The following is a 144179-nucleotide window of genomic DNA, read 5'->3' on the forward strand; positions in this document are numbered from 1 at the left end:
ATGGAAAATATTAAAAAATGAGCTCAAAGTCGCTGTTTTGGTTCATAAGGCAGATTTAAGTTGGTTTTTGGCCAACTTAGAAAATTTGGCAAAATTCACTTGATTGAAACTAGACTTTTAAATTTGCAAATCTTTTAGTGTTGTAATCCAAGTTTATAACAAAACAAGCAGAATTAGAAACGGAGTTGTGAGTACCAATATATGGTAGCTCAAAATTACCCAAATTTCTTTATTAAACAAGGGTTTTCTAATATCAAGTCTTGAACTTTGGTAATTTAGTCGAGCAGCGAAATAGACTCGAATTGGTACCAAATTTGGTAGAATAATACTCCTATATAAAGGGTATCCCTCTATCAAATTTCATGGAAAAATACCTTCGGGAAGGTAGTCAACCAAACAACCAAAATTTCGAAAAAATCCTAGGGCAGAACTGCCATGAGCCTTTTGTTTTCCATTCCAAACATTTGGTCAAGGAAAATTCCTCAAACATGGTTCATTTGTGTAGGAAAAACCCGAGGAACATTCATGGTACATTTGGTAAGTGTTTAACTCCAAAAAATTTAATTGGCAAGTCCACACCAAGTCTAATATCTACTTTGCCCAAAATTTAGGGTTTTTAAGAACAGAGCAGGTTTTGTATTTTGATCACAAATCACTCAATTCAACTCGGAATTAAGTATGGTTGGTGGTGTTGGAAAATAGATTCATAAAACTAAAATTTCACAGAAGAATCGTTTTGAAATTCAGTACACAACTAGCTCAAATTCGAGCCTCAAGTTGTAGCTTCTGAACTTCGTTCTAGGAAAACTGAGAAACAGGACGGCCATCTTTAAACGGTTGGTACGGAATATTCGGGTGGAATTAGGGGTTGCATTTCATACCGTTGGAAAGCTAGGAATGTCTAGTTTCAAATTCCACCAACAGCACTTGATTTCGACATAGTTATGGATGAAACAAGAAGGCTGTCTGAGCATTACGGGAAAATTTTCCAGGTTTACTAGCTTTGCAAGATTAATCCATTTGACCAACCAAACCTCAATATTTTTCGATGAAACTTTATACACCATCTATACAACATATAAACATCATATACAAGCCATCAAAACCTCAGAATTTCGCAAAAAGGAGCTCGATCACAACAGGGGCAGAATTGGAAACTTTTTAGCCATGCAATCCTTGAAGTTTATACTAGCTATGCACCATTAATCTACCAATTTGAGCACTAAACCAACATTAAATCCATCATCAAGCATCACATCAGCCATCAATCCAAGAGTGGGAGTTCATAGAGCCCACCTTTAAAATTTTCCAACAATAACAAGCCACCCACATGAATAACTAAGCTCATAAGTGTAAATCAACTTCCATAAACCAAGATTTCAAGGGTTGATCGTCACTTACGTTTGTTGATGAGCTAAGCAGAAATTTCGGTCCTTCCCTTGGCCAAGAAAACCGTGGTTTGCAGCTCTCCTTTGTAGCTTAATGTGATCTCCAAGTATTGAGCTAAGTGTAGTTCAATTTTGGTTGAATTTGGTGAAGGTTTGTGCAAGATTTGGAGATGAAAATTTGAGAAACTTTGAGTTGTTTTTGCAGCTGATGGTTCGGCCAAAGTGAGAGGGAAAGAGAGAGAGTGTAGTGCTCAAATAAAGCTTCTAAAGTAAGCTTAAATGTGTGGCCACAATTCACCCGAAAGTCAACTCTTTCTCGCGCGTGTAAGCGCTCATTTTTGACTCGATTCCTTTCGAGTTTATTTCACTAGTGCACTAAACCTCTAATGCACTTATATTCATATGAATATTATTCACTCTTAATTGTCCCAAAATAATGGTTTAAAGTCTCTCAATTAACCGCGCGCCTGAAAACCCGTATTTTCAATTTAGGCGCGATAGAGTGAAACTTTCGAGAAATTCTTATAACGATCGTACCACTAACTATCACTTGAGTACTTAAACCTAAAAGTACCTATTTTAAGACCATTGTACATGTCTCCAATTTTTCGAGTTTATTGTACTCCCAATTGGCTAAAATTTTCAAACACGTTTTCACTATTTTCATTAATCGAACTTCCAAAAATTAATTTTTTGAAACGAGTCACTTTAAAAATATAATAAAGTCATAATTTCATATATTTAAGTCTAATAAGGTTAGAAAATAATAATCGGAGCAAATATTCAGATAAATAATTAAATAAGCAAAAATAGGAGTCGAAAAATAATTACTGTAGTGTATTATTTGGGTTTGTTTGGATAGTGTATTATTTGAAATATTATTTGGAATAATTACTGTAGCACTTTTTGTGATGTGATGTATGTGAGATAAAAAGGTGATTGAAAATATAAAAAGGCAGGTTGAGAAATGTGTTTATGATGCAAGCGAAATATTATTTGGGATAATTGGGGTATCCAAACACTCTCAATAATTTTTACGAGTCCTCACATCCTCTCCCTCTTAAGAAAAATTTTGTCTTCGAAATTTACCTTGATTGGTGAACAGGTCTGGATACTTTTCTCGAATTGCTTCTTCGACCTCCCAAGTTACTTCCTCTAACCCATGGTTCTTCCAGAGGACTTTTACTAATGGTATCTGTTTATTTCTCAGTTCCTTCACCTTCCTATCCAGAAGCTTAACCGGTTTCTCCTCATAAGTTAAAGTCTCATCAATCTCAATACTCTCTGGTCGTAAGACATGTGAAGGGTCTGGATGGTACTTCTTAAGCATAGACACATGGAATACATTATGAATTCAAGATAAACTCGGCGACAATTCCAATTTGTATGCTACATTCCCCATACGCTGAAATAAGGTTATTCAGCTCTACAAACCTTGGTTGTAACTTCTTTCCCTTTCTAGATAGCAAACTTGCTTTCAACGGTGTGATCTTGAGAAACACTAGATCTTCAACCGTGAATTCTAAATCCTTTATCCGATTATCGGCATAATTCTGTTGACGGCTCTGGACAGTCTGGATTCTCTGGCGTACCAACTTTACCTTCTCATTAGCTTCCTCAATCCATGACACTAGTCGGATCTAAGATCTTCCGTTCACCTATTTCCTCCCAACAAATTCGAGATCTACACTTTCGATTATAAAGCGCTTCATACGAAGCCATTTGAATAGAAGAGTGGAAACTGTTGTTATAGGTAAATTCCACTAAAGTCAAAAACTTACTCCAACTCTCCCCAAAATCCAGAACACAAGTTCTCAGCATATCTTCAAGGGTCTGAATTGTACTTTCAGACTGTCCATCGGTTTGGGGATAATAAGTAGTACTAAACTTCAAATTAGTTCCTAACACTTCTTGCATCTTTTGCCAGAATTTCGAAACAAATCTTGGATCTCTATCCGACAAGATACTGACAGGGATTCCATGTAATCTAATGATCTCATCCAAATACAACTTGGTCAACTTCTCCAGTAGGTACTTCATGTTAATCGGCAGAAAATGAGCCGATTTAGTCAATCTATCCACTATCACCCAAATCACATCATGGCCTCTCTGTGTTCTTGGTAATCCCAATACAAAATTCATGGTGATATTCTCCCATTTCCACTCAGGTATTTCTAGAGGTTGCAAAAGTCCCGATGGTTTCTGATGTTCGGCTTTAACCTGTTGACAAATTAAGCATGTTTGGACAAATAGAGAAATCTCCTTTTTCATGTTCTCCTACCAATACAGACTCTTTAAGTTTTGGTACATTTTATTCTCTCTAGGGTGTACCGTAAACTTTGATCGGTGTGTCTCTTCTAAAATTTCCTTTTTAAGCCTTTCATCCTTTGACACAACTACCCAATTTCGAAATCTCAATACACCATTTGATCCCAAGGTAAAGTCTGACTTGTCCCCCTTTTTAACTTTTTCCAACTACTTCTGCACTTCAGTGTCCTTTCCTTGAGATTCTTTGATACGTTCTATCAACGTGGAATTTAATACAATATTCCCCAAAATTACTTTTCTCGGTTCCAGTCGAGAATTCCAACAACTAACTTCTTCCAACAATTGGAATTCCTTAATCATCAATCCAGCCATCTGTACTTGACGACTCAAAGCATCAGCTACTACATTAGCTTTCCCTGGATGGTACTTAATCGTACAGTCATAGTCTTCCAGAAATTTCATCCATCTACGTTGCCTCAAATTCAGTTCCTTCTGTGAAAATAAGTAGTTAAGGCTTTTGTGATCAGTAAAAACTTCAAACGTTACTCCATACAAGTAATGTCTCTGTTTCTTCAAAGCAAAGACCACAGCCGCTAACTCCAAATCATGAGTCGGGTAATTCCCTTCATGCGGTTTCAATTTCCTAGAGGCATATGCTATCAATTTGTCATTTTGCATTAAAACACACCCCAAACCTTCCTTAGATGCATCTGTGTAAACCACAAAACTATCATTCCCATTGGGTAGAGCTAATACTGGGGTTTTGGTTAAGCGTCTTTTTAATTTCTGGAAACTCTCTTCGCACTTAGGACTCCAAATAAACCTCCCACTTTTCTTAGTCAGCTCGGTCATTGGTCCAGCAATTCTAGAAAAATTTTTGATAAATCTCCGGTAATACCCTGCTAATCCAATAAAACTCCGAATCTCGGTAGGGTTTTCCGGTCGTTTCCATTTCGAAACAACTTCAATTTTAGCTGAATCCACTTTAATCCCATCCTTAGAAATTATGTGTCTCAAGAAAGTCACTTTTTTTAACCAGAACTCACACTTGCTAAACTTAGCATATAATTGATGTTCCTTCAAAGTTTGCAAAATAATTCTCAAATGCTTCTCATGATCCTTCACATTCTTAGAATACACCAATATGTCATCAATAAAGACCACCACAAATTGACCTAGATAAGGTTAAAAGACCATATGCATTAAATCCATGAAAGCAGCAGGTGCATTCGTTAACCCAAACGGCATCACAGCAAATTCAAAATGCCCATATCTCGAGTTAAAAGCAGTTTTGGGTATGTCATTCTCCAAAATCCTCAACTGATAATAACCCTGTCTCAAATCCAAATTTGAGACTACTATAGTCCATTGCAATTGGTCAAATAATTCATCAATGTGGGGCAATGGGTACTTATTCTTAATAGTGACCTCATTCAAGCCTCTATAGTTTATACATATTCTCAAACTCCCGTCTTTTTTCTTAACGAACAAAACTGGGGATCCCCACGGAGAATCACTCTCTTTCATAAAATCCCTTTCCAACAAGTCTTGCAGTTGCAATTTCAACTCCTTCAATTTCGTTGGAGCCATCCGATATGGCGTCTTAGAGATAGGTGTCACTCCCGGAGTTACATCAATCTTAAAAGTTATTTCCCATTTTGGAGGTAGAGACTCTAACTCTTCGGGAAAAATATTTGGAAAGTCTTTCACTACAGACATGTTCTCCAAATTCACCTTATTACTAGGGGTGTTAATAAGAAAAGTCAAATACCCTTGAGCTCCTTTACTTAATAATTTTCTAACCCGAATTCCTAAAATAAGTGCAGATGAAACCAATTTACCCCTTACATCCAACTTCAGGGTTGCCTCTCCCGAAATACACAATTCTACAATCTTTGTCCTACAATTCAACTGAGCATTATAACGGGCTAGCCAATCCATTCCTAAAATCACATCATATCCCTTAATTGCTAAACCTACCAGGTCGGCCAATAGTTTTTGTTCCCCGACACAGACTTCACAATCTCTATATACCAGGTTAGCAATTAAACTTTGATCTCCAGTAGGTGTTTTAACTTCCAAATCATACGGTAAGTTAATTGGATTCAAGTCTATCCCACTCATAAAATTAGGGTTTACAAAAGAATATGTTGCACCCGGATCAATTAAAACCCTAACTAAATGATGAAAGATTGGAATTGTATATTCAACCACTTCAGTCGCCTCAAGAATCTGCTGATAGTCCAGTGCATAAACTCTAGTCGGCACTTTCGGTCGACTTCCTCCAACACTGGTCTGCTTAGAGATTGACTTTTCTGGCCTCTGAGTGTTACTTCCCATTTTTGGTGCTTTCGGACAATTCGCGACTTGATGTTCGGCACTATCACAAAACAAACACTTCCCCGACTTTCTCCAACAGTCATTCTCGAAGTGATTGGATTTCCCATAGTATCCACAAGTAACCTGAGGGGTCACTGCCGAACCAGTAGAAGGCGCTCCCCTAACTTGAGTTGGGCCACCACGACCTCCTCTAGACAGAGCTCCCCTAGAAGCTCCAGCAGTCCTTGTTCCTCCCGCTTTTCTTCCCATTTTGGAAGGTTGTGCACTCTTACCAACCTGCCCTGATGTAGAGCCTGAAAAATGTCTCTTTCTATTGTGAAAGTCTCTCACCTGCAATCTTGCACTCTCAACCCTTTGTGCCTTCTCTAAAGCTTCAGTAAATGTAGAGATTTGGGCTGTGGCCAAGCCCTCCTGAATTTTCACATTGAGCCCTTGTACAAATCGCCTTATCCTCTTCCGTTCATTAGTTACCAATTCAGGGGCATACTTAGAAAGTTTAGTGAATTTCTCTTCGTACTCCGCTATACTAAGAGTTCCTGTTTCAATTTGATAAATTCATCCTCCATCTTCTCCTGAATTAAGGGTGGAAGAAACTTTTCATTAAATTCCCTCGTAAAATTCTCCCAAGTCCAAGGGGTTTGAACTCTTTCTCATTTTCCTTTCACCATGTCCCACCAAGCACGGGCTATTCCCTCAAACTGGAAGGCTGCAAAATTCACTCGCCTATTTTCAGTGTAGTCTAAAGTAGCGAATATGTTGGTCATATTTTCTAACCAATTTTTTGCTACCTCAGGATCAGATTCGTCAAGGAACTTAGGCGGGTTAAATTTCAAGAACCTCTCTAAGGCTCTATCCTCACCCCTATCATGTCCCCCAGTTTGGTTAAGCGGTCCAGAACTTTGTCTATCAGCTAAACGTTCTAGGATATCAGTCATCCTGTTAATGGCAGTAGCCACTTGATTACCCTCAATATTTTTCTGACCCTGGGTCGGTCCAGTTGCCGATCCCTAGTCATTCCCCTGAGGTTGGGCCTGTCTAGTCCCTCGCCCATGGCCTCGACCACGGTCTCGACCCCTTCTTAGCCATTCCATAATCTAGACGTGCCTAGTACAAGAAATAAATCAATTATGCAGTGTAAGGTATAAAGCAGGAACAAATCAAGAAAACATTGAAAATAATAATAATTTACATTCATTAACATGTCAAGTTCATATAATTAGCATTCATGGGGAAAATCATAAAAATATAGCACACAGGTGCCACAAAGTACTTTTAGTCACAAAAAACTAAAGTAAAACAAGTGTCTCAAAAATAGACCACACAGTCATGCAAAATACAATGGCCTCAGCACTTAGCGTCACCCCAACTAATTCTAGCTATACTAGTCAAAAGGGTAAAAAAAAAGAGGTCAATTTGCCTAGACCTAGTCCGCAGTAGGACTATCAGGAGGAACCTCGTCCTCCGGATCCTCCTCCTCCTCAGAGCTCTGAGCTATACCCATCGCCTCATCCACTAGTCTAGTGGCATCAGTTAGGATCCCGGAAGCCCTATCACGAATCTCCTCCCTCAACCTAGTAAGCGGAGTCCTAGTGCTCCGGAACTCCTCATTAACAACAGCAGATGTAGCTACCTCGCCCTCTATCACCTCCTCAAGCTCGGCGATCCTCTCGCCCTGAGCGCTAACCATCTGTCTAAACTCGTCTACCTCTGCCTGAAGATCCCTGTTAAGATCTACTAGCTGACGACGCTCGTCGTCCAGAGCAAGCACGAGGTGGTTCGGGTAGGCAAATGTAACCCTACACGAATATCGAGAATATCTGTCAGATGGGGAATAGCGTACTCGAGCTTCCCTATCTAGCGCTCGGTAGAAGATAGGCCTAGGAGGCATTGCATGACCATTCGCATGGCCATTCCTGTTAGCTGCCGGAACTCTATTTCCGTTTTCCATCCCTGCAAAATAATAGCACTTTTTGGGTTAGAAATTAAATAACTATCTAGTTCGGATGTCGTTTCTGCATGCCTAATCCAATCACTAGTATGCTCCAAATACCCCTTAAGGTGCAACTTAATTATCCGGTCTCAGATATTAAGGGTAGAGTATCTAATATGTCTCCCACATAGATCTCTAATCTAGCGCTAACCTAGCGCTCTGATACCAACTGTGACGCCCCCACTTCTCCCTAAGGCGAATCAAAGGGTATCCGCGGGACGCCTGCCCAACTCTCGCCAGGACTCAAGCGATACATTCAAGCTTATAACGGTAATAGACATCACATTCAGATAATATAACTGCAATTAGTGCGGAAGCGTTCAAATTTAACGATATTTAACAATTACCAAATCCATATAACGGGTTTCCAAATACATCCCAAAATATACAATAGCCAAAATGTCTAGTCAATAGAATTGGAACCCTATTACAAACGTCCACAAAAGTACTCAAAAATAGAAATTTCGTCCGAATCTCATTCCAAGCCCAAACCTGTTAAGGAAAACAAATCTACAGGGTGAGCAAAACGCTCGTGAGGCCAAGAACACACATGCAAGTACATTGTTCAAGTAACAATCCCAAATTGACAAGTCGAACAATAATATATACATGATTAACAATTTATGAGGAAAGTAATCATAAACAATTCAAGGATACTGGAGCTCTCAGGAGCTATATTCCACTTGCACGATCAATAACCTCCACGAGTTGACATTCCGTCAATCGGGTAGGTTTAGTCCGTAGAACTCCGCTTAACCTGTCCCCTTTCACCTTATATACCCCTGTTTCGGGTCCGCCTATCATTTGTTTAAGGTAATACTACTCGAGTATGCCAAGCGAGATCTCTTACTAGATCAAGCTTTTCAATTTTTCCCATGGTTTACCAAGGAGCCCGACCAAACCCATGCCAGCTCGAGTCCAAGGTTCCCCAATGAGATGTGGGCGTCCCCTAAGAATGTTCGAGTGTCGAGGAGATTCACTCCAACGACGTATGCAGCCATAGCATACTATTTCAAGTCAAGCAAGCAAGTAACATGTGCAAGCAATTGAGACATTCGAGTATTTCAAGTGCGAGTCATTTATTTCAAGCAAGAACGGGTACGATAAAGTACACCCCCGTCTCGAATTTTAAAATCTCAAGTATAAATAACAAGTAAACATGTATCTGGTTCACAGTAGTTCAAGTAACACACACTTGACACTCACCAAGTAAACAAGAAGAAACAACACTCGAAGTTCAAGCATCCACCGTGGGATCCTCTTGAAGTTCCCCTTGTGTGCCTGAGCAATTAGTAAGGATTTATCACTTAAAACTCTCAATTATTATAAAGATTGTACAAAGTGCACAATCTCAGAAAATCCCATGAAAACGAATCTCAATCACTCGTAAATTGGGGTTCAAAGATAGGACTTTAAAGCACAAAAGCAATCGAGGTTTCATCTTGGAAATCAAGTTTAATACGTTCAAGTAACATCAAAGGAATAAGAAGAATTCAATCCATTTCCTTAAGATTCGGAAATTTCAGTTTTGGTACGAGATCTTTGAAAAATCGTATCTTATTCTTTACAAGTCCAAAATTGGAAAACTTGGTACCGCTGGAAATCTCTTCCAAAGTACTAAAAGTTCCTCGAATGCACTTCTTTAAGATTCCGAATGGAAAACATTCAAAAATGAGCTCAAAGTCGCTGTTTTGGTTCATAAGGCAGATTTAAGTTGGTTTTTGGCCAAATTTGAAAATTCGGTAAAATTCACTTGATTGAAACTAGACTTTGAAATTTACAAATATATTAGTGTTGTAATCCAAGTTTACAACAAAATAAGCAGAATGAGAAACGGAGTTGTGAGTACAAAGATATGGTAGCTCAAAGTTACCCAAATTTCCTTGTTGAACAAGGGTTTTCCAATATCAAGTCTTGAACTTTGGTAATTTAGTCGAGCAGTGAAATGGACTCGGATTGGTACCAAATTTGGCAGCATAATACTCCTATATAAAGGGTATCCCTCTATCAAATTTCATGGAAAAATACCTTTAGGAAGGTAGTCAACCAAACAATCAAAGTTTCGAAAAAATCCTAGGGCAGAACTGCCATGAGCCTTTTGTTTTCCATTCCAAACATTTGGTCAAGGAAAATTCCTCAAACATGGTTCATTTGTGTAGGAAAAACCTGAGAAACATTCATGGTACATTTTTTAAGTGTTTAACTCCAAAAAATTCAATTGGCAAGTCCACACCAAGTCTAACATCTACTTTGCCCAAAATTTAGGGTTTTCAAGAACAGAGCAGGTTTCGTATTTTGATCACAAATCACTCAATTCAACTCAGAATTAAGCATGGTTAGTAGCATTGGAAAATACATTTATAAAACTAAAATTTCACAGAAGAAATCATTTTGAAATTCAGCACCCAACTAGCTCAAATTCGAGTCTCAAGTTGTAGCTTCTGAACTTCGTTCCAGGAAAACTGAGAAACAGGACAGGCATCTTTAAACAGTTGGTACAGAATACTCGGGTGGAATTAGGGGTTGCATTTCATACCATTGGAAAGTTGGGAATGTCTAGTTTCAAATTCCACCGACGGAACTTGATTTCGACGTCAGAGTACAAAGTTATGGATGAAACAAGAAGGCTGTCTGAGCATTACGGGAAAATTTTACAGGTTTACTAGCTTTTCAAGATTAATCCATTTGACCAACCAAACCTCAATATTTTTCGATGAAACTTTATACACCATCTATACAACATATAAACATCATATACAAGCCATCAAAACCTCAGAATTTCGCAAAAAGGGGCTCGATCAAAACAAGGGCAGAGTTGGAAACTTTTTAGCCATGCAATCCTTGAAGTTTATACTAGCTATACACCATTAATCTACCAATTTGAGCACTAAACCAACATTAAATCCATCATCAAGCATCACATCAGCCATCAATCCAAGAATGGGAGTTCATAGAGCCCACCTTCAAAATTTTCCAACAATAACAAGCCACCCACATGAATAACTAAGCTCATAAGTGTAAATCAACTTCCATAAACCAAGATTTCAAGGGTTGATCGTCACTTACGTTTGTTGATGAGCTAAGCAGAAATTTCGGTCCTTCCCTTGGCCAAGAAAACCGTGGTTTGCAGCTCTCCTTTGTAGCTTAATGTGATCTCCAAGTATTGAGTTAAGTGTAGTTCAATTTTGGTTGAATTTGGTGAAGGTTTGTGCAAGATTTGGAGATGAAAATTTGTGAAACTTTGAGTTGTTTTTGCAGCTGATGGTTCGGCCAAAGTGAGAGGGAAAGAGAGAGTGTGTAGTGCTGAAATAAAGCTTCTAAAGTAAGCTTAAATGTGTGGCCACAATTCACCCGAAAGTCAACTCTCTCTCGCATGTGTACGCGCGCATTTTGGGCTCGATTCCTTTCGAGTTTATTTCACTAGTGCACTAAACCTCTAATGCACTTATATTTATATAAATATTATTCACTCTTAATTGTCCCAAAATAATGGTCTAAAGTCCCTCAATTAATCGCGCGCGTGAAAATGCGTATTTCCAATTTAGGCGCGATAGAGTGAAACTTTCGAGAAATTCTTATAACGATCGTACCACTAACTATCACTTGAATACTTAAACCTTAAATTACCTATTTTAGGACCATTGTACATGTCTCCAATTTTTTGAGTTTATTGTACTCCCAATTGGCTAAAATTTTCAAACACGTTTTCACTATTTTCATTAATCGAGTTTCCAAAAATTAATTTTTTGAAACGAGTCACTTTAAAAATATAATGAAGTCATAATTCCATGTATTTAAGTCTAATAAGGTTAGAAAATAATAATCGGAGCAAATATTCAGATAAATAATCAAATAAGCAAAAATAGGAGTCAAAAAATAATAATTTTTACGAGTCTTCATAGTTTATCAAATTAACCCATAATATTTTTCTTCTTAAAAATAGGATCCTTTCCTGCATACGTATAAGCAGAAGATGTTAGCATGATATACTTGAAACTTGGCTAGGTACATAAAATTACAGATGTTAGTAGGATATACTTGAAACTTGGCTAAGTACATAAAATTACTTGACCTCCTTTTAAAATAGTGATTTTCTATCATGCACCTTTCGTTTCCTGAATGATCAGTATCATATTAGAGGTTGAAGCAAAATATTATGCTTGTTATAATATTGGTGATTGGTCTTTAATAATACAAATAGTATCTGTGTCTTAAATGTGTATATCCGAATGAAAATATATGCACTCCTTGATTATCTTTTTGTTCATTTGCACTTGAATTAGCATTACTTTTTTTCACATCAATATCATAAATTTTTAACACGAATTCATTTTGATTTATGCTACATAAACAATGAGAAGTTTTTTTTTTGGAGATTTTCTTTATTTACTTTTGGATCAGAATTGGATTCCTAACTTATATATTTGGCTTTTTTGTAGACTTTCTCGAGATGTTTCTCCCTAACAAATGGTATCAGAACTTTAGGTTACGAGATTGGGTTACTCATATGCAAGTGGATTCTTCTAGAAATTGGATCGATAAAAATTCTCTTCTTGATGGTAGACCAAAATGCCAAGGAGTTTGGTTGGTATTGGATCAGGTGTACCATGGGCTTGGCAGGGGATCCAGTTGGTGTTAGACCAATGAGCCAATAGTTGGCAGGGGTCTAGAATGCAATTTGGATGTTGAAAAAGAGTGGATCTATATTTGAAAGAAGAGGTGATCTTAAGTAATAACGTGGGGTTGCATTGAGTATTAAAGTGGGTTTGAAAAAGGGCTTGTAAATTTGGGTTTAATGTGAAAGGTTACTCATAAAGGGGGAGATTTGTTAAGTTTATGAGTAAAGAATTATATCCCATATTGGTTCGATAGATGAAAAAAGAGCGGTTAATACGTAAGTAAGAGTCCGAAACCTATTAGTTTAAACTTTTGAGTCAGAATTGAATTCTTAACTTATATATTAGGTTCTTTGGTAGGCTCTCTCGAAATGTTTCTCCCTAACTTTTTGATCTCATCAATCGTCATAAAGGAAATCATACATGGAATACAATAGCTAGGGTGGAAGCAAGTTTATGTTAGTTTTTACTTGGTTTTCTGGTCCATTGAAGAAAAATTTAGCGGTCCGATCAAAGTTGAAGAAAAATATTAGTACTTACGTTCGAAATCAAATGCCAACACAAATTAATTTAGTTAGTAAGGGTGGGTTACTTTCTCACAAAAGATCGTGCATTTGAATCTCACTGTCAATTGAGAACTATGTTAGTAGGTAATTTGTAAGAGTCTTTATAAGTAACCTACGAATTTAGAAGCATATTCTGATCCGTGGTAGTAACTAGAGTTGAACCTATTCAAATTTTTTTCTGCTTCGAATATATATATATATATATATATATATATATTATTGAATGCATCTGGCAAGTGTTTGAGGAACTGTGATTTAAACATCAATGGTCATGTGCAACATTTGTATAATTATTCATTAGAATGCTGATAGGATCATCGTATCAAAAATGTTATGATTTTGGAAGCTATAAGCATCAAAGTCAATTCAAAGTGTTACTTTCTATTGCATGGGATTGTAAACTATCCAACATATACCAATGCTGCAGGGGAGAAAATGCACTTTTCATCTCCAATGTTTTGAGTGTTGAATAATTTCATCCCTAAAGTTTCAGTCAAAATATATTTGTAATTTTGACAATTTCATCCCTTAATTTCATCTCCAATATTTAGAGTGTTGGACAATTTCGTCCCTAAAGTTTTAGTTAAAATATATTTCATCATCATAGTTTTGCAATTTCGACTAATTTCATTTGTAAAGTCTTATGCAAACACATTTCATCCTCATAGTTTCATAAATTTGAACAATTATGAGCTATTGAATGATTGTTAATCAAGTTGGATTGAATATCATCACATGACAAGCATGTTTTGTTAATAATTGTATTGTTAATAATGAATTTGGTCATTGATTAAATTATATAAATAATAATGAGTGTGTTCAGATAAGAGATTTGTTTTAAAAAAAATTGTGATATGATTATGTGAGATAAAAAATATAGATTGGATGATAGATAGACAATTTGAAAAACATGCATATGATGCAACAAAACAAAATTTTGAAAATAAATGACAATCTAAACAATTCTTTTTTTCACTTTAATATTTTTCTCCAATTGGTTGTAATGGGATTGTTCGAATAATTTCTCCAATTGGTTGTTTCTTTTTCACAACTTCATTTCCTCTCAATCTTTTTATTCAATTTGTGATTAAGACCAAAGTGTGGTGGCTGAAAATTTCTTAGTTGTTTTTTTATAAAAGAAAGTGAATTAAAAAAATGATTTTTGAGGTTTTTGTTGATCCAATGTTTTTTATATTTTACTAACACGCATGCTATTATCAAGTGATGATATTCCGTCCAAATTGCTTGACAATCTATCAATTGTCTTTAGTTAGTCAAATTTTTGAAACTATGATGGTAAAATATGTTTGCATTAAATTATAGAGACAAAATTGGTCAAAATTATCAAATTATGAGGATGAAATATGTTTTGACTAAAACTTTAGAGACGAAATTGTCCAACATCCCAAATAATAGGGATCAAAAGTGCATTTTTCCCAATGTTGCAGAGATAAGAAAACAGCATTACATTTGAATTGAGTGGTTGAAGGTCATATGTGTATTAAGTTTGACAAATTAAAATTTAAGTTAGGCCCTATTTGATAAGTCAATTTAGTACTTAAATTTAATGGATTCAAGTCTTTATATGTTCAGATGCGTTTGATAACAAATTATAAAATATCTAAATTAATTAAGTGGCTTTGAATTTTCTGGGTAAAACTTGTCTCCAAAATTAAGTGATAAACTACTCACTTATCATTGAATATGATATACGCTTAGATATATCAGATTTAGTATTTAACAATTCAATAACTTAATGTATTCAAATTTCGGATTTTAGATTTTAAATTTTAGTTTTCAAACTTCTTTTTATCAAAGGCATCCTTAATCAAAGTTTATGCCCTTTCCATTGTGCTCTTTTTTTTTTTTCCCCACGCGGAGGATGGGACTTACGAAGCGGAAGAGGATGGGATTTGCGTTTAGGATCTCAAATTTCTAGAGTTGTAGTTTAACTACTGGGAAATGTTAAAAATTAATTTTGTTTGTAATAAGAAAGACCAAAAAGTTCATATACAGGTAATCAATGACTAGACACTTTGCTTTCTTCCCATGGAACGATAGCACAGTTGAATGGAATCTGATAATATTTGCCAATATTAAATTAAGCATAATCATAATGCACTAACCGGAAAGCATCGAGGGCCAATGCTTTGTGATCAACCCCGTAGTAAAGAGATTTTGGTCCTCAATGCATTTTTGCCCTCAACTTTTACTTTTGTCCAAATAGAATAATATTTAGGGTTAACTACAAAACCTCCTCCTAAGGTTTACCAATTTTGCTATTTATCCCCTGATTTTTTTTCTTCACTTTGCTTCATTAACCGTTGGTCAACTCTAATATTGCATAATGAAAATGTCAAAAAGAACATTGATACCCCGAAGGGTTAATTATAGTAAATCCCCTTAAGGTATATTGCAATTTGCACTTTACCTTTTGATATAATTTTCTCTTAATTTGTCTGTTTATCCCTAAACCCATTAGTTAACTCTAATATTTTGTATCACTCAAGAGAAATAATGTTTAAAGAAATCAATATCCCTAACATAATAACGACAATTATCATATATTTATGGATATAAGCCTTGTTAAATTTTATCCCAATTATTATAGGTTTTTTAGATAGAGGAAAATATCTCGCTCATTTCTTGTGATAAGGGAAAAAAATTATTAGTGCAAAATTAAACTATGAAACTATTATTAAAGGTCTATAGATTAGGTTTTTTTTGGATTGAAGATTATTTGGCAAATTTTTTTAGAATAATTGCACTTTTTCTGATTTGATGTTCGTGAGATGAAAAAAGTGGTTTAAAAAAAATAAAAAGATGATTAGGAAATGTATTTATGGTGTAACAAAATTATTTTTTTTTTAGAAAAACTTAGCAATCCAAATAATTTTTAATAGCATCTAAGTATAGTATATTAAAAGAACAACCTAGGAAACTTCAATGCCTATATCAACAACGTTTCTCTCTTTTTTAAGTATTGTCAAAAAAAATGTATACTCCAATGTATAGAATACATCCAAACACTAAAGCAAAAGGTCAGCCATATGCACATTTGCAAAGAGAAACTAATAATATCTAGACTTTTAAAAATATTTTCACCTTTTAATTTTTCAATAACAATTATTTCCTATTATTATGTCAAATTAACAAGATATTCTCCTCGATCTAAAAAAAAGTGTAACTATGACATGAAATTTAACTAGGACCATATCTATAAAAAAAATATTTTCTTAATTACTATCTTAAGAATATTGATTTTTAGACATTATTTGTCCCAGATGTTATCAAATATTAAAGTTTAATAAGGGTTTTAGTAATAAACAAACAAATTGAGAAAAGTTGATGTTCGTGGATAAAGTGAAAAATAAGCTACACTATGAGGGGATTTATTGTAGTTAACTCTTAGAGATATAAATGCCTTTTTGACATTATCATTACACAATATTATAGTTAATTAATGAGTTAGGAGATAAAGTGAGGAAAAAAAATGTTGGGAGATAAAGCACAAAAAAAGGACTAGATGTGCCGTTACGGCAAAAAAAAAAGAAAAAAGATAAAGCGCAAGAATGGCTATACTTTAGGGGGAGTTTTACTGATTAATAATATTTAATGTGAAGAATATGCTTCTCGTTGACTAGATTTGCGCTTTTACATGAGGCAGAGTTGCTTCAAATTAAATCCTCTATTTGGATTATGGGTTTGTAAAAGAAAATAGAAATGAAAACAAAATTAAAAAAGAAAGTGCAATTCGACTAAATAATTACCAATTACATTGAAAGTTCAAGAATTTGGTATTTTTTTTAAAATATTTGATAATTAGAGTTCATAGAATGTTGGGAATTTGAGTCATTGGGTCATAACTACAAATATTTTACCATTTTTGACTGATTAACCACCAAATGCACCAAAAAAAGGAAATTAGGGAAAAAAAAAGGAGTGAAGTTAACAAAATATGTAAAGAAAAAGTAAGTTGGAAAATACTGGTTAGTAATTCAAGTGCTACATAGTTTTTTATCCTTTTCTTTTTATAATTGCTTCAAACAAAATTTCTTTGTTTCCATTTGATCACTTCACAAATTTTCGAAAAACTTTTCACCTTGAGATCAAGAAGCATAGAAAATGCAAAATTATACATAGTCAATGGTCAATAAGGTACGTAGCTTATCAAGTTGCAACATTGCAAGGTGACAATTTAGGTGACAAGAACGGGTTTGCGTAGAAATTAAGTAATTGATATAATTGGATTCACCTATCTGTACCAATACAAATAAATAAGTCAAAAATGATCCAGGTAACCCAAGCATCTATGCCCCTTTTTTTTAAATTTTTTACAAACTTATCTAAATTTATTTATAAACTCAATTATCAATTTATAGCACCCTTCGAGTTTTGACCCAATTCCTATTTTTGAATATTAATCAATAATACATTAATACCCATCAAGTCCAATTACAATTTTATCCCGCTTAATATGTTGCAATATCAATTTCTACTTGATAAATTGAACTATAAAAATACAAAAATTTGAACTAAATATTATGCAAAAAATTTCATGATTTTGATTTTGATTTGCAATTGCAAAGAATTACAATCATAGTACTCGGCATTGCCTGGATTGATCGGTACACATGGTACAATACAAGAAGAAATAAATGATCAAGAATCTGATCACATAATTCATGCTGAGAACCATGTTTTCATAACAACAAAATGTGGCTACTCCTTTTCCTGGAAGGGGGATAGGTTAATATCACTTTTTCCCGGCAAAAAGTAAAAATTTTAGTGACTGAGAAGTAGGGAATTTACCAGCAGAGAGCACAATAGCTCAACAGTACCAGCTATCCAAACTATAGCATCTGATCAGTATTACACCAAAGAACTAGGCTACTAGACATTGATAGAAAGACAACAAAACCAAAAGAGCCCGCCATTCATACTTTCACATCTTCACCTGCTTCAGTTACCATTGGGGAAAGCCCAACTCCATGAGCAACTCCCAATTTTCATTCCGTCTAGGAACGGCTGTCCAAGAAACAACCAATTCTCAGAAGCCATCAGTGATATCAAGTACTAAACGTGCATGTTTCTTCTCAAAGAAAAAGTCCTTTTTTTTTTCTCTCCATTGATCAAGAATTTCTTTTGACAAGAGGGGGATCAGAACAAAAGCTTCATGTTGACTTAGTCCATTCCATGCAGCTTTAACTCAAAAAGCTTTAGATGGTAATATGCAATATAGATGTAGCATCTTCCTATTACATTCAGGTTTGCTGCCATTTCATCAATTCAGTTGTATTTTTTTCAACTGGACAATGAATGAAAACTTCGATTCCTCAGCTTAGTTTTTCTGCACAATATGTTTCGGTGACTTTTTTCGAATCAAGCTTCGATTTTATGAGTCATTTATGAATACACTGATACATCCTCTAGATGCACTTGTACTTTCATGATGGGAAATGCCGAATGCTTCACATTTCAGACCAAAGAAAGAATCCAGGATGCCTCCTCAGTTGCTTCTTGCACAGAAACAAATCCCAAACTGCCAAATCTCAGTGGAAGTCCTATATCATTCGAAATAAGATCCGCGCTTCGACCTGCAAAACAGGACCAATTCCTTCGTTTCCTCACACAACACTTCCAAATCCCTCACCAAACTCCTTGATTCCTTTTCCCTGGTGCTTTACCCCTGCAAGTCTGCAACCAAACGTGAGAAACATATTCCAAGGGTCTATGTTACAAGTAGCAGCCATCTCCAATTTTCTATGTTGCTCTGACTAAAATACATAGATGGAACTGATGAGCGTCACAGAAGATTTCAGAAATTCGGATGATATATAGATTATTCTCATCAAGATTATTCCAGATCAACTCCAAACAGGGGAATAAAAAACATGGAGAGCATATTAGAAGAAACAGCATGTGATAGACAATGTCATGACCATGCTTGTCGCTGCAATCACAAGAGAATTCTGAACCTACAAATATTCAATTCAAGGAACACATGAATAGCACTCTAAAACTATCCTAATGAGTGGAATCCCCCTCTGCAAAATCAGCACCATAGGCTTCATTATTGTCATCCAATAAAGGAAATACTATCTGCTAAAATCAAACTAAAAAATTCACTTCCTTTGCAAAAAATTCATCTATCCAAATGCTTGGGTTTCATAAGTACATTTTTTACATTTGCATCCCTCAAGAATATCTTCACATGTCAATCATCCACCTGCAACAGTACAGAAATATATTTCACTACCAATGAACAAACAAGAACAAAGATGGTCAATTTGAAAAAGATTTCGTGGAGGATTTTAACTACCTCAAATGAATTGTTCGCATGCCCTCACTCTCCTTTCCTTGTAAACTTGCTCTGTGTACCCTGCTTCCTTCTGCTACCATTTGGCAAGAAAAATTGCTAAAGTAGATCTTCAGCTAGCCAGGAGGGAATTGGACCTTCAACTCCAGTAAATCTGCTAAAAAGAGATAAAACAGAGTGATTTTCCTGGTACAGAACTTTTAAGAATTTTTTAAACCACCTAGGAAAAAATATGCAATAATTTACCAACTAGTCCAAGCTTAGGCCTCTTTCGGGAGTAGCAGTCAAAACAGAAGCCATTGCATGTATAATCAGGGCGAATATAACAGACACATTAAATACATGAACTCTATTGAATATATCTAGATACGTGTGATATATTATACATCAATTATAGGGATTAGATAGCCTGATTATTAGCCTTATTATCCTAGTTTAATTATAGGAAGTAGATAGCTAATTATTCTAGCTTGATTTTAGGATCTTGATAGCTTGATTTTAGGATCTAGATTATTTCAATCTTGTATATATATGTCAGTTGTACTACTCACATATAAAAGGGAAGGAATGTCATCCCAAAACAACTTCCTCTCTTGCTTCTTCTCTTTCATGGTATCAGAGCTAGTGAGAAAAAAGAAATTCGTTTTCTAATCATCCCACCCGGTGATTTTACCCGGTGATTTTCTTTAACCCAATATCATTATGTCTACATCCGATACATCTATAACATCTACATCTAAATTCACAACTCCTCTCATGGCCAATCCATCTATTACTGGTTCTACTATTATTACTACCGAAAAACTAAAAGGCCGTAACTACTCTACTTGGGCTGCTGACGTTGAGCTATGGTTTATGGGACAAGGATATAAAGATCATCTTACTACTAAACCTGATGATACTATGACTGATCCATCCAAGTGGGAGCGAATCGATGTTCAATTGTGTAGCATGCTTTGGCAGACCATTGATTCTTCACTAAAGCAAATTTTCCGTCCACATAAGACTTGCTTTAGTGTTTGGGAGCAGGCCAAAGCATTATACACTAATGATATATCTCGAGTTTATGCTATTTGTTCTGATTTGATGAGTCTCATTGCACCTCGAAAACTTGATATGCCTATGAGTTCTTACTTAGGCAGAATTCAAGGGGTCCTTTCCGATTTCAATGAGTTGCTACCCCCTGCTGCAACTCAACAGGAACAACTCTCTCAGCGAGGTACATTTGTTATGCTTTTGGCTCTCTTTGGATTACCTGCAGAATATTCTACCATTCGTGATCAGATTCTTGCTAGCCCCACAATTCCTACTTTGTCTCAAGCTTTTTCACGGCTGTTACGGCTCCCTGATGAATCAAAATCATCTTCAGAGACTATCGTTGTTGATTCATCAGCTTTGGCATCTCAATCCAGGCAAAGAGGAGTCGTGGACGTGGCCGTGGTCGAGGTGGTTATAATGGTAACAAAAATCGACCCAACTGTGACTATTGTAAAAAGGTTGGCCACACAAAAGATCGGTGTTGGCTCTTGCATGGACGTCCTCCCCAACAAGTGGCAAATATTGTTCAATTTGAACCTTGCCCAAGTTCAAAACCAACTCTCAAGCCCGAGTATGAAGATTTTGTGAAATGGTTTACAGCCAAACAGTCTTCCACACCTACTGCCTCAGTTGTACACACTAGTTATGTTAGCGCGTGTGTCTCTCAATCTCCATCTCTTGGCCCATGGGTTTTAGATTCTGCTGCCACAGATCATATTTCTGATAATCCACAACTTTTCTCTTCACTCCATAGTTCTACTTCCCTACCCAATATTACTCTTGCTAATGGCTCACAAACCCAAGCTAAAGGGATTGGCAAGGCTAACCCTCTACCTTCTGTGCCTCTCGATTCTGTTCTTTTTATACCCAATTGTCCTTTTAGTTTAGTATCTGTTCGTCGTTTGTATCGTTCTCTTAACTGCTTAGTTACATTTGATGAGGAATCTATAATTTTACAGGATCGAGGTACGGGGCGGACGACTGGCACAGGGCGTGAGTCTCAGGGACTTTACCATCTGTCTTTACCAACACCAGTATCTTGTTCTGCCGTAGATGATCCTCTGCTAATCCATAGGCGTTTGGGTCATCCAAGTTTAAATAAATTTCGAAAGATGGTGCCATCTATTACTATGTCTTCCTTAGAGTGTGCATCATGTCAGCTTGGAAAACACACTCGTAGTCATTTTCTGAAAAAGGCTAATAGTAGAGCTCAATCTCTATTTTCTTTGGTCCATACTGATGTTTGGGGACCGAGTCGTGTTATTTCTACTTTAGGTTTTTAGTATTTTGTCACTTTCATTGATGATTATTCTCGTTGTACCGGGGTGTTTCTTATGAAAAATAGATCTGAAGTATTTTCTATTTTTCAAAGTCGTCTCTAAAATTCAAACACAATTTGGTGTTTCCATAAAAATCTTACGTAGTGATAATGCACATGAGTATTTCTCCACCTCTTTCAAGTCCTTTATGGAGTCTAAAGGGATCATTCATCAATCATCATGTTCTCACACCTCACAACAAAATAGGATTGCTGAAAGGAAAAATAGACATTTGGTTGAAACAGCACGTACTTTACTTCTTCATGCAAATGTTCCGTTACGTTTTTGGGGGGGATGCCATTCTCACTGCATGTTATTTGATTAATCGCATGCCATCATCTGTCCTTAAGGATCAAGTTCCTTACTCTCTTGTATATCCTAATGCTCCACTATTTTCTATTTCCCCTCGTACATGGCTGTACATGTTTTGTACATGATTGCACTCCTGGAAAAGATAAGCTGTCTTCATGTGCTGTCAAATGTGTATTTTTTGGGTACTCTCAAACACAAAAAGGGTACAAATGTTTTTCTCTTGATCTTAGACGATACAGCATCTCTGCAGATGTTACGTTCTTTGAGTCTACTCCTTTCTTTCAGCTTAACAAGTCTGAGCATTCTACAATCACAGAGGATCTTCCTGTTTCTACTTATTTTGTTCCTCTTACTCATGACACTGACATTAGTCAGCCTCCTAAAGAGTCTTTACCTTCACCCGCATCACCACCATTGCTCACTTACCAGAGACGCAATGTAAGGAATTGTCCTACTACAGTTCCAGATAATGGTGTTGGAGAATCTGCTGATGTCCCTGATGCCTCACGAACTATTCCAAGTTCGTCACCTACCACGATCTCCTCTCCAGCCAGCCCACCCATTGCTGTCCGCAAAGGTATTCGTTCCACTCGCAATCAATGTCCCAACTATACTTGTCTCAATTATCAGTGCGTGTTTTCATCCTATTATGCCTTTTTGTCCTCTTTGTCGTCCATGTCTGTTCCTAAAACTATAGGTGAGGCTATGTCCACTCTGGGTGGCGTCAGGCAATGATAGATGAAATGGCTGCTCTTCACTCTAATTCCACTTGGGAGCTGGTCCCACTCCCACTTAGTAAATCAACTGTTGGTTGTCGTTGGATTTATACTGTTAAAGTTGGTCCGGATGGTCAAATTGATCGTCTTAAAGCTCGTCTAGTAGCTAAGGGTTATACTCAAATTTTTGGTCTGGATTATACTGACACCTTTTCTCCAATGGCCAAGATGTCTTCTATTCGTCTCATCTTATCTCTTTCTGCTGTTCATCATTGGCCTTTGCACCAATTAGACATCAAGAATGCATTCCTTCATGGTGCATTGCAGGAGGAAGTTATATGGATCAACCACCTGGTTTTGTTATTCAGGGGAAGTCTAGTGGAATGGTTTGTCGACTAAAACGTGTACTCTATGGTCTCAAACAATCTCCTCGGGCTTGGTTTGGACGCTTTCGTGATGTTGTCCAAAAATATGGCATGATTTGTAGTGAGACTGATCATTCAGTGTTTTATCGTCATTCTTCGTCACAAGGTAGCATTTATCTTGTCGTTTATGTCGATGGTATTATTATCATTGGACAGGATCATGATGAAATTGCACAGTTAAAGAACCACCTTTTTGGCCATTTCCAGACGAAAGATTTGGGCAAGCTTCGTTATTTCTTGGGTATCGAAGTTGCCCAATCCAAAGAAGGCGTTGTTATTTGCCAACGAAAATATGCATTGGACATTTTGGAGAAGGCAGGCATGTCAAATGCTAAGCCTGTCGAAACTCCAATGGATCCCAATATTAAATTATTTCCAGGACAGGGGGAGCCACTTAAGGATCCTGGAAAGTATCGTAGGCTTGTGGGACGGTTGAACTATCTTACAGTAACACGTCCTGACATATCTTTTTTTATCTCAGTGATCAGTCAGTTTTTAGATTCCCCGTGTGATACTCATTGGAATGCAGCTATCCGCATTCTCAAATATATCAAAGGAGCACCTGGCCAAGGATTGTTGTATACTGATAAAGGAAACATGCAAGTAATTGGTTACACTGATGCAGATTGGACAGGATCACCTATTGATCGTTGTTCTACCATAGGCTATTGTATTCTGGTTGGTGGCAACTTAATATCTTGGAAAAGTAAAAAACAAGATGTGGTTGCTAGATCCAGTGCTGAGGCTGAGTATCGAGCCATGGCTATGGCTACCTGTGAGCTAATATGGCTTAAACAATTACTCAATGAGTTGAATTTGGGGACTAGTGACCCAATGAAGTTGATTTGTGATAATCAAGCTGCACTCCACATTGCCTCCAATCCAGTCTTTCATGAGAGGACTAAGCACATGGAAGTTGATTGCCATTTTGTTAGAGAAAAATTGATCTCCAAAGTTATTGAGATGGGTTTCGTTAATTCAAGTGATCAACTTGCAGATTTTCTTACCAAGTCCCTAAGAGGTCCTCGTATAAAATATATATGTGGCAAGCTTGGTGCATATGATTTGTATGCTCCAACTTGAGGGGGAGTGTTGAATATATCTAGATACGTGTGATATATTATACATCAATTATAGGGATTAGATAGCCTAATTATTAGCCCGATTATCCTAGTTTAATTATAGGAAGTAGATAGCTAATTATTCTAGCTTGATTTTAGGATCTTGATAGCTTCATTTTTGGATCTAAATTATTTCAATCTTGTATATATATCTCAGTTGTACTACTCACATATAAAAGGGAAGGAATGTCATCCCAAAACAACTTCCTCTCTTGCTTCTTCTCTTTCAAACTCTAATAAAAAAGTAAACCAAGATTGCGAAGAGCAATAGTAAGCAGTAAGGATAAAACTATAGTTTACTAAATAAAAGAACCCAAACTACTAAATGAGTATATTCGATTCGAGGAAATAGGGATTCAGAGACTATTGTTTATTGAGATAAGTTTGACCAATAGGATTGAGAAGAAAGAAACCTATCTCTATGGGCTACAACAATTCAATCTCTAGTCCGGGCCAGAAAATGAACAGAACACTAGTGTATAGGAAAGCTAATGCATGGGAGTACATAACATGAAAGCCACAAAGAATGAAAATAAAAGCATGACAAGTAATAGAAGATAACATATGGCTAAAAATAGCGGCACTCAGGACAGGATCGGATCAGCTTACTTGCATGTGACACCAGTGCCAAGATGCATTTATTTCATTTTAACTGCCCAATCCACATAAACTCGACCAGATGCACCTAATTTATTTTATAGCCCCACATACATCAGCATCTACAAAATCATTGCCTAAAAGCCAACCCATTTTATTTCTCTTTCTCGTTTTCCAAAGCATACAGATACCAGATACCAAAACAAATGAAACTAGACATGAATTAAACCCATGTCAAAGAGAACCAAATATAGAATCTTTTTTGACACTCTGAGACACATATAACCACTCCGCTTTCATCATATTCACAATCATGGTTTCAAATTTTTGCATTGCAGCCTTTGTTCCAGAATCATAGATACCAAAACTAGCTACAATCCAACCATATCAATGCAATGTGCTAGCAAATGAAAGCTATCACTCAAATGGACTTTCATATACTAAGAATGAATTTGCCTAACCTTGAAATGCCCATAGTCTATTTTAAATGCTAATGCCTGGAACAAATTCGAAGCAAACTGGAAAAGCACTGCAAATTCAAAGAAGAAAAAGAACAGACCATAAAACCACTGAAAATTCAACTAAGAAAAAGTGGCAGACCACAAGTATTTCGCTTGAGGCAATGCTTTGTGATGCCTTGGAATGGTGCAACTGTACTTGTCTGAGGCCTTCTTTCTCCGGCTATGTTTGGCGTGTAAGAAGTTGCTTACATGATAATTATTTTAAAAAAGATCACTAAGATCAGCCTCTATGATATCAAATTGCACTTAAGCTAGCTAATTAACAAGCATGAGTAAAAGTAAACCTGATTTATGCATTTGATCTTTAGCTCCATTGATGATATAACCATCAAGGAAGTCAGTCAATTTAAAGCAACAGTCCCCGTAATCAATAGCATTTACGAGAGCTATATAGCATAGCCTTTCACGTTATTAAGTGTCCTAATACAAAAGTAAAATTTAAGGTATAGCAACTCAGAGATGATGCTGTAGGAAGAATTTTGGCTCAACTCCAGAAAAGAACGTGAACTAACAGATGATTTTTCTATAAACTCAATCCAACTTTCTCATTAGATTTAAAGAGATTTACAGACCTTGAAATTTGTGTTATAAGATGATTAGCTCGGTTACCAAGAAAATTTCAAAGAACTACTTGCTATCAATTATGCTAGATTTAGAATCTAGGAGAAAGAAATAGACAGTCTTGTATAAAGCATAACAGCCGTATTAATTACTTAGTAACCCGTTACTATCAGATTGATGTTATGTGATGCAATAGCAATGAGATTTTTCCCCGTTTAGATACAGAAATGAGATAGGAAATTATATCAACATCAGACCATGGTCTTGTTCTCTATAATGAGAATATGCAGCAAGCTAGGACTTAATCAATTTTCTGGTACTTGATGTGTAAGAAATAGGGATTACCTGCTCGGCAAAAATCTGACCATATATGAGGATCTACTCCTCTGGTACTTCCGTCAACAGAAGATATAGGGGGTTCTCAAATTCCATAGGAATTCCTGAATGGTTTATAAAACAGAAATTAATTCAGTAGAATAAGAATTGTCTAATTTGTCAACATATGGCATTCGGTTGGTCATATATATTTGATAGCTAACAAGGATATTTGGATTGAACGTCATTAACTTTAAAATCAGATAAAGCCCACACACCTAGAGTCTAAAATGTCTGTACCTCATAGTTTTAACGCAACTGGTTGATCATTATCCTGTTTAGCAGACAATAAAAAAATGAATTGAATAAAGCCAGTTACCATAGACTGACATGCATTGGTGAAAGTTATCAAGAAAACTATATCCAACACTAACAAGCTAAAAACAATAGCAATCATGTAGGTCCCACAGATTCAGATATCAAGAAATGACTCAACTCAGACATCAAGAAATGACTCATTAGTTTCCCACAAATGAAAGATGCATAATTTCCTGAGTATCAAGATAAAGTATACTTCTCAAGATAATTTGTTAAATTCTATAGAACTCGTGTTAGCTAAACAGCACCATATACATTTAACAGTTGCAAAGAAGTTTATTTTCTATCTAACAATTCTGGCTTCAAAGTCACGCCTGTAAACATCAAAGAATACTATCTCAAAAATGCCCACAAAAAGGTGAACACAAAAAGAAATAATCACCTGCCATACTTGCTATATAAATTCTCAATTGCTACAGGAAAGCAACTACACAAATTTCCTTTTCAATAGTTCAAATTTCCAAAAACTTTCCAATTGCCGCCAATCCACAAACCCCCAAAATTTCAAGACTGCAGAAAAAGCCCAAAAAAATAAAGAATCTAAAGAGGTTCACTTTAAACTACACATTTCTTTACAAAAAAAAAAAAAACTCTGAAAAGGATATGGGCCAAAAGAAAAAAAAGGAACTAGTAATGAATATGTCAACGAATTAGAAGAGTTTCTGTGTGTGTATAGGCTGGGAAAAATTATTTACAACTGCCAACAATTTCTACCGACTATCAAATCAAAAACCATTTTTCTTTAAACAAAAAACAGCCAGAAGAACACGCAAGATTTGCATCCAGAACCAAGAAAGGTATACATAATTCTGCATAGACAAACAAAGCCATTCAAGTTTTGAAAATAAAGCTCATAATTCCACCTTAAATCATATATTGAATTCGACCAGAAAATGTAAAAACACGATAAAATTACATGTTTTAATCTGTAAAAGCTTCAATTATGGGATTACATGTAAGAATTCTCCATTTGTACGAGATAAAAGTATCTGAAAAAACATTTGCAGAGACTAAAATAGTTATTTCTAAAGTCTAATCACCTCGCATTTAAATGGCAGCACCGAAGAGAAGATTCCTCGGCCATGATTAGGAATTCAGAATCACTTGGAAAAGTGAAACCAGCTCTGTGATGTCTGGATCCTTCAATTTATGCACAAAGACTCGGAAATTAAGAGAGATTGACAGTAAAATCCCCAAAAACGACACTGCTATTGATCGGAATTGATAAATGATGGAGAAAATTGAGATTAAACCACAGATAGGGATTAAATCAAGCTTTCTTTCTTTCTTTTCGTGAAATAAAGAGCTGCTAGAGATAATGGAGGAGAAACACAATTGGATAGGGATATAGAGTGAGCGCTTCCAACGTAAAGAGAAAAAATGGAAGAGGCAATGAAAGGAGGGAAGAAGGGAAAGAGAAAATTAAAAATTTGCTTGGAAAAGTAATTTATACTCAGGAAAATTTATTTAGCCACAGGAAATATAAATTAATTTACAGCCGCCCAGACTATGTCGTTTAGAGCGTTCTTAATAATGGCTTTTTCCTTTTCTGCTGCACTAATGCCACAAAAGGCCTAAAAGGATTGTCAATTTTGCAACATAAATAGAATTGCACTGCCTGTCAAATGGCGCGTGTGATAACGACCTTCAGATCCTGGTTTCCCATCTCCAGCTGTTCTTGCTGAATTTGTTCTACAGAACTCACAAGAGAGTTGCAACAATTTTCCACCTCAATCATTTCAATGGTAGTACTTTCCCCTAAACAAAGAGGGACATCTTCCAGCAGCAGACAGCTATGCAAAACCAATTTCTCAAGACGAGAAAATTTATCAGAATTATAGGCAGTCCAACTGCAAAGATTCAATGTTGACAATTCCAAGAATCGGAGATTAGAGAATTCCCCTTCTTGCATTTCCCATTTTTCCCCCATGAAGGACTTCTTTAATAATTTAAGCACTTCAAGATTGGGCAACTTTCCAATTGTTGAAATTTCACTCCACGACCATTTATTGCGTGAGAGAGTGAGCTTTTTCAAATTCATTGGGAATTCAAACTTGCAGCCGTAAAAGCGATGCAACTGAAGTGATTCTAGTTGATTCAAACTGTCCAGCTTGAGAATCCCAGTCCGTTTTCCACCATCTGCATGCACGCATTTTAGCCTGCGAATGGTTGGTAGCTTTTTCAGTATCTTCTGCAATTGTTCACCAAAGCAGTCAATTGCAAGGCTCAAAGTGTCTAAATGATCTAGTTTGGGTAGTCTTCAATGTCGAGAGTGGGTAACGTAAAACCACTCGGCGGAAATGCTCTATTCTTTTGATATCTCAGTGTCGAACCACCCAGATCCGGAAGCTCTGTTCTCCTTAGATGTCTCAGTGTCTTAATGTTCCAGATAGTATTAGGCAACCCAGCAACAGCATTGCCCCCTACCAGAAATGTATGTAACCTTGAGAGGTTGTCTATGGCAGATGGAATGGATGCTGAATACCACAAGCTAATTGCCAAGTATCTTAGGTGCACAAGCAATAATAATTCGCTTGGAAAATTGCAAGAAATACGCATGTCCCTAAAATCTAAAACTCTAAGAAGTTTTGATTTTAGAAACCAAAAGGGGCCATCATGCAGCTCTTCTGAATCCGTACAAGCATAACCAAAGGAGAGCAAACAACGTAGTCTAGGAAAAAATGGCCTGGACATCTCAAGCTCCTTTCCGCTCATCGAATGCATACACAGTCGGTGGGGGCTGGGTCCAGTAGAAGTAGAAAGGTCATCACCCCAATTTGAAATCTGTAGAAGGTCATTACTCCCATATGAAATCTGTAGAAAACTTTCTTTTTTGGCCTTTGCCACAACAAACTCATGTACTAAATCATGAAGTCGGCAAATTTTGGCACCAGCAAGAGTTCTTTGTTCGGTTACCATTACCAAACTTCTACCAATCAAATCTTTCAAGTAGTCTTCTGCCACATCATCTAGACTCTTCCCTTCTATCTTTTGGACAAATCCTTCAGAGATCCAAAGCCATGACAACTTTCGGACAGGAATGTCTTGGTCTTCTCGAAATGCACCTATGTAAAGAAGGCATGGCTTCAAATATTCAGGTAAATGAATGTAACTCAGCTCCAATGGTTCAGTGCTATTAGAAGTGTTGGAATTGAGGCTGTCTGCAAATTCTTGCCAGCAGTCTGGCTCAATTCTTGAAAGAATTCCAGCAAAAATGACAACTGTGTGAGGTAGCCCCTTGCACTTATTTGCTACTTGCATTAAAACTTTGATTAGTGTTGGAGGACAATCTTCTTTGCCAAATATCTTCCTCAGAAGCAATTCAAGACACTCTTTACCACTAAGATGGCAGAGATGGTGAGACTTGCTATTAGATTTAAATTGCAAAGACAAATTCTCAATCCTGCTGGTGAACAGAATCCTGCTTCCATTTGCATCGTTTGGCAACGATCTTTCCAACAAATTCCATGCCCCAATGTCCCACACGTCATCCAAAATGATAACATACCTATTTCTCTTCAAAAGCTGGAAGAGCGTCACAACCAAATCATCTTCATGCATCTTAATATATTGATCATGACTTCCACTACCACTACTGGACAAAATTTGAACTAACAAATTCTGCTTGCTGTATACTTGGGAAATAGTACACCAAGCACGGAAATGGAAGTGGCCTAAAATTGAAGGGTGATGGTAAATTGTGTTGGCTAATGTTGTCTTACCAAGTCCAGCCATACCCACAATTGAAACAATATCTAGTTGGTTTGAACCCCTGGTAAGCCCATCTGCAATTGTCTTTACCTCTTCATCAAGACCCACCAGAACTTCATTCAGTGCTAGGGTACTGAGTTGTGATTTGAAGTGAATAGAGTTGTTGGCAACTCTCTGAGCTTCATCATCATTCCTGATGCTGTCAGAGACTTTAAGGGCCTCAGTCTTCGTATGCTTGATATCTCCAGCAACAGTATCCAAACATTCAAGTCTATCCCCAAGCGCAACAGAGTCGATGACAAACTCTGCCTTGTAGGCCACCTCCATAGCACCATCCCAAAGAGCTTGAAATTTCACGTTCTGGTTGCGCTGCTTTGCAATTTTCTGTAGGAAAGATCTTAAAAATAAAAGATCTTCTTGGATTATTTGGATTTGATCCTTTGGGGAAGCAATCGAACCGGCCTCAGAAGTTGCTATTTCCTGGAGATTCTCTAAGAAGAAATCAATAGAGCCCAGCTCGTTAGTCCTAGGGAATCTGAGTGATGATGATGATGGAGGATGCGTTTGTGCAACTTCTTGCATCACAAATTGGAGCTCTTTCACCAAACGAGAAATTGCAAGATCTGTTCCCTTTGCCAAGCCATGTTTTATTTCATTCACTGAAATGGAGCAAATTACAATTCCTAAATCAATGATCACAACTCCAATATGATCCTTCATTTTGTCAGGTAGAGCATTGAAATTCTCTTGCTTCACATGAAGAAGGATACTGATTGACTTTACTCCCTCATGGAGATTCAGAATATGGTCCGGCACAGGGACCATAAAAGTGATGTGAAAATCTAGTATCTGCCTAAGAGCACCAAGGAGAGAGTCAACAAATTCCGCCACTATATACTTGTTCTTCTCTGGAACAAAAGTGAGTGGTGACCTTGATAATTCTTTTGAAGCTTCCATGACATGTACAGAAGACAACTGCTGTTTGTCGCCTTAGTTTTGAATGCTGCTACTATTTGCTGACCATGATAAATACTCCGGATTGGGATTGGGGACCCCAATTAATGGTTGCCCGTTGTTCATATTAATATTGAACTTGTTTCCTTAAAAACTAAAAACTAATAATAATAATAAAGGGCTAGGACTTAGGGCATGCATACATTTGAACCAAAAAAAAACACAAAAACTCACGTAGTCCTGGATTTACGTGCAAATGAATAGTAGAATGAGTTGTCCTTGATCTTTTGCTGAAAAATGTAGCTACACTGCCATTTGTTTTGTTCAGAGAAAGGACGAAGGCATCCCTTTCTTGTACTTAATAAGATGATCATTCACAATAGACAGCTGCCATTCATCCGTCCTTAAATGATCAGTCTTGATTCGTTCATGAATCCATATTGAGCTCACAAGAAGTTGTACCCTGGAAAACTAACCAATGTCATGATCATGCGAAATGCTACAAAAGAGCAGCCCATATGTAGATTCTACTGGGACAGACAGAGACTGCAATCTCCTTCCTTGGCCACAGAAGTAGCTAGAAACGATTAATGTTTCCGATACATCTAACCTCTGACTCGGGGGAAAAAAAAAAAGAAGAAGAAAAACATTGAACTTGAAAATATGAGGGACCTGAGAATGAAGTTTTACTACCAGCAAGAAGCCAAGAAACTAGTGTAGGCCATGGGATGATTCGTCAGTTTCAATTCCGTGCCACCTAGCAGTTCCGAAGGTGGAACTGGAAACCGAGGTTGTTAATGCCAAGTATCGATAACGAACATGGATGGCGAAACTCAAAAGCATTGGTTTTACATGCCTTAAACGTGCCAGACAACAGACTCCCACCCTGATTAAACTAATAAGATGGTTTAATTGTCATTGCGTGACCTTTTGGCGACCTTACAACTTAAGTACCGTGTGCATGAGTATAACGTACCATATCCTAATTCTCTTGATCAATCATTAATCAAATGGGGATTTCATGCACAATCACACTGTCCAAAACACAAATACACACATAGGATGAACGGAGATTGGAGTATATGGTATAGAGCATAGAGTATAGTGGTCCACTTTGTCTATGGGAGGGGTAACAAGAAAAAGGGAAAAGGCCAAATGGGGAATGAGGTTGCATGGCCTTGAACAAGACTTCTCAAATAAGAACATCTAAGCCCTGTTAGTTTGTTGCCCCCACACTCCACATGTCTTTGTTTCGCAGATAATCACTCCCTGTCTTCTTCTTTTTCCCCATAAATACTACTACTCCTCCACATTCTCCTCAATTCATCCCCACTTCGAACCCTTCATTCTCTTTAGCACTTTTTCCTCTTAATACATACAACTTCTATCTCTTCTTTGCCTGGCTGAGCCTTTTTCTTCTAAAGTCCATAAACATGGCTCTTAAGAAAGGAACAAAACATGCCGCTACTCAAACGGCGGCCCTCAAACAAATCCTCAAAAAGTGTTCAAGTTTTGGAAGGAAGAATACTGGTCATGATCACGACAATAGCCTTCCACATGATGTCCCAAAAGGCCATTTTGCAGTATATGTTGGCCAAAATAGGACCAGATACATCATCCCCATTTCTTGCTTGGAACACCCGGAATTCCAGAGCTTGTTACAACGAGCTGAAGAAGAGTTTGGCTTCAACCATGAGATGGGCCTCACCATTCCTTGTGATGAAGAAGTTTTTTGCTCTCTATTTTCCATGATGAGATAATTAAGGTAGCTGATGATGCAAGATGGAGTTTCTTGTCGTATGTAGAGGTGGATTAAGGTTTACTATAACATGGATGATGGGCACCACCGGTTACTTAAGCTGAGTAGTTTAGTGCATGGGATATCCATCATCTGACCACGTGGAAACTAATTGTCTGGTTTTTTTTCATTAGTGGAGATCTGTATATACACGAATTTGGAAATTGGAAATTTCTCTTGTTTGTTATAGTCTAAGAGACAGCAGAGCGGAGATTTCCAGATTTCCGTTTTTTTCCCCTCTTCATATGTATACGAACTATGAAGTTGCGCCAAAACTTGACCATTTGCATTATTTTTTTTGGTGAATTCTTTCAAGGCTCATGATTCAATCTAAAATTCATTGTTGGTCTGAGGTTATGAAGTTCCACCGCGGTAGTTAGCAGTAACATGATAGATACTTGCTTCAGTTAAAGTACGTACTTGATCAATCGTCTGCATTAATCTGCAATCAAGGAACTAACCAAGACATGCATGAAATGAAAGCACACTCTGTATCATTACATAGTTGTCGAAACTTGTTTCTCTTTCTGGTTCGATCATTTGGTACAAAAAGTTGAAGATTGAAACGTGTTCTGAAATAAATGTTGGGCTGCATTCGATTTTGGTGGTTATATATCAATTTGAAGAATCGCGCGGGCACTAAGAATAGTATACAAGGTAAGCCAATAATATTCCCATGAAGATTGTAGAGCTCAAAGATATTTACTTACGTAGACATAATATCCTGTAAACCATGTAAGTCATTGGTGCACATCTTAAACGGGAGCAACGTCCTTGTGCTTACAGTCTTTGATACAATAAACTGAATACACCTACCAAGTTTTTCAAAATAATTTCTTTTTATTTTGTTTGTTTTAAAGGAGATATTGAGTCTTGGAGAAGGGAAAAACTAGAAGAATTGAAAGTCGAACAAGTGATCTCATGATCTACGAATAGTTGAGTTAGATGATAAATTGAAAAGAATTATAAATAAGAAATTTTGAATTCAAAATCTCTCGTTTAGAAAAAAAAATTGACCTTACGATCAACTAACTAATGATATATTTTTATTTATACAATTTCATAATCAACTAACTAATGGCTTACTATTATTTACACAAGTCTAACACACAAGTATGAAGAGTTAGCTCAATATAGCCAAAGGCCTCAACATAAAAAAAAAAACTTGTTTTTTACAATATGCACCCTCGCATTACAGATGTAAGTATATACTAAGATGAATGATATACAGTATACACATTCAACTATATTGAGCAACTAACCAACCTTTTGATGCACCACAAAGTTTTTAGTGTCACTTTGACAATTACTTTCCGTGGACTTGCAAAACCGATATTTTTTCGTAGTCTATGACATGCAACTTGAGTGGGTCAAATCCCATTTTCCTTTTCATAAAAGAAAGCGAAATACTTGAAGCTACATAACTTGGACTTGCACATCATCATCATCATGGTGTAAAATGAATTACGTACCAATAAAGTCTTTGCTTCTTATCCTTTTGAAAAAATGATAATACTATATATATAAAAAAAAGCCATTATGATATTTCCAATATCAAAGAAAAAAAAACGCCATTATGGAAAACTAGGTTTTCGATTGAAAAAAAGAAAAGAAAAGAAAGAAAGAATGTAGGGACGTACTCATCAATTCTCTTATAATTGAAAAACAAATAATCCGACATTGAAATTCTTTTTGTCCATTAAAAACTTTATGGTACAATAAATCTATATGGTACATGATTTTCCCTATTTTAAGTGATAATTTGGCGTTCAAAAGGTCCCATAATATGTATGCTGATTGCCCCCCGCAGCCCGAACCAAAAGAAATAGTGATGAAGACGGCATCTGCAAACTGCATGATGGTTAACGCGTTTCTTCGTTCTAATTTTTCCATGTCAATGAGAACATTCAAGTCTTTACTGGCCCCTCCAAGCTATTGAGTAGGCCATTTTTTAGCCAATTATTCAATCCCCATTTCGATCCACCAGCAACTTATTTCCATCCACGCAGCCAGCTACCTTTCTTGTCAACCACTAAATTAGTTTGTCATATCCGGAACCAGGGATATTGCATCCCACCCAGCTTTGGCCAAGTTCTTTGTTTTCAGTTCTTACACAGCTTCTCTATGCATGGATATGAACAAGAGAAAAACTGCAAAATGTTGGAGTTGACTTCGTTATTGCGGACAACTAGTATGAGAAAGACGTAGCGTCTCTTGATCTGTCTGGTATTGAGGAGATAGCAACTGATTAGTGTTTGTAATTAATAAGGGTCAATGGTTAAGAGAGGCCTCAAGTACTCTACTTAATTCTTTGTAAATTAAAAGTGGAATTACTTTGAGAAAATGTCTAAATACATAGATGTAATAAATACGAATATGTGCATGCATTCACGTAGTAAATTCATCGCATCTTAAGTGTATTATCGAGTGTTTGAGCAATCCTTAAAAAAAAAAAAAATATATATGATTGATTGACTGTGACAGTTAATATCGCACTTAATTAAGTTTGATTTTTTATTTATTTATTTTCATTTTCTTTCCCCTGCATGAGTTTTAAGCAATGGCTTTTGGTCTTGCAGATCATCATTAAGCAAGGAAGTCGATTACTGAGTTTTATTAAGTAGAACAGAAGTTAGGTTAATCAATTCCATCAATCATCAAATATTGATTGGGCATGGTTGTTTCATAAATCGACCAAGACATGTTGGAAACATATTCTGCCTTGCACATGCAGTTGGGACCTCCAAATGGTCCCCTAATTCAATGGTTTGATTAAGTTCACACAATTGAAGATTAAGATTTTGGTCTCTGGATTTTTGATTGGACGTAAGACCTAATACTACTATTAGGGTTTATTGACGGAACCGCGAATTAAGCAAATCCCGTAGTAGGAATTAGACGCTGATCAAAAACAATTTCCCTTTTGATGAATTGAACGAGACGCAGAGCACGTGCTAATAAAACTCTGATTGATAAGAGAGGCGTTAAACCCTCGCATCATCCTCCAGTGATCATTCTTCAAAAACTAGGACGTGTTGATATGTCCCAAACACTTGCTTAATATCAGCTTTAATTAACACTTGCTTAATTAGTTGCTTTAACGTGTGGACTATATATATGGTTTATCAGTTGTTTTCTTCATTCTGTTTGGCAGTTATCCTTTCTTCTTTGCTTTATTTATCCACACAACCCAGAAATATATATATATATATATATATACACACACACAATTGAGTTAACTTTTAATAATACTAGAAATACGAAATTTGAGTTTTACTTGACCTTTCACTAATTCACTTAACTCGTATCTTACAACTAAACTAGATTTGGCATTAATTTTTTAAAAGAAAAATGGCGGGTGATATTGACATTTCTAGAAAAGCTTTGTGTGGTTCTTAAATCCTAAGATTCAGTCGAAATGGAACTTAATTAATTAGACTTGAGCAACTGCGTCGGAGCTTTTTTTTTTTAGCAACTGCGTCGGAGCTTTTACATACTTATTATATACTCCCTCCGTCCCACTTTGATAGTCCTGTTTTCCTTTTTTGTCTGTCCCAAATTGTAGTCCACTTTCCAATTGAAGAATGTAGTTGTATTTTACTTTTCCTAAAATACCCTTATTTAATGTAAGTTGTTGTTACTATAAACTTACCCCATTTAATGAGAGTTGATTCTTTTTTTACCATCAATTCAAGTTCCCATAAAATTGTACTCTATTTAATGTGAGGGTATTTTAGGAAAATAGCAATCTAAATTTACTTTTCCAACAAAATTAACTACTTTTTCTTAAACTGTGTGAAAAAAAAAAACAGGATTATCAAAGTGGGATGGAGGGAGTATATGTTTTTAACTCTCAATCACCTTAAGCTATGATGTCATACATTTCATTTTTTTTTTTTTACCAAGCAAGTTAAGACTTTTGTGGTAATAAACTAACCCGAATCCCGTGAGAACCCCAAAAGCCGGTATCCCTTGAGGTCTCACAGGAAACTAATATACTACCCCAATCCCCCTAACAACCCCGATGTGGGACTGAACCCCCAAACAGGGCAGCTGCTACTAGGCCTAAACTTAGAACCCACAAAAGTCATACATTTCATGAATATATATATATTGGAAAGTCAAACCAAAGGTCCAAAGCAATCCACTGTAAAAGTTGAATTTTCTGTTCACACAAAACCCAAAAAAGTCTTCTCATCGGGTCAAACAAGCATTTTCAGTAGAAAGAAAGCCTATTCAACGCATAAATCCCCGTTATAAAATAGTAGTCAATCTTTTGAAGTCATTGCGATCACCATTAGTGGTCCAGCCATTTATCTGAAATTGACATCTTTTGTAACTTCACCGTCGAAATTTCTGACTTCCATACCCAAGTCAACGTCAAGTGAGACAATTTTATTGGCCCTCGGTCGCCGCCCAAATGCCAAATAAAATAAATACGTACCTTCCGCGCACTTTGGAGAGCCAAAGCCATTGATCGCTACTGCCCAAGAACTTCAATTCGGAGAACACTTTTGTTGTGCTAGAAGACTAAAGAAAAATTATACCAAACGTTTGGTTGGTTTTTTGTGAGGTGATGGACTAATGGTGTACTGTTATATGTTCCGGCTCAGCCGCCTCTGATACAGATGAATTTTGACAGTCCCTTTCTGTGGGCTGTGCAGTGTCCCTTTCTTGTTTGTGAACTGTGAATCAAACACTTGGGATGGATAGGATTTGATTTAGGCTGTAGGGGAGTTCTGTTGCATCTAATTCATAGTATGACTACTTGTACTAGGAAGATTTGTATTAGTAATGTATACACAATTCTGTCTTGATCGTCGGGCTTTTCATCGACACCACACAATCTGGAGAATAATACTAGCACACTATTAACTAACGTTTTTTGCGATTTTGCAATAAAGAAGTGGGAATGACAGATGTGCGAATTTCAATCTTAGAATTGGTTGGTGGAACATTAGGATTGGTTTGTGGCGACTAGCTTTGTGCTCATTGTCACACAAGAAAGAAAGGGTACAACGGTATTATAGTAGTATAACAAAAGAAGTTGACCAGATAAGGAATTTTCTTCTTTTTTTTTGTGGTGGGGGGGGGGAGTGGTTGGTGGGGTGGTGTGGATCGGGCAAATGGACTTGAAAAATCAATCATCCTGCTGCATACAAATACAGTGAGTGAGCATCAATAGACGGACGAGGAACCGTACAATCCAGGCTATACCTCGTCATAGTCTTCAATCAGTAGACGAAAGAAGAAAGATTTCTCAATAATGGAGAATTTCAAGCAATAATGTCTGTTTTGGTGCACACTGGGCCGAAAAACATCTCAGTCAGAATTGCTCCATATCATTTGAAGAGCCATGACTTGGCTCGGGTTCCAATTAGCATAATTTAATGTCTCCTTCAAAGGTAGTTCAATTTGTCAGAGACACAAATAATCTGCCTAATGGCCGCTCATTCAATATAACCACGAAGTTTTGGATCTTCCAACCAGAAGGCAGTGAAAGGTGTTTTTGTAGCAGCAGGGGCAGCGATTAATGAAAGGGTACACGCAATTCTGGATTATCAACTGCGTTTCACCACCAAAAACCAACCTCTCCTCCACGGCCTTGCAATCCTGATAATCATTCAAACTCTGGATCCATCCTTTTCAAAAAGCTCATTGCATTGCTCGCTATTGCGTCCGCACAAGTAATTACGAATGGAGGCAATTTGCTATTTCCACGTTACAGCGGAATACGACTTCCCACGTTGACTTCTTTCGCTACATTACTAACAGACAGCCAATCGATTTGGTTTACATCAAATTTTAGAATCAGCTAAAACGGAAGCGTAAATTGGAAAACCATTCACGTCTCTAAATGAGCACTAGCCAAGTTCAAAAGCGTACATAATTTTTAAGGTCTCAAAGGCCGAATATTATCCTATACCAAACTGGGCTGCTGAACATGGCTTTGATGATCTCCCTTGCATAACATACGAGCTTTGACGCTCTTAAGATTACAATCATATTCTGGAATGATCACCTCCTTACAGGTGGCACAACACCCCTGCCAGGTGGAGCTCCACGACCAGCAGCCTGAGCCTGCATAAACGGATGGCACAGTCAGGCAAACTTCACTCCACAAAACTTAATTTGTAACTATCTATTTCTCCAACCTAATCATTTTACATGCTCCGTAAAACTACATTCTCATCGTTTTACAGTATTTGTTAGATCCCAGTTCTAGAGTGGCCATCCAGCATTGCCTTTTCTTGACAAGAGATCATAATGCATTTCAGAGCTTACAGTACAGATATGGAGTGTCATTCCTAACTTTTAGATTTAAATAAATGATCTTGGAGTATAAGATGCAAAAGTCACGAAATAGATCTTACCCTGGCTCTCATGGCCACAGCACGTCCCCGTCCAACGCCAAGTGCTGAACCCTTGCCCTTCAAAAGATAATATAAAAAGCGTAAGCAAAGCTGTGATGGTCACAAATACACTCTAATACACATGGGCAAACTGGGAAAGCACCTTGATTCTAGCTTCTAGACGTTTGAACATTGGAGCATTCTTAAGCATATCTGGAATCACCATAAACCTGATAAAAATTTGTTTTACTCGTGATCAGAACTCAGAAAGCAGTTGAGAGAATCAGAAAACATTTTATATTACACTTTCTATACCTGACTTTGCTTCCTCGAATGAAAACATGCTCCAGTTGTGATACCTTGCCATCCTGTAAAGAAACAGACCAAAATTAGTCTTCCACAAGACTAAAAAACGCCAAAAGGGCACAACATAACATCTTAATCCAATGAAACTCTCTCTAATAGGCAGTCAAAAACAACTGAAATCTTGAAGCTAATTTGCTTCAGTTCAGAGGTTTAAAAAAGAAGATATCAGGATTGAGGCGGCTAAAGATGTAAATCATATCAGTGCTTCAAAGATCCTTGCAAGGATAAGAGACCGTTCAGAATCTATCAAAAATTCAAAAAGAGATCTTATATTCTGTAGCCATTGGTGTAGAAGAAATTATATGGCACTGGAAATAATTGCTCATGAATGTCAAAAATGACAGGTCCAAATTCAATGAAATTATCAAGGGAATACTCTTAAAACCAGCTGTCAGTTAAAATAAGTACGATAAATGAGCATCCACAGGTCAAAAAGTTCCTTACAACCCCAACCCCAACTAGTCCGACACACTGTGAACTCTAAAGCATGTGTGCAGAAGACACTTAATTTGTTGTAAAATCTGAGACGTGCATCTGACACCTAAAGGACACGTCATAAAATAAGATGCTTAATTCTATAATAAAAACACATATTAAAGACCTTACCCACAACAACAAAAAAAATACACATTAAAGAACGGTTTTGCATGTAAGATCAAAGAATTTTAAAAAAGCAAATACACGACTAGGAATTTAGTTGGATAGAATTCTGTTATTTGAGAACATATTGCCAATAATAGTTTAAAAATACTTATGCCACAAACATGAAATTCTTACTAGGAAAACCTATATACATCATTTATGAGCACAAATACAACAGACTGTCCACGTGTTCTGAATAGCATTCACCACCCAACCCATGTTACCTCCTTAAAGAGTGAATAGATTTCAGTTCCAATTTACTAACATCCCATATTTTCAATTTTCCTGCCACAGAAAATCATCGTAGGCTTCCGCCCATCATGCATTGGAATCAAAGTGAAAGAAAAAGGTCATTAAGAAGCTCGAAAGCAGCATAAAGAAACTTGAAACAGAAAAGCACTTTCACAATTCTTAATGAAGGGCAGAATAACATTGGAACGAGAGTACCTTAGCTGTGAAAGTGATGTTCTCGAGCTGGCAATTCCAATTGTCTTCGCATTCAACCATGCTGCCTCTGTAGAGCTCTCCGCTCTTCAGCTCTACGCTCACGATGTGTCCTGTGGCTTCGTGTAGAAGCTTCACTGGTATTCCTAAGCTACGACTCATTGCTATTTGTGACGCCCCGAAAAAAAAATGAGTTTGAGAACCCGGAAATTTTCTAATTTTCTAGGGTTTATTTTATTTAATCGTCCGCCTTTTCTACATTTTCTTGATTAGAAAAATTCCCCAGATAAAGTTTATGAGCAAATATAGTTTTTAGATGATTTTTCTAGTATCGAATAGATTTTGAGAAATTAAAAGCGTATTTTGGACGTGGGACCCGCTAGTGCGGTAAATGCATTATATTTTTGACAACTTGTTGGAATTTTGTATTAAGTGATATTAGTTTACAATGTGTTAAGATATTTGTCTTGGAGAGACAAAAAGATAAGTTTTAAACCTAAAGGTGACAAGTGTCACCATTGTATTGGAAATAGCTTAAGAGTTACTATTCACTTTTTTTGACTTTTGACCCATTTGAGTTAAATATCTTCAAAAATCACTAAAAATTCACCATTTCTTACCCTTGGATGGCCGGCCCTCTTAGCTCAAGAAGGAAGAAAGTTTCTTCAACATTTCAAGCTTCCAACTAGCTTAATCTTCCAAAATCAATCGCATAAATTAGTTTTTACTCCATACAATCTTGCCTTTTTGTGTTAGTGGTGAGTTTGGTGAAGTTTTTGGAAGAGCTAAGGTGGTCTATAACTCCTTTTCTCTTGTTTCCTAGGTAAGTGATGGTTGAACATCCTACACACCTAATGATGCTTAAGTGATGCTTAATAGTAGCTAAAGTGATGGATTATGTGAATTAATTCTTGATTTGAAGTGATTTGGTGAAGTTTTTATATTTATGAGGAATTTTCTGGTTTAATATGAATGAGATGTTGTGGTCATCTATGATGGCTGTTAATGAGTGGAAATGACTCATGTGGGTGTGAATTGGTGATAATAGCAACCAATTTTGGGTTTGGAAGAAATTCTGGAAAATTAGGGTTCTTGAAGCTACATTCTGTCCGAAATTTTAGGTCATAGATAGAGGCCGAATTGGCCTTAGCTCAAAACATGAAAGTTGTAGGAAATGACATTTTAGAGGTGCCTACAAAATTTCAGGTCAATTGGAGTAGTGTCGAATGAGATAAGCCGAATTTACTGTTGCTGTTCTGGGTTCATCAGGATGTAAGAACTGCGTCTGAAATGGGTTGTTTTGACTGGAATTGTTTTGGATTTGGGTGTTCAGGTCTTCTGATGAAATGTAACTTGATGTCCTAGGTACTATATGCCTTTGGAATTTCTACATTTGGACCTGTTTAGACTGAGTTGTACTGATTACAGCATAGTGTAATTTGTAAACCTGCAATTACGGTTCTGGTTTGGTATTTGGCATATATGACTTAGTTGTGCTGGGATTTGGACTGAGTGACCTTCTACATTGTTGTAGCCCTGGTTCTTAGCTTCGAAACGGTGGATTTTGCACCTTCATCCGACCATCGTAGTGCTTTTGGTGCCATTACCGCAAAAGGACGACAAAACTGTTTTCTGGTTTTGAGCAATTGTGGTTAATTGCTATGTGATTGGGTTTGATTGTAGAATGGTAAGGATGAATTTATGGGGAAATGCTGTCTGATTTTTAATAGCGTTGGTTACCTTAAGTTTCCAGTGAAAGGCTTGGACTTGAATGATGGAATTGGCTATATTGAACAAGGATTATGAGCCGTGGAGGTGAGTGACCCTAAACTATTTCCAAAGTACTTGTGAAATGTTTCTTGCATTAATTATTCGATTGCATATCATGCGTGCTTGCATGTGAATTCATGACATGATTTGGCTTCAATGAGTTTTGGGAAAGTCTTGTGCTGGACACCTACGTATCCACCTTGTTATGGTTCATGTTCATGGTTATCTGGAGCACCGATGTTGCTCCCACTTTCGTGAGTTCGTGAGTTAATGTTAAATGAAATATTTGAGCGTTGGGTGTTCAAGTGCTATGATTTCACCGGCTCATGAGAGCACTAAACGGACATTTGATCTCTGAATCATGACATCATCGAAATCATCGAAATGCAACATTGTGAAATATATTTGCTTAATGATTTTGCTGGTTACTCGCTGAGCTTCTAGCTCACCCCAAAACTATTTTATTCCCCTCCACAGGGCTCAAGGCGAAGGCAGGACTTGTTGTGCTTATTCACGTGAATGGATGGCCTATATTTGTACAATTTGGATTTGGAATCATTTTATGTATAGTTGGGAATTGTTTCCGCTGCATTTGTGACATGTAATTATTGGAGACTTGGATGTATATTTGTGGACCATTTGATGTATATTTGAGATTTATTCTTGTAATTCATTTGAGGACTTTAGTGAACGACTGAGTCCCGGCGAGAGCCGGGCAGGCGGCCCGCCGAACCCTCTGGTTCGCCTTAGGGGAAGGTGGGGTCGTCACACTATTGCTATTTCCTGCTATGCTCCCTACGCAAAACCCTAAACCCAAAGTCCAGCAAGAAAACTACCAAAAATTAATTAGCAGTAACTGTATACCAGTAAATCCAGCACAAAGCTTCGAAAAAAATTTTAAAAAATTGTAGACAAACGTAAAAATAAAAATGCACAATATATTCTAAGAATTATAGCCAAAAAACACAGATACATACAAGAGATTGAAATTTGTGAGATTAAAAGTAAATAAATAAATACAAGGCGAGAAGAGAGATAAAGTAAACCTCGCCGGATAAAGAGGTAGAGAAGTATATCCTCGCCGTTGGCTGCCGCCGGAAGATGCTGCGTTGCGGTTCAGCTAAGAGAACTGTCTCTTCACCTAGCGGCGACGAGAGAGGGAAAGTTAATAGGGTGGCCTCGTACAAGTGAGATCCGCTATATCAAGATCCGGACCTATATTTACGATTTGACCTGCCCATGTTTCCTAATCCTAATCTTTTCCTAATTTCTTATTGCCCGGGCCCTTGGGCCTTGGACTTTTACTTGGTTGTAGACCATTACTAGGAGGAGAACACCGCGCTTTTCAAGCTTGCACAGAAACGTCCAATTATTCAAATTGAGCTATTAAATATAAAAAACTACATAAAGGTGCACCAAAATCTTTGTAGTTATTTTTTGTAATTTTATTAAGCATGAAGAGAAAACACAATTTCAGCCTAGTTGCTGACGAGTTATTTTTTGTTTTGAGACTAATTGGACAGCAATGACAATGTCATTAGTTTGAAAATAATATATCACCGCATAATGCTGCCTTACATTTTCTATGTACACCAAAAATGTCTTGCTCATGAACAAATTCAACAGGAATTTATGAACAACACGAAAATATGTTGGGGGAAAAATCTATATAATTGTAAAATATAGTAATGGTTGCAGAATAGCAAGAGACATAGGACTCAAAGCAATAAAGATTGGAGAATTGTATATGCTTTCTTGTCTATGATAAGATAAACAAACCATTATCTCATACTCAAAATCTTCTCAACACATATGCCATTTAATTTTTGTGCCAGCAACTCTTAGCATCACAAAAAATAAACATAAAATCTTATAGACTAAAAAAGGAGAGGGAAGAGCACCCCAAAAATAAAAACTAAGTAAGATTAATTAAATAACAAAAATTTTATTGAGATTTAGCATTAGAGACTCAAATTATACATAATCTAAGCACAATAATAGTAGTAAGGTCCACAACCGCAATAGCATGGTAGTTCCATTTTTATTATTATTTTCAATCGAACCAAAATATGATAACTCAAGCCAATCCCCTTGGTACAAATCAACAAAAATTTAATGAAAGAGCCAGACTCTTGGCAAAAGGACAAAAAGACAAGCAAGATTTATGCAAAGACATGAGCAAAACAACATCAATTATACCCATTTTTTTTGTGACAAAACGGTGTCTTAGAGTTCAAACTATTGTTTTATCAAATGGAACAAAAAAGTAAGTTCACTACATTGACAAAATATACATCCAGTCTAACATGAAAACTTCATGAAGGAATGTCATTGAAGTTGGCAAAATCAAACTGCATCCCCAGTGGCACTGGTAAGCTTAAGAATCATCGCCATCACAAAGATAAGCTTAAAAAATAGCTTCATTACCAGTGGCACCGGTAACTGACCAGGTTGGCATTACCAACCGAAATAATTTAAAGAAAAGGCAAACTACAAATTGCCTAAGAAAACTAACTAATTTATTTTCCTTGTCAATATTGAGTTCATAAAACAAAAGAAAAGTAAATCTTACAACCCATCAATAAGATTGACAAATAACCAAATCTAAAAAACAAAAACAAGGCTAATATCTCTAGACAAAAGGAATGAGCAAAATTACAAGTTGAACAGCAAATGTACAATGAATAATATGGCCAAGTTGAATTCTGCAAAGAAGAAATTGAATTTTAGTTCCTGGTTGTGTATGATTCCCAAAAGAAAAACTCTAAACAGTAAAAATGGAATAAGTAAAGCAAGACAGTAAAAGAAAATAAATTTGGATCTAAAGGAAATAGGATCCCATCACAAATTTTCATCTTCACTTTTCCAAAGACTAATAACAGGGTAAAGAGGGCTGAAAGTTACAGTAACTGCAGGGAGAGAAATCTGTTCACACAAAAAAAAAGAAATCTGTCCACACAAAAAAAAGGGCATTAAAACATACCGTCAAGGCTTAATGAAGAAAAGCACTCTTTTTTATTTTTTTTCCTTCATCTAACAAAGACTTAGAATAAACAACACTTATTAGAAAAAAAGGAAGAAAAAATCTTGGATCTGCACTAAACAAATTAACATTTTTCTGTTCAAAAAAAGCCCCTAAATAATATTCACCTTGAGAAAACAAATTCCATAATCCTTTTCTCCGATGGTGCAAATATTAATATCTCAGCCTGTAACAAACATATGTAATTTAGTAGAAAATAAAGACAGTTATAATTCTTATGTTACACCATGAAATCTAACATAGCCTATGTGAGATCACAAAAGGAAGTAAAACAATAGGATTGAAGCACTAAACACCTGAATGTTTTTTCAAAGTTTTACATCCAGATCACACTCAATGTAATTAGTCATATCTATAGAAGGAAATTGACCATGAGAAAGTACCTTAAAGTAAATGCCTTTAACAATTACTAAGTCATTCAAGCCAAGTGTGTTTCTCATTTAGGTTTTAACTTCCTAAGAATGTCCAACATGACATTACCATGTGCTTTGAATGAAAGTCTTATGTACTTTATTCAGTAATGGACAAAGTCAAAAGGAACATGTGGGGGTTCCAGTGGGTCCAAATAAAGAAATTGTGGTAATCAGGTATGAGCACCTTGATTACTAACTCAAATTATTACCCAGACAGTATTTTGAATATCCTATGTTTTTTTTCGACAAATCTATTACTGAAAAATGTTCATCTTTTATTTCAGATAAACCCTGATAAATTCACCTTCTTCATACAAAAGCAATAGCAAGACAAAAAGAAAAAATTCAAAGGATTTGAGAGCTGAGAGATAGAAATCAAAAGAACAACGTTATTATTAGCCAAAAAAGAAAAAAAAAAGCTTCAAATGTATATATCCTTAGAGAACAAAAAAGAATGAAAGTAGGTGTTGTCATCTTTCTTCGTGCAAGGACAATAACATAAAAATGCAAAATCAGATGAACAAAAAATCGGTGACACAACAATACTTTCCTGAGATGCAAAAGATTTAACGAACAAAGGTCTTATTAATTGGAAAAAAAAAACCATGGGTCATTAAATCTAATAAACATAATCCACCAGTTGAAGAATGAGGGATAAATTACAAAAGGGACCAAAACTCTCAACTTTGGGCTAAATCTACCTCAATAGTACCTCAAAAATAAGCCAAATATTCAAAAAAAGAAAGCACAAAACAAACTTATTAACTTGACATTGAAATGTACCAAAACACAATTAAGTACAAGAGAAAGCAACAGACTTTTCTAATTTATACAAAAAGATCAGCAACGAGATTTGTGCTGATGGCAATTCTAAAGGACATGAAAATCGGGATTGTCATCAAATACCCTCTCCTGCAACAAAAATTGGAAAAAAACTGTTTTATCATTTAAAATCAAAACATTTGAAGATGAGGGCATAAAAAATACTCAAAATAAGACTCACCTGAATAAAATTTTTACAAGCTCCAAAAACCTACCGCCATTCTTTAATAATCAACAGAAACTTAATCATTTTCTCATAATCAACAGTAACTTAATCGACAGAGATATCTACTAATTATTAGTATACAAGCACATCTATTTGACTAAGATATTTTTCTAAATAAAGTGTAACAGATTACCTGTCCAAAGCTGAACTATGCTAAAAGTCCAAAGCTTAGACTCACTGGCACTAAACGAGCCATTACCCCTATAAAATTCACCCCGAAAAGTGAACAACAATAAATAGGAGGAAAAATAAGTTGTTCATATGCAAAATCGAAACAAATGAGAAAAAAAAAGGTTATAAAATGTTACACAAAAATAATCACCAAGTTTTTAGCCAAAAATATTGTGCTAAAATTTGAACAGACTATGAATCCAAAACAACCAAAAAATACACCAAGCAATTTTCCCATACATAATAGAAATCACACAAGTTTGTATAGGTGTCATAGAAGGCCAGAAAAAAGGACAAATAAGTAACATGAGAACTATTAAAAATGCGTGCAAAAAATAAAAAATGATAGTGAAAACCCGAGATCTGGAAGAATGAAACTCAAAGAAGCAAAATGACATACAATTTTTCTTGGTAATGATCTTCTTTTGACAGCCTCTGTCTCCTAAGAAAGCATGGACAGAAAATCAGGCATAGTACATGTGAAATTTTAGATGGTAAATAAGAGAAAACGTTGAGGAAAAAAATCAAGAAATATTGAAAGGAAATAAATCTAAGAGGCAATAAAGAACCTGAAGTCTGGAGTTAGATTCTTCAAACTTGTTTTTGGATTCAATTCTTTCAACCGTACTCTTTGTTCGGGAGAGCGAGAAGGGATCTGCGAGAGAGGCAGACGGCGGCCCTCTGGGATTTGGAGGAGAAGATGTTGCGATAGGGATTCTGGTCACTGCTACGTGGGTCTAGTAATTGGGATAGGTAGATAAGGAGGTGAAATCTCATTTTTGTCCTCAGTTCAATTCACCAACTCAATAAATTGCAGGAGGACTACCATCAATTGGTGAATGAGAATGCGCCATATCAGCTATTGAATCTCAATTGAAACTTCTTGCATTCCCGCATAGACTAGGTACTAGGAGGGGATCGCGGTGTGAAATTAATAGGTAGCATGCCCAGCGTAAAGCCCATTGTAATAGTTTTTTTTAAAACAAAATAGATAATTCATAATTAGGAGTAATGACTAAAATAAGTTATTAAACTATATTGGCCGAATATGTTGAGTCAAGGCCAAGTATATTAATAAACAATACAGTTAAAAAAAAACTTCTATAAATTATTACAAGTTGTATGCATAATTGGATACTAAGGGGCCGCTTGGTTAGCGGGTATGGGAATCACAAAATGGAATAAATCCCTTATCACTTGCTTGGGTTATACCTATTGGAATGTAATTTTTGGAATCATTCCCAAAATATTGGACTTCTCCCATTCCTGACCAAGTTGGGAGGTTTTGTGAAACCCCACGTTTGATTCCAAAGCTAATTTTTTTTTTTATTTCATCTCACTCATTGCTTCACCATCTCTCTTCTTTTTTCATCACATTTTCCTATTTGCTTCCTTCCCCATATCAGACCGGCCTTTCCCTTTCCTCTATCCCACTTATTCCAATCTTCTAATTTCTCTCCTACCGGTGTAGCAGGCCTCTTTTTTTTCCAATCTTCCATAGCTGACGACGGCTCTGTGCTGCAAATGTGAGAGTAATTTTTGTTGGCCAAAGAATCTCATCTTGATTGGTTGCTGACGGCTCTGTGCTGCAAAAACCCACAGCTGACGACGGCTCTGTGCTCTGTGCTGCAAATCTGAGTCTTTTTTGGGGGTTGTATGGCTGCAATGGAGGAGTGTGAGATCCCGAAATTTATTGGGTTTTTCATGATCTTGTTTTAGAATTGAAGGTATTATGTTTACTTGTTACTTGTTTCTTAACGACTTGTTCTGATGAATTGTAGCCTTTTGAATCTAGTTTCCAACACCATAAATCATTCTCAATTTGAACTTGTATTGAGTGAGTGGTGGTCTGAGTTCGAAAGTGCAGCAAAGCTGCAAAAGTGGAAATCTTTCTTTTCTTGCTAGCCAAATGGTTAGGTTAGTTTTGGGATGTATTGTTTTGAAAATTTTGATGTCAAACACCCATCCAGTGCTCATCAAATGTTTATAGACCCTTCGTTTCAAAGATGGAGTGGATTGGGGTTGGTTTTAGTGGACAAAACTTTTGGAAAAGAAGGAGAACTAAGGTTGGCACTTACTTTAAAAATTTTCCCAAACTTTGGTCATTTCATTAAATGATTTTCCATGGGATTTGTTACGTGAAATTGGATAGAGAAGTAGTTCTCATATGGAAGTTTAAGTGTACCAAATTTGGTGTAATTTCAATGCCATTTCGATATCCAAATGATGCCCCAAAGATTGCTTGGCAAATCTGGAACTTCACTGTTCTAGTGGTGAAATTTAACCAACTTTAGACTGTGACATCTTCTTACTAAAAACTCCAAATTTAGTTCCGTTTATTGTGTTTGAAACCTTGTTTGGAACTCTTATTGTGTTACGAATTTCAAAGGCTAGTTCACTTTTTGTGAATTTTGCCTAATTTCCAAAGATTGCCGAAAAACAAGACTGAATCTGCCTCGCTTGCTCAGATCAGCCACTTTGGGCTGAAAAAACGAATGCCTTCAGTTTAGAATCTTGGAAAAATGTCTTCTAGGAAATTTTAGTACTTTGAACCTAATTTCCAACGGTGTAAATTTTTCCATTTTTGGACGTGTCAAACTCAAGATTCGATTTTCCAAAGATCATCATGCAAAGCTGAAATTTCCCAATTTCTTATGAAATGAGTTTTTAAGAACTCGTTACTCTTTCTTTTACACTCAATTTCATGGATGTACTTGGATGTACTATTTTAAATAACTTGGATGTACCCTATATTAGTGTTGGATCAACCTTTATAGAAATGAAAACTAGAATAAGAAATTAGTAGGAATATAACATGAGAATATAGAAGTGAGGGGTAATTGTTAGAATAACTCTTGACCAACCTTGACCAAGACTAGAGTTATGTCTATCCAGTTGAAGTTTCATGCAGCTTTATTCCTCATTCTTTTTCTCTTGCTTTGGTCGGTTCTAGAGAGAGGGGAGGTGAGAGATATTTCTTCTTCATTTTTCCAGCCAAGAGAGTAGGAAAAGTCAAGGAAAGCTGCAGGAATTTTTTTCCCTTGTCCTACTCCAATTTCCCAATCGTGAGAGATATACTTCTCCATTGCCTCCATTTTTGACCAAGTCCAAGTAGCATGCAAGTTGACTAAGCCAAATTTACCTCCTCTTGTTTCTTTTCTTCAGCTCAACCACCGAGAGAAAGAAAAACAATGACAAACAAGACTGGTCACTTGTTTTGTCTCACTTTAGCCGAGAGAGAGTAGAGAGAGTTGAGAGGAAAAATTTGTGCCATGCTTCAACCTTCCAGCCGAGAGGAACTTGAGAGAAGAATAAAGAAATTTCTCTTGTTTTGCTTCCACTTCAGCCAAGAGGAACCAGAGAGAGAACACTTAAAGGAAGCTTGTGTCTTACTTCCATTTCCAGCTTGCTTGATCGGGTAGAAGGACCAAAACAGGGGAGTTAACTTCTAGCTTGTGTCAAAGGTAACATGACTTGGAATTTCAATTTCTTTCACATACCTTAGAGGGCTTTTGATGTATGTTTGGTTGAGGTTGGATTGAGGTAGAAACAGGTTGTAGAGACTTGCTTTATTGCTGGAAATTTTCCAGCTTGGATTGAACTAGGAATAACCATTTGTTTTCTAGATTTTGGCTCTTGTTTTGCTGCAAGTTACTAGGGAATCCTTGAATCCCTTTTGATAGATGAAGCTTGGTGTAAATATAGCATCCACGTGAGCTAGTGGTTGCTAAAATGAAATTTCCAGATTTGACCGAGGGAGAAACATGAGCTCAATTTACAGCTTTTCTTGTGAAATTTTGAGGAGTTTCCACTAGGAAGTTTTGCTATAAATGTTATATTTCTTGTTTCGTATGATATATAGCATGTTGTCTTTGATCTTGGTAGAAAATTGCTGGCTTAGATGTGAGATTGGCAGCAATAAAGTTGAAGTAACTCTTGTGAAAGCTTGAAATTGTCCGAAGTGGGAGAGAGGAAGAGTTGAGCTTCACCTTTGGTTTTTGTTGAAATTTGATGCTTAAATTATGTTAAAGTTGCTGATATGAATGTCATACTTAAGTGTATGAGTGGTTTGAATAAAATTTTTGTGGTTTTAAAAGAGAAAAGGAGTTTTTCACAAGTGAAAAATGAGTTTCCTGATTTTCGGCTTTCACTGACCAGTCTCAGTAAAATGCTTATATCTTGATGTCGAAAAATCCGATTGAGGTGCCGTCAGTGGCATCGGAAACTAGACTCATGGGCCTTCGTTCTGTAAAAATTTCATATTTTTCCTCCTGGTGTACTGCTGTCCGTGATTCCTCAAAGTAGGCTGTCCTGCTTGAATGTCCTGTTTTTACAGGAAAATGAATTTGTAACTTAGATGATGAATCTGCCCTGTTTTTGCACTGCATGGTTGTCCATGGTAAAGGCCGAACCAGGTCCTGCTCAGAACATGAATTGTAGATACTTGAGTTAAATATATGCCTGCAAAATTTCAGCCCAATCGAAGCAACGTAGCCAGTGAAAAGACTGAAATACCCCTGCTGCCCTGTTTCTATCCGAACATGCTAATCAGCTTCTGTAATTGGTTGTTTTGACCAGGAATACTACTGATTTGGTTGTCGATGTCTTTTTAAGACTTATAGCCTTGTATCTTAGCTTTCAAATGGCTTTGGAATCCTTGAATTGGAGTTGTATATGCTAAGATATGACTGAATGAATCAGGACTGCCACAGTAAACTTCGAATTGGAAAATCTGAGGTTGTTTTGGTAAATTTGACCTAGAAACATTGTAAACTAGACTGAGTAGCCTTCATCAAAGTTGTAGCCCTCTTTCTTAGCTTCGTAACGGTATAAATTATACCCCAATCCGATAATCGTAGTGCCGGTTGTGTCCAATACGCTAAATGACATCAAATCTGTTTTTGGGTTTTAGTGTTTAACTTTCATTTCCGGACTTTCCCTAACTTACTTTGGTACTTATACGTTCTAATGGAGTCTTATTTTTGGTAGTATGTGGATATGGTTTATGACTCGTAAACGAGTCTCATTGTGCTTGTTTGAATGTTTTAGGGCGTGACGGTGGTCCGAAACGCTCGTCGGGTGGACAAGTGTGAAAATTCTCTTTGCTTACTTGGTGAGTGTACTACTCACATGATTGATACTTCTTGGCTTTGTTGTACTTGAGATACATGATTGGAATGTTTGTGTTTACTGATGATACTGGTTGAGACGAGGGTGTACTTTACCACTCTCGCACTCTATGGTTTAATTGACTGTTCACTGTATCACTTGAATTGACTTGATTATACTTGAACTGTGTCGTTTGAACGTGTCTCCAATGACTTATACTGTTATCACTGAGCTCAACCCCATTGGTGGTCAATTGAATCGAGCCAGCAAGGGCTTGATCGAGGAAATTGATAAACCATGGGGACTGTTATAAGAAATCATTGAGTATGAGACTCTTGGTTCCGGTATACTCGAGTATTACCATTTATTGAACTGTTTGGAGTTCGGGCCCGGTAGGGGTATGTGAGGTGGAAGGAAATGGGAGTAAAATGGGGTCTACGGTATTGGTTACTTTTAAACATTGACGGAGCGTCAATGAGGTGAGATCAAGTATGCCAAAAGTGGAAAAGGGCTCTTGAGAGCCGACCGTATCCTTTTACAAATCTTCTTGGAATGTGATGTTTGTTGTGCTTACTTGATGAACTTATTTGAATAGTGTATCACTGTGATTTTGTACCCCTTGAATGCCTGAGTGATAGTACCTCATTGGGCGAAAGCTCACTCCATTAAATTTTGTTTTCCTTACAGAGAACAACTTTTGAAGACTGTGATATTTTGATGTACGAGTTGAGCTAGTTTTAATACATATTCTGTGTAAAGCTCCTCGATGCTTGGAAACTCTGAATGTACTTGGATCCAAATATTTTCCTTTTATTTGTAAATTACAAACGTATATGTATAAAACTATTTACCCTGTTCATGTATCCTATTTGGTTTGGAAATGTTTTCCCGAGTTATATGGCTATATCTGTATTCGATTGGCTTCTAGTTGGATGGTGACGTGGCAACCACTATTCATTATGGTTTCGATTTTCGTTTTGCCATTTGGCGACTTTGAATCATTTGAGCGCGCTATTACCTTTCTGAACGTTTTCGATTTCATTTAACTGCTCGTTAGTCCTAGCAAGAGTTGGGCAGGCAGTCCGCTAACCCCTTTGGTACGCCTTAGGGGAAGGTAGGGCTGTCACAAGGAGGAGTTAAAGTGGTGGAGTATGGCTGCAAATCTTTTTGATGGAGTATGGCTGCAATCTGATGACGACTCTCATCTTTTTTGGGGGTTGAATGGCTGCAAATCTGAGTCTTTCTTTCTTTCTTTTTTTTAAAAGTTGTTTAGAAACTAGATCTAATGATCTTCAAGTTACAAGTGGGGTTTACGAAAACAGATTTTGTGATCTTGAAGTCCAAGAAAAATAGCGGTTGATCCATTAATGGTCACTATGAAGTTCTACAATTCGGTTAAGAAGGATGTTCTGCAATTGGATTAAGAACAAAAAGGAGAGAACAAAAAAAAATTTAAAAATGATAAAATATTCAAATTTTAATGTAATATCCATTCCTGACAAATATCTACCAAGCGCTTGTTATTGTATTGATACCTTGACCACAACCCAATCAAAACCCATACTAATTTTTTGTAAATGATTCCAATTACAATTCCGTTTCCTAAACATGAACCAAGCGGCCCCTAAGTGTTTACTATGGTTCAAGTTTGCATTTCTCAATCTCTTTACAATGTCGAATATCATTCAAGAGTTTATTTGTCTTTCTCTTCCCAGAGCTTATTCGAATAATCTCCTACTGCCATGTTTTTATCCTGCACAAGAGGTAATGCAATTTTATGTTTAAGCCATATGAATTTTATGTATCATTAAGGATATAATCTGGACAGAGTAATAAATGAACTACTCTGATGGAACTAAAAGGAATATAATATTACAGTATAAATTGAGTTGGAATCGGCCCAGCAGGAAGCAAATAAAAACTACTTTCTCCTCTATAAAATATGTAATTTGCTGGTAGCTATGCTTGATATGCATATGAAATGGTGATAACGTTCTTTATTGCCATGGCCTTGTATGTGTCAAAATCAAGTGTAAATTAAGCTCTTGTATGTTGAAACCAAAACTTTACACATTAGACAAAATTAAGAATGATACCATGTAAAAATAGGAACGAAATATGTGATCAGTTTTGAAGCCAAAAATATTGAAATTTGAGAAATAAAAATGAAAGAACTAACATTTTCATGGGAAACAAATACGAAACAGAAATTATTGATTAAGTAAAAAGGCCAATCAATCTCACAATTATTGATCACTATACTGGGGAAAGATAAATGATAGCAAATAGTAAAATAGTTCATATCCACACTGTTTGTGGTTGGAAAACCATACCTTGCTTCTTGATAAGAATTCATGAGAAAAGTCTTGTAGTAGCCAGCCAACTCGAGCAGTTCATCAAATTTCTCACTTTTCCTCCAAAAATTTGAAAAGCAAATTCAGTAAGTACTATATGATTGATAGCAACAAGTGATTATTCAAAAAACAACGGGTGAAGGAAATGCAAAGAGATTTAGAAATTTGAGGGATGAAAGCAAATGATCCTAAGAGGGTTCAGCACATGCAGTCCTCAACCAAAAGATGTTGAATTTAGGCAAAGACTTGCTGTTCATCAAGAATGACAGTAATACCTATACATTATTTGGAAACAAGCACAATCAAGTCATCCATGTGGTTTCCATCATTTAATAGAAAGGCAATGAGCGGACAGGATGACTTGGAATTCAAGAAAAAATCAAGTTAACAGGAATACCTAAAACCAAGAAAAAATGTAAACCACTGACCAACTTGATATGAACTATTTAAACTATCCATGAAATAGCAAGTTGAAGTTCCCATGGATTACATCATTTTCATTAAGAAAAGGCATAAGATCATTACATGCAATCTTGGACCAATCAGTAAAGTCAAGATCAACTGAAAGCTTTTAATGCAGAAATTATTAATACAATTCCATAAGGCTTCCACAAATATGCCTTTTTCGAAAAAGAAACAGGGCTGCAATGTAACAATTCTTGGATCTCGATTAAATTGGGAAATTTGTAATATAGGTCCAATTAAAAACAAAAGCAAAAATTTTTTTGGTCGAATAAATTGGGGAATTTGTATCAGTTAAGTTTCTTTAGAAAAAGTAACAAGTAACCGAGGATAGCATAAGATGCATAAGGTAAATAAGTACCTATTTAACTCAAATTCTGAACTACATCAATTCAAAAGAAAACCATGACTTGCGTTCCGAATCTAAAGCCAATTCGAGAGTCTTGTAAAGGGTTTGACTTGGCATCTGGACTGCTATATCCTTCAATTTTAGTTTGTAAAGAACCACATTGATCATCTTCCAGTAGCTCAAAGACAATAGTGCCAGGCTAATTGTGATATTTCCATCACCACATACCTTGACTAATTTTTTCACCATAAGGTGTCAGTTTAGATTCTTTATCCACTTCTTCACCTTGAAATCCATAAACAGCCTCCAAAGACTTACCCAAAATCCATCAATAGTTGTGCAAAGAATAAACTGCTAAATAAATTTGAAAAAAAAAGAAAGCAAAGAGAGAACAAAAACACTGAAACGATAACTCCCGCACATACCTTGAAGGCTGAAATAAGAAAAGTAGCCTCCTTATTTCGCTCTTCCTTTATCTAACAAAAATTTAGTGTAAACAAGTGTCGGCCAGATGAAGAATATAATTAAAACAACCTCATGGTAATAACATGAGAATGATTCAGAGAAAATTATTGAACTTATTCTCCATATTCTTCAACATTATTAACAGTTGCAAATGAAATATAAACCCATCATTTTTTCCTTGCTTTTTTTAATTAAAATAAAAGTCTATAGTTACATGAAGCAAGATGATATGTAGATTAATATCACAAGTTTTCCTCTCCTTTCTGAGTATGACCCTTTTGATTTCACAGCCCTTTCAAGAATTCAATATTTTCATTTAATGGTTCACAAACCTTACATGGTTTGAAATTTAACTACTTCAACCATTAACAGCCTAGAATTTAACCCCAAGCATTGAATAAATTGCATAGATAGCATGCTTAGCAAAGCAAACATGACAATCCAATCGTTAATCAAACAATTTTGATCCAAATCCAAGGAAAAAAGGCCCCAAGATGGAATTCCACTCACTTGATCTATACAAAGTTGTCCAAAAAGTGCATTAGTTGGCTGCAAAAAGAAAAAAAAAATGACAAAATCATTACCAACTAACTAAGAGAGTTTAACAGAAACAGTAAACCCACACCCTCTTACTTTGAATTATTTACTTATAAAGAGTTATTGGCAATATCAACTGGAAAACAAAAATTTCTTTGAACATGAAAAAAGAGGAAAGAAATTAAACCATTTCATCTAAGGAAATAATCACAAGTTTCAATGCAAAAAAGTGAAAGCATAAAATATTGGATCTTAAGTAAGGATAATTACTGAATGGAGTTGCTTAAAAAGACCTGACAATCTCATAATCATGACTTACACTGAAATTTTAGGAAATACTTCAATAAGAGGCAGACTGTCCTCTCCATAGTCCATTTCTTGAACGTCTATGAAAGAGGAGTAAAGATAGGAGAAGATTATAGTTGACTTCTGGTAAAAAGAAAGAAAAAATAGACAAACAGAGATCCTAAATGTATTTACTTGAGCAAAGAATTTCCAATCATTCATACTTGGTAGCAAATCCCTATTCCTCAACCCGTAGCAAACATATAAAACTTATTAGAGAATAAAATAAAATTTAATCAAGAGAAAAAAGTACACATAGAACAAGAGTGGAGAAGCTAGCAGTTTTCAGAGAAAAAGAAAGAAAGATAAAAACATAAGGGACTTTTCAAATAGAAGCTTTGAGTTGGAGGGGATTGAGATATGGAAAATTATCTGATGGGAATTGATTAGTCTTGTCAGCATTGAGCCAAACTCCTCTATTGCAGATACAGGAATTTGAGGGAAGGCCTTTAGTTTTGTAACTCCCAGTACTTTAACTCGCCAGCAAAGAGGAAAACAATAACTTTTTGCACAGAAAGGAGATGGGAGAGTTTTTTTTTTTTTACACAAAAGATAGGAGAGAGATGGCTCTGAGGTCTTTCTATCAATTTTTCTCATAAAAAATCTGAGGTAAGATGACTCCAGAACACCACTCCAAAAATAGTTGGATGTGTCAAAGAAGTGATTGTATTCTCAAATTCTAGGAAGAATTGTATGCCATTTATCTCAAAGTAGAGGCATCTTGCCCTCATATTTGAACATCTAAATGTGTTATATTTCGTACAAATTATCCATCCAGTTAAAACAAATTAGGAGTTCTACCAAATTTTCTTCAAAAGTAACATGCCTTTCCTTTAAGTTCTTTCCTGCATAAAAAACTTCAACATAAATTGAAGGTCTGCATCATATTCACCTTTTTGAACCTATCAATTGGAATACCATCTTCATGTTTCTCACAAAATTTTCTGTTTAGGCTTACCTCAATTAAGTTTATTTTTACAAGTAAAAAAACTATCATAAGGTTCAGTTTTCCAGACTTAATCTTACTGAAATGTTACAAATCTAAGAGAACATCATGTTTTGTAAATATAGACTTAAGTCAACCAAAACTGATTTTCCTAATAAGAATTTCCAAGCTATTAAACATCGTAGTCTATGATTCAAGAGGCAAAACTACAATTATGTAGCAATTTAATTCTTTTTTTGATCAAGGAATAGAAAATTTAAGGTGTTTTATTAAAACAGTAACTTACTCATTATTTCAAGCAGGTGCTTAGAATGTAATATTTGAGAATCCTCATCTTGGACAAACCTTTAACCACCTACAAATAGGAAAACCATTTAGATTGCCATTGTAACAAAAAAATATATTGCTGAAGATACTCAGTTTAATATCCACTTAAGGTTCATAAAACGAATATTCAAGAGGTTTTACCAAGAGACAATTTATGTACTAAAACAAAAAATTTCAACACAAAGCAATCAAAAGAATAGCATCACACGATCTTTTGTAACTCATGACCAATGACCAATGTGACCTGGAAGTTCTTGATTCTCAGAGAAGAAATTTATTAATTCTTCAAATGTTGAAAACCCAATGAAGAAAAAGGAATCGGAAGAACTGGAGCAAATAGAAAGACATTTTGACGATGAAGAAATCTATTTTAAACAAGTGAATCTTTTTGGTTACCATATGGATTGCTTTTCTGATCAGGAGATCAACAAAACACCTGCATGAAAGACACCAAAAAAAATGACTAAAAAAGAAAACTCGAATGAGGTTTGAAAAGAGCAAAGGCCAAAGAAAAATATACCATCATTTGAGCTCTGAAAAGAGCAATTTAAAGTAAAAATTAAATTAGAATGATAAAACAAAGCTTACGATTTTCCCCTCAGCAGTTGTCTTTCACGGGTGGCCATTTTCCTCCCTGTTGCAGAAGAAATCCTAGAAAGGCAAAAACGGAAAGAAAAATGGAACAATAAAACACAAAGTAGGTACAAAAAATAAAATAAATAAATACTCTACAGGCCAGCTAATCATCAATTATTCACCATCTCCGACCATATTAAAAGTTTTTTGTTGAAACTAAAAATAAAAATTTAATGATAAAACTAAAATGAAACAAATACATTAATCATGGAAAGAAAGGGGAAGAAAAATACCATATCTGTATTCTACAAATTCATATAGACAGTGGAGATGAAATATTAACCTTTCACTTCCTCGTTGTTTCAGAAAAGGACCAAAAAAAAGAAGGGGGAAGAATTGATTGTTTTTAGCCAAGGAAATATCAGGTAAAATGGCAGAAAAAAAGAAAAAATCAGCTATAATTACTTGAGGTATGGAGCGAGGGAGATGAAGGAGAACAGGAGGGAGAAATCGACAAAGGGAGGAGAGGAAGATTACCAGTCCCTTTGCAGTCTTGAGCCCACCGTCCATCAACTCAATCAGAAGGAAAAAAATCTGGAGCCCCCCAATTGAGATTACAACCTGTTTCAAGTACAATCAAATGCCAGAAATTCAGGAAAAAACTATGGGTCTCGCAAAGATGGAATTTTGTCTGGAGAATAACAGCAATAGGGATCGGTCTTCAAGAGTTCTTGACACTGACTGATAGGTGTGCGTTTGACAGAGAGAGAGAGAGAGAGAAAAGCGGAAGAAAAAGGATTGAAGATCCATCAGCATACGATGTCGTTTGATTGATCAAAAGGAAAAAGGGCAAAAAACCCATAAATCCTCAAACCATATGCCAAAAAAAGTTCCAAAGGTAAAAAATTCTTCAATATAAAAGACTTCAAAAGGTAATAAGTAAGTAGATTAACAATTAATCGCAAAAAAGTTTATAAATAATTGGGATTTATTTGGCAACCAAAAAAAAGTGTTAATAAGTACAAAAAGCTGGTAATTAAATGTTATTTGCTAGGCAATAAAAAGTGACAATTCACTTCCAAAAAAAAGAGACTAATTTTTGGGTAATAACTACATACAACTGGTAATTGAATGCGATTTGCTAGGCAACAAAAACATAATAATAATTATAAAAGTCAGCAATTAAACAGCAAAACCAGAGCTTAATTAATAAAAAATGAATTGAAACAAAGCTGATAAGTAAACCTCATTTGTTGGGCAACCTAAAAAATAAAAGAGGACATTTCCTTAAAAAAAAGTTGGGAAAAAGGTAACTAAATGAGATTTTTTGGGCAACAAAAAAAGGTTTTTTTTGTTAATAATTGCAAAAAAGTTATGAATTAAAAGCGATTTGTTGGGTAACAAAAAATGACAATAAAAAGCGACATTATTAATTAGCTACTAACAATGAATTAATAATTAATACAATTAAAGCTATAAGTACAATAAAAGATAATAATTAATAATTGCAATTTATTCTGCAACCAAAAGAAAGCACCGATAATTGTAATAATTGAGATACCAATTTTTTGTTAACACAATTTATTGTTGGGAAAGGGCAAAAAGGGGCCAAATTTTAGCACAATCCAACATGTAATATGTTAACAAGCACTTCCAATCCAATAAAATAACAAAAGGATTGTAAATCAGGTTTTATTAGAACACTTCCTGGCAAACAATATTAATGAACAATAAATCAGAACACTTCTTGGCAAACAACAAACAAAGAAAAACAAAAGGATTGTAAACGTCTGAACAAAAGAATTCAATTGGAAATTGGCACGGCCCGAACAACCACCAACAATCAGCCAATAGCAGGCAAACAACAAACAAAGAAGCAAAAGAACTCTGTTTTCAGCCTTTTAAGCCCCCCGGGGTTAGATCACCCGGTCTGCGGCTGGAAAACCACTCGCAAGGTCGTGGGATCAAACCTCACCTAACGCCTGGGTGCGGTTGGGGTGGCGCTGTACTCCAGGCGCAGGGGATTAGTCGGGCCGCCTTCGGGTCTTGACCCGGACACCCCTGTGTTGACAAAAAAAAAAAAAAAAAAAAACAAACAAAGAAGCAAAATGATTACTAAACGCCTGAGCAAGCAAACAAAAGAATTCACGCGTGGGAAACGGACGACCATCAATTGGAATTCGCACGGGCGGACGACCGCCAATCAGCCAATAGCAGCGCGCTACGTCAGCAATCACAACCCAATTGAAAACAATTGGCATTCCCCAATAGACTAGATATGTTAATTAGCTTCTCTGTATTTCTACTTTAGTAGGAATACCACAAAAAGGAAAGGGCTTTGGAGTTAAAAGAAAAACTAAAGGGTAATGGCAATGGTTTTGGCAAAGGATATTCTTGAAAGTAAGTGGTTATGCAAAATTTAACAAAGGTGTAAAAAACTAAAAAGCAGGACAAAGTAAAATTTGCAAGTCCACACGTCATGGCAAATGGGAATGCATGAAGAAAACAAGATATTAAAACTACTTTTAGTTTCTGAGAATTTGTGGATGTAAATAGTTTCTTTTCTTAATAAAAAACTACCTCGAAATGGTGTAAGATTGGACATAAACTCCGACCTATTTATTAAAAAATTTCAAAGAGTCCATGATAAAGAGGATATACACTTCTCAAATTTGACTAAGAATTTTACAAACTTTTAAATGATATCAACATACTCCACATTCATGGTACCGTGAGGGTGTTAGAATTTTTTACTTTAAATTTTGTCGCATTTGTATTGTTTTACTACTAGTTTTTGATCATTCATTTTATTTTTTGATCTTCTTTGAAATTATTTGGTTGAACTAATCATCGTCGACGTATTGATCTAGGTCACTCTTCGTGAGTAGTCTACTTCTTTATTGTTGTCATCGTTGATTGTTCAAAAAACACTTAAACAATTACCTTCAAGAAATAATCTGTTCTGTAATACTGGCACATAAATGAAGTAAATAGTTTTTGGATTACCGCTTCATATATGAGGAGGTCTACATTTATGATACATATAAAAGATTTCAAATGTGAATATAGATAATATAGTGTAAATTTAAGTTAGATCATATAAAAATAGGGCAAATTATCCAATTGGCCCTTGAACTCTTTGTCTAAGTAAAAATAAGCCCCTCATCTATTTTTTGTTGACTTTAAGCCCTCGAACCTGTAAAATTGGGCACCCGTGACCCTTTTAGCCAGTTTCTCCGGTTTTGCAACCGGAAGGCGAATTCACACGAGTAGCAGTATGCTTTGAAAAATGGCATTTTTGTCAAAAGATTCAAAACTCGCGCGACGCTAGGGTTTTAGTACTCCCCTCTTTCGATCTCTTCGACACACAGTAGAACACGGTAGCTAACGCACAGTTGATTTGATTGGTCTCAATTCTCAGCCAACGACAGTCCATCTATGGTTGAGGTACCAGTAAATGACACTGTTGCTTCTCCATCTCTGGCCAGTCAATCCAATAGTAGTGTTGTGCCGTTGGGGAGCTCGGTCATTCTGATCGTCAACAAGCTCCAAGACATATTCGCGTAGCTCTTCAGTCAGTCTACAATTGAATTGCCGCAAGTGGCCGTCGTCGGAAGCCAGAGCAGTGGAAAATCCAGTGTTCTGGAGGCACTAGTCAGAAGAGATTTCTTGCCCAGAGGTTCAGATATTTGAACTCGACGACCTCTCATTCTTCAGCTCATGCAGACTAGACGAAAACCTGATGGCATCAAGTGGGCCCTCCACTAGATCGACGGCTCCGAGTCCTTCGCGAAGCGCCTGGTGGCCTTTGCCTGCGTGGAGGGGATATTCTTCTCAGGGAGCTTTTGTGCCATATTCTGGGTGAAGAATTGGGGGCTGATGCCGGGCTTGACCTTCTCCAACAAACTGATCTCGCGGGACGAGGGGCTTCACTGTGACTTCGCGTGCCTGCTGTACGGGCTGCTGAGGGCGAAGCTGAGCGAGGAGATTTTGATCTCAGAGATGGAGGGCTTCACTGTGACTTCACTGAGGGAGGCCATGGCTGAAGCCATGGAGGACTCGGAGATGGTGTCTACGGGGGAGGAGACGAATGGGAGGGAGAGGGAGAGGTTGCGGGAGAGAGGAGAGGAGAGGGAGACGGCATCGGTGGAGAAGTCAATGAAGTGGGGGAGGAAGATGAGGTCGTCGTAGGTGTAGGAGTAGTCCATGGAGGGAAGAGAGAGGAGTTGTTCTTTTTTTGCTTAGAAGATGCGGACAAAAATGCCATTTTCCAAAGCATACTGCCACTCGTGTGAATTCGTCTTCCGGTTACAAAATCGGAGAAACTGGCTAAAAGGGTCACGGGTGCCCAATTTTACAAGTTCGAGAGCTTAAAGTCAACAAAAAATAGATGAGGGGCTTATTTTTACTTAGACAAAGAGTTCAAGGGCCAAATGGATAATTTGCCCTGTAAAAATATATGTACATTAAGCGTTAAGCTAAAACTTTACAAGGGCTGATGGGAGCGGATGGAGAACCCGCATTGGATTATGCTACTTACATACAAGCATAGCAAGCGTCCAACGCACATTGTCAATGACCACTAGGTTAGCCTCAAGGGTCAAACTCATATCGAAATGGACAAAAATCGGGCCCAAATAACCCGCCCAGTGAAATTTGTACGTGCTTAATAAATTATTACAGTGAAATAGTACGCTGTTTTTAGAAATTAGCAAACTTCTAGGGGTCAAAAAGAAATAGCCTTCGTACCATTATTTTAATCATGGGATAATTGCAGAAACCTCCCCTGAGATTTCTGACATTTGCACTGACCTCCCCTCTAGGTTTTGAAATTGCATTCACCTCCCCTGAACAGTAACAATTCGTTGCAGAAACCTCCCTGACAGCTTTTGTAGAAGTGAGATAAGAAATTTCTTCCAATTTTGCCCTCTTCTTGCTTGACAATTATTATTTGCTTGACAATTACTTAACTAATTATCTAGTTAGTTAATTGTTAAACTAATTAACTATTAACTAATTATTTGATTAATTATTAACTAATTATCTAATTAATTAATTAACTAATTAATTTCTATTTATCTAATTAACTAATTAACTAAAGCTATTGTCTGTCTGAAACTAACAAACTATTTGCATGTTAAACTAATTAACTAATTAACTGCTTAACTAATTAACTGATTAACTAACTAGCTAATTAACATACTATTTGCATGTTAAACTATATGCAGTACGCATTACCTATTTAAACTATCGGCTCTTTATGGGTATTTTACTTTCAAACATTTTATTTATGATAAAAACATCAATGTTTGTAAGTAAAATTCAAAAAGTGTTACAATAATATTCTTACAAAAAGGGAGGGGCATAGGTGTGACGCCCCCACTTCTCCCTAAGGCGAACCAAAGGGTATCCGCGGGACGCCTGCCCAACTCTTGCCAGGACTCATTACAATCCATCATTCAAGAGCTCGAAATACTATAAGTAACTTCAATACATAATTAAAGTACTTCAAATATCTCACACTTACAATTATGTAGCTATCAAGCTTAAATACAACCCAACGGAAAAGGGTACAATAGCCATCCGTTATAATATAACTCAAAGTCTTCAAAAGAGAACAATCTAGTACTACTCACGAGCACCCTTGGTCTCTAACCCTGAAAAGAAATCCACAACGTGGTATGAGCTACACAGCCCAGAGAGGTTCCAAGACACTCTAATAGTTCAAATAAATCAAGTAAGTTGGGCATATCATATGCATGGTTCAAGGTTACACAATGGCATGTTATCATGAGGTGATAATCATTGTACGGGTAATTTGAGACATTTATCATGGTATGAGACATTAGCATGTATAGTTCACGAGTGATGGGAGCTTATTACAGGCATAGCTCAGGATTTCATGTTGGCATTTTAGCATGAAACAATCATCATGATACAAGGTAAACATATACTGTAGGATACGGTGTTCCAGTGGAACTCTGTCGGTCATCTGCACCTTATGACTTCCGATCCCCACGGTACGGTCTGGCCATCGCCTTATCCCTCCAGTGGTAATATTCGAGTATACCGAAACGGTGTCCCAAGGTTCCAACCTACCCGACCGAGCCCAGTCCTGGCTCGAGTAGGTCAGTAACCATGAGCAGGGCCCAGTTCAGCTTAGAGCTTACAACATGCACAGGTAACCAAGTAATTCGACAAAAGGGTAAAATTCATCATTTGGGTAGGTCGAGTGAGATAAAGTACACACTCGCCTAACAATGATGGACAGTTTCATATAACGTGTGATTCATGATAATCAAGTAATCAAGTGGATACTTAACACATAAGCACGTAAGCAATACAAGTTGATTTCATGGGAGCATGTAATTCACGGATATCGAATAGTCATGTAGATTGGAAATCATGTGAGCAAATAGTCAAGTAATCAGGTAGTAATGTCGGTTGGTAAACGGTTCACGGTTAACGGTTGAGTAGTGACGGTCAATTGACAGGCATTTGTCATATGAATAGGCCATCATTGGCCGTTATCCCATTTTTACCATGTGAGAGTCGAGGAGATTCACTCCAACGACGTATGCAACCTTAGCATACCAAGTCATGTTATTCGAGCATTTTCAAGCATGAGTTATTCATCTCAAAAGAGAACGAGTGCGATAAAGTACACACTCGACTCCATTTTTTTTAAAATCGAGTAGGCTAAGCAAGCAATCTAGCAAGTTAAGCATGTATCGAGTTCATATGGTCATTTGATATGGTTAATCATTTAACCAATTCATGTAGATATGTAATGCAAGTATACATTCCTTAAATAGGCATGAGTATGGTAAATACTTAACACATAGCACTTAATAATCATGAAATAAGCGTGTCCTAGACTTATTCAATTACGTATTCCTATATGGAACACTCACCTATTGCAACAAGAGAGTAAATACTCAAACAAGTGTCTAGGCGTCCACTTCGAGTTCTTCTTGAAGGTCCCCTTGAGCGCCTGAGCAAATAACCATTAACTATTATACACTATCATTTAGAACTCCTACTTATCAAAGAAGGTTATACAATCTAAAGGGAATTCATGAATTGGGCCTTAATTATTAACAATCGAGGCTCAAGAGTAAAGTTTTAAAGTCTAAAGAGAGAGACTAATATTTTCCATGAAATCGAGTTCAAAATGTTCAATCGGTATCGAGAAAAGAAGGCAAGTTTCCAAAATCTCATTTTCTAAGAAATTGACAAATTTCAGCTTTGGGTGTCAATTTTAGAAAAATCGTATCTTGCACTATGTAGGTCCAAAATTGGAAAGCTTGATACCGTTGGAAACTTCTTCAAAAGCGCTAAAAGTTCCTAGAAGATACTTTTCCATGATTCCAAACGGAAGGTATTCAAAAATTGACTCAAGGTTGCCGCTTTGGACCATTAAGACAGTTCCGGGGTTGGTTTTTGACCAACTTTGAAAATCCAGCAAAATTCACACAATACGAACTAGCCTCCGAAATTTAGAACTCAATTAGAGTTACAATCAAAGTTTAAAACAAAACAAACGGAACAAGAATCAAAGTTTTGAGCGCCAAGATATAGCAGGTCAAAGTTGGCTAAAATTTCCTCCTCGATCAAGAATTTCCAGATTTAAACATGAACTTTGGGACGTTGGTTGAACACTGAAACGGACTTGGAATGGCACCAAATTTGGCAGTATTATCCTACCATATAAGGGCTATTTCTATACCAAATTTCGTAGGAAAAATGCATTCGTAAAGTTGGTTAACGAAATCACTAAAGTCCCAAGAAGTTCCTCGGCAAATCTGCCTTGGACTTCCATTTTTTTCCATTTTCAAAACGTTTGACCAATAAAACACCTCAAACACGGTTCATTTCAGTAGATAATGTCTAAGGTACATTTGATAGGTGATTTATACCAAGAAGCTTCAGAAAACAAGTCCCAAATCATTGTTAGTTACAAATCTGTCCAAGTGGAAAATTCTATCACTGTAGTAGTTTCAAACATTGGCCACAACTCACTCAATTTAACTTGGAATTGGGCGTGGTTAATGGCGTTGGAAAGCTCTCTCATAAAGCTAAATTTTCTCAGAAGAAACCATTTTCAAATTCCATTCACAAACAGCTCGTTTTTGAGCATCAAGAAGCAATTTCTGTCCTGTCTCCTGGAGAGCAACGAAACAGGACAGTGATTTTCAATCGAATGGTGTGGCTCACTCAAGTGGAACCAGAATGTAAAATTGGTACCAATGGAAATCTGGGAATGTCTAGTTTCCATTGCCGCAAACGGCACTTGATTTCGACATCGGAGTAAAGAGTTATAGCCGATACAAAATGACTGCCTGGGCAATACGGGATTCATTTTCCAGTTTTGCTAACTTTGGAAATCAACTCATTTAACCAACCAAATCATGTTATTTTTCAATGAAATTTTGTACACACTCACAATAACATGTAAACAATATAATCAAGTCATTAGAACCTCAAAATTGTGCACAAAAATGGTCGGACAAGGTAGGGGTAAAACGGTCACTTTTGCTTCTTGCACCCAATGAAGTTTCTATCAATTACACACCATTAATCCATCATTTTAACCACTAAACCAACAATATATCCACCATCAATCATCAAATCAGCAACAACCCAAGAGTGGGAGTTCATAGAGCCCACTTTCACATTTTATACCATAAACAAGACTACCCACATGATTATATAACCTTATATGTGCAATATATCTTACAAAAACTAAGATCTATGGGTTGGATGATTTGCTACCTTCTTGGATGACTAGATCAGAAATTTTTGGTCACTCTTTGCTCCAGAAAACCGTGGCTTTTCAGCTCCCTTTTGCAGCTCAAAATACTCCTCAAGTGTTAATCTAAGTGTGGTGCAAGTTTGGTTGAATTTGGAGATGATTTGGTGAAGATTTGATGGAGGAATTTGAAGAACTCTTGAGCTGTTTTTCTTGTTTTGTTGTTCGGCCAGATGAGGGAGCAAGAGAGAGAGAGAGTGATCAGATTTTTAAGCTTCCATGAGAAGATACTAACTTGTGGCCACAAATCACCCATTAGTCAACTCACATTAGGAGCCGTTTGGCGCGATTAAGGCTTGATTTCTCGCGCGTTTGGTTCACCAGTGCACTAAACCTCTAATGCACTTATATTCATATAAATATCATTCACTCTTAATTATCTCAAAATAAGGGTCTAAAGTTCCTAAATTAAAATCACGCGTGCGAAAACGCGTATCTCCAATCTGAGCGCGATAACGCGAAACTTCCGAGAAATTCTTATAACGATAATACTAATAACTATCACTTGAGTATTTAAACATTAAAATACCTAATTTAGATCTATTATACAAATCTCCAATATTCCAAACTTATTGTACTCTCAAGCGGATAAAATCTCCAAGCACTATTCACTATTTTTACTAAACGCGCTCCAGGAAATTAATTCGTGAAATGAGTTACTTTAAGAATATAACGAAGTTATATTACCATGCATTTAGGTCTAATAAGACTAGAAAATATTCCTCGAGGCAAATATCCAATTAAATAATTTATTAAGCCACAAATTAGGCTTAAAAATAATAGTTTTTACGAGTCCTCACAATAGGGCCATAAATTAAATGTTTGAAAGTAAGAATATTGATATTTTTTGTAACACTTTTTGAATTTTACTTACAAACATTGATATTTTTATCATAAATTAAATGTTTGAAAGTAAAATACCTATAAAGAACCGATACTTTAAATAGGTAATGCGTACTGCATATAGTTTAACATGCAAATAGTTTGTTAATTAGTTAGTTAATTAATTAATTAATTAGTTAAGCAGTTAATTAGTTAATTAGTTTAACATGCAAATAGTTTGTTAGTTTCGGACAGACAATAGCTTTAGTTAATTAGTTAATTAGATAAATAGAAATTAGTTAATTAGTTAATTAATTAATTAGATAATTAGTTAGTTAATTAGTTAAGCAATTAATTAGTTAATTAGTTTAACATGCAAATAGTTTGTTAGTTTCGGATAGACAACAGCTTTAGTTAATTAGTTAATTAGATAATTAGTTAATTAGTTAATTAGATAAACAAAAATTAGTTAATTAATTAATTAGATAATTAGTTAGTTAAGTAGTTAATTAATTAATTAGATAATTAGTTAGTTAAGTAGTTAATTAATTAATTAGATAATTAGTTAGTTAATTAGTTAAGTAGTTAATTAGTTTAACATGCAAATAGTTTGTTAGTTTCGGACAGACAACAGCTTTAGTTAATTAGTTAATTAGTTAAGCAATTAATTAGTTAATTAGTTTAACATGCAAATAGTTTGTTAGTTTCGGATAGACAACAACTTTAGTTAATTAGATAAACAAAAATTAGTTAATTAATTAATTGGATAATTAGTTAGTTAATTAGTTAAGCAATTAATTAGTTAATTAGTTTAACATGCAAATAGTTTGTTAGTTTAGGATAGACAACAGCTTTAGTTAATTAGTTAATTAGTTTAACATGCAAATAATTTGTTAGTTTCGGATAGATAACAACTTTAGTTAATTAGATAATTAGTTAATTAGATAAACAAAAATTAGTTAATTAGTTAATTAGATAATTAGGTAGTTAATTAGTTAAGCAGCTAATTAGTTAATTAGTTTAACATGCAAATAGTTTATTAGTTTCGGACAGACAACAGCTTTAGTTAATTAGATAAATAGAGATTAGTTAATTAGATAAACAGAAATTAGTTAATTAGTTAATTAATTAATTAGTTAATTAGTTAATAGTTAATTAGTTAATTTGTTTAATTATGCAGAAATAGTTTGATTAGTTAATAACTATTAACAATTAGATAATTAGTTAATAGTTAATTAGATAATTAGTTATTAATTAATTAGATTATTAGTTATTTAATTAATTAGTTAAACTATGTAGAAATAGTTAATTTAGTGTAATTTTTATTAACAAATGTTTTGTTGGGTTTGATGGAAGTACTCATCACATTCATTTGGTAAAATTAAATCATGTCAGGGTTACTTTAGTAAATTGATCCATTTTTGCTTATTAAATTGCCTCCAACTTTTGATAGGGGAGGTCAGTGCTATTTTAAAATTGATAGGGGAGGTCAATGCTATTACTATAAAAGTGAGGGGAGGTTTCTGCAATTATCCCTTTAATCAAAGCAATTATAGTAGCGTAAAAATTATCCGAAACACAGAAAAGACTAAAGAGTAAAGCGGAGAAGTCATACCACCGACAAACCCTGCGTTCGTTGGGCCTCTCCCTTAATTCCTTTCCACCTTAAAACCTTTCTTCAGACAACGCGTGTTGGACCAACGTCATCATCGTCCACCACCACCCTCCTCATCTCTCCTCTCCCTAAACATTTTCCGACCTCTCCCATTTCCCTCTAAATCGAAGGTGCTATACTCCTCTGGCTTTTTATTTGATCTCTCTCTCTCTCTCTCTCTCTCTCTCTCTCTCTCTGAGTTTTTTTTAATTAATTTATAATTGTCGTTTGCCCGTGATACTGGCCCTTTTAATCTTTTGGTAAATTGGGTTTTATTTTTTCAATTTCCTTTTCTTGTTTCCTGTAATAGTTGTGATTCGCGTAATGCCACAAAAGATTTGGGCCACCTGAGGCATTAGGGGTTAATTAAGAGAGGATTGACCATTTTGTAAGTCTTAGATTATTGAGGATTCATTTCATGTAATGCCGTTGTATTTCTCTGCTAAAGTTGGGATTTTTCTGTCAGGGTTGTGTTAATTTAACCATTGAGCTATAGAAATTGATTAGCTTTTTATGTTCTAAGAAGATTTGGTGAAGATTGATCTGTGGACCATATTTCAGTAACTGGGGTTCAAATTTTTCTCACTTTAGTGCTGTGGCGATCCTGGTGTTGCCAGTGTAGCTAAAGCTTAACAGCATAGTGTAATTTTAGTTTTGAACTTCTTTGAAATTATTTGGATGAATTGATCATCATCGATGTTTTGATCTCTGTCACTCTTTGTGAGTAGTCTGCTTCTTTATTGTTGTCATAGTTGATTATTCGAAAAACACTAGAGCAATTACCTTCAAGAAATGAATATGTTATGTAATACTAGCACATAAATGAAGTAAACAGTTTTTGGATTACCGTTTCATGTACAAGGAGGTCTACATTTATGGTACATATAAAAGATTTCAAATGTGAATACAGATAATGTGGTGTAAATTTAAGTTAGATCATATAAAAATATATGTACATTAAACGTTAATCTAAAACTTTACAAGGGATGATGGGAGGAGATAGAGAATCCGCATTGGACTATACTACTTACATACAAGCATAGCAAGCTTCTAACGCAGATTGTCAATGACCACTAGGTTAGCCTCAAGGGTCAAACTCATATCCAAATGGATAAAAACCAGGCCCAAATAACCCGCCCAGTTCATTAATTAACACGGGTAACAAAGGATTGACTTTTATATTCCCACGAGGCTATCACTCGTTCATCAATAGTTGCTTTCTCGGTTTTTCGAAAGAAGAGAGAACTTCTCTCGTTAATATTATCAAACTCTCAATTCAAAGCCCTAAACCCAATAATTGTCTTCTCAAAGTCTCGGCCATTTGCGCATAATTCAAGCTTCCAAACCATATAAAGTTGCCGTCTTTAAGGTTAGATTGTTTCTGATTTTCAGTTCAAGTTGTTAAACTGATTGAATTTCCCAGCTTTTCATTACGCTTCTTCAGTTAGTTTAGATGGAGAGCTGAATTTGTATGGGAATCTTTGTGTAATCGTTATTGACTGTTTTATACATTTTGGGTACTTTATGTTAGAGCTATTCCTTCGAACAGTCTCACGTAGTTACAGCAGCTACCAACCCGTATCGAAAAGTTTTGGATATATTCTTGGACATCAGTGGTATTTTACTGCTCTTACTCAGCATGAAATATGTAATTTACTTGAACTAATCGAAATTGAACTTGAAAAGATGGGCTTCCTTCATATTATACTAAAAGAAGATTTTTTTTAATCAGATCGGTCGTGTTATTCCGTCAAATTTTAAGAATTTGTTAGAGCTATTGCTCACTGATAAGGAATTAGGATAGTTATACTGCTTTTGGAAATTCAGCTGACACAAAAGGGAATTGAAGAGGCATAATTTGACAAGTAGAAGAATGAGCTAAATGAAAATCTTATGCGGTAGAAAAATTGTTTAAAAGTCCAAGGCCCAAGGCCCCAGGCAGTCAAAAGTAGTAACTAGTAACTAGTTACTAGTAATTAGTAGTAACTAGTAACTAGTCCACCCATGCTTAAGTAGTAACTAGTAATTCATAATGGTCTCTAACCAAGTAAAAGTCCAAGGCCCAAGGCCCCAGGCAGTCAAAAGTTAGGAAAAGATTAGGATTAGGAAGCATGGGTGGGTCAAATCGTAAATAGAGGTCCGGAACTTGATATAGCGGATCTCACTTGTACGCGGCCACATTATTAACTTTCCCTGTCCTCGCCGCTAGGTGAAGACAGTTCTCCAAGCTGAACCGCAACGCAGCATCTTCCGGCGGCAGCCAACGACGAGGATATATTTCTCTACCTCTTTATCCGGTAAGGTTACTTCATTTTATCTCTCTCTTCTCGCCTTTTATTTATTTATTTACTTTTAATCTCACAAATTTCAATCTCTTGTATGCATCTTTTTTTTTTTGCTATAATTCTTAGAATTTATTGTGCATTTCTATTTTTACGTTTGTCTACGATTTTTTAAAATTTTTTTTCGAAACTTTGTGCTGGATCTACTGGTATATAGTTACTGCTAATTAATTTTTGGTAGCTTTCTGCTGGACTTTGGGTTTAGGGTTTTGCATAGGCTTTCTGTCGTGATTCGTAACTGGAGCCTAAGAAATCCTTTTTGACAGAAAGCAGATATCATTCTCCCCAACTTTTTGGGTGGGTGAAGTAACTAGTAATTTTCTCTTGAACATAAAAAAGAGAAAGGAAAAAAAAATACCACTGGAAAACCATGAATTATTAATTCGTGCATTAACTGGAGAAATCACAACAAATTGAAAAATGAGATAATATATTTATAATGGACTTGTGGATCGAATCGGATTGACCCGATCACAGCCAGCCGAATTTTGGAGAAACCGGACTCGACTTCGTCGAACATTATAAAGAATTCCAGCGACCCGACCGGATTATCCTGGCCGTCGACGATTCAACTCCCAGCCCAATGAAGGAGGCCACGCGCCTTACATGCTATTTACCCATAATCATTGTATTGGCAGCAGATCTATGTGTGGGCATCAGATTCTCCGCCCAGTTATCGGAGGGTTCAATTACAGACACAGCCAATCAACAACAGCTGCAAACAGCGGTTTTTGCTCTAGGAAGCTTCTGGAGATCGGAGGCGGTGTTTGGCTGCTTGGATGGGGTAGTGCGTACGACTGTCGGCTATGCCGGTGGATCCAAAACCAATCCCGAGTATCGGAGCTTAGGTGATCACGCTGAATCTGTTCAGGTCACCTCCTACGTTCCTTCTTTCTTCAGCCTATTGATTTGCATTTTATTACCGGTTTAAGTCTTTTGGTTTTGCTAATTGGTAAAAGGTTGGACAATTAGATCTAATTTGAAATTTGAGGACTTATCAAGATTTTGTTTTTAGTTTTTTATTGCTAATTCTCATACTCGGTTGTTGAGCCTGAGAAGGCTCTAATGTTGAGTGATTGGAGATAAGTACTGGGGATGTGTTTTTTTTTTTTTAAATGATTAACAAAATTAGTTAGGAGAGGAAAATGGTGAATATTGATTGTTCCTATGAACTATCGTTATTCTAGGCAGATCATGGAGAATTAGTCAACTTCTTTTATTGCTAATGAGTCTTAATCAAGAAAAACTGGGAAGTATTTCCTATGTTTGGGGGATTCAAGTGTAAAGATCTTGAATTGTTTTTAGCCAGTCTATGCAACTTAGTTTTTGACCGTCATCGTTCTGTTTGCTTAGAGAAGGCCTTGGAGATTCTGTAACATGACCGTGCATGAGGTTATTGCTAATGGACTTGCAACAATAGGTTTCAGTCATCCCATCAACTTTGTTTGCACTTGTTACCTTTCAGCTGGATTTCTCAGTTGTCCACCAGCACTGAGTGAGAGTGGAAGAGTGGTACTTCATTTTGTGAACTAAATGCTTGTAACAAACCTATTGTTGCAGTTTAATTTGTTATGAAGTCGGCACTCGTTTGATTTGGGTTCTTGACATAGTTAGCTGTTTCAAGCCCTTGAAACAGATCATTATTATAGTCTACTGTGGAGCTAATGTAATGTTTATCCTGCCAAGAGTTTTGCTTGTGACCTGAATTAGCTGAAAGGTGGAAAACCATTTGCCTAATCTAATCTATGATAGCCTCAATAGCATAAAAGACATCCAAATTAAAAGTTTAGCAATATGAAAGTTTATGAACACTTTGAGATAACATGCTAGTCTCGCTACAGAGAAAATGGAATTTTACTCCCAAGTCAGATACTGTTGCAATTACCAACTACCAAAACATGCTCTTTAATAGACATTCAATTATTTCTACACTTGTTTTATATATTGAAATCGATTCTGTGCAGATTGAATATGATCCTAAGTTAATTACTTTTAAACAACTTTTGGAGGTCTTCTGGACCAGCCACGATTCTAGGCAGGTGTTTGGGCAAGGTCCTGATGTGGGTAACCAGTACAGGTACTGTTGGTAACCTGGATTGAAGTTGTATTTTCTATGTCATAATGCTGGCTTTCTTAGTTGAAACTTTCCAAGCAGATCCATCGTTTTCACAAATGGAACTGAAGAGTCAAGATTGGCTTCTGTAAGTAAAGAAAGAGAGCAGACAAGGTCAAAGAGTGGCATTGTAACCACTCAAATTCAGCAATTGGGAACATTCTATCCTGCAGAGCCTGATCATCAGGTTAGTGTCTTTCATCAACTTGTATAAATCGCAAAAGCAAAATTGGTGTTACAAGTACAGGTTTTCCTTTGTTTTGCTCCTATTCGGAACGGATAGGAAGGAGTCACTGTAGCAATTTGTAGATTCTGAAATAGGTGGTCCAGCAGAATTTACGAGTGCAGAAGGATGACCTCTGCTTAGTTTTGTTTAGAAGTTATTCCTGGCTTCTGCGATATTCTTACTGGGCACATTATGCACTTATGAGAATGAAAGGAACATTAATGAAAATTTTGACTTGTGATCTTCAGAAATTTGAGCTGAAACGGAATCCATTTCTTCTTCAACTAATGGGAAACTTGCCTGAAGAAGAGATGGAAAAATCAAGTCTGGCAGCCAAATTAAATGGTTATGCAGCAGAGCTTTGTCCGCCAAGATTGCAAAAACGTATTCATCCAAAGATCAATGACATCCTAAGAAAAGGTTGGCCCATCCTCAGAGAAGTTTAGGAAGAAACATTTTTTGGTGGTGAACTTAGAGATCCTGGGAGGCATATATTTTCGGAGGAAAATTTATTCAATTTCGTTCAGCTGCCCGCGACATTTTTTTTTGTTAAATTATACCACTAATTTAGTTTTTCCTTGGAAGATCTAAGGATTCCTTGAGAGAGATTGAGCATTATGACAAATTTGGATTTCACGACATTTTTCCTCAAAATTGGAGCGACTGATTTTTTGTTTTTTGGTACAATATTTTATCTGCTTTGTAAAGGATATTATAGTCTAATTAGTTAATTCGTTTAAGGATATTATAATTTTTCTGTCGTGGATACACACTGTTACGGGTACCCTGCTGGTTACTGGCACTAGGCCATTAATAATGTGAACGTGCAAAAATAATAAAATTTTATCCTTTTCTTTTGGGTACCATAAATTATTATTATTTTTTAATATCTCATAGTCAGATTAAAGCATTTTCACTTGTATTGAAGATTATTTAGAAAACAACAGTAACGAAGAAAATACTTAATTCTAGAAAGCTGAAAAGTAAATGAAAAATAAAAGGTGCTCTTGCTGAAATTCTAATTGTAGTAATTAGTACGACAAATATAACGACAAAAAATCAGTTTTTACTTATCGCATCGCTTGCTCTTCGACATTTTTTGTATTCCAACTCTTCCCACTAGGGATGTGCAAACTCGAAAAATTTCGATTTCGAAACCGATTTCGAATTGAATTCGGAATTTCGAATTCGAAATTTCGGTAATTCGGAACTGAAATCGGTAATTTCGTTTTCGAATTCGTCGAATTCGGATCGAATTCAAAAATAAAAATTTTGAAATCGAAATTATCGATTTCGAATTGGGATATTTGAATTAGGAAATTCGAATTCGATTTCTAATAATAATATTTAAATATAATTATAATATAATATAATTTTTAACATAATAAGTTTACTAATTGAAAACGAGCTTCCGAGTTTCGACAAATTGAGCTTCCCTATCTGCAAAAACCTAATTTCTCTTAACTCACCTTGAGCTTCCGCCGCGCCGCCTCTTCCTTCATCGCCTCTTCGTCACTGTCTTCGTCACCGCTTGACTCACCGAGTCACCGACGAAGCTTACTCTCTCTCACTCTCTTTCACCGACTCTGTTTACTCTCTCACCGACACCCCTACTCACCGCTTCCATCGCCTCTTTCATCTCAGAGATTTCACTCGTGATTTGCATCACACCTGAAATTGAACACCAGTTCTTCAAGTCCGACAGAGACAGACACCATCAGCTTTCATATTCAAGACTGTCGGACAATTTGAGGTACGCCAGTGCTTTTACTCACCTTTTTCAGCTATGTTTCTTACGCCAGTGATTTTTCATCAATAATTTCAATGGCATGCTCAATCCTTATTTTTTCTTAGTTAAATGCGTTCTTTGGGTACTAATACGCACAAAAAATGGTTTTGAGTGTTAATTAACAAATTGTATTATTTGACCTTTTTAATTTCTTTGTTTCTTTTTCTCCCTGACATACACGGAGCAACAGAGGTGCAACAGAGGTGTTGAACTTTTGTTTTTCACTTATGTGTTTTCCAAGCACATCTTGAAAACCATCCAGCAGGCAGATGCCATTGTACATTTTTGTGCACTGTATGTGTTTTCTGTTCATGCTTCTGGCTGCGAACATTAAATTTGTCAAAAGACAGTTTGCCCGTTTCTAAATTTATATATGACAATGTAAATTAGGGTGTTTGCCTATTTTTAAGTTGATTAGTCGTGGAATATGTGAATGTGCTGAAGGTGTTCTATGACTTTCAGTTACAATCGGCATTTGTTTGTGCTCTTTCTGAGATCTCTGAAGCTCAGCACTCAGCAGGGTTGAACTTTAATAGATAGAAGATAATGATTAGATGTGTTCATGACATGTTCGTGGATTAAATTGGTGTTAATGATTCTGGTTAACAACCTGTTTTGGTTGGAGGAGGAACGGCTTTCAAATCTCCTCTTAAATAGAGGCGGGAAAAAAAAAGAATTCGGGGAATTCGGAATCCACCGTATTCCGAATTCAATTCGGTATCGAATTCGAAATTGGAATTAGCCATTTTGAAATCGAATTTGGTCGGGAAAACTGAAGCCAAAATTTCAAAAATTTTTTATTTCAAACTTCCGAATTATCGCTTTCGATTTCGATGCGCACCCCTACTTCCCACCAAAAAAAAAAGGAATAAAAATAAAAGCATTTGGGCAGTGTAACGGGCTAGTTGAAAAATTGTTTAAAAGTCCAAGGCCCAAGGCCCCAGGCAGTTAAAAGTAGTAACTAGTAACTAGTTACTAGTAATTAGTAGTAACTAGTAACTAGTCCACCCATGCTTAAGTAGTAACTAGTAATTAGTAATGGTCTCTAACCAAGTAAAAGTCCAAGGCCCAAGGCCCCAGGCAGTCAAAAGTTAGGAAAACATTAGGATTAGGAAGCATGGGTGGGTCAAATCGTAAATAGAGGTCCGGAACTTGATATAGCGGATCTCACTTGTACGCGGCCACATTATTAACTTTCCCTGTCCTCGCCGCTAGGTGAAGACACAGTTCTCCAAGCTGAACCGCAACGCAGCATCTTCCGGCGGCAGCCAACGACGAGGATATATTTCTCTACCTCTTTATCCGGTAAGGTTACTTCATTTTATCTCTCTCTTCTCGCCTTTTATTTATTTATTTACTTTTAATCTCACAAATTTCAATCTCTTGTATGCATCTTTTTTTTTTTGCTATAATTCTTAGAATTTATTGTGCATTTCTATTTTTACGTTTGTTTACGATTTTTTAAAATTTTTTTTCGAAACTTTGTGCTGGATCTACTGGTATATAGTTACTGCTAATTAATTTTTGGTAGCTTTCTGCTGGACTTTGGGTTTAGGGTTTTGCATAGGCTTTCTGTCGTGATTCGTAACTGGAGCCTAAGAAATCCTTTTTGACAGAAAGCAGATATCATTCTCCCCAACTTTTTGGGTGGGTGAAGTAACTAGTAATTTTCTCTTGAACATAAAAAAGAGAAAGGAAAAAAAAATACCACTGGAAAACCATGAATTATTAATTCGTGCATTAACTGGAGAAATCACAACAAATTGAAAAATGAGATAATATATTTATAATGGACTTGTGGATCGAATCGGATTGACCCGATCACAGCCAGCCGAATTTTGGAGAAACCGGACTCGACTTCGTCGAACATTATAAAGAATTCCAGCGACCCGACCGGATTATCCTGGCCGTCGACGATTCAACTCCCAGCCCAATGAAGGAGGCCACGCGCCTTACATGCTATTTACCCATAATCATTGTATTGGCAGCAGATCTATGTGTGGGCATCAGATTCTCCGCCCAGTTATCGGAGGGTTCAATTACAGACACAGCCAATCAACAACAGCTGCAAACAGCGGTTTTTGCTCTAGGAAGCTTCTGGAGATCGGAGGCGGTGTTTGGCTGCTTGGATGGGGTAGTGCGTACGACTGTCGGCTATGCCGGTGGATCCAAAACCAATCCCGAGTATCGGAGCTTAGGTGATCACGCTGAATCTGTTCAGGTCACCTCCTACGTTCCTTCTTTCTTCAGCCTATTGATTTGCATTTTATTACCGGTTTAAGTCTTTTGGTTTTGCTAATTGGTAAAAGGTTGGACAATTAGATCTAATTTGAAATTTGAGGACTTATCAAGATTTTGTTTTTAGTTGTTTATTGCTAATTCTCATACTCGGTTGTTGAGCCTGAGAAGGCTCTAATGTTGAGTGATTGGAGATAAGTACTGGGGATGTGTTTTTTTTTTTAAATGATTAACAAAATTAGTTAGGAGAGGAAAATGGTGAATATTGATTGTTCCTATGAACTATCGTTTCCGACAAATTTTTTTTCCCATCTAAGCTTGTGTGCTCAGAGGAAGGTAAGGGTACCAAATCAAGAGGGGTCAAGGGGTTAAGGCCATAAACAATCTCAAAAGGTGAGTAGTGTGTAGCACTATGAACGGTGCGATTGTAGGCAAATTCTACGTAGGGCAAACACTCTTCCCAAGATTTAAGATTCTTTTTAATCAAGGCTCGAAGTAGAGTACCAAGTGTGCGATTGGCAACTTCAGTTTGTCCATCGCTTTGTGGATGACTGGTGGTGGAAAATAACAATCTAGTGCCCAGTTTAGCCCACAAAGTCTTCCAAAAATAATTCAAGAACTTTACATCTCTATCACTAACAATGGTTTTAGGCATGCCATGTAGACGGACAATTTCTTTGAAGAACAAAGTAGCAATATGAGATGCATCGTCAGTTTTGTGGCAAGGGATAAAATGAGCCATCTTAGAGAATCGATCAACCACGACGAAGATGGAATCATTATCCCTTGGTGATCTAGGCACTCCGAAGACAATGTCCATAGACAAGTCTACCCAAGGATAATGAGGGATAGGTAATGGAGTATACAGGCCGTATGAATTTGTTTTAGATTTCGCCTTATGACAAGTGACACATCTATCAACCATGCATTCAACATCTCTATGCATATGAGGCCAGTAAAAGTGCTCTTGTAGCATGGCTAGGGTCTTAACAATGCCAAAGTGGCCCATGAGACCACCACTATGTGCCTCCCTAACCAAAAGATCACGAACGGAAGAATTAGGCACACACAGCTTATCCACATAGAATAGAAATCCGTCATGCAAAAAGTATTTTCCATGCGGGTTCTTAACACATGCAACATATATATCACCGAAGTTATGATCATGTGTGTAGAGTTCCTTAATCATTTAGAAGCCTAACAACTTAGCATCAAGAAAGACAAGCAAACAATGTCTACGTGATAATGCATCGGCTACCACATTTGTCTTGTCAGTCTTGTACTTAATGACATAGGAGAAGGTGTCAACGAAACTTACCCATTTGGCGTGCCTCTTACTTAATTTAGGTTGCCCTTTGAGATACTTCAATGATTCATGATCGGTGTGTATCACGAACTCCCGAGGGCGAAGATAGTGTTGCTAGGTCTCCAAGGCCCTTACCAGTGCATACAACTCCTTGTCGTACGTGGGATAGTTTAAGGCAACTCCTCCCAGTTTCTCGTTAAAGAAGGCACATGGCCTTTTGTCTTGCATGAGGACGGTGCCAATCCCTACACCAGAAGCATCACATTCGATGTCAAAAGTTTTGTTGAAATTGGGTAATGCTAAAACAGGTGCGTGTGTGAGTTTACTTTTGAGGGTAAGAAATGCTTGTTTTTGGGATCCTCCCCAATGGAATTTGTCATTTTTCTTGGTCACGGCGGTCAATGGGGCGGCGATGGTGCTAAAGTCTTTGACAAAACGCCGATAGAAGCCTGCCAACCCAAGAAAGCTACGCACCTTAGGAACGGATGTAGGAGTTGGCCATTGTTGGATGGCCTCAATTTTGGACTCGTTCACTTTGATACCCTGCGAACTTACCACATAGCTCAAAAACACAAACTCATTAGTACAAAAGGTGCACTTCTTAAGGTTAGCGTATAGACGCGCCTGTCGAAATGTCTCAAGAACTAGTCTCACATGCTCCAAATGCTCATGTTCACTGCGGCTGTATATAAGAATGTCATCAAAGTAAACAATGACAAATTTGCCAATAAAATTTCTCAAAACATGGTTCATTAGTCGCATGAAGGTGCTAGGGGTATTAGTCAATCCAAAAGGCATGACTAGCCACTCATAGAGACCGTGTTTGGTTTTGAAGGCCGTTTTCCACTAATCGTCTTCTTTCATCCTAATTTGATGGTAGCCACTCCTTAAATCAATTTTGGTGAAAATGATGGCACCATCGAATTCATCAAGCATATCATCAAGTCTAGGAATGGGATGACGATATTTGACAGTGATAGCATTTACAGCCCTACACTCAGTGCACATGCGCCAAGTACCATCCTTTTTGGGGACAAGTATCACAGGCACAACACAAGGACTTAAACTCTTTTTTACCCAACCCTTACCTAAGAGGCCATCAACTTGCCTCTGAAACTCCTTGGTCTCCTCAGGACCCATACAGTAAGCCGGTTTGTTGGGTAAGGGTGCTCCAGGAATCAGGTCTATCTGATACTCAATCCCTCGAATGGGTGGTAGGCCATCAGGGATCTCATCAGGGAATACATCCTCGAATTCCTGCAAAAGAGCAACCATACTCGAAGGTAATGCCTTATCGAGTTTAGCAACATCTAAGAGCACATGCTTGTAAATCATGAGAAGAATAGGCTGATCAGAATTTATAACTTTTCTAACATTTTTAGCCTTAATGATCATGTTTTGCTTCCTAGTGGGTGGTTTACCTGGTGAATGATCATGCGTGTCACCAGGTGTACTCACTTGACCCTTGGTCGAATGATCACTTGTAGAAGTGGAGCATTTGCCAGGGTCGGCCGCCCTTTGTTTCTTCTTTTGGCGGTTTTGTTCACACTCTCTTTGTAACTTAAGTTAGTCCTCATACACTTGGACATGTGTGAGTGGTGTGAGGGCCAGGCGTTTGCCATTGTGCAAGAGAGTGTATTTGTTTGCTCGACCATCAAACGTGACGGATTTGTCAAATTGCCAAGGTCTCCCTAGGATGACATGTGTCGCATGCATAGGCACAACATCACACACAACCTCATCTACGTAATTGCCAATAGAGAAAGGAATACGTACCTGTTTGTAGACTCATACCTCACCTTCGTCACTTAGCCATTGCAGGCGGTACGGGTGTGGATGTCTAGTGGTAGGAAGGCCTAGACTCTCAACCATAAGCAAGCTCGCCACATTCGTGCAACTCCCACCGTCAATAATGAGACTGCAGATCTTATCACTTACTTTACAACGGGTGTAAAATAAGTTCTCCCGTTGTAGTTGCTCATCCTCCTTAATTCGGGCGGTTAGCACTCGTCGTGCCACCAAGCAGCCTATTTCTCCATGTGTAGGAGAGCATTCCTCATCACCCGGGTCACCCTCTATGCAATTACTGGTGTGCAACTCGGGTACTTCCTCACAATCGTCGTCATCAGACACGATTTCACCGTTGTGAGTGATTAACATGACTCGTTGGTTTGGATATTGGGATTGTATATGTCCAAACCCTTGGCACTTGAAGCACTTAATGTCCCTACTCTTAGTCTTAGGAGTCTCATGTGGTGCCTTCGAGGTGGACCTGGATGCATCAGCAACCTTGTTAGGGGTAGAATAGAAATTTCGGTTAGGAGCATTACCTTGAGCTCGGCTAGAAGAAGTCGGTGTGGCCGAATTCCCAGATTCGTGGGTCGTTCTTCGTGGTTGGTTGCCCCTCCATGAAGACGAGTTGGAAGATTGGAAAGTACGTGCTCCTCGTCTTAATTTCTTTCCCCTTTCAGCCTTAATAGCGAGTTCAAGAAGGTCGTACATGTCCAAATAATGTTGGAGCTCCAAGGCTTCTTGAAGGTCAGGGTTGAGACCTCTAAGAAACCTAACCATGGGCGCTTCATTATCTTCTTGAAGGTTCGCCATCATCATGTCCATCTCGATCTCCTTGTAGTAATCCTCCACACTCATGTTACCTTGAGTGAGGGTTTGAAGTTTGGCATGGAGATCGCGGTTGTAATATCTTGGAACGAATCTCTTACGCATCAAGGCCTTGAGTTCGTGCCAAGTCCGGACTCGTGGTTCTCCCATTCTCCTCCTTTGGATCCTCACTTGGTCCTACCAGACTAAGGCGTAGTCGGTGAACTCAACGATGGCAACTTTCACCTTTTGTTCCTCACTATAATCGTAAAAGTCGAAGACCATCTCGATGCGGCCTTCCCATTCCAAGTAAGCTTCCGGATCACTCTTGCCTTTGAACGCGGGTACTTGAATCTTAAGTCCTTTTAGTGCGTTCGTAGACGTGTCCCTTCTAGGCTTCTCGGGTCGATTCTCATCCTCACTAGCGGAGTAGTCCTCGCTATGTGCCCCTTTGGTGCCATGGCTACTCCGGTTGTGTGATCTAGAACGAGAGCCTCGCGTGAGACTCTTGGAGAGTTCATCAAACCGGGTGTGCAACTCCTCCATTTGTTGCTCACTAATGCGCTTGAGTTCATGCTTCATGGCGGTGAACATCAATGAATAGTCAGTAGTGGGTGGTTGTTGTTGCTCCATGTCTCTCTTGATGCCCTGCAAAAGGTTAGTAACAAGAAAAAATAGTGCAATTATATCCTCACTTCACTCCCTTAGTGTATCACTCACGCTCGGGTATAGCACTCAAAACACTCTATTAGACTTACCAAGTACCTTTACCTGTTGGATTGGGTAGTTGAGAAATGTTGCTCAAGTCCAACGAGTTGTCACCAACGTATCCACAAGAGTAACCACGAATTAAGACACGAGATGGAGGGAAAAAGTGGCGTAGAAATGGGTAGTTTGGGACGGATTATGGTGGCGGACAGCAAGGGGAAATGCCAAATGTGAACAAAAGGAAGAAGAGAACCCTAGTTTCCTAAAATGTAGGAGTGGTTCCCTAAAGTGTAGGAGTGAAAGTAGGAAGGGTTTCCTAAAACCAAGGAGTTATTATAGGAGAGTGTCCAAGTGGAACAAAGAGTTATCCAAGTGTTGTACTTACTAAATTGATTTGGAAAACAAGTTAGGTTTGGAAACTACTTAGAAAACCTTTTCCTTTATTGAACAACCTTTGGAAAGTTCCCAAATCCCAATCCAAGATGGATTCCACTTGCAAACCCTAGGCGTTACTTATTAATCCCTCTTTCCCCAAGGCAGCCGCACCCTCACACACCAATAAAATCAGATTCGGCTCTCACTTTCAAGAAGCAATATAATTCGGTTTCTCCTCCCTTACACATCACCCAATCAGTTCCGTCCTTTGGTCCAAGACTATGGCGTCTCAAGGGGATGTGAGCAATGTCACTCAAGAATTCCCCCCAAAGGCCTGCTCAAGAAGCTCCCAAGAAGTTTATTCCTAAACCAAGAAAGCCCCGTATGGATGCAAGAACGTATAAGCAACTTTTTATTCGAAGGGAGGTGCAAGTGTTCAAGGCTCAAGGTGATCAAGTTGTTCGAAGTGTGGTTCAAGTTTCCAAGACTCAAGATCAAGAACCTCAAGAAGAGGTAGGCCAAAACTTTTGAGCACTTTTTTCTTGGGTTTTAAATTTCTGTTTTGAGTAGAAGAAAGATGTAGCAAATCTGACTTGGTAATAAAGAACCACGTTCTTCCTTTTCTTTCCTTGCTCGGCCTCCTTGCCCTAGCCGAATGGGTTTCTTTCTTTTCTTTTCCGTTTCTTTTTTTTTTTTTTTGACTGAAAGAACAACTCAACAACTTGGCCAAATGAATAAAATTCCAGCAACTTGGTCAGCCCTCTAATGTGCTTCTCCAATTCTCCCAAGAACCCCACGCAAATTTCAAGAAGTTCAAGACTAATTCCAAAAAACTCAAGAACCCTAGGCTCTTGTAGGTTTTCTTCAAGATCTTCCAAACCCCAACTATATTAGCCAAAATCAAATTAGGAAATTAACTAAACCACTTGGATGACACCAACAAAGCTTGGACAGATTTAGAAGCAAGAACTCTTGCGCACAAACGAAACCCTAGTGCGATAGAAACCCTAGCCGCAACCCTTAGTACTTTCTTTTGTTCTTTGATGACCACGTTCGATTGGGGTGACTACTATGCACGACTTGGACAGAATTGTGATGCCACAAGAGACAGAAGATACGGTCAGATTTGACACAACAAGCAATACGAATATGCCCAGAATTTTGATGCAACAAACAAGTGTAACGGTAGAATTTTTTTCTTCCTCTTGGTAAGCGATGCAAAGCTGGACAGGTTCGGGTATGACTCAATGCAAGCAACAACAACAACTGGATACGACAATGGAAGAAGCAACTAACGGACAGAAATTTGAAGACTTGCGACAAGTTAACAATGCGGACAGAATTTTGCTACACGAAGTAACAAACTCGGACAGCTTTCTACCCAAACGACTCACACGACAACGAAAGAAAAGTGCGGACAGATTTGGTTTTTTTTTTTTTTTTTTCTAATGAAAAACGGCGCAACAAGGATACAACTATATGAACAGAATATTTTTTTTTTTTTTTTGGTAAAACAAGGCAGCGGAAACAAGGAAAACTAAGACAAAACTACGGATATAACGGAAGATACCTCCACCAAAGCTCTGAAGCCAATTGATACGTTCCTCGATCAACTCGTTCGAGACACGTAGCACGTTGCCCAAGGATTTAGCGAGGTTGTCTAACGCTTGGGTTGCGGAATCTAGAATCAAACGGACGGCACGATTTGATTAAAGGCGGTAGAACGACGACTCCAACGAAGGTGACTACTCCAGTGGATAGGTCGGTTGAACAATCCAGGACAAGACGCAAGATTGCTCAAGAACCCTTGCCAAAGCAAGTTAAAGGCTCGAATTCCCTCTTAAGAAGAAAATCGAAAATACTAAGAATTTTATTCATAAAACTTGTGTTTGAAACCTTACAAAGCAAGCCTATTTATAGGCTAAGGTTTACCAAAAACCCTGGAGAAATAAGGAGAGGGGTTCGACCATCTTGGTGGACAAGATGGGGCGGCCCGATGACCTACTAAGACAAATTAATCCAATCTAACAAGTACTAAGGACTAAGGCCCTACTCGGCCGACTCTCTTGGAGGCCCATTTGATTCTTCTTGGGTTTGGATCAAGGTGTAGATAGTTGGATTGTCTCTTTCCAAGCCTTCAATATCTCTATGGGCTCCATGTTGGTCTTGGACAACGCGAACAAGAGTTTGGAGGGATTCTTTGAATAGTTTGGCCGTGCACGTGTGACTAGGCCCAATGAAACTCGGACTAGGTCATTACGTGGACTGAGATCCGTGCACACATTACTTCTATTACATCCATCCACTTTATTAATTTAAGATCAGTTTTTAGTATATTACTAACTACACGCCTTTTTGGTATTTGTCTGTAGTTTTTTGTGAAGACGTGTTCTTTTAATTTTCGTTAACTAATGTCTATCAATATATAAGGTTAAAGGTGTTGACTATTGTGCTTTCTGTGGTCCATTAATTTTGTATTTGACATTTGTGTGTGGATTCTTGACTAGTTTATTTGTCCCAAATGATTTGAAATCTGACATCTGGGGACTAACCAGTCATAATATTGAAAATGGACACGTTGTCGCAGTTCTGTGGATTCTTTCAAATTGATTGATTTTCTTTTGGTCTAAATTTGAGAGCGCTTTTGAGTTTTTCTCATGAAGATACTTATAATTTTTGTCATCTTCTTTATGTCTGTCGGGTTATAGTCATTTTGTTTCACAATTCCAGAATTGATAGTGGTTCCAGAAATGCAAAGCTATTTGCTTTTCATGTGAAAACTTGTGGTTGGGTTTGATTAGTGATTAAATTGGGATGCTCTTAGATACAACTCTTCTATCAGAAATTTTTTAAAAATATTGTTATGCAATGTCTTAGGACAGTTTTGGTCTGTCATGTAGAAGAAGAAGTTATTGTTAAAAAGTTTACTGATTTTAGGTAGTAAGTATGGAATAGAATAGATGCAGAATCATAGATAGTTTATGGGTTGATTTATGAGGTTTGAAGAAGATTGACTGATTTAAGTTCCCTTAGATGGTTCCGTTACTATATCATTAATTGAAGGCATCTGCTTTCTGTTTTAGGTAATCCGATATTTTTAAGAGGACCGGCTAATTGATATTTTTCTTTCTGAGCATGAGCAATGTTATTGTTTGGCTTTTGAGATTTTAGTAAATGGGTTTTGAATTATCATGTTGCAGAATCACAATTTAGGATTAATAAGCTTAGAGGAGGATTGATTCATGTTTAAATTCTTCTTTGTATTTTTATACTGTGTCGTTTAGAATTAAAGATCATTTTGTTTTATTAGTTAAGTTTAAAATAAGCTACATCCAGCAAAGTTGCCCAAAGACAAGAAGCTCTTGGGATTTGTTATTCCCTGTTGGCACTACTTTTTGTTGTTTTAGTTGTGAGATTGAAGTTGATAGATACATCTTGCCTGAATCTTTGTGATGCAGAATCATATCTTGTTCGATGTATATAATTGGAAACATAAAGGAAAAAGATCCATTCCTTGTGTTTTCTTTGACATTGGTTCATTTTTTTGTTCACAATTAAACATGATCATGTATTCTTCGTTTCAAACATACCCTTGTACAAAAATTAGTTATCTAAAACTAATTGTATTTGGTTTGTGGCATCAGGATACATTGCAACCACAAGTCTTGTTGATTAAGTCTTTCTCCATACACAGTACCAGCTAGTGTGAATGTTAAAGAGCAAAGTGGCCTTTTTAGTTTAGCCTGTATTTGCTTCTTGAATCCAATATTTGTGCTGTAGCACAACATGGATCTCATTTCTACTTCTCCTTGATATCAAGCCATTTCATTGGTAGCATCCAAATACTCTCCTATCACAAGTATCGTTGATTAAATTTTTCTCCACATCTTATACAGCTAGTGTGAATCTGAGAGGCTGCTGCTTGTGTAATTAGATGCTTATTCAAGGGAACTAAGCAGCTTTTTGGTTTAGGCTGCTGTTGATATCTTTTCTGTAGGAGAACATGGATTGCCTATCTGTTTTCTCTTTGATAATGAGCCACTATGAGGACCCTTAGCTCAGATTCCTTGGAAAGTCCTTTTTGTTCTGTCACCACATAATCACTAAGTTACTAGAGAAACGTGATATGGAACTTTCTGCACTGAAACTATCAGATTTACTTGTTAATTTTCAATGATAGGTTCGAGACTAAGGCCATATGTAGGATGCAGTTGTCGGTAGTTACTCCTCAACTAGTAAACTTTATCTGTTGCTGCAACTGCAAGTTTATTCTTGTTCTGATCTTTCAGCGAGTGGTTTAGTCTATAATATCAGTTAAAAGAAGTGGTGTAGGTATAGATGGATATATAATTCACAATTCAGGTAATACATGCCTAGAAGCATACCAGACATGAGTGGTTCAAATTGACCTTTTTTCTGTTATAGGATATTAAGATTGTAAATTGTAACTAGCTGCAGATTAATAACTTTTTTATGCAAATCATTGTCCAGTCAGGAGTAACATTTTATAGCTTAGAGAAAGAAGAAATAAGCTTGGAATTTTTAGTTTCTCTTATTTCCTCTTAAATTTTTCTCTTATGAATTATAGTTTACTTTCCTTGTTCCGGTGAGCATTCACTGGTTTCATTGCGTGATCTTGTTTTTAACTTGAGGGTCCTCCTTCAGTCAGCTTTGATGAATGATATCTTCTTTTTCACGATAAATTATGTGTTTTTATTTTTCCTTAAAATGTCTACAACTTTTGATGTGCGTGCCGCTTTGCAACAAGTTCATTTCTCAAGATTCTCTATTACCTCTACTTAATAAAGCATAAGTTTATTCATGTAAGTGTTCTTGTAATTGTCATGCTTTTCAATTATGCGTTTTAATTCAATGACCCCTGATACTCGTTTGTTAGTAGGGAATTTCCCGTGCTAATTGAAATTTAACTTTGTGAGCTCAATTTTGGAGCATATTTAGTTGGTGTCCCTTGAAGCTTGCTCTAGATTGTTAATTTTTTTTAGTTGGTATTTTCTGGGATCTGTTATTTTATTTCAAATTTCAGAATGTGAATCTGCCTATATGATTTGAATGGTATCATGAATTTGGAAAATGAAAAATCTCTGAAAGTATAGGATATGAATGTATGTGAAAGAAGATTTTAGTCCTAGGTTATAGATCAATATTTAGAGCATCCTACAACCTTAGAATATAGGATATACAGAGTCTTTCCAAGTTTCTTTTGGAATCCCTTGGTTTCTTACTTTTTGTGAGGTGCTATTGTTCTAAATTGGTGATTTTTCAGTCACCATTCTTGAAGTAGTACTACACTAGTCGATGATAGATTAGTACGTGGATATTTCAGGTTCTCTGCTTCTTGTGGTCCTAATCTATGGGTGATTTAATTTTAGGGCACCATTTAAGGAAGCATATTGGATCTCATAATTTTTTGGTTTCCTTTTTATTTTTCAAGAAAGTAGGTACAGACGTGTCTATGTTATGTTTTGCATTGTGCGTGTGATTAATGCAAAACAGTTGTACTATGTTGTCAACTTCAAATATTAGTCCTAGCACAATATATAGCTGATGATTTCTTTTTGAAGCAGATGGATGGTCTTCGGATTCCTAACAAAGACTTGGCTGACCTCACACCTCATTTTGTTTGGTCCAAGGCTGAAATGTTGCAGCTGATGAAGCAGATGACGAAGGGTAGAAAAGATAATCTTTTCCTTCGAAAACATTGCTGGCATATGATGTTGGCTCAACCAGCCCAATATGTTATGGAAGCAGGGAATAAGAGGTAGAATCTGTTTTCAATTTGTATATTTGTGACAGTTATACGCGTGTTTCTAAAAGTTATTTTTTTTAGGCTCTCTGTTTAATAGGATAAAGAGGTATCTGACCATTCGGATGTAGATAGGAAGTTCAGATGCACAAAAACTCTCATCTATTCGGAGAAAGATTATGGGGAGGAGGTTCGGGAGAATCAACAAGGACTTCTACAGCCACCAAACATCCTACAAAGAGGCACTGCGTAGGAAAAAGGAAAGGAATATTTTTGTTGTGAAGCCACACGAGGTCTCGTACAACAGGCAATTTGCTCTACTGTCGGGCTTTAACAACATTGCTACTGGACAGATATACAAAATAGAAGTTTGGTCTCATGAGCATATGTGGTTCTTGAGCAGATTCAAGAAATCAGGATTAGTGAATGCAAAAGTATATATAATTCCTGATCCGACTGAGAGGCATTATATCACTTATTTTGATCCTGAATCATTGGCTCGAAAGATACACGACATGGGGTTCTTGGTTGTATCCGATGACTGGCACTTGTATGGCCTTGATACTCGTCTGCTATATGAGGATCTCCATGCATTTGGGGAACCATTGTCCCACTCCGTTTACTTCAATGGCACTCCAAAAACCTATAAAAAATGGTAAAGAATCACCCCTCCTCTCTCTCATCTCAGTTGGCACAAGGAGTGGATAGAGTATGCTGACCTGAAAAAACAGGCTTACAATTTTTGTAGATATTTTGAGATACAGGCCTACAAATTTTGTAGATTTTTCCATCTTGAAAAAACAGGCTAGTTTCTGGCGAAGTTCTTACTGCTTAGCCTACTGCACTGTCCAGAAGCCAAGAAGAGTTTACATTAAGGAAGATGAAAACGTTAACAATGTTTCATCGGAACACGTGAACATGTATTTTACTGTATAGGCATTCAAGTTAAACATTCAGTTCTGTCAAATTTTTCAGGTTATTGAGTTCCATTGGCAACTGAGGTGTGAGATTGTTTACACTAAGTAGGCTGCAATAATCAGGGAAAAAGCTTACGAAGCGCAAGTATGAAGTATTGAAGATAGATTCAGTGCTAGTTACTACAGTTATCAAGTAATAGATCTCCCTAACTGATTCTATACATGTTGGCCAGAAATAGGATTCAAAATTGGATAACATAAGACTTCACAAAGAGGAAAAAATTATATGGTTTGAAATGCAATTTTTGCTAAATAATCGATATGTGCAGAAGTTTGAGAAAATTCTTAAATTGTGATGAAAAAAAAAAGTTATTCTACAAAGGGGGTAATTTGTGGAGTTGGTTCCTGACTTGTGATTTTCGCATTTGTGAAATGCGAGTTCAGGTACCTCGCATTTGTGAAATGCGAGGTAAGTCTTTTCACGAAAAAAGAAAAAGAAGATCGCATTCTCCAAATGCGAGCTTACTCAGCTCGCATTAGGAGAATGCGAGATTAGGGACCTCGCATTTCATAAATGCGAGGTACTCAATTTGAAATCAATCAGACTTCCCAATTTCGCATTTCTCTTCCGTCGTGGCTACCTGTACTCTTTCCATGCAGCCTTTCACTCTCAAAATTATCTTGGTCTGAGCTTTGTCATCGGAAAGCAGAGCCACAGCTTTGTCGTCGGAATCTGTCGGCCTTCTCCTCGGAAGCTCTGCAATGTTGTAGAGTTACGGCGTTTCTCCTCAGGCGAAACCAGAAAGGCGGCATTTCTTCCCGTCCGAAGCTGTCATCGGAAGCTCTCTGCCATTGCAGAGCTTCCCCTTTGGGAACCCATCTCTGGTAGCTAGCTCCATTTAAGTCCGGCATCCGTCTTTCTCCATTTGCCATTCCTTTCACCAGAAACAGCATAAGAGGTAAGATTTTTTTTTTCTGAGTTTTAATTTTTTTCTGGGATTTTTTGTTTTTACGAATTGAAGTGGCTTTTATGATTTGGTAATTTATTGGACATTGTTGTTGTTTCGGTTGGCAATTTATTTGTGACATTGTACATTGCTTGTTATCGGAGCTAAGTTTCTTCTTGTGGTTGATTACAAGAATGGGCTGTCCTAAGTTTCGGTTGGTGTAATGATAAATGTAGACAATAAAGAAGATAGCATGTCAGATACCTTAAAGATGAATCATGCTATGAAAATTCATAAAAGACAGGAATCTTTTTACGTGCACACAATGCGCAGGAGTGCTTGAATATCCTCATATAATAAATTTTTTTTGATCTAGCAATTAAAGATCTAGCAAGTAAATCTGATATAACTTTTAAGATCATGCTATCCTTTGAATTTTTTCCCCTGTTGCTGTCTGTACTTTGAAAAATAAATGGAGTAAGAATTTGTTTATGCACTTACAAAAAATTAAAATAAAAACAATTTATTTACACACTTTCGAATTTATCCATTAATTCTTTGTCTATCCTTTTCATTTTTCATTTTTGCAATTGAAGCATGTTAATTACTTAATCTTCTTATGCCAAGTTGTTATTAAGTTATCCTTAATGGTGTAACAATGTTTTGGACAAATCAAATGTTGGAAAAAAAAAATCTAAGTCCATAATGACAACAACTACTCAAACAATTATACTTGAATTTAAGCACTCTTATCCTTCCAAATTTTTAAACCCTGTATACGAAGTTTATATTAAGCACCATTTACTAAAGCTAACATTTATGGAGAAAATTCTTAAAGTGTGATGAAAAAAAAAAGTTATTCTACAAAGGGGGTAATTTTTGAGACTTGTGATCTTCGCATTTGTGAAATGCGAGTTCTGATACTTCGCATTTCACAAATGCGAGGTCAGTCTTTTACGAAAAAAAGAAAAACAATGCGGTTGCATCCACATACTTTTTCTTTTATTTTGATTAATTTTGCTGGAGGTTAGCAGTTAGCTATTGCTTTCATGTGGAGGCAACATGGGATTAACGTGGATCAATATTGTATTGCAGAAACATGAAAGAGAAAAAAAGGAAAAACAGCAATCAATATTGCATTCCAGAAACATGAAAGAGAAAAAAAAGGAAAAGCAGCAATCTAAGAACCATAGCTAGTTAATGCCAAGTTCTAAGTAGCTAGCTAGCCTACCAAAAAAATAAAATCTTTAAGAAGCCATGCCGAAGCTGCAAAGAAACTTTGTCCTGGCTTTCTTAGTATTTAGTCTAAAACACCCTGCCTCAAAGATATTAGTTGTCGCATGTGGTGATTACAGTATTGCTTAATTGGTTTATAGGTTTGGACTTAGTTAAAGTTTTCCTTAAGCATATGGTCTGATAGGCTTCATGAAGTTGCCCAGTTTTTTTTACAGAAATGGAGCAGAGGATCTGCCTAGTTGGTGGGCTATCATGCTATTACAATGTCTACACATTTGACTGCTATGTGTTTTATCATAGTCTACGGTATCTGAGTAGCTTCTAGTATAATTTCTACTTTTACTGCTACTAGGGGCATCTGTACTTGGAAGTACTGGCACCCTCATGCTATCCATGCTAGCTTTAGGATCCATCACACTTTCCTGCAAACTCTGGAGAAAATTCTTAAATTGTGATGAAAAAAAAAAAATTATTCTACAAAGGGGGTGATTTGTGAAGTTGGTTCCATAAATGTGATTTTCGCATTTGTGAAATGCGAGTTCAGGTTTTGTGCTCATACATTTTGCTTTTACTCAGGAAAAGTAATTAAAAATATGGCTTGGTAGCAGCAAAACTTTTTTTGTTTATTTTCTTTTTAATGGACTGACTATAACCATTACTTGCTAATTGTCGATATGAAAATGATGCTATATATATCAGATTCAAGCCATAGTTAAATTGTTGGGCATCAAAAATGAAAGAAATGGTAAAGAGCATAAACTGTAAGACTCGCATATGAGAAATGCGAACCTAGCACAGATCGCATTTATAGAATGCGAACACCTCCCTTGTCGGAATAGGACACCAAAGTAACCCCCTTCGTAGACCTTTTTTATTTTCTATAAGTATGTTTTCTATACCTATGTTATTTAGTTTACCAACGCATATTTTCTTTGAAATTGGGGGAATAGATCCAAAAAGGTATATCGGAACAAGCAAGATCTACGGGAACGAGGTGGTTCATCTGAACAAATCCCTCATTGCACCCCAGATCCTCTGCTCCAGTACCTTATCTTGGTTTTCTGTGATCTCCATCATATTCATGTAGGTGCATACAAAGTTTTCGACACAAGCTAGGAGACTTGAAGAGGCTTTGATTGGTACCACTAGGAAGTTGTACGCACAAGTGCATCTTCAGAATCTGAGGCAAATCATTGGGTAAGTCATGTAGTTTACAAGTAGATTTAATTGTAGTCATATTAATGTTCTAATTTTTTGAACTTTGCTTGGATTCGTTTTATGGTGAATTCATGAATGTAAAGTGAGACCCTCTACTGTAGTATATTTTTTAATTGCATGTTATGTTGGTTGACAGGGGAGTATAAGAAATTATTGTTGTTTCACACTCTACTATATACATTATATTATTATTGTAGGTTTGTCAAATATCACAGTTCCTTGTCTTCTATAAGAAATTATTGTATATGAAATTATTCTACCGTATTTGCAGTGGTGTAAATTATCTCATATTTCTCAATTGTTTGAAAATCGATGTGCCTATGTTGGTTGGCAGGGAGTTTTAGCCAGTTACAGGGGAAACTCTGTCAAAATTTTTTTAAAATATTTTTGGGTGTTTTTGATTAGTTATTGCCTTAAGAGTATAATAAGACAAATTGGCGACAATATGGACTCAAAAGGGGGGGTGCTTGGAAACGTTAAATAAAACAAGATATCTGCCTACATTTAATAAACTTATACTCCATTTAATTAGGAATTCTTGACTAACATTTTGGCATGATGCGTAATAATGTATAGGCGGTTAGAGGGAATATTAACTTAGGTATAGAACTAAAAATATGTATACAAGACAAGCATGTATCACATTTGCTTGTACTACTAAAATATGAGAAAATTCTTAAATTGTGATGAAAAAAAAAAGATATTCTACAAAGGGGCTAATTTCATGCCAACTTGTTATTAATGACAAGAACTACTCAAACAATTATACTTGAATTTACGCACCCTTATCCTTACAAATTTTTAAACCCTGTGTACGAACTTTATATTACACACCTCTTACTAAAGCTAACATTTATGAAGGTAAAGGCAAGGTTTGAAGTGAAAATGCTTAATATTCCCGCTCCACTACTTTTGTCTTTTATACCAATCCTATATTTAGTATCGCTATTTGGAACCTATACCTTTTGCTAAAAACAGTGGGAAAATATAAACTATTTATGATTTGACAATTCTAGTTATTATTAATTCCCTAAACACCCCTTTTCTCGATTTTTAGTCTTCTTACGTTAACCTCTGTTTAAATTATCCTTATCATTCTAACCATTATATATGCAAAAAATAAGAGGATAATAAAACTATACCTACATAGTTGAATGTGATGCAAAGTTTAGATTTGGTGTGAAATTTGGATGAAAAAATGATGTGGGTTGTGCTATTTTGTTGCATTTTTCCTGGGTAATTCAGTGGTAAATTTGGACCACATAAAAAAGTAGGGATTGTTATTTGTTATATATTCTTGTACCACATGAGCTAACTTATTTTATTTCAAAATAGGGATTCTTTTCACACGTATGTCTATAGAAAGACCTGTGCGAGTGTCTCTTTATTGGGGAGGTAGAATACACTACGAGGATGGGTCAATTTGTTACTTGCCTCGTACGTGCAACTGTACATTCTCATTACGATCCAAAATTGGATATGATGAGTTGGTGGATAGAATTTATCAATATATGGGGGTCGATAGGGGGTTGTTCAAGTTGAATATATTTCTCCGCCAACCTTGTGGCCGGAGCTCTTATAATGTCTCCCCAGTGGTGGATGATGAAACTCTGGAGATAATGTATGATGTATGGAACGAAATTGTTCCATACATCGCAGAACTTTATATCGAGAAGGAGGAAATATTCCAAAATCCTCGAGTCACCGGGACATTCATTTCACCAAATACCAATTGTGGTCCGATGATGTCACTTGTCCATGCGTGCATGGATCTAACAAGGTTTCGACCAAACTTTAGTACAGCAGTACCTGAGACAGCATCGGTATCACAATTGGCCCAGGGGGATTGTGTTAGGGATTCGTTAGAGCCACGTCTTCCATCAGGCTTAAGGACGGATGTTGAATCTGTTCAAGGCCTAGACTCGATTCAAAGTTTTAGAGATCGAGAATCACCGGAACATGTTGGTAGTTATGGCTTGGATTTCACTGCCGGTCCAAGTCATTGTAACAGCCCCCTAGCTGATGATTCGGAGCATGATGTGGAAGATGTACAGGAATCTGAGTCGGTTGATGTGTCAGGCAGTGACTCAGATGGCGAAATTGAACAACGTGGAGTCCACTAGGATGTCGAGAACCATCAGTCCTTTGATGCATCTGGCAACCTCTCATATGCTCCACGAGGATTGAAATTTTTCTCTAATCTTGGAAACATAGATGATGACGAGCATCTCACTGATGAAAGTGAGTTGGAGCGCATTGTGATATTCAGTGAGGAGAATAATAATATAAGGATGCATATGAGATTTGAAAGCAAACAACAGCTGAGCAGGGCTATTAGAATGTGGTCTATCAATAATAATAGGGAGTTCAGGGTTTTTGAGAGTAAGAGTAACACCTGGGTTGCCAAATGTAAATCTGCAGTTCAAAGGAGTTTCACCACTGCGGCCGACTCATCGGAACCTCCATGCGACTGGTGTGTCCGAGCAGTGAAAAAAAAGACACATGGATTGTGGCAAATAACTAAGTGGGTGAACGATCACAATTGTCTAGGTGATTTGATCAGTAATAGCAATGCTAGCCTCACATCGTCGGTTATTGCTAGACACATTGTTCATAGCATTGAAGACGATCTTGGGTACAAAGTAAAGAGCATAGTAAGTCATGTTAAAGAAGTGCTGAAGGTGGATGTTTCTTATAAAAAGGCTTGGTACGGCAGACGCAAAGCTATTGAACTTGTATTTGGTTCTTGGGATGTCAATTTTGCCGACCTACCAAGATATGTTGATGCACTTATGAAGTCAAATCAGGGTACTGTGATCAGGTGGTTGCACCGTTCTGATAGTACGGATCACATGAAGACATTTAAATATGTGTTTTGGGCCTTTGGATCGGCTATTGATGCATTTCACATGTGTCGACCGGTTATATGTGTTGATGGCACGCATTTGCGTGGCGAATATAAAGGCAAACTATTTGTTGCAGTCACGCAAGATGCCAACAACAGGATTATTCCAATAGCTTATGCCATTGTCGACGAAGAGACTATTTCTAGTTGGTCTTGGTTCATGGAGCAATTTAGGTACCACGTGGCCCGTGATCAGTGTCCTATTTGTGTCATTTCAGATCGGCATAATGGTATCATTCATGCCATGACACATTTTGACTATTGGCAGGAACCTTTGGCATTTCATAGGTATTGCCTGCGACACGTTAGGAGTAACCTAATGACTCACTTCAAAGGTTTGCACCTAAAAAGGTTGTGTTGGGCAATGGGAAGAGCCAGACAATTGCGCAAGTGGCGGGCATTCAAACGAGAATTGCGGAGCACGTTTCCAGGCGCATGGACTTATCTGTCTAACATTGAAATCGAAAAGTGGTGTCTAACACATGACGGTGAGCATCGGTGGGGTATTTTGACAACCAACATATCCGAAAGTTATAATAATGTATTTAGAGGAGCACGTCATTTGCCTATCCGGGCTTGTATTGATTTGACTTTTCATCGGACAGTTGAGTTGTTTAAAACAAGAAGGGAGGAGGCCAGACATTGCCGTAATCCATTTCCTCCTAAGATATGGCGGAAGTTTAAGAATTCGGATCAGAAAGCGGGATGTCACAGGGTTGTTGAATTCGATGGCTCTTCCGGGGTGTATAAAGTTGTGACAGGCCGACGTGTGGATGGCAAAGGGGGTAATACACAAACGGTCAAATATTTTGAAAACACTTGCTCTTGTGGTAAGTGGCAGTGTTACAGACTGCCCTGTTCGCACGTGTTGGCTGTGTGCAGGCACCGAAGGGATAATCCAGGAGCGCTTGTAGACCCTCAGTTCACAAAAAGGCGATGGGCAGTGCAGTATTCAGGAAAGTTTAACCCTTTGCCACATCGGGATACTTGGCTCCAACCAGATTGGGAGCTGCAGGCAGATAGAAGTAAATATGTTGCCCGTCGGGCGGGAAGGGTACGAGCTAGAAGAATTCGGAATGAGATGGATGAGAGAGACCCTGAGGAACCAAGAAGGTGTACAAATTGTCATCAGTCGGGCCACAATAGAAGAAATTGCCCTAATTTTAGAGCTTGATTTTGTTATTTAGCCAATAGATCCATTGTACTCCTCGTACCTTGGTAGGATTTTCGAAGTAGTATATTATATGTGATACCTTTTGGATGAAACATTTTCATGATATTATAATTCTGATTTATTTTGAGCTGTTTCGCATATTTAAAGTCGATATAATATGAATTCGCATCTAGATCTCCTATTCTACTACCCTAATGTGTGTGGTCGTATCTCTCACCTATGCAATTTGCAGATACTATTTTTGGTATGGCAGACATCCCTATACAGCCAGACCTACATCCGGGTCCATTTGTGTATGATGTTATACCAGCAGGTTCAGTTCACCGGGCATATTCTATATTTCACGGGCATATTGTGGGTGATCAGCTGGATGTTAGGAGATGTGATAGGGGTTTTTGGGAGCATACACCTATTCCCGAAACTGTTCGGCATTATATTCGATTGACGGGTTTTGAAGGGGTATTAGAGTGTGGATATATGATGATTGACCATGCCTTGATCACTAGTTTAGTGGAGCGGTGGCGGCCCGAGACTCATACATTTCATCTCCCCGTTGGGGAGACTACGGTTACCTTACAAGATATAGAGGTCCTGTGGGGGCTACCCATAGATGGACCTCCAGTTACAGGGATAGATACATCTCATAGCGTTGAGGAGTGGAGAAATTTATGTGAGGAGTTGCTTGGTTTCTCTCCAATGATGTCCGATTTTGATGGACAACGGCTCAAATTGGGGTGTTTATCTAGAGTATTAGATTTAGAGCTGCCACCGGATGCCCCGGATGTTCAATGTCGACAGCGGGCCCGCATATTCCCGCTTCTTCTGTTAGGGGGCCACTTATTGTCCGATAGGATTTATTCACAAAATTATACATTTGTATACATTTATATTAACATTTATGTATATTTATAATATACATTAATATTATGTGTAGACACCAAATTTTTGAATAATTTTTTTTATTATTGCATTATCTATTTTATTGGTCAATTTCATGTTTTTGGGGCATTTTCTAGCATTTTCTAGCATTTTAGATTATTAATTATTATTACTGTTATTTTATTCTCGTTTCTCTTATGTTATTTGTTGCTCATTTAGTTGGCCTTAAATAAAAAATGAATGAAAAAAAAGAAAGAAGAAGAAGAAAGAAAATTATTCACAAAATAGGATTTATTACTGTTAAATTACCATTTGTTATTTATTTATTTTTTTTAAAAAAAAAAGGAAAAACACGCGGTTCTGACTGCATGCAGCAGCGACGGGGAATGATATTTTTCATGGGATCGATGGCTGAGGATTGTGGTGGGAATCAGCCTTTCATCCTCACCTTTGAGGTGAGGGTTTGAGGGTTATGATTCCCCATATAAAAAGAAAAGAAAACAGCAGAGAACGGGGGGGGGGGAGTTTTATGACGGCTGGAGTCTTAGAGAGAGCTAGAGAGGGCGACGGAAAAGGAAACGAAAAAACACAGAGAGAGGGGTTTTTCTTGGAGGACGGCTGAGTGAGTGGAAAAAAAAACCAGGAGAGTCGGGGGTTTGAGATGAGGGTTGATGAAAAAGACGCAGCTTTGAGCGAGAGGGAGGGCTGAGAGCGAAGTCTGATGAAGTTGACGGCTGGACAAAAAAGTGGGGCGCGACATTATGTATTATATGTATTATGTATAATATAATACATTTATACATTTATATTAATCTGCATAATATTAATTAAACATTTATATTAATTATATTAATACATTTATAGATAAAATGTATATATATATTTATAATATATTAATTTATACATTTATATTGTATTAATTTATAATTTATACAATTATTACATTTATATTATATTTATATCATGTATTATATACAATATAATATATTTTTGTATTTTTATATAATTATATAAATATATTTATTTATAAATATTTATAAATTTATTACAAACACATAAATGTATATCAATATTTAAACAATAAAAATTATAAATTATAAAAAAATTATTAATTAGGTAAATTATAAAAAATTATTAATTAGGAGAATGCGAGATTAAGTATTCCCATGGAATGCGAGGTACTCAATCTGATATCGTAAGAATTCCCAATTCCCAGACAAACACCAGTGCCGGTGTTTCAAGAACCTGTTGCGCCAGTGTTTCCCTGGCGCCGGTGTTACTCTTCTTAAGATGCGCCGGTGTTTCCCTGGAACCTAAGGGAGTTTCTTATTCCCAGACAAACACCGGCGCCGGTGTTACTCTTCTTAAGATGCGCCGGTGTTTCCCTGGAACCTAAAGGAGTTTCTTATTCCCAGACAAACACCGGCGCCGGTTTTACTCTTCTTAAGATGCGCCGGTGTTTCTCTGACATACAGGTACTGAACCGTGGCTTTGGAACATTTACTTTTGACCGAATTTTCAATTTTGACCGCAATTGTCTAAACCTAATTTTCACTTCTTCACTCTTCAGTCTTCGGCCTTCACGACACAGACAGATTCGCCGCTTCAGTCTTCCCCACTTCAGCTCAATTCATCTGCTTTGATTCTCATTTCTCAGCTGCTACCCATCAATTTAGCTCAGCTGGGTTTTGGTTATCCCTTTTTCCCCTTTTATTCCTTTCATCTTCGACGCTTCACGTCTGGTTGCTGGGTTTGTAGCCTTCGCCGCTTCATAGCCTTCCGTCCCCTCAGCCCTCTTCCGTCCCCTTCGCCGCTTCATTTGTCAGCTGCTACCCATCTCAGCTTATACCAGGTTTGTTTATCCTTTTTCCTTTTTTTTTCATTTCATTTTTTATTACTCGGTTTTGGTTGCCCTTCCGTCCCCTCGGCCCTCCGTATAATGTTTATGTACTGCTGTAATTTTTATCAATTTATGATCCTTATTAACTTGTCATTGCATATGATCCTTATTATAGGCTGATTAGCCTAAACCAAATTTTTTTTGTTTTGTCCTAAAATAGATAAGCTGATTAGCCTAAATCAAATTAGATAAGCTGTCAGCCTATTTGTCCTGCAATTTTCATTTTTTTTGACTCAGTAGATAATTTGGTGGCCTGTTGTTGAGTTGCGCCGTTGCTGAATCTGGAACTTAATTGGGAGGTAGACTCCCTGTTAATGTTTTTGGCTGACTGTGAAAAATGTCAATTAATTGGTGGTCAAGTATTAGATGTTGGTACTAAACTGTTAAATTCCTTGTACTTCACTTTTAAATTCCACCAACGGCCTCAGTAAAAGTCTTTTTCTTTTGGTATTATCTGAAAAATGGATTAAAAAAAAGGGAAAAAAAGGTCGTCGGACTTTAAGTTGGACAGCCTATCATATGGTCCCTTGTGTCACTTAATTTAGTAATTCATAACCACGTCATTGTGGAGTTGTATTATAATTTGATATTGAAGCATGTAGAAAGTTTAACTCTAATTCAAGCACTTCCATTTGGCGAAATGGGATGAATTTTTGGCACGTTTGATTACTTGGTGAAGTGAAGTGAGAATTTGACAGAAGCTTCCAAAACATGTTTCTCAGTTGTTGAACAAATCTTATTGTTTGTCTTGTCAGGTTAATATAACAGGTTAACATAGATATAATAACCATGACTCTTTCAATAATAATCTCATACTACCATTTATCATAGTTGCCAGTCTTTCAATAGATGTGCTATTATAGGTAAACACTTAATCCTATAATTAGAAAACTTTATTAACCAAAGTGCAGTGACACAAAGATTCTATAATGAAACAGAATTTTATTTTCTGTACAGCAAGGTTCTTTTCTTTCTTTGGCCAAAGCTTTTTCTGCTTATGTCTACAGTGACCAAATGTTTATACATATCTGGTTTCTATCTTTTTGGTTTAAATTCTTCAAATCATCTTTTCTACAATCCACCATTAGTGTATTTGACAGAAGCTCAAATGCTAGTCCACATATGAAATAATATAAGTCCCTTGCTAGAGCAGGGCTACTAAATCATTCCGTGACCTCCTGTTTCTGAAAGCCCTTTTACTTCCATTAGATCGAAAACCTTTTGTCCGTGGGTCACAATCGAAAACCTTTTGAGGAGATTAATTAGGTGTTGTTTGATTTAATCAGTTTTGGTCAACGAAGCAACGTTGCAAACTTGAGTCAGTTGACAATGCCACCTAGGAATGCAAAAAGAGGCACACAAAAGAGGAGTCGGGACCAAAACAGCACTGCTAGCACCAGTGCAGGCCCCAACTTCGATGTTAGTAGGTTCACTTCAGTTGAAAATCAAGATTGGTATCTCGTTCGTGCTAATAATACAGTTCTAGTTGAAGTGGACCTTGATCCTGTCTTTGATCGGAAATTTCACTTTCGAGAACAGTTTGCAACAATGGGGTGGGACTGTATGTTGAATCTACCTCGACGGTATTACCCAAATTTGGTGCGGGAATTCTATGCTAACATCTCGAATAAAGGGTTTGTCAATTCTGTAGAACTACAGAGTTATGTGAAAGGGGTACATATAACTCTAACGAGACAGACTCTGTCCGAGATTTTAAGAGGTGATGACGAGGGTCCCGTGTTTGAACATGGAAAGTACATAGTCCGAGGGGATCCAACATGGCAATTCGAGGTCACTCTCCCTAAGTATACCAATAGCTTTAGTTCTTTTAAAACCATAGTGGATCCTGTCACGGGGGACTCAAGAATGGAATCAGCACCTATTCCCACTAAGAGTCTTACGCTCCGGCACAGTTTATTGGTATATTTGTTGAACCACAACATTCTGCCGGCTTCAAGCAGCAAGAATGAAGTCCGGGTAATGGATGTGTATTTCCTAGACAAATTAGAGGCTGGTTTAGGCAATGTATCAGGGATTCCGATATCCACAATCATACTCGGTGCCATGTCAAGAACTGCAGAGTTTAAGGGGGCTAAGAAAGCACTACCCTATGCTAGGACACTAACGCGTATCTTTGAGCACTTCGGTGTAAATTTGATTGGCGAATCGTACAACACTGCATCAGCAATAGTGAACCAAGCCACAATGGACCGAATTGCCTATCGCGATGAAACGGAATTGGGTGAGGAAGAACAACAAGAAGAGGGCGAAAACAGGCAGGCCACAACTGATGCAGGGTCTTCTCAGGCTACAAATGGGCGAACAATTCAAGACATGATTGGAGCTGTGATCACTGAGATGCGTGCAATGCGTGAAGTGGTTGATCGGTTGGATGGGAGAGTACATGCAGTCGAGGGGCGATTGTCTGCGATCGAAGACAAATTGGAGGCATTGAGTGGTGGTCAAAACACAAGCCGAGTGGAGCGAAATGAACACGGAAATTAGTCACAGGCTATAATCTTTGTTTTTAGATTAATCTTTTGTAGCTAATGTGCTACGCATATGTTACAAGTCTAACACAGTTGACATGTCAATATATTGTTATTTCAATGTAGAACTTATTGTTCAGATTAAATGTTGTCTATTTTGGATTTGCTGGCAGGGAGTTTAGGCCACTTTTAAGGGGAAACTCTGTCAAATTTTTTCCAAAAATAAAAAGTAAATGTATATATGTATGTATATTAATCACAATAAATTACAATAAACAAATAAGCAAATCTAAGTTATAAATAATCTAAGCAAATCTAAGTTATAAATAATCACGTAATAATCATTTCATAAAGGGTTAATGCAAATAAACCCTACAAACTATATTTTTATATATTTATAATATATTTGTATAAATATTATATATTTGTATAAATATAATATAATATAAATATGTAATTATACATTTATTTAAATATTATATATTTAACATATATATAATATATATTATACATTTATGTATACGTATTTATGTAATTATACATTTGTATGCATTTATATTAACATTTATGTATATTTATAATATACATTAATATTATGTATTATGTATAATATAATACATTTATACATTTATATTAATATACATAATATTAATTATACATTTATATTAATTATATTAATACATTTATACATAAATTTAATATATCTATTTATAATATATTAATTTATACATTTATATAATATTCATTTTTAATTTATACAATTAATACATTTATATTATATTTATATTATGTATTATATACAATATAATATATTTTTGTATTTTTATATAAGTATATAAATATATTTATTTATAAATATTTATAAATTTATTACAAACACATAAATGTATATAAATATTTAAACAATAAAAATTATAAATTACAAATAATATGAATTATACATTTATAAATAATATTAATATATATTTATAAATTATAATTTATAGATTTATAAAATATTCATTTATAATTTATATTAATTATACATTTATAAATATATTTATATTACGTATACATTTATAAATACATTTACAGATTTTTTTATCAATACGTAAATACATTTATTTACAAATATTTATAAATGTATTATAAATGTCATTTAAGAAATTTTACTTTTCCACTACATAATAGCAAATTAGAGAAATTGATTAATCAATTATTAGTAGTATCAATAACAAAAAAATAAAATACTATTCTTGTTCATTCTTATTATTTATTTCACTATAAATAATAATTGCTAACTTTTCTTTTTATGTGGTATATAATAAGTTACTTTTAATATAAGTAGTTGACTAACTACGAATTCTCAATTAGTTTATAGATACTTAAATTATTGAATTACTAGATTAATACACTTTGCAAAAATTGTTGACGTACTAGATTAATACACTTTACAATATCAGCTATATATATTTTTTAACAACAAAGAGTTTATGGTAAATTATTAAGAATGAATTTAACAAATACACAAATTTAAAAAGTAATTTAAAAAATATTTGAATTTTTTTATGCAATTTTTCTAGGAATTCGTATTTATCGGATGCAAGATAAAGTCCAACCAAAAAGCTTGCTAGATTGGTTAAGATTTATTCCCCCAAATTATTATCAACTATTGATGTCAATATTATGGGATCTTTTTTTTTCCAGTTGTGATGAATTTAGAGCCTTAAGTAGTAAAATTTGTAGAAATTTGCAATGAAATCATAAAGCAAGAGAAAATGGCATTACAACTGAAGCAAAAAGAAAATTTTTTAGGCAAAATCTAGAATCCTGTTGTTGGAAAGCAAACAACATAGGTACATAGTGAATACTGATCACTAGCAATAATCATAAGTGTAAAATTGCAGCTTGCAGCGCCCACTGGACAACGGAGGCTTTGTGGTTTGATGCGAGGTACATGACCTCGCATTTCAGAAATGCGAGGTACATATACCTCGCATTTGTGAAATGCGAGGTCAGCTTTTGTTTTTTGATTTTTTTTTTAATTTCGGTGGTAGAAAATTGAAGGAGAGTTCGCATTCAGCAAATGTGAGCTCAAGGAACTCGCATTTGATGAATGCGAAGATCCTGTTTAAGGAGAGTTCGCATTCAGCAAATGTGAGCTCAAGGAACTCGCATTTGATGAATGCGAAGATCCTAAAAACAGAAACCAGTACACAAAATACCCCCTTTGTAGAATTTTTTTAAAAATCATCATAATTTTAGAAATTTCTCGCAGAAGTTTTCATTTCATTAAGTCAAGCTTCTTAATGGGTTTTATGATTCCTATCTTCAATATCAATTTACAATCAAATTAGGAGAAAGAAAATTTATGTTTATGAGATTGTTTCCTTGATACTCTCTTCTAATATAAACTTGAAAAATATAATAAGATTGACCTGAAAATTCGCCCCTTTGTAAACTCATGCCACCATTAGTGATAGATCTGAACTTCATTCACAAACCTAAACTCTGCAAGTTAATGTACTCGAGTAAAATTCTATGCGAAAAGTTGCAAGTTAATGATAAAAAAAGTCCCGAAAAGGCCCTAATAATGGTTAGAATACAAGAAAAAAGAATATTATAATGATGTTTAACATAGTCAATATAATCACTATTACCAGTGGAAAAAATTACAAATTGCTCAACTAATTAATTTCATCATGTAACTTGTATTATTGAAAATTTGGTTTTTAGTTTTATTCACTGAGAATTCTCTACAATTTTTCTGCTTTTATCGAATGTCAACCATATAAAACAACCTACATATACCAAGTTGCATATAGTATCTACCAAAGAAGGTTACATTTTCAAAGGAAAGCGAACAATTCAAGAACTCCAAAAAATAAAAATAAAAATTCCGGAACTCCTCATACTATTAAGAATCATCAAAACTCAAAGTTGGTATAAGTAAATTAAGTAATCTTCAAACTCATACAGTATCCATGTAAAAGGAGCATTATGAAATCTAATTTTGTATGTACAACCAATTACCCAACAAGTTAAACACTTGTAAACAAAGACAATTAATGTTTTTTTTTCTCCAGATAATAGCTTAGAATTTGAGGACAAATGTAGAATCCCAAAAAAAAAAAAGAAAAAAAGGCAAAGTACATGAAGTTAATTTAAGACTTATCCCACATATTTCATACCTCAAAACTTTTTCATGTCTGCAGCATAATAACTATACAAAATCTGAAATCAATCTTCTTGAATAGCCGATGGTGTCATGACAATTTACATGTAACAAAATAAGTGAGAGACTGAGTGAGTTGAAGGAAAATGTTATATTTGTTATAGTAATAATGCAATTGAATAAAAACAGCATCTTTGCAAGTCTCAATCCCCATATAAAATAAGACAAGGCTCCTGCTCCAGAATTTGCTGTTTGTTTTATCACTTTAGTCAGACTTTTTACCAATACTTTGTTTAATATCTCCGTTCTATATGTTAATTTTTAAGTGTCATGCAAGCTTATTAAGGAAAATATTAATTTTCCTTAGACGAAGCTATCTTTTTTTTAGTTTAAAAATTTACATCATGAAATAATACTATACTTTCAAACACACATATAGCTATATTCGTGGTGTGTGTTTTAGTACTGTTTATCTTCATTGGAAACTTAAATTCAACAACTACTTTGTCCAATCTCTATTTTTTAGGACAAAAAAATAATAGTGAAGGAAAAATTCATGCTATTATGATTTATTCTCCACCATCATTAATGAGTAAAACGAAGACTGCATGAAAGATATTTTTCAAAGTGCAACTAAACTAATTTGTACATTGGGTCCTTCTATGTACGTAGACGAAGTTACAGTTCAAGGTTCATAAACGTGCCTTGAGCATTAATTTAGATTAGCAGTAACAAATGATCTTAAAGTTCTTTTTTTTTTTTGTGTCATCATTTAAAAGTCAATATTAAGAATGGTCTTAAAAATCATCAAATGGAAGGAAATTTGGGTTTTTTTTTTTTGTTAAAAATGTACTAAGTTGAATTATATCAAGCTTTATAAGTAAAAAATTACCCATAAAATTTGTGTAACGATACATTGAACACAATTGAGTAACTATCATGTTGATGTCTTCAAAAAGCAACATGTTATATTCATACGAGCTCACATATTTTTGCTGATAGAAGAGGCATTCATAGTTACACTTACAGTTTTGAATTGAGCTACTTTGTAAGAGCACAGATCGACTTACCAATGTCTAAGAAAAAGAAAAGAGGATCTTTAACTAAGCAAAGTATTCAAGCACTATTTTACATTTAAGAACTCAACTTAAGAAATCTACTTAGTATAACGGAATAAATTGTTATGCATTGCGGGATTGTTTCTTAATGATGTTGATCTTGAAAGTTTCAAAATTGAAATATAGGAAATTTGTAAAACCATTTATACCAAATCACACAAAAAATTGTTATACATTAGGTTCTCATACTAAATAAGTTTGTTCACTACAATGTCCCCAAGTTTATGGGCATCAAAAGTGAACTAAAAGTTACAATTACAATCAGAGAATAAACCACAATCATATAGAGAGAGGAGCACTTGCACGATCATGAGTTACTTCAAAAGGCTTTTTACTACAATCAAACACACATTACACTTGCAAGCTCTATTAAAATTTATCCGTACTCAGGAATATAAGTCATGACATGCCATGCCATTACTTCTCTTTCTTCGTCTTCTTAATAAGTTAAATTGATTATTAAAAAATCTACACTTTAATATGAAGAGCTGCATGAAGTTTCCAGAAGGACTTGGTTCAAGTAAATCTAATAATTTTAGCATTCACTACAATAATAACAAAAAATTTGCTGCAAAAAGAGGATGATTTTGCCAGTTATCTCACGGTCTTACGAGAAAGGATGGCATAATTGACATTGATAAGAATGTTGCCTTATATATTCAGTAACTTGAAAGTTAAGAATTTAGAAAGTAGGCATTACCTTTTCTTCTCTTGAAACTTTATTTCTAAGGAAGTTCTATTGTGGACCATATGTTTCTGAGATAGTGCACCTGTGAAAATTTTTATTTTTGTCAATCACTACCTGTGATAAAAAAAATGTTGAAAAAATACATTAACAATCACCCGTATGTTGCAGCACCAAATGTAAAAGTAAAATCACAAGATATTCTTGGGCATTAAGAAGGACTTACTACGGAGTAGGATTTAAGAATCACTACTTTACCACAATACTTGATTCAAAAGATAACCTATAATTCAAAGTTTCTAAGACAATCAAACTTTTTAATCCTTGATTCTAAATAAATCCAAGTTGAATGAAATTTCGAATTCAGGGTAGGAATTTACTACTCAAATACAAATAGCATATTTTAGGACAATAATGAACCATCAATGTTGAAGAACAATTCTTTTTTTTTTTTTGAATAAGAACAAAATTAGAATATGATGGTACAGTCATGTATCAAAACAAATTAACTATATTTTCATAATAAAAGGAATAAATAGCTTCACTTGAGAAATTAAAAATAAAAACACCTATACTCATGCAATAACAATTAATAAACTTGACACCTCAATCTGTTCTTCTGTAAACTGAACATCACCCTTGGTTTGTTGGTATATGCTGTTAGTTTTGTAGATGCCCTTCTGTTTTCTACATCTTGTCTGCCGGGGATTAGCTGCTGATTGTTGGTTGTTTGTCCGACTTGTATGTCTAATCGTTGAAAGACTTTGACCTCAAACAGGTTACAAATAAGGTTCAAAATATCATCAATCTCTTCATATGGAAAGTATACCATGTTGATGAGTTTTGTCCCGTGCTTAATTACATATATTGGGCACTTCTTCATAAATACTCCCAACTTTTTATGGGAGTAAATTGTGGGTACCTGATTTTTCTTGACAAAGAGTTGTGACTGAAGATTTAGGGTTCTAATTTACTTCATCGGAGGAACTAATAGAGTTTTAAAAAATAAAAAAAAATGATGGTAATTCAATTTAGGACTTCTCTCATGTCATATTGAGATAAGAATTATTGGATGATGAAGTGATGCGAATCAGGAGTTTGCTAGATTAAATAGATTATTATCCAAGTAAGGATATATTAGGCATTACAAAAAAGGAAAGAAACACCATTATATTCTATAGTAATATATACACACACAAGTGTTTTCAAATTTACCAAGCAGCCTAGGATTTTTTATTTTTTTTTTGGTTTGTAGTCAATGACATTAAGCATTTAATCAAAGTCTATTTCACCCAAACTTTTTTCAGTTTTTTACAGGAAGCAAGAGAGTACTAAAATATTGCATCAAAATAGAGTACCAAAACCTTAAGTAGAATAATATCTTATGTGAATTGAGTTTGAGCATGTCAAAAATCAACTCGCATAATTCAATTGACGGGCCTAATCAAAAGATGTCGAAGAGAAATTCTTTATTGTTAAATATGGGCATTCTTACTCCTCATAGTAGCCATCTTACCTTTTCCCTAAATGCCCATTCTTACTTCAGTCAACAAATATATCAAAGGGATGATTGAGCCTGTAATATTAAAAGCCATAAAAATTATATAAATTGTGAACCACTAGATTATTGTCCGAGACAATAACTAAATGTTGGGGAAGATTTATTACAATCAAAGAACAAATAAAATTAAATAAGAGCATAAAACAACAAGAAAATATAAATTGAAATTCCAGCAACATAGGGGGGAAGCCAAGCCTAGTTGATTTTGGGAAAGTTCGCCGAAAGAAAATTTAGGTGGTAATGATTTTCTAACTGTTCTGGGGAATGTAGCAATCCGACAAACAAGTTTTGCTGCGAAACTAATTATTCCGAAATATACAGCTGTCCAAAATAACTTTCGATGTCCTAACCTAATGAAAATGGTAAACTTACAGCCTTTTTCTGAAAATTGGTAAACTTATAGTAAGAAAAATAAGAAAATTTGTTCTGGGGCTAATAAGTTAAGGCACAATGACATAAAAGTTCCTCAATTATTTTTCTAAAGCCAGAACAGTCCCTCAACTTTATTTTTAACCAATTTAGTCTTAAAGTGATTTTATGGTAACCAATCGTGTCCTTGCTTGGCATTCTCCACTGATGACCACTTAAAGCAGAAAAGCCACATACAGAGAAAATCAGATTTAGCTGGGCAAATTGCAAAGATTTTGAATAAGATTGAGAGCAAAAAAAATTGTACTACTTTTTTCAGCAATTTTTAATAATTCAGTTACAATTTGTCAAAAAATGTTCCGATTTTTAACTGTCAATTTGATCAATTACTTTGTAATGCCCCCAAATTATAAGAAGAGTTGTAGATAGCTTTCCTATTTTGCCCCCAATTTGACTACTCATCAATGGAGAAATCTTACTATCCGAGTGGCTTAAATGCCAAATAAGGATCCAAGTGGCTATAACAATATAATTAAAGGACTAATTGGCTAAGAGTAAAGTTGAAAAAAAAGAACAAAGTTGATGGATTATTTTGAGTTTAATAAAATAGTTGAGAAACCATTTAGTTTATTTGTTCTAAGCATCGAAGTTTTTGTAACATGCAAGTTACAATTTAAATTGTACGTCGTGGGTATATTCTTCGGCCCAAGAAGGGTTCACTGCACGTTAGTTCAATTGATGAAAAGTTGAACTGATAGGTTAATATTATAGTTATTACGATATATGATAAATACATAATAAAATAATTAGGTTTAAGAATTTTAGTTGATTTTTTTTTTGAGTCCCAAGGAGGGCCAAGCTGCCATTTTCTTTAGTTGATTAGTTAATAAAACACAAAATTAATAAATGAGAACTAGTTATCATAAAATACTGAAGTAAAAACACCTTATATTATATTTGTAAGAAAAATCTAAACAAAAAATTGTGAAAGTTATTAGAAATTCTTGAGTTCATGATTTAGTTTTGATAGATTGGGAGAATTGTAATTATGGTCCCTAATCTATAGACCATGTGCAGAACTAGTCCCCAATCAATTGCGCAAATCAATTTTGGTCCCCAATCTATTCAATTTTGCGCAAAAGTGGACAATTGATGAAATTTCTTCAAATTTAGTTAGAACCAAGTCACGTGAGACCATGTGTCGGCACTTAAAACCCCTTTTTTCAACTTTTTAATTTTTGAAACACATTTTTTATTATATTCACCTTTTTCTTGTCTTTTTTTTTTATTAAACAAAGACATAAAGGCTAAAATTCACTAATCAAGCAGTTAGTAATGATTAGTGGAAAAATCACAAAATAAATAGGGGTACCGATGTCCTCTCTTTCTTTATTTCCTCATGTTCTCTCTTCCAACTCAAGAACATACCCTAGGAGCCTCAATCACTTTCTAATCAGAGAACAAAAATTGCTGATTTTGGTAGAAAGTTGCAAGAATTGGGCAGAACTTTGCATCGAGCTTCTTCTATTCTCAATTTAGGTCCTCATGGAACCAATGAAAAATTGTGACTGCAAGCAGCAAGCAACAATGGTTACATCCTGGATAGACAACAATTCTGGGAGAAGAAATTTCACTTGTGCCATCAAGAAGGAATGGTTGTGTCTGTTTTTTATTTTGGTTGATGAATTTGACCTTTGTTCTAAAGCTTTATGATGTTGGTTGTGAAGGGTGATGGAGGAAAAGGTTGCAATTATTTTGAATGGCATGATCCGAAAATGTGTAGAAGATCTACTGCTTTAATTCCTAAATTGTTGCAAAGCATGAACTCTAAGAATGCTATAATTGAGAGACTAAGAGCGAGGGAAAAAAATTATTGTTGGCAATTTTCTTGTTGGTACTTCTGCTGATTTCTTTATTATGTGATTTTTTCCACTAAACATTTATTAACTGCTTGATTAGTAAATTTTAGCCTTTTATGTCTTTGTTTAATAAAGCAAAAGTCAAGAGAAAGTTGAAAATATTAAAAAAATGCATTTTAGAAATTTAAAAATTGAAAAAAAGGGTTTTAAGTGCCGGCACATGATCTCACATGACTTGGTTTCAACTGAAATTGAAGAAATTTTATCCATTGTCCACTTTCACACGAATAGACTGGGGACCAAAATTGATTTTTGAAATAGATTGGGGACTAATTCTGCGCATGAACTATAGATTGTGGACCAAAATTACAATTCTCCCTGATAGATTTGTTATAAAACCATTCAATGGGAATAATGACTAAAATCTAAACAGTGGTAGAAAAGGCTAACACCACAACCCTTGCTCTGCTGCCACTTTGTGTAGAAGTAATATTGATAGATGGTAAGATAATATCTATCTAAGTATTTGATCAGGCCTATAGAAACCTCCGTTTACAATATCTCTACAATAGTAAATTCTGTGTATGTACTTAGTTTGATATTAATTTTCACTGTCACTTTATATGTTTTCAAAATTGTCCTTATCACTATTTTCCCCTACATGTACTCAAAGAAATATAAATCTAATTTGGGTCACATTAGGGGTGGCAATTCGGGTCCAAATCAGGTTGGCGGGTCGGGTTCGGGTCAACCCGTCAGAAAATTTGTTGACCCGAACCCGACCCGCCAACCCGTGACGGGTCAGGTATGCTGACCCGAACCCGAAAATTGCAGGTTGACGGGTTGACGGGTCGACCCGAAATGACTCGAAACTTAATTTTAATTTATTAATTTATCACTGTAATTTCTAATAAAATCAATTTCTCACAAAACTAATTACATAATCAAGTAATAAAAATTTAAATAAATAATTCCAAACCAAATCTAAAATAAATTAAACACCGTAAAAGTGTTTTATGCCAAACAAAATATAAAATAAATTAAAACAGTATAAAAGTAAAAAATAATATAATATATTATTTGTCCAAATATAATAATTTCAACTTCACACAAATTAAATAAATTCATTTAGGATTAAGTAATTAATGCCTTTGAAAAAAAGAATAACTTAGTTTAGTTAGATAAAATTATTTTTATGTTTATTAAATTATTTTTAATTCGTAAACGGGTCATATCGAGTCATATCAGGTCACCACGGTTGACCCGAAATCGACATGTTTTCTTTTCGGGTTCATCGAGTCCAACCCGATTCTGACCCGAATTCCCGAAACCTCAAACCAAACCCATTAATTTCGTGTTAGGTTCGTGTCGTGTTTTCAGGTCGTGTCGAAAATTGCCACCCCTAGGTCACATTGAGATAATCAAACTAAAATTATTTAATGTGTGCTGATGGATATAAATTGCATCCAGACTTTCAAGTTTCATCAAACAAGCAAAAAAATCTAGACTATCAAGTTTCAAACCTAGAAAAAACAATGCAGGTCCAACTTTAGATTGATATCCAAGAAGTAATTTTTATTGTAAATTCATCATTTAACCAAAAAGTCAGTGTAGCTAATTTTGAAGTATTGATTGGCTACATAATGGGTTCTGGTCTAATGTTGAAGTACTGTTGGTGCTTCCTTGGGCAGTTTTTTTAACAGACATTGGATTTGGTTGTGGTCTTTTTGAATCATCTTAATGATTCAGTGATTTCTCAAATTAGGGCAACCCACCCCGCTCTATTCCAATAAGTAGTGTTTTCCAATTTTGAACCAAAAAATAAAATGGGTAAACTATATTGAACCCACATTTACCTATATGTTGTCTCACTTAACTTATTCAAATTTGTACATTAGCAATTAATCCCTATTTGATTGATTTATAAGTGTTATTGGACAAGTATTCCCATAGTAATTTTCTCATTTTTTTCCTTTTTCCTTTTCTTTTTGCTTCTTCTCATTTCTTTCATTTTACCAGTGTACTACTATATATTTGTTATTGCATATTTGAAATCAATTCTTTGATGCAAATTTTTTTGTGTTTTTAAAATCTTTTACTATGAATAATTAATTGATCATAAGCTATGTATATCATATTTACACTAACTATAATTATTAAATATTCTACTGACTACACCTTCAATGGTAATCTTGATTATGAGATTTATATATTATATTTGCAGTGTGACAATTAGCAATTCAGTTATATATGCCTTGAAATGTGACAATTAGACATTCAATTAATTATGTCTTGAAATGTAATCAATGTGATACTACATACATATTAAGTGACCAATTTAAAATATTTTCTATTGTCATAATGTGTTATTAATTATCAACTATTCAAATAAATTTTGTAATTTATTCCTCGTTTTTTAACCAAATGGTTTTGATTTATTTTTCCCTTTGTTTTTATGCTATATAGTGAATGATAAAAATTAATTTATGCTATATTTTGAAAGAAAGAAGAACAAGAAAAAAGGAAAAACAGAATTTTGTTACTCAAGGTCTAACAAAGGGTAAAGTGATGAGAAAGACAACTAGAGGGACAAAGTGAGACAAAAGTATAACTATAGGGGGTTGGTGTAATTTGGTTGCTTGTAGGGTGGAAAGTGGGATGAACTTCCCATTGTAGGTAGAAGGAGTGTTAGAAGTACAACTTAGCACAAGGACCTTTGTCCATGTTTTTAGGCCCAGTTGAGAGAAGGAGACCGACAAAGCCTATTATCATTTGAAGAAGCTATGAGTAAATGTCAATATAAATTGGGTTGGATCATTAAATGAATTAGTAAAACTACAGATGCAATACTGAGATAACAATAATAAGAGCAAAAGACCCTATAAATTCCAAGAGATTGTAGGGTTTCAGTGAATAACCAAGTAGAGTTTGCGGCACCGTCTCAATGAATTAGGGTGGAAAAAGGAATGTCATTGGAATAGGAAATTCTAGAGTGATTTAAACAAAGGGAAGAATGTATAAGAATGAGTCATGAAAGACTGAGTTTTTCCTTTGTGAATTTGTTATCATCAGAGGCCGAGGAAATAGAAAGTGGGATAAAAAATTTTCAGCATGCAAGCTCTGCAAGGCCCAATCGCAATGAAGCGAAAAACACAGCAATGGGTTTAGAAGATAACTCACCAAAATATCAAGCGTGTGCATCAAAGGTATGAAGTATACTTGTAACGTGATATGAGTGAAAGTATTTAAGACATTAATTAATGAAGGCAATAAATGTAATTTGAATCTCACAGGCAAGTTGGAGAGCAGTACGTCAACAAAAATAGTTAGGGAAGTGATTGATAATCTGAACAGTGACTAGAGGATAGCAGTGACCAAATTGGGATTTGGTCCTTTGCTAAACTTGCAAGCTTTGCACGAAGATGGCTAGTTCTTATTTTGGCTGGTTAATAATTTAATTGCGAGCACTGTACTCTCGATGTCCATGGGTGTTGCATCAAAGTTATGACAGAAGATGTAGAGCAAGTGTTGGGATTGTTAGCAAATGGGGGCAACATTACAGCATTAGAGAAAGATTGGTATACAGATGATCTGTTGGAAGAAGAACTTCACATAACGGTTAAAAACGGAGAAGTTGTCTTGGCTGACCTGGAAAAAGTCTCTTATTTATGCAAACTTCAGGGGTGGAGTTCAAAGTGAAGTTCGCACTTCATGTAATAGGTAAAATTCTGGCTTCTAGAAGTGATATTTTGGTGAAAAGGACCTTCATTCCTTTTTTGCATGAGGTAGAGCTAATGGAGCATATGAATTGGGCTAAGTTCATTCTTGATGAATTGGTAATTGGAATTAGAAATGCCCAAATGAAGAAAGACGAGCAAGTGGATTGCTGTGTTGTCTTTTTGATGGTAAGGAGTCACTTAAATTGCAATTGTAAAATTAGCTTTGGTTTATATTTAACTTGTTAAATAAATGTAGCTATTCTACATGGAGGACTTCTCAATTCATGGCGAGGCATATATCCCCTTACATATCTGTGCGAAACCTCGAGTACAATTCTGAGGAAATGATAGACTGAAAAGAAGGATCAGTAGACTAAAACATCTTGGTGTCATGGATGGAGTAGAGGTAATCTTAATTTTTTGCACAAAATTTCGGTGGTTGGATTTTTTCCTTTATTTCATTTTGTTACTAGAAATAAGCATATAAATGAACGATAATTATATACATTCATTACAGGTTGAAGTAATTGCGGTTGATTCTGTTTGGTACACCGCTTAGCATGGGGAAGAAAGTCAAAACTGTAGGCTTGGAAAAAGACTGAACGAAATTGAAGATTCCACTAGGGAGTTGAAAGAGGAATACAAAGAAATTTGGGATTCAATGTGTAGCATGGTACAGTCCTTGAAGGCAATGCAAGATGCAATAGTTAGTAAGATGAAAAGATTTATAGAAAGAGTTGGGGACAAAGAAGCGACTGCAATTAGTTTAGGGGAAGGGAATGGAAATGTCGTTAACAGTAAAAATGGGGTGTGCAAGAACTATATAAGGAAGTACAAGGTGAAATGCAACCCTGTTGTTTTAAAGAGCCTATTGCATGGAATATACTCCCTCAAACTAAAAATCAAGAATACGATCTAACCTCCAAATTTGTTGAAAATGAGAGAGATACTTCCATAGACATGACTTCTCCAGTGAAGATGGACAATATGGAGGCAGTAGCTGAAAAGGAAGCCTCAATTAGGGTGTCTTCAATAGATGACAAACTGCATAGAAAAAACTTGCATCAATAAGGCTTTTGGACTTGCAAATCCAAAATCGGAGATGTCTTCCATAGGGTCTATGAAGGCTAGGCTATTAAGCATGACTAGTCAGGGTGTTGTATCAAAGCGCAAAATTCATATCTTCCCAACGAGCAAGAGACTTTTCAAGAAGAAGAATGCTTCTCTAAAGCCGAAAAAGGTAGCTTTTGCTGTGTGTCTTTGACTCGAACAAAGGTCACTTGCATAATTATCAGTGTAGCTTAAGGTGATTGAAATAATACTGAAGTTTCAATTTCAACAGGCTCGATGCTGTAAGAAGAGAAAGCAACCGTGCAATGGTGGCAATCCAGATTGTCCAATTGAAATAGCAAATAAAAAATTATAAAAATGACTTGCATGTTAGTGTTTGATATTGTTATCTAAACAAGTGGTTAACAATACTTGTTATAGGGAGATAATAGTACTAGAGATGGGGACATACCATCGGAAACACGTACAAGGCTAATTGATTTGCTTTTTGATAACAGATTGCCAAGACAATAAGTTTGACTTTGGGTTTTTGTAGTTGATAATTGAAAGTTAATTGTATAGATTATATGTATTATTTATGCAGCACCACTTTAGTATCAATGTTAGGGCAGAAGGCTACTCAATCGCAATTGAGGTCTCTTAGGCCTGGTCGTTGGATCCACGCAGAGGTGAACCCACTTTGATTTTGTCAATGTTGGTATTTTGGTATTTAGAAATGGATATGTCGATTAGAAAGGTCTTAGTATGCTAGAGATTTTTTTTATTCTTTTTACCATAGGTATTGAGTTGTTATAGTGCATTATTAACACTGATAGGGTAGAGGGATTTGAAAGACTCCCGAAGAGTTTGGTACCTGCCAGCTTACTTAGAGGTAAAAATATTAAGACTACTAACTATAAAATTCATCATTGTACCCCTTTTATTTTAATTATAAGAAGTTTTACAAGATAAAATTTTTTTTAATTAAAACACACATAGTATAATACTGCAGCAATTGATTCTTCATGATACTATTCGTCCCGAAGGCATCTATGGGAACTACCTAACTGAATCGAGTTTTGGGGGCCCTATCAATAAGTGTGAGAAGGTAAAGCGTATGAGATAAATAGGTTCTATTACAATGCCTCAATTTGATTGTTGATTGGACTCTTTTTGGTCAACTTGTGTCAGATTTGTTTACCCATGAACTGGAACAAGGAACATTGGTACTTATGTATCATAGATATAATTAGCCGAAAAGTTTTCATTTGCGACTCTGCACTTGATAGCGATGCTGTTAACAAAGGCCGAGAGAATAATGCCAAGATTGTTATGAGTGTCAACAAGGTGCTTAATCTTGTTACATTTTGTGTGACTAGAACTAACTAGACTAGTGTCTACCAATTAATGGTATTTGAGCAGTGTGCTATGATTGAAGAGGCACTGTCATATGGCTTTGGGTATGGACATAAAGGAGATGTGAACAACTACAAATTTACTAGGCCTGAAAATTGTCCCAAATAGGGCATTGGGTAAGAGTTATTGTTACTTACTTTACCATAAGAGGAATTTATGTAATGTGGCTTGATCTAGAATGCTATTTTTTTCCTTATCCAGCAATGATTGCGGGTTTACATTGTAAAATTCATGGAACACCGTGGTGATGTTAAGTCTGGCTTAAAGTTGCATGTGAGCTAACAAAGGAATGAGCAATTTGATTTATTTGTTCTTTTTATCTATATTGTACTATTGCATTCAACTAAGAATGAAAGGGGATGCATATTAAAAGGTGTCAAGTTTGGATCGTTTGAGGATTGCATTCGACCCTTTCCTGGACTCAGGCAACGAAGTTCGACACCTCTGCGTGTATGATTTCACTGGATTGGAGAACTTGTTCGGATGACTGCGTTGTAAACTCAAGGGGAGCCCAAAAAGTTGCAAGATTTTAGAAATTAACTATACATGATTTTTTGCTTGATATTAGATGGGCCTGATGAGTAACCCTATTTTGTTGGTGGCTTGTTGTTGGTCTTTTGTAACTTGGTTGGTCAGGCCGAATTTTTTTGCTCATAGGTTACTTGGGCTGCCCATGATTTTGATGTTGAGTTTAGGGTGGGTTTTAGTGTGGCCAATTAGAAAGCGTACATTTTAGAGGTTTTGGGCTTGTATTGACCAATTTTTTGTAACCAAGTGGTGGCTTACACATTCTGCCAAATTAATCACACACAATTAGGGAACATATATTCTTTTGAAGATTACTTGGAGTAAGGTGCTATTTATTTACATTAAATTGACTGATTAGTTGAGTTTGAATTAACATGAATTACCAGCACTTTAATGGAATTGATTATGAGAGAAATAAATAGTCCTCAAAAGTAATGATCTCAACTACCATGATGTTAACTGTAGATGCACTTCAAATTTGAAGTTACAATGTATTAGTGTCTGAGCTTTTGATGTGACACGAACCCCGTCGAAGACGAAACCCGTGACTCACTCGCACGATCTAGACAACTCACACCGAAGGTTTGGCAGCGAAAAAACATGACCCTAATAATCCTACGAGTTACGAACAATATTGATACGATCTCAACCCATAACTAATCGAATTAATGAACCAAAGTTGTAGGTAGAAGAACGCCACAATCAAGGAGGTTCTTGATTGATAAGTTCGGATTGAATAACTTAAGAAAACTCTCAAGTATTCAAAGGGAGCTCTCTTGGAAAGAGAATGTGAAATAAACTCACGAAAATTGCATTAAATTTCTGACCATCATGAACGAACAAGACTTGGCTATTTATAGCCTTACATGGACTCCAAAACCTAATGTAATTTGGACTAAAATACCCCTTAACTAAGGACCAGCAATTCAGCTATCACTTGGTGTAGTTCTAGTTGGATTATGACTCAAACTTACTAAAAAAATGTCGGCTTAATTAAAGACTAATCTGGCCGAATTAAGGACTAAAAGAAACAACTCCATTTAGTGAGAACAAATGACAATAAGACCCTTGCTTATCACACGACTAAGACATCAAGCAAACTTATCCAACATGACTAACTAGCTAATCAACTAATCTTCTTCACCCGACTCTTCAACTTGGAGCAAAGTGTAAAGCATTGAATCTTCATTGTCTAAGCCTTCTATGATCCTCAAATCATTCCCAACGCGATCTTGAATTGTGCACACAAGAGATTGAAGTGATTCTCTCAGTTTCCTTGCGCGAGCTCTTGTAATTGGACCACTTGGTACTTGTATAACTTGCTCCTTTGCCCCTTGATCACCCTTGATCACTTGTGTCCCTTCATCATTCCCTTCCTATTGAAGGCGATTTGTCCCCAAATCAAGCTCATTATCTGCGTGAAAAGGACTCAAGTCAGCAACATTGAATGTAACATGTACCCCATACTCACCTGAGAGATCAAGTTTGTAGGCATTGTCGTTAATTCGCTCCACCACTTGAAATGGACTATCACATCTTGGAAGGAGTTTATTGTAAATCTTGCACAAAGTCAGCCTTTTTCTTACCATCCAAGTTAATTCTTTCATGCACAGGTAAAGGAGATATGTCTAACGGAGTGAGAGGGTTAAAATCATAAACAACTTCAAAAGGGGAATATTGTGTAGCAGTGTGCACAGTGCGATTATAAGCGAACTCAGCATGAGGCAAGTAATCTTCCCAAGTTTTAATGTTCTTTTTAATTATTTCTCACAACAAAGTAGACAAAGTTCTATTAACTACTTCAGTTTGTCCATCCGTTTGTGGGTGACTAGAAGTAGAGAAAAGCAATTTAGTCCCTAGTTTACACCACAAAGTTTTTCAAAAGTAGCTAAGGAACTTTACATCCCTATCAGAAACAATGGTGCGAGGCATTCCATGCAAACGAACTACTTCTTTAAAGAACAAGTCAGCCACATGTTTAGTATCATCAGTTTTATGACAAGGGATAAAATGTGTCATCTTAGAGAAATGGTCAACTACAACATAAATTGAATCTTGACCCTTTTAGTCCTAGGCAGTCCAAGCACAAATTCCATAGACAAGTCAACCCACAGTTCATGTGGGATGGGTAACAGAGTGTAAAGGCCATAAGGATTTATCTTGAATTTTGCATGGTGACAAGTGATGCACCTTGCTTTATGTCGCTCAACATCCGTCTTCATCCGTGGCCAAAAGAAGTGCTCCTGGAGGACGGCTAAAGTCTTAGAAATGCAGAAGTGACCCATAAGTCCTCCTCCATGTGCCTCACAAACCAACAAGGGACGCATAGAGCTCATTGGAATGCATAGTTTATCCTTGTAATATAAGAACCCTGTGACAAGGAATAATGCTCACGAGTGTGTCGTGGCAAAGAGGCAAAAATTTTCCCAAAATCGGGGTCAGTTGCATAACGGTCCTTAAGGAATTCAAAACCTAGCAACTTAGCATCTAGTGTAGTGATAAGTGTATATATTTTAGAAAGTGCATCAGCTACTACATTAGTCTTACTTGATTTATACTTGATCACGAATGCGAAGCTATCAACGAAAGCTATCCATCTCGCATGCCGCTTGCTCAATTTAATTTGGGACTTGATGTATTTGAGCAACTCATGATCAGTATCTAAAATGAACTCTAGGGGTCGAAGGTAGTGTTGCCATGTTTGGAGAGCTTGAACTAAAGCCATCAACTCTTTGTCATAAGTTGAGTAGTTCAATGAAGCTCCATTCAGCTTTTCGCTAAAATAGGCAACTGGTCGACCTTCTTGAAGTAAAACGGCCCCAATACCTATACCAGAAGCATTACACTCTACTTCAAAACCTTTATCAAAGTTAGGTAAACTTAGAACAGGTGCATATGTGAGCTTGTGTTTAAGTAATTGGAAGGACTTAGCTTGTTCATCTCCCCAGTGAAATAGCACATTCTTCTTAACTATTGATGTAAGTGGTGCAGCAATTGTACTAAAGTCCTTGACAAAGCGTCGGTAAAAGCTTGCCAAGCCATGAAAACTTCTTACTTCACTTACATTGGTAGGTGTTGGCCATTCACTTATAGCCTTCACTTTTGCTTGATCAACTTGTATACCCTGTTCACTTACAACATAGTCTAGAAACACAAGTTGATTAGTGCAAAAAGTACACTTCTTAAGGTTGGCGTAGAGCCTTTCCCTTCGAAGCACATCTAAGACAGATCGCAGATGTATTGCATGCTCTTCTAAGCTCTTACTATAAATTAAGATATCATCAAAGTAAACTACCACAAATTTACCAATGAAGGGATGCAAAACATGGTTCATTAATCTCTAAAAATGCTAGGTGCATTAGTTAAGCCAAAAGGCATGACCAACCACTCATATAGTCCATGTTTAGTTTTAAAAGCAATTTTCCATTCATCCTCATCTTTCATGCGAATTTGGTGGTAACCACTTTTCAGATCAATTTTAGAAAAAATAATAGCACCATGCAACTCATCAAGCATGTCATCTAATCGAGGTATGGGATGGCGATACTTTACCGTTATGGCGTTAATGGCTTGACAATCGGTGCATATTCTCCATCCTTCATCTTTCTTAGGCACGAGTAGGACGGGTACGGTACAAGGACTTAGAGTCTCACGAATCCATCATTTGCCAAGTAGCTCCTCTACTTGTCTTTGTTGTTCCTTGATTTCCTCAGGATTAGTCCTATATGGCGCCTTATTTGGCAAAGAAACCCTAGGGACGAAATCAACTTGATGTTCAATCCCTCTTAAAGGTGGCAAACCATTAGGTATATCTTCAGGAAACACATCTTGATACTTCTGCAAGAGGTTAGTGACAACACTAGGCAAGAAAGCATCAAGTTCATTAGTGAATAAAACTTCTTTACAAATCAAGATAAGCAAAATCTGGTTAGAATGTAAAGCTTTTCTCACATCTTTAATCTTAGCAAGCATGCTGTTTTTCCTTTCTTTCCTTAACTCAATGGACGAACTAGACCCCTTATTTTTCTTTGATTTAATTTCGATCATTTCCCCAAGTTGCCCCTTTGAGTTTGGTCTTTTATTAGTAGCATCCATGTCACACTCTCTTTGCAAGCTAACTTGGTTCGTTATGCACTTGTTGTGGTGTAAAAGGTGCAAGTGTGATCTTTTTACTATTATGCAAGAAGGAGTATTTATTTAAAAACACATCAAAAGTAACTCTTTTATCAAATTGCCAAGGACGACCCAAAAAAATATGTGTAGCTTGCATTGGTACTACATCACATACAATATCGTCATCATAGCGGCCAATGCGGAAAGTAACTAAGACTTGCTTAGAAATACGTACCTCATCGCTATTATTCAACCATTGAAGTTTGTAGGGTCGAGGGTGCTCACTAGTTTGCAAGTTTAGTCGTTCCACCATCAATGCACTCGTAACATTAGTGCAACTCCCCAGGTCAATCACTAGACTGTAAACTTTGTTGTTTACATGGTACCTTGAATAAAAGATGTTCTCTCGTTGAAGCTCATCTCGACTAGCTTGAGTAGCTAGTGCTCGTCGTGCTACGAGTCCAACCCTATCACTGGTTGGTACCTCCTTAATTTTGTCCTCTTCCTCAACCAACGAAGGCATGTCGTTGTACTCTTCCTTCTCATCGTCGGTGATAATTTCTCCATTTGGCAATAAGAGCATAGCTCTTTGATTTGGACATTGACTTGTAATGTGTCCAACTCCTTGACATCGCCAACACTTAGTATCTCGATTTCTAGGCTTTGAAGCCTCCATTGTTGGTTTCGAAACTCCCTTAGAATCGAATTTAAGAATACTTGGCCGAGAGCTTGAAGGCACTTCGTGCTTCAACTTTGGAAGGGCTGTGGAGTTCACGGCTTTTTCTTCCCTTCTTGGCTGAAGTTTCATTGATTTGGAGGGACATTTGAAGTGTAATTTCTGGTTGTACCCTTCCTCTTGAGCCTTCACTCAATCTTGACTGCTTTCTCCACCATGTAGTCCAACTCAACATAATACTGCAACTCAAGTTGGTTAGCAATCTCTGACCTCAAACCATTGAGAAAGTGATACGAATCCAACCACGAATGGTGAACTCATATTCCAACAAACAGAATCTAGACAAGCGACTCTAAGGTTTGGATGTACGGAACCCTAAACCTCTTTAGAACCCCTTGGATGAGAACTAAGAGTGAATCTTAACCCTCAAGAAGTGATTAAAGGAACTTGTGGTGTTGGTAGAATGGCGCCACAAACAAGTGTGATTCTTGCTTGATAAGCAACGAAGAACACTTAGAACCAATCTAAGATATTCAAAGGATATTCAAAACTAAGAGAACTCGCTCTTTATTGCTAAAAATAATAATAATAACTTGATGATCAAGTGTCAATCGGCCAAGCCTTATTTATAGGCTTCACAAATCCTAATCCTAACATATCTTGGAAAACCCTCACAAACTCAAATAAACCCTAAATTACTAACTTGCCCTCACTGCTATAACTGATCGATTAAGTACTTAACATGAGCTAATCCAACTTTATTTCCATTCAACTAACTAACTTCAAAACAAGTAAAATCGGCAAGCTATCCGTGTTGCTCCTCATTGGCTTGGATCAGATTCACCAATGTGTGGTGAGTGTCTTGAATCCGTCCTACGCGAGAATGAACTATTTGTAGGAATGTTTGAAGCAACTCGCGCAACTTCCTTGCTCTTGCTCGAGTCATTGGTCCAAGGTTCAGCGTTGGTGCATTTACGACCTCACTCGAGCCATTTGAATCAGCAACTGAAAGCGGTGGTCTCTCATCAGTCCCCTCCACTTGAGAAGGATTTGCCCTCAAATCCAAGTCGTCACCTATATCAAAAGGTAGCAAATCAGCAACATTAAATGTAGGGTTGATGCCATACTCACCTGGTAGATCAAGTTGATAGGCGTTGTCATTGACTTTGGCAAGGACTTGAAACGGTCCATCTCCGCGAGGCATCAACTTGTTTCGCCTTTTCTCAGGGAAGCATTCTTTGCGCATGTGTAGCTATACCCAATCTCCGGGTTCGAATGTCACTTGCCTCCCCCCCTTGTTTGCGTGCTTGGCAAATTGCTCTGTGCACTTCTCAATATTCATCCAAACTTTCTCATGAAGGTTTCTTACAACCTTGGCCTTTTTCTTACCATCAAGACTAGCATGTTCACTCAAAGGTAGAGGCATAAGATCCAATGGGGTTAACGGGTTGAAACCGTAAATAACCTCAAAAGGAGAAAATTAAGTAGTAGAGTGGGTAGAACGGTTATACGCAAATTCAATGTGAGACAAACATGCTTCCCACGTTCTCAAATTGCGTTTAATTAAAGCACGTAACATCGTAGACACGGTCCTATTAACCACCTTGGTTTGGCCATCGGTTTGAGGGTGACTAGTAGTTGAAAACAACAATTTAGTACCTAACTTAGACCAAAGTGTTTTCCAAAAGTAGCTCAAGAATTTAACATCACGGTCAGAGACAATAGTACGGGGAATACCATGCAAACGTATTACTTTTTTAAAGAACAGATCAACAATATAGGGTGCATTATCAGTTTTATGGCAAGCAATAAAGTGCGCCATTTTAGAGAATCTATCTACCACGACAAAGATAGAATTGTGCCCCCTTTTTGTTCTAGGCAAACCAAGAATAAAGTCCATAGAAATATCTACCCACGGCTCACTAGGTATAGGCAACGGCATGTAGAAACCATGTGGATTTTACCTTGGATTTGGCGCGAAGGCATTGAATGCACCTAGCAACTTCTCGTTCAACATCCTTCTTTATGTTCGGCCAATATAAGTGTTCCTGCAAGATTGAAAGAGTTTTAACTACCCCAAAGTGCCCCATTAGTCCTCCACTATGAGACTCCTTAACTAGCAATTGTCGAATAGAACATTTAGGGATACAAAGCCGATCTAAGTAGTAAAGGAACCCATCGGCTATAAAGAATTTCTCTTGACCAGATTGCTTGCATGCTTCAAACCCCAACTTAAAATCATTATCAGTAGCGTATAAATCCTTGATAAGCTCAAAACCAAGTAATTTAGCATTTAGAGTAGCAAGAAGAGTGTGCCTTCATGACAGTGCATCGGTGACTATATTGGACTTACCGGTCCTGTACTTTATAACATACGAAAAAGTCTCGATGAACGATATCCACCGCACGTGCCTCTTACTTAGTTTGTTCTGAGACTTGAGAAACTTGAGTGACTCATGATCGGTGTGGATGACAAACTTCTTGGGATGAAGGTAGTATTGCCACACTTGTAGTGCTCGAATCAAGGCGTACAATTCCTTATCATAGGTGCTATAATTCAACATTGCCCCATTCAACTTCTCACTGAAATAAGCAACTGGACATCCTCCTTGGATCAACACGGCTCCTATGCCAATTCCTGATGTATCACATTCAATTTCAAATGTTTTAGAAAAATCGGGAAGGGACAATACAAGTGCATGTGTGAGTGCATGTTTAAGAGAGTTGAAGGATTTTTCCTGTTCTTCACCCCATTGGAACAATACATCCTTTTTAATGATTGATGTCAAAGGGGCCGCTATGGAGCTAAAATCGCGTACAACCGTCGGTAGAAGCTCGCAAGACCATGAAAGATTCTTACTTCTCCTATGGTGGTCGGCCTTGGCCATTCTTGGATGGCTTTAATTTTATTTTCATCCACCTTGATGCCCTGTGCACTTACAACAAAGTCTAGAAATGCTAGTTGGTCAGTGCAAAAGGTACACTTCTTTAGGTTAGCATAAAGACGTTCCTTCCAAAATACCTCTATTACTAGCTTAACATGCTACAAGTCTTCATCTAGATTTTTGCTATAAATAAGAATATCATCAAAGTACACTACTATGAATTTGCCTAAGTACTCATGCAAGACATGATTCATTAACCGCATAAAGGTACTTGGAGCATTAATAAGGCCAAAAGGCATGACTAATCACTCATATAACCCGTACTTAGTTTTAAACGTAGTTTTCCATTCCTCCCCTTCCTTGATCCTAATTTGATGATATCCAGATTTTAGGTCAATTTTTGTAAATATAACTGCCCCATGTAATTCATCTAACATGTCATCAAGTCAAGAAATGGGATGGTGATACTTTACCGTTATGGTATTTATGGCTCTACAGTCAGTGCACATTCTCCAAGACTCGTCCTTCTTTGGCACAAGAATGACTGGAATGGCACATGGACTTAAGCTCTCTCATGCCCACCCTTTGCCTAGAACCTCCTCCACTTGTCTTTGAATTTCTTTTGTCTCCTTTGGATTGCTCCTATATGCGGGACGATTAGGCAGGGGTGCTTCAGGTATGAGATCAATTTGATGCTTAATACCTCTTATGGGTGGCAATCCGCTAGGTACGTCGTCTGGAAAAACGTCATTATATTCCTACAAAAGTTTAGCAAAAGAACTAGGCAACGAGGTGTCAAGTTCGTTAGTGTTAGCCGAGGCTTCTTTGCTGTAAAACAGGAGTAAGTTTTGGTCTCCAAGGAAGCCCTTCCTCACATCTTTGGCTTTTGCAATCAACATTAATTTTTTCCCTCATGATCCGTCCCATTAATTATCTTTTCCTTCTCATTTTGCACGGATCTTTTCCTCTTTTTTCTCTCATGTTTCTCAATTCTTTTTCGCTCATCAACTTTCTCACACTCTTGCTTAATTTTCACTTGATCCTCATACACCTGTTTAGGCGTAAGTGGTGCAAGTGTGATTCTCCTTCCTTTATGTAAGAAAGTGTACATGTTGGTACGACCATCATGACTAGTACTCCTATCAAATTGCTATGGTCTACCAAGTAAAATATGACTAGCCTGCACAGGTACTACATCACAAAGTACTTCATCCTCATAAGCACCACTTTTAAAAGAAAATAGTACCTGTTGAGACACTCATATGTCTCCACAGTTGTTCAACCACTGTTGTCGTTATGGCCTGAGGTGCTCGTGGGTTAGCAGTCCTAAAGCTTCAACCATTAATGAACTAGCAACATTGGTGCAGCTGTCGGGATCTATCACCAAGCTACATACTTTGCCATTTACGAGGCATCGGGTGTAGAAAATATTTTCCCTTTGTATTTCCTCTTCTTTGACATGAGTTGCTAGTGCGCGCCTTACAACTAGCCCTAGTCCAATTGACTCCTCCAATGGTTGCTGCACAATTGCTTCGATTTCCTTCTCCTCAACCAGAGGTAGCATGTCCTTGTACTCCTCCTCATCGGCCGACACCACTTCCCCACTTGGAAGCACGATCATTGTTCTTAGATTTGGACATTGACTAGCAATGTGGCCAAGTCCTTGGCATCTCCAACATTTGGTGTCTCGGCTCCTTGCTCGAGGGAGTTCATTGGCCAACTTTGAAGTGATTTTTCCTTCTTCCCTGAATGGAGTTGGGTTCGGGTGGGTTGGAGTGGCATAGCTTCCCGAGGGTTTGATCTTCTTCCTCAGTGCGCTATTATGGCTATAGGATGGTGATGGTGTAGAGAAGGTTCTTAATTGACCCCTCCTCTTAAGCCTTCGCTCAATCTTTAATGCTTTTTCAAGCATATCCTTCAATTCCACATAATGACGCAGCTCAACTTCATCCGCGATTTCTGGCCTTAAATAGCTAAAGAACCTCGCCATGGTGGCTTCTTGATCCTCTACAATGTCTGCACAGAGCATGGCGATCTCCATCTCCTTGTAGTAGTCTTCAACACTTTGATTTCCTTGCCTTAGGTTTTGTAACTTGTGGTACAACTCACGATGGTAATGGCTAGGAACAAAGCGTTTTCGCATGAGAACTCGGACTAAGTAGTGACTTCAATATCCCCACTACGCCTCCTACTAGTGATGATTTGATCCCACCAAATGATGGCGTACTCGGAGAACGCAATGACTGCTAGCTTCATTTGTTGTTCCTCCGTATAGTCGTTGCAATTGAACATGAGTTCGACCTTTTTCTCCCATTCGAGGTATGCATCTGGATCCGTTTTTCCTAGAAAAGGTGGAACTTGCATTTTGACACCTTTGATTGGTTCCCCCTTTGATTTGAAATTCTTCTTGGTTCTCCTCGTTCTCGGTTCAAACTCATCCTCGGAATAATTGGAGCTATCTGACTCATGAGGAGCAGATTTCCTTCGATTCCTACTTCCTTTCGATTCGCTTTGGGTAGCCTTTACTTAGTCAATTCGTACATGGACAATTTCCAATTTTTGATCCAAGATTTGGCGAATGTCTCCCCTTAGAGATTCAGCAAAAAGTTTGAAGACAAATGCCAAATGGCTCTCTCCTCCTTCGTGAGACATGCTTAGGTAATCCTGCAAAAAAGGTTAGTTCGAGAGATAATTTCCTTACTCGCTCCCTTAGTGTTTATTCTCGCACTAGTGTATCACACAACTCTCGATTGTAAGCTCTCCAAATATTCTCAAAGCTTTGATTTCACCTTTGAAAAGGTTAGATCAGCTCACAAGTTGCTTAACGGCTCACCAAGAGAAGGATCATTTAGGTGTGAGTGGCAAATACGTGAATGGCGATGAATTTAGGAAGCCAAGACTCGAAATTGAATTAGGAAAACAACTATCCCGACTTGACTTGGACTAAATAACTAAGACAATAGACAAATAGACTCAACAAGACTTAAACAAAAGCAAAGGATGGCAGAAATTTCGGACCTTAGGTGGACTCTACCCGATTTGCACTAGGCTGGAATTTTGGGAAGTTGTAATAAAGTTTCTTGGGGTTGTTTTTGGGAAAGTTAGTGGCTGATTTTCTGGTTTTGTATGTGTGAAGGTCAGCAATCAGAATTTGGTAATTTGAGTGCAACTAGGATTTGTTTTGGCAAACACAAGTCAACTTGGTTTCCAAATTCTAGTTGGTTTCCTTTTCTTGGTGAGTCCGAATCTGATTTGTTTCCTTTTCTTTCTTTCCTTTTTTTTTTTTTGCAAATGCAATCAGATTTCTTCTTCTTTCTTTCAATTTGGATCACACTTCAAGAACAAAAATTTCGTTTGAGTTTTGCACAAGATCAGCCCCAAATTTCAAGAAACAAGAACTAGGGTTTGGTTGTTCAAGATATGGTCAACTTGACTTCAAGAACTTCAAGAACCAACCCAATACTTCAAGATTTCACCCAAGAATTTCCAAAAAATTCAAGATATTATCAAGACTTCCAAGAACAAAGGTAAACAGCCTTGTTGTAGTGCAAGACACAATAATTCCCAACACTCTTTGTCAAGAAACCCTAGTTTAGAACTTCAGATTTCAAGAAAAAGTAGCAACCAGATTTGTTTTCTTCTTTTTTTTGACTCGATCAGTTTCAAGACTCAAGACACGACAATCAGAACACAATCAAGGTAAAGAAACACTATAGCAACAAGAATTATGATTTGGACAGCAAAGGAAACTAGATAAAAGACTAGCGACTCAATGTATATATATTTTTTGTTTTTGATGCACGAATCTGATTTGGAACAAGAGTATATGACTCGAATGCAAAAAAAAGGAAAGATATAACCTGGTAGTTGTCAACTAGCTCTGATTACTAGATGATATGAACCCAACCATGAATTGGTAGTGTGAGGACCCGAATTTTTACTTATTTTAATCTTATTTTAATGGCTTAATTAATTATTTATTCACCCGTTTTCTCCGAATAATTTATTTCAATTATTTTAAATCCATTTATATGGAATAATGTCTCCTTTATATTTTAAAAATGTTTTGTTAGAAAAATTTATTTTTCGGAGGCTAGTTCGATAAGAAATGGCGAAGACACGTTTGTCGAGACTATATTTGAATCATGAGTGCAATAATCTTGGAGATTTGAGGACTCATGTTTTATTTCTAAAATGATTATTTTATAATTAATTACATTAGTAGTAGTTAATTATATAATCGTTATATGAATTTCTCGTCAATTTCGCCTTATCGTGCGTGAATTAGAATTTCGCGAATATCGAGTTGGAATGATTAAACGGAGATTTAAGAAATTTATTCTAAACTATTAAGAGTGAATAATTATAATGTTTAAGAAAGTGCATTGGAGGTTTAGTGCACAAGTGAAACAAGTCCGAGAGGAAACGAGCACGAAACGTGTGCGTACGCACACTATTCTTAGTTGACTTTTGGAGTAATTTGGGCCACAAACTCTTAAGCTTCTCAAGGAAGTCTCAACCATCAGCCAACAACCCTCCATTTTCTCTCTAAGCAGCCATGCAACACCAAGGAAGAAAGACCAAAAAAAATTTCTTCATCTCATCACTCAAACTTGCTCCAAATCATCTCAAATTCCCACCACACCTTGCAAATAACTTGGAGATCATCTTGGGCTAGGAGAAGAGCTTCATTCTCACGGTTTTCTTGAGCTCAAAGGGACCAAAAATTTCTGGTTTAACATCATCTAGGAGGTAATAATGATCCAACCCTTGAATCTTAGCTTTTGTAAGTTAAATTGCACTTGGAAGCTTGTAGCTTCATGTGGGTACCTCTATATTGTTGGAAATCATGTGAGTGGGCTCTATGAAATCCCACAATGGACTTGATGAATTGATGTGATGATGTTGGGTGTTGTTTATGTTGATTTAGTGATAAAACAAGTGATTATAAGTTGAATAGTGGAAAGAAAACTCAAAGGAAGTGAAACGGCAGAAGGGCCGGTTCTGCCCTGTCTTTGCAGTGCCCCTTGGTGCGAATTTTTGTGGTCAAATTATTTTGATTTTGATGTAAATATGTTGTATAAGTTGTGTGGAAAGTTTTAACCAAAAATCACTTGATTTGGTTGGGTAAATGTTTAGATTTCGAAATGGTTTCGTGACTGGAAAACGTGTCCAGAGTTGCTCTGGCAGTGAATTTCAAATGATTATAACTCTTTGCTCCGATATCGAAATCGAGTACCGTTTGCGGTATTAGAAACTAGACACTTCTAGTTTTCTAACTGTATAAAATGTATCCTCTGATTCCACTTGAGTGAACCGTTCCAGCCTTTCAAATTCACCTGTCCTGTTTCTCGGTTGTGTTAGAAAACCTGTTATGTACTGGAACTTGTTGCTTGAAAATGAGCTAGTTATGGACAGGATTTCAAAACGATTTCTTCTGAGAAATTGTAACCCTATAAATTTAGTTTCCAACGCCACCAACCATGCTCAATTCCAAGTTGAATTGAGTGAGTTGTGGCTGAATTGCGAAACTGTCTCATTGATGGAAAACCCTCTTTTTGGCTAGTTGAATGCCTTAATTTGAATTGGGACTTGTTATTTTGAAACTCTTGGTGTTAATCACCTACCAAACATGTTTTGGATGTTTCTTAGACCTTTTCTCTATAAATGGACCATATTTGAAATGATTTCACTTGGCCAAAAGTTAGAAAAAGGAAAATGGAAGTACAAGGCAGATTTGTCTTGGAAATTCTTGGAATTTTAGTGGCTTTATTAACTGGCCTTCCGTGTGAATTTTTACATGATATTTGACAGAGGAATAGCCCTTATATGGTAGGGTAATACTGCCAAATTTGGTGCCATTCCGAGTCCATTTAGATGCCCAACTGAAATCCCAAAGTTCATGTTTCAAATCTGGAAAATCCTTGTTCAGTGAGGAAATTTCAGTAACTTTGAGCCACTATATTTTGGTGCTCAAAACTCCGATTCTTGTTATGCTTGTTGTATTTTAAACTTTGATTTTAACTCTAATTGAGTTTCAAATTTCAGAGGTTAGATCGCATTTTGTGAATTTTGCCGAATTTTCAAAGTTGGCCGAAAACCAACCCCAAAACTGTCTTGATAGCCAAATCAGCAACTTTAAGCCAAAATTTGAGTGTCTTCCATTTGGAATCATGGAAAAGTGTCTTCTAGGAACTTTTAGTACTTTGGAAGTGGTTGCCAACAGTAGAAAGTTTTTCAATTTTGAACCTACAGAGAGTGAGATACGATTTTTCAAAGATTGCTTGTCAAATCTGAAATTTTCGAACTTAAAGGAAATTGAGTTTTTAGAACTCCCCATTTTTCCTTCGATATTGCTCAACCATTTTGCACTTGATTTCAAAGATAAAAATCAAATTTCTTGGTATTAATAAAACCCCACTTTTGAGTCTCATTTGCGAGTAATTAAAGCTCATTTTCATGATTTCTTCTAAGATTGTACAAGAGTGCAATCTTTCTCAATAATTAGGGGTTTTAAGCTATAGTGTGTAATAGTTCATTATTAATTGATCAGACATTCATGAAGACCTTCAAGAGAATTTCACGGTGGATGCCTGAACCCTCAAGTGGGCACTACTTCTTTGTTTTTGATTGGTGAGTGTCAAGTGCATGAATTGTTGATAAATGCTTGAATTGTTAATTGAGTATTATGGAATTGTTGAGACGAGTGTGTACTTTATCGCACTCGTTCTCCCTTAAGTGATGCTATAATTGAATTGTGCTATGTGAATTGATATTCAAATTGTGTGAAGTGAATTGTTATGTGAACTAAGTAAAGTGTTGCCATTGCAAATTGCATTTGTGTTGACTCGACGTCGATCGAAGTAAATCTTATCAACCAATCATATTTTACTCGTGGGGACGCCCTTGTCCTCTCTCTTTTTGAACCACGTGGTACTTAAGAGCTGAATACATATGATTGGATAATTGTACATGAACACGTTTAACTCGTAAGCTCTGAATGGAAGCATGTACCACACCGATTTGGGTGGAAGGTACCTCTCATACCGTTTCAGTGCTATAATCGGTTCTCTGAGCGATAGTATGTACCACACCGATTCGGGTGGGAGGTACCTCTCATGTCGACTCAGAACCGTAAACAATAATTGATAATCGTACATGAATCTGTTTAACTCATGAGCTCTGAGTGGATAGCATGTACCACACCAATTTGGGTGGGAGGTACCTCTCATATCGTCTCAGTGCTATAATTGGTTCTCGGAGCGATGGCATGTACCACACCGATTCGGGTGGGAGGTACCTCTCATGTCAACTCAAAACTATAAATAAAGTATAAGTCGATTGGAGCGATGTCTCATCGACTACTGAGCAATAGTATGTACCACACCGATTCGAGTGGGAGGTACCTCTCATGTCGACTCAGAACCATAAACGTATAATCGATTCCCTGAGCGATAGCATGTACCACACCGATTCGGGTGGGAGGTACCTCTCATGTCGACTCAGAACCATAATTGGAGAAGTGAAATTTTACGGAGTTGATTACCTACCCGGGTGACAGAATGTCATTACGAGAAAGTATTGGATTGAACTTTGGCAAAACAAGTAGGAATTAGCTCTTGAGAGCTCCTGTATCCTCAGTGAATATGTTAAATTGAAAGTTGTGAATTGTTTGAATGTTACAGCTTTATTTCTCGTTTAAATGATATTGTTATTTGAGCTACGTGTTTTGCATGTTTTCTTGGCCTCACGAGCATTCGCTCACCCCGTTAGATTTGTTTTCCTTAACAGGAGTTGAAATGGAAGGAATTATGGAGAGGTCGACTTGATGGCCCTTTTGATTAGAGTTTTGAATGTATTTGTTTAGACAACTTTTGGAAGCTTTATATTTTGGGAATGTAAGATATTTTGGTAACTTATGATGTAAGACTTGAACGATTATTAAGGAATTGACCTTTCTTTATATCTTCAACTTTTAGTATTGATTGGTTATTCTTAAGTTTGAATTGAATTTGTACCGAGTCCTGGCGAGAGTTGAGCAGGCGTCCCGCGGATACCCTTAGGTTCGCCCTTGGGAGAAGTGGGGGCATCACAGGTAGGCCACAAATTGGGAGAATTTGCACCTACTTTAAATTTCCGAGGACATGCAAAAAGCGATAATAGATCTCGTCGTTAATATTAAATATAAAATGATGCTTATGAGATTTCATTACTATTAATTTAATATAATAAATAATAGGAGGCAACTTTAAGCTAAAAAAGAAAAAAATAGAAGTATATGCTTTAGGTCAACATATATCTATGTCTGCTGACAAAGCACGAAGAGTCATTGATCAAATTCGTGGACGTTCCTATGAAGAAACACTTATAATACTAGAGCTCGTATTCCAACAAACAGGATCTAGACAAGCAACACCAAGGTTTGGATATGCGGAACCCTAAACCCCTTTAGAACCACTTGGATGAGAACTAAGAGTAAATCTTAACCCTCAAAAAGTGATTAAAGGAACTTGTGGTGTTGGTAGAATGGCGCCACAAACAAGTGTGATTCTTGCTTGATAAGCCACGAAGAACACTTAGAACCGATCTAGGATATTCAATGGATATTCAAAACTAAGAGAACTCGCTTTTTATTGCTGAAAATAATAATAATAACTTTATGATCAAGTGTTAATTGGCCAAGCCTTATTTATAGGCTTCACAAATCCTAATCCTAACTTATCTTGGAAAACCCTCACAAACTCAAATAAATCATAAATTGCTAACTTGCCTTCACGGCTATAACTAATCAGTTAAGTGCTCAACATGAGTTAATCCAACCTTATTTCCATTCGACTAACTAACTTCAAAACAAGTAAAATAAATAAGCTATCTGTGTTGCTCCTCATTGGCTTGGATCAGATTCACCAACGTGTGGTGAGTGTCTTGAATCCGTCCTACATGAGAGTGAACTATTTGTAGGAATGTTTGAAGATACTCTCGCAACTTTCTTGCCCTTGCTCGAGTCATTGGTCCAAGGTGCAGCTTTGGTGCATTTACGACCTCACTCGAGCCATTTGAATCAGCAACTGGAAGCGGTGGTCTCTCATCAGAAAGCGGGCTATTGTGGCTTTCCTATCTTCTTGAATGTCAGCTCTAAGCATGGAGATTTCCATGTCCTTATAGTAGTCCTCTAATCATGCCCTTGATCTTATAATTCCAGGTGGTGAAGATGCTCTTCTCATTCTTGTGGATGAGAAAAATACTGCATCTTGCACTCATGTGCCCAGACAGATTTCTAAGACAGATCTTATTCAACTATTACCTAATAGCTGGATTATTGACTAAGAATCTCTGCACACTCAAGCTAATGAATCCCTTGAGTCTTCAAACTCAAAGATCTCTTAGACTACAGAAGGAAGAATTTCAATTTCTTTTGATCATTCTTATTTGAAATCTACAAAGAATTCTTATCCTTCTGTTATGCTTGCACATGTACCAATGGAACTATCGAGTGATGAAGGCAAGTTATGGGGTCGATATGATGATAATTGTGAAAAATGTTTTCTCCAAGATATTATTGCTCATTTCAATGATGATGGAGAAGCAGTTTATCATTTTCAAGATCCTATTTCAAGCCACATATATTTTGATATGTATACAAAGTGTGATGATTGTCTCTTGGCACATCTTTATGGTGAAGATGAAATATTCAAGCCTCCAAGCTTGACCAGTATCCTATCCCCGCTACAAAGAAGGAACAATTCATAACTTTGCATATTCCAAATGATTTTCCTTTGCAATGGAAGCAACAGGGATATACCCATATTCACTTTGGGGCAATCAGGATCGCCTTATCATTTCATGGAAGGAAAGGACTACCAGTAGTAGCTCGAGTAGCTCTACTTGACACAAGATTCACAAAATACCAGCATGCTTGCATAGCCACAGTGGAAACAACTCTTAATGCTAGAACTATTTTTGTGACTCTTTTCCCAAATTTTAATGTCTTTGGCAGATCCTCATCTGCTAGATGCTTTAAAGGTATAGGTACAGATTGTTGGCGCAGACCAAGTTTCAAATGCAATTGCAGCAACCCTCCACTACCAGATGGTGTATAGAGTACAAAATCACGCCCTTAAGTTTGAAGCTTTTGGTACAAGTCTCTATGGTAGTGACTTGGTACAAACCGCTTCTTCATGAGGCGTTTGAGCTCGCTCCATGTGGTTATGGATGGTTCACCACATCTCCTTCTACTCGTAACCATATGATCCCACCAAACTATGACATAGTCGGTGAATTCGACCACAACTAGTCTCAACTTTTGCTCGTCCGTGTAGTTGTTGCAGTCGAACACTAGTTCCACTCGTCTTTCCCATTCAAGATAAGCATTCGGGTCTGATCTCTCTTGAAAGGGTGGAATTTTCATTGTAATTCCTCGAATTGTGTCATCAATAGCCTTGGTGTTTCTCCTCGGCCTCCTTGTTTCAATTTGCTCCATGTCCGTATCCGCATTTGAATCACTAGATTCATTTATGGATTGTTGTCTCCTTGATTTCTTAGAAGAACCTTTAGATGAATCCAAGTAATCAATCCTCTTATGAATGGACTCAACTTTTTGATCGAACCTCCTTTGTATTTCATTCCACATAGCATCCATTTTAAGGGCCAATTGAGCTATGGTAAGGTCATTCTCATTAGTCATGGTTTAAACCAACAAAACTCAACAAACGTTAGTAGAAAAACGCCTCACCCACTTCCTTTCGTGTTTCTCTCGCCCTCGTGTATCACTCAAGTGTTTTGTTAAACACTCTAATGCTCTCACCAAGCACTTCTCAAATCTCTTGATTGCTCCCTTTGAAGAAATCAGAATTTTCTCCAAGAAATTCAATCAGGCTTTCACCAAGTTCACACAAGATGGTGGCGTTCTAAAGTTGAGAATTTGGAAGCTAAATGGACGGCTAAGGACTCAAGAAAAGCTTGAATTATAATCTGTAAAATTACAGATTGCGGCCTTAAAGGATTACTCCAAGATTAGGAAAGTAGGGACGAGACTCTTCACCAAATTTGGAAACTAGTGATTAGGCACAATCGAGACTGATTTGGACTCGTTTGAGAGACCTTTAGACACGAAATTTAAACTGGAAAAGACTCAAAACACTGACTTTTTAAAGCTGGATAGATTGTTAACCACGGTAGGAACAACAAGCAATTGGCGGAATTTTTGAAATCCTAGAGGAAGAAGCAATTGGCACTCAAACTAGGATTTGTTTTGGCAAACCCAAGTCAACTTGGTTTTCCAATTCAAGTTGGTTTCCTTTTCTTGTAAGTCCGTTTCTAGTTTCTTGCTTTTCTCGTGTTCTTTTCTTCCTTTTTTTTGTAACTCAACCAGATTTCTTTTTCTTTCTTTTAATTCAGATCTCACTTCAAGAAACAAGGTTTTTTTGGGTTATGGTTTTACACAAGATCAGCCCCAACCTTTAAGAAACAAGAATTAGGGTTTGATCAAGTTCAAGATATGGTCAATCTTGGCTTCAAGAACTTCAAGAATCAAGCCACTACTTCAAGATTTCGCCCAAGAATTTTTAGAAATTCAAGATATTATCAAGACTTCCAAGAACAAAGGTAAACAACCTTATTCTAGTGCAAGACACAAAAATTTCCCAATACCCTTTGTCAAGAAACCCTAGTTGGAACTGTGGATTTCAAGATAAATATAACGACCAGATTCTTTCACTTTTTTTTTGACTCCAACAATTTCAAGACTCAAAGAAACGACAATAAGACACAAATAAAGAACAAGAACACAGCAGCAACAAAAGTAGAATTTGAACAACAAAAGTAATTTGCGGACAGCCAAAAGCAATAGATAAAAAACTAGCGACTCCAATTTTTTTTGTTTGTTTTTGTTTTGATACATGAATCTGATTTGGGAATAAGAAGATACGACTCGAAAAAAAGAAAAGAAAAAAGAGGATATAACCTGGTGGCTGTCAATTGGCTCTGATTTGGTAAAGTGTTGAATCTTCATTGTCTTAGCCTTCTATGATCCTCAAATCATTCCCAACGCGATCTTGAATTGTGCACACAAGAGATTGAAGTGATTCTCTCAGTTTCCTTGCACGAGCTCTTGTAATTAGACCACTTGGTACTTGTATAACTTGATCCTTTGCCCCTTGATCACCCTTGATCACTTGTGTCCCTTTATCAGCTTTGTGCCAATCGGTGTTGAAAGTGACGTATCAACTTTTATGTAGAATCCTGACATATAATAATGACCTCTGGCAGCGAGAAGCACATTATACTCCAAAATGTGTAATTCAAATGAGTTTTTTTTTATACAGTTGTTTTCGTTCGGCCATTAAAAAATATGTTTAGTATACACCAAACAAACAACTAAACAAATATTTCTAATTCAAATAGGCTATGTTAAAATAAAATTTGCGCTTATTGGTTATAGGTGCATCTCCATATTATAGACCACCAAAAATGAAAATTTGGAGTCCAAATCTATTAAGGCAGTTGTAGGGAGCCCAATTGATGCATCTTTATTACTCAACATTAGTTCACATTTAATGGTAGGAAAAAAGTACTACGTTGTTTTCTCTAGTAGGAGAACCTGTGACAGCCTCACCTTCCCTTAGGGCGTACCCCAAGGGTTAGCGAACTACCTGCCCAACTCTCGCCAGGACTACTAAGCCAAAATTACTATTACCAAACTAAATGGTGCAACAGAACTTCGATTAAACGCTCCAACGAAAAGCTATAGAAGTTGAAGACAAGTCAAAATCCGGCCAAGATGTGGCCGGATTTCCGACTGGATAGCTAGTCGGATTCAAGGCAGAGACCAAAACATTATTTTTCTTTTCCCCTGTCAGTTCGGCCATGTATCCGGCCAAGATTTGGCAGGATATTCGGCCGGATTCCCTGCGAAAAATTTCTTGCCAGATTTTTTTCTTTCCTTGTTCAACTTCCGCACTCGCCCGAATTTCCAACGGATACAAGAAAAGTCCACATAACTCATCGAAACATACCTTCCAATATATGGTTAAACCCTGATATACATATATATACATTGGAAACTTCAATAGTTCAACTTGAAATACAACAAAAATATCCATAGTGATACAAATACAATTAGGGTTTACTATTACAAAGGAGTTTAAACAAAAGAACATCTATAACTAGCTCAACTCTTTTCTCCAAAATCACGGTTCGAATATTTTGTCCCCTGTAAGGAAAACAAAGGTAACAGGGGTGAGTTTTCACCTAATAAGGTACCAACAGGTCAAGCAGTTAAGAATCACGAAAGTACACTTGTAATCAATTAAATATAGACATCAAATAAAGAGGAAGGAACACCACAGTTAAACCGGAAGTGAAAGGATACAGATGGCTCTCAAGTGCCAATTTCCTCTTTTGCATTACTTGATCTAAACCCGTTGACCCTTCGTCTATGTTTAAAGAAACGACCATGATCGTAGACCCACTTTACACCAATTTTCGTTCACCAAACATACCCCTTACCGGACCCGAACACCAAACAGAAACAGTGGTGGTAATACTCGAGTATACCAAATATCAGGAGGGGGTTTCAATATTCAGTGAATTAGTAACAGTTCCTTATGGATCGTCAATCTATCTCGACCAAACCCTTGCTGGCTCGATTCGATTAACTACCAATGAGGTTTGAGCTCAAATTTCACAGCAAAGTCATTGGATACAAGCCTCCAAACGACACCAAATCATGCACAAGTAACAGATTCAAATTTATACAGTAAACCAGTCAAATAGTCAAGAGAAATGAGTGTGATAAAGTACACTCTCGTCTCATCCAGAATAAACAGAAGTTACAGTCATTCAAGTCACAAAGTCCAAACACAAGTAAATCAGTTAAGTAACAAGTCATGCGAGTGGTACACTCACCAGTTCAAGCAAAAAACTTCAAAAGTTTCCTCCAGAAATACGCCCTTGGTCACCAGCACGTCCTAAGAACAACCAAGATAAAATAATTATGGCTCCTACATCCAAAATCTAGTGATCAAAATTCACAATTGAGGCTCGACTACGAGTCGTATGTGTGAGACCCCAAAAATTCACTTGTCTTTATAACTCTTATGTGAACTCACTTGCCTTTGATTCTTGGTTGCTTTAATGGTTGAATTTGAGCCAAGGGAGTGAATTTTGTTAAGAAAAGTTTCATAATCTCAAGTTGTTAGAAAATCTAGAAATTTTCGCAGAAGGCTCTGCGCAGCTTTGGGAAATTGGCTATAACTTCGAATAGAAAAGTTAGAATTGAGTTCCGTTTGTTGCGTTTGAAACTAGACTCAGAGAGCTTCCTACGGTGTAAAATTCAAAGTTTGATTCAATGTCTATAAATTCTAGGAAAATGGCAAATTTGACTGAAAATTCTGCCCTGCACGAGTAAACATAGGAATGCTGTAGTAGCTTATGGCTTAATTTGGACCAACTTATGAACTAAATCTCTCTGAGGTGTCTTTTAAAGATTCTTAGTATTTGAAGTCTAACTTTTAACAAGCCAAGTTATATAAATTTTTGATATTTATAACTCAAGTTATAATTTTTCTAAAGGAAGGGCATAAATTAGGGTTTTTGTGCATACTAGAGTTTTGGTGTGTGTTTTTGTGTGCATTTTGGTAGTGTGATTGTGAAGACTTGTAAAATTCCTCATATTTTCTTAAAAATTCCCTTTTATTTGGAATCCATTATTTTACAATAGCTTTACTACTCATTCACTTCCTCAATAGTTACAATTAATCATAGAACCAAGGGTTTTCCCTTTATTTTCATCGTTAAGGTAAACTAGGATTTTTACGTCTTTTCGTAGTGTAATTATTCGGTATAGAGTGTCTATAAAATTTAGTTATTTAGAGTGAGTTTTAGATTATATTAAGTGTATGATTAGAAGTAATAATAATAAGTTACTGAATTGTAAGTAAAAACCCTAGTACGTGCGAAATAAGGAAAAACGGGTTGAACCGATATGTACCGTTCGTTACCGATTTAGTGCATCACTTGAATACTACTTTATTACCTTAATCTCCTTGTTTTAGTTGAGCTAATTAGCTCTTAATTAACCCTTAAGTCAGCCACCATTATTGACTAAGAAAAAGAGAGATATTTTGGTGAAAATATTTGTGATTAAGCCATTTGTCAAAAATTCAACCAAGGTCTTGACCAAGACCTTTGACCAAGACTATCCTTAGTCTTTATCTTGTAAAATAGAACCAAAAACACCTCATTTTCTTCATGCTTGGTCGTGACTTAGGAGAGGAAAAAGAGAAGAGAGAAAATTTTCCATTTTTTCAACTTGAGAGCTTGCTTGATTCTTGAGAAAATTACTGTAAAACTTGATTCTACTCCGATCAATCGTTGGGAAAGCTTTGAGGTGAGTTTGGTGGAACTTTTGGGAGGAAGAAAGTTCTTGTATCACAAGTTATTTTGTAGATTTTGAGGTATTATACTAGAAACCTCCCTTGTTTCTTTCTTATTTTGCAATTTAAGCAAAACATGGCTTGATTGTGGTGGATTGTTTGGAAGATTTCATGGTTTGACTTATTAACTTATAATTTTCAGCCAGGGTTTGTAATTTTCTATTTTTATTAGTGTTATTTATCTAGAATATGATGTGAATAAGCTTAGATAGGGAGTGGTAGTAGTGGTTTTATACATGAATAAGAAGATTATCACTTGAATGCATTAATTCCAGTTTTAAGTTTTTGTACTACCCTGTTCTGACCAGTTTCATTCGGCCATGATGGAGGCCGAATTGGGCTTAGTTCAAAACATGAAAGTTGTGGGAAATGATGTTTTATAGTTGTCTGTAAAATTTTAGCTCAATCCCAGTACTGTAGCACATGAAATGACAAACATACCCTTGATTGCCATAAGTATAGTTTTGCGAACAGTCTTGACATTTCATCATTCTGGCTGCATTTTTTCACCTTGATCTGTTTCAAATCAGCCTTTGGCCAAAACATGAAAGTTTTACCCCTATCATTTAGCTTTCCAATGCAACCAAAAACACCTCAAACGGAATTGTGTAGAATGAGTTATTGCCATTTGAATTCAGTACTAACAACCCTCCTGGTCATGAACTTCTGGTTCTGTAATTTGCAGATTCGACCTAGATAAACTGTGAAATGGGTTGAGTTGTCTTCATCAAAGTTGTAGATATTTGTCTTAGCTTCGAAACAGTATAAATTATACCCCAATCCGATAAGCGTAGCTTTGGTTGTGACCGATACGGTAAGAGACATCAAATCTGCCATTTAGCTATTTGCCTTTAAACTTGATTTCCAGTTGCCTTGTTAAGACTTGTGTTGTAATTAGATTATTTTGGAGGCTAATTGAAGGGCTATGGTGGTAACATTATTTGTGTGTGATTTTGGGGCTGATTGAGAAAAACAATGAAGCCATAAATGGCTGAAAAATAGGTAAACACAAAGGGCGTGCTGCCCAAATTTTCACTCGAGAGTTAGGCATATGTACCTGCGACTTGAGCGATGATTTGAGGTCAAGTTGGACTTGGATTGCCTATGGTATTCGAGCTTTTTTTAGTCAGGGTATATAAGCTAAAATTTTGCCGGAACTCGTACCCTTGAAAAGTGAAAGTAGCGACCCTTTCAAAATACGATTTTCCCGATCTTTGATACCAAGTGTAACTTCTAAAGTCGAAACCACTTCGTGATCATAACTAAACGAGCGAACATAAATTTTTCGAAATTTGATAAGTATCTTGAATACTACTTAAACGAGTTGCATTTACTTGATTTTCTTGAAACGAAACTCCTATATTTCGAACTCTAGAGAGTTTTATATTCGTAAATGATATTTTATCGCAGATTTGGACTCCAACCAAGGAGTTGGACCTGAACGTGACTTTTGAGAGGCACTAGACCTTTGGTGAGTGCTTCCAACTACCTGATTGAACTGGACACTTGTTTTCAATAGTTGACCAATGTGATTTAATGATATGTAATTTGTTTGATTGGGTAAAAGTGTACTTTATCGCACTTGTCCTAATATGATATATACTTGTTTATTGTTGCAATTGATTTGATATACTTGTACTTGACTTATAAATACTGAGCGGCAGCATGTACCACAATCAATGTGAGTGGGAAGTGCCTCTCATTCCCGTCTCCGTACTTTTATTTTGATTCAGTCGATTTGAGATGATATCTCATCGACTTCTTGGGGACCCAAATCCCACTGGCTAGTTAATCGAGTCGAGCCGGCAAGGGTTTGGTCGATTAGATAACGAACCATGGGTATCTAGTGTTGTCGAGTGGAGTGTTATTTCCTCGACTAACCGGTATACTCGAGTATTACTACCAGTGTTTATTGTGGAGTTTGGGTCCGGTAAGGGATTTGGTTGGTGGACGGAGATTGGAGTTAAGTGGTGTACTACTGGACTAGTTACTTTACTTGAAAGTTGACGGGTGTCAACTAATACTTGATCAACCTTTGGTGAAGAAATGGGAATTTGGCTTCTTAGAGCCATCTGTATCCTTATACATTGATTGTTATTCGAAGTGTTATTGTTCTTTTGGAAAACAAAAAGAGTTTTCACTTGCTTATTTTGACATTTGCTATTTGAAGTGTTATTGTTCACTTTCATGAACTTGTTATACTCGCTATTTTGCTACGTGATATTTG

The 144179-nt window shown here is 36.4% G+C and overlaps 5 protein-coding genes and 2 long non-coding RNA genes across 11 annotated transcripts; 4 read left to right on the plus strand and 3 right to left on the minus strand.

Moving 5' to 3' along the window:
* Positions 1-28411: 28411 nt before the first annotated feature.
* On the minus strand, positions 28412-31458 carry LOC113777178 (putative late blight resistance protein homolog R1B-16). The gene is made up of 2 exons (XM_027322218.1): positions 29095-31458; positions 28412-28981 (listed from the first exon to the last, which is right to left on the minus strand). Exons 1-2 carry the CDS (start codon positions 31456-31458, stop codon positions 28412-28414), a joined length of 2934 nt encoding a protein of 977 aa, XP_027178019.1.
* Positions 31459-32805: 1347 nt separating this feature from the next.
* Positions 32806-33516, plus strand: LOC113778569 (auxin-responsive protein SAUR50-like). The gene has a single exon (XM_027324009.1). The coding sequence runs from the start codon at positions 32889-32891 to the stop codon at positions 33213-33215; it is 327 nt and encodes a 108-aa protein (XP_027179810.1). The 5' UTR covers positions 32806-32888; the 3' UTR covers positions 33216-33516.
* Positions 33517-38960: 5444 nt separating this feature from the next.
* On the minus strand, positions 38961-43969 carry LOC113778075 (small nuclear ribonucleoprotein SmD3b-like). Its single transcript, XM_027323336.1, has 7 exons — positions 43880-43969; positions 43603-43635; positions 41062-41226; positions 39922-39974; positions 39770-39836; positions 39628-39684; positions 38961-39334 (listed from the first exon to the last, which is right to left on the minus strand). The coding sequence occupies exons 3-7, from the start codon at positions 41218-41220 to the stop codon at positions 39272-39274; spliced, it is 399 nt and encodes a 132-aa protein (XP_027179137.1). The 5' UTR covers positions 41221-41226; positions 43603-43635; positions 43880-43969; the 3' UTR covers positions 38961-39271.
* A 3199-nt stretch (positions 43970-47168) lies between these two features.
* On the minus strand, positions 47169-47523 carry LOC113777528. The gene is made up of 3 exons (XR_003469193.1): positions 47466-47523; positions 47288-47328; positions 47169-47196 (listed from the first exon to the last, which is right to left on the minus strand). It is a non-coding gene; the product is annotated as an uncharacterized LOC113777528 (long non-coding RNA).
* Positions 47524-50645: 3122 nt separating this feature from the next.
* LOC113778513 lies at positions 50646-53465 on the plus strand. Its single transcript, XR_003469275.1, has 3 exons — positions 50646-50967; positions 52553-52616; positions 53300-53465. It is a non-coding gene; the product is annotated as an uncharacterized LOC113778513 (long non-coding RNA).
* Positions 53466-70225: 16760 nt separating this feature from the next.
* On the plus strand, positions 70226-75693 carry LOC113777625 (peptide methionine sulfoxide reductase A5-like). Of its 2 annotated transcripts, none has more exons than XM_027322775.1 (6): positions 70226-70392; positions 72471-72558; positions 72809-73474; positions 74568-74680; positions 74759-74903; positions 75191-75693. In XM_027322775.1, the coding sequence occupies exons 3-6, from the start codon at positions 73187-73189 to the stop codon at positions 75386-75388; spliced, it is 744 nt and encodes a 247-aa protein (XP_027178576.1). In that variant the 5' UTR covers positions 70226-70392; positions 72471-72558; positions 72809-73186; the 3' UTR covers positions 75389-75693. The 2 variants fall into 2 exon arrangements, with proteins under 2 accessions (XP_027178576.1, XP_027178575.1); XM_027322774.1 differs by having other exon boundaries at positions 73081-73474.
* Positions 75694-76373: 680 nt separating this feature from the next.
* Positions 76374-90618, plus strand: LOC113777626 (peptide methionine sulfoxide reductase A5-like). 4 transcript variants are annotated; one of them, XM_027322777.1, is made up of 5 exons: positions 76374-76695; positions 77947-78036; positions 78287-78952; positions 89542-89735; positions 89805-90618. In XM_027322777.1, the coding sequence occupies exons 3-5, from the start codon at positions 78665-78667 to the stop codon at positions 89815-89817; spliced, it is 495 nt and encodes a 164-aa protein (XP_027178578.1). In that variant the 5' UTR covers positions 76374-76695; positions 77947-78036; positions 78287-78664; the 3' UTR covers positions 89818-90618. The 4 variants fall into 4 exon arrangements, with proteins under 4 accessions (XP_027178578.1, XP_027178579.1, XP_027178577.1 ...); XM_027322778.1 differs by having other exon boundaries at positions 78559-78952; XM_027322776.1 differs by having other exon boundaries at positions 77947-78952.
* Positions 90619-144179: the final 53561 nt, after the last annotated feature.

The sequence above is a fragment of the Coffea eugenioides genome, chromosome 7 (genome assembly GCF_003713205.1).
Source record: "Coffea eugenioides isolate CCC68of chromosome 7, Ceug_1.0, whole genome shotgun sequence".
NCBI lineage: Eukaryota > Viridiplantae > Streptophyta > Magnoliopsida > Gentianales > Rubiaceae > Coffea > Coffea eugenioides.

Bases quoted from the DNA above. Each gene is read 5' to 3' on its own strand.
- LOC113777178 (XM_027322218.1), bottom strand. From the start codon at position 31,458: ATGGAAGCTTCAAAAGAATTATCAAGGTCACCACTCACTTTTGTTCCA. The intron at 28,982-29,094 runs GCATTTCCGCCG...GAACAATTGCAG, and splicing joins TGAGATATCAAAAGAATAGA to AAGATACTGAAAAAGCTACC.
- LOC113778569 (XM_027324009.1), top strand. From the start codon at position 32,889: ATGGCTCTTAAGAAAGGAACAAAACATGCCGCTACTCAAACGGCGGCC.
- LOC113778075 (XM_027323336.1), bottom strand. From the start codon at position 41,220: ATGAGTCGTAGCTTAGGAATACCAGTGAAGCTTCTACACGAAGCCACA. The intron at 39,975-41,061 runs GTACTCTCGTTC...GTTTCTTTACAG, and splicing joins ACATCACTTTCACAGCTAAG to GATGGCAAGGTATCACAACT. The intron at 39,837-39,921 runs GTATAGAAAGTG...AATTTTTATCAG, and splicing joins ATTCGAGGAAGCAAAGTCAG to GTTTATGGTGATTCCAGATA.
- LOC113777625 (XM_027322775.1), top strand. From the start codon at position 73,187: ATGAAGGAGGCCACGCGCCTTACATGCTATTTACCCATAATCATTGTA. The intron at 73,475-74,567 runs GTCACCTCCTAC...GATTCTGTGCAG, and splicing joins ATCACGCTGAATCTGTTCAG to ATTGAATATGATCCTAAGTT. The intron at 74,681-74,758 runs GTACTGTTGGTA...CTTTCCAAGCAG, and splicing joins GATGTGGGTAACCAGTACAG to ATCCATCGTTTTCACAAATG.
- LOC113777626 (XM_027322776.1), top strand. From the start codon at position 78,665: ATGAAGGAGGCCACGCGCCTTACATGCTATTTACCCATAATCATTGTA. The intron at 78,953-89,541 runs GTCACCTCCTAC...TTTTTGAAGCAG, and splicing joins ATCACGCTGAATCTGTTCAG to ATGGATGGTCTTCGGATTCC.